The sequence below is a fragment of the Ixodes scapularis genome, unplaced genomic scaffold (genome assembly GCF_016920785.2).
Source record: "Ixodes scapularis isolate PalLabHiFi unplaced genomic scaffold, ASM1692078v2 PGA_scaffold8__174_contigs__length_109621045, whole genome shotgun sequence".
Classification (NCBI taxonomy): domain Eukaryota; kingdom Metazoa; phylum Arthropoda; class Arachnida; order Ixodida; family Ixodidae; genus Ixodes; species Ixodes scapularis.
In genome coordinates, this window is record NW_024609883.1 from 109,407,761 (window position 1) to 109,534,635 (window position 126,875).

At 46.9% G+C, this 126,875-nt stretch overlaps 3 protein-coding genes and 1 pseudogene across 4 annotated transcripts; 3 read left to right on the top strand and 1 right to left on the bottom strand.

Moving 5' to 3' along the window:
- Positions 1-1,717: 1,717 nt before the first annotated feature.
- Positions 1,718-29,886, top strand: LOC8039763 (protein Dicer). 2 transcript variants are annotated; one of them, XM_029977804.4, is made up of 7 exons: positions 1,718-1,866; positions 9,749-9,828; positions 14,060-14,104; positions 20,372-20,408; positions 23,964-24,231; positions 28,283-28,469; positions 29,584-29,886. In XM_029977804.4, the coding sequence occupies exons 2-7, from the start codon at positions 9,796-9,798 to the stop codon at positions 29,749-29,751; spliced, it is 738 nt and encodes a 245-aa protein (XP_029833664.3). In that variant the 5' UTR covers positions 1,718-1,866; positions 9,749-9,795; the 3' UTR covers positions 29,752-29,886. The 2 variants fall into 2 exon arrangements, with proteins under 2 accessions (XP_029833664.3, XP_042142550.1); XM_042286616.1 differs by having other exon boundaries at positions 1,846-1,961.
- A 3,468-nt stretch (positions 29,887-33,354) lies between these two features.
- On the bottom strand, positions 33,355-39,077 carry LOC121833654 (annotated as a pseudogene).
- A 2,282-nt stretch (positions 39,078-41,359) lies between these two features.
- On the top strand, positions 41,360-92,663 carry LOC8032304. The gene is made up of 8 exons (XM_040211557.3): positions 41,360-41,595; positions 45,075-45,122; positions 64,790-64,937; positions 66,816-67,132; positions 74,525-74,552; positions 80,063-80,261; positions 84,521-84,704; positions 92,440-92,663. The coding sequence occupies exons 1-8, from the start codon at positions 41,566-41,568 to the stop codon at positions 92,608-92,610; spliced, it is 1,125 nt and encodes a 374-aa protein (XP_040067491.2). The 5' UTR covers positions 41,360-41,565; the 3' UTR covers positions 92,611-92,663.
- Positions 92,664-96,795: 4,132 nt separating this feature from the next.
- Positions 96,796-121,501, top strand: LOC8032303 (microcephalin). Its single transcript, XM_029985150.4, has 13 exons — positions 96,796-97,037; positions 97,892-98,534; positions 100,982-101,186; positions 102,735-102,825; positions 103,542-103,745; positions 104,594-104,660; positions 105,423-105,568; positions 105,994-106,109; positions 107,363-107,525; positions 109,415-109,492; positions 111,190-111,321; positions 114,790-114,889; positions 118,158-121,501. The coding sequence occupies exons 2-13, from the start codon at positions 97,892-97,894 to the stop codon at positions 118,202-118,204; spliced, it is 1,992 nt and encodes a 663-aa protein (XP_029841010.3). The 5' UTR covers positions 96,796-97,037; the 3' UTR covers positions 118,205-121,501.
- Positions 121,502-126,875: the final 5,374 nt, after the last annotated feature.

Sequence of the window (126,875 nt, forward strand, 5' to 3'; positions counted from 1 at the left end):
GCATCCGCCGAAGCAACTGCTGCCAACCCTGATGGAAAAAACATCCAATACGTCCAGTTTTGTTTTTGTGTTTTTAAGTAAACTAATCTTTAAGATCGCGATCTTAAACTAAGCGTGTTACATCTTTGTTTACGGTGTTGTCATTGTACGGTAGGTTACGCTTAAGTCTAAAGTTGGATCGTACGAAAAGGCGAGTTCAAAACTATTTTCGATTTTTTTATCGCGGGAAAACATCACCATGACAAAAGGATACACTCTTCTGTATAATCTGGATATTATCTTCTGTCCGGGCACATCCTCTGCAGTGCGAAAGCTAGGAGTAGCACTGCACTACCCGCTTCGAAACAGTAGCGAGTTTTAGTAGACCGTAGCGAGTTTTAGTAGACCGTGTTTCCCGCTCCGCTGAGCCCCTCCGCTACCCGGGACTCTACAGCCAAGGCCATCGGCGCGCAGGCGCAGTGGCGGTTTCTTCGTAGCGGAGGGCTAGCGGAGCGGGAAACACGGTCTACTAAAACTCCCTCGTGTTTCCCCGTCCACTAAGCCCCTCCGCTACCCGGAACTCTACAGCCGAGGCCATCGGCGCGCAGGCGCAGTGGCGGTTTTTTCGTAGCGGAGGGCTAGCGGAGGGGGAAACACGGTCTACTCAAACTCCCTAGTATCTCCATATTCCTACGTTAGACACGTCAAATGAAAACACAAATTTACAAATATACGTGTGCAAGCGGTCGGCGGGCGAGCAGACAATTCTTCGTAAGCTGTCCTGATTCGTGCAATCGACACACAGCGCGTAGCAGACGGAGCGTTGCGCACCACACTCGGACGAGCGTTCCTGGCACAAAGGCGCCAGAGAATGACTCATCGCCTTTGATTGCCTTTGTCACCTTCTCTGCTCGGGCATTGTGTATTGCGAAGGGGCATCTTTTGTAATGGGGTGCCAGTGATGCACGTTCTCTAACTTTCTGGTTGGTTTGGCAACGGATGCAATGAAGTCAGCGGCCCCCGCAAAGTCTGCACATAGAATTTTGTTTCTGCGTTAATATTATTGTCGTTGTTCGTCGCTTTTCAGTTTATTTCGGCTGCCAAACGCGGGTTATTCTGGCTCCTGAACCAAAACCCGCTCTGTGCGCCATTTTGGCTGTTGTTGTTTTAGTTATTTTAGACTCGAGTACGCAAAGAAGTTTCGTAATAAACGATGCACGAAAAAAAGAACACATTAAAAAGAAACCGAAACTTACAAACAACATTAAGACGCGCGTCAACACTCACCCACGTTAAACAAAAACCATTACGCAAAAACAACGTACAAATGCTTGCAGACGAAACGCGAGAGCGCAAGAAAGAAAAAAAAAAAAACGAGACAAAAAGGATTCTGTCAAAGCGGGCGGCCTTTGGCAGTCAGCTGGGCGAGACGAAGTGACGCGACCCTGTAATAATTCTCCCAAGATGGCGGAGCGTAGAGGGGGAGGGAGAAAGGTAAAAGGGCAAGGTGTAAAGAGGAGAGCAACCAAGAGAGGTCACCATCTAAATATACGAAAACGGCGCGTATCCCGTCCCAATATATGGCCGGTATCCAGTGGCCAAGTTACGAAAGTTAAAAAATAAAAAGCCGCAACAGCAATTCATGTTGTCTTAATCGCGCGTGAGCAGTCTGCACAGGCGCGGCTGGCAGTGAATTCCGAAACTATGCTGGTTCTATCTAATCCACAGAATGGAGAGAGGAGGAAAAGAAGGAGAAAGAGAGGAGGTGCGTGGAGAGGGGAAGCTCCAATTCCCCGAGTCAACTCGTTGTCAGCCCAGCGAGACAGGGTCGACGGTGCGTCACGCCGCTCTTCCAGTCAGCAGTGGGACAGCGCCGAAGGCCGAAGGGTGAGTCTCTGTCTTTGCCAGAAAGCTCTGCGTACAAGAGGCGTTTCGGGCGTCTGCTTTGTACTTTGTCTGCTGCCAGCTGCGGAAATCATCATGTAAGAATTGTGCCGTGTTGAGACTGCGGGTAGTTCATCAGTCCCACTGGGCGTCTACTGTCCCAGCTGTAGATGAGAAATTTAGCCAGTGCCGGAACCTCTGCCAGCCTGAGGTCTATCGCGCAGCGATGACACGCGCTTGCACGATGCCCATTCAGACCGATAGGGCAGGGGGGGGGGGGGGGGGGGGGGGGGAGGATTGAGCCTATGCCTGGTTTTAAGTCCAGACGCAGCCGACGCTACGAGCTGAGGGGACGGATCTGAATGCGTCCAAAGGGCACCATCATGCCGTTCCTCATGGTTTTGTGCGTGTGTCTATCATCGCTAAACCAATCATGAAAAAGGACCCAGTGACTTGCGCTTTCGACGCTGTTTCATTGGTCCCATTACCTGGTAGTGTCGGCTGCGTCTGAACCAAGTCCCGTAAGGAAAAAGTAAATGAAATGTCGTAAGCCTGGTTCACACAGCTGCAGCGGTTGCGTTCGCAGCAACCGAAACGACAGTCACCGGGACATGTGTTCGCCGTACACAACGATGCAAGTGATACAAGAGGTAGCTCCGCGAAGCAGTCATGCGTAACGGTTGCTCCGGTGTTTTGGTGGTTTCCACACGGGTGCTTTCCTACGTTGCGTTACGATCACTTACGTCGCAAGTCGCCGTAACATCCGTGCTTTGGATGAAGCGTGGGCGACCGGTCAAGGAGCAGCTTTGCACGCGACGTACGATACATCAATGTCCCGATGACTCCCCACGTTACGTAAGAAATCCCAAGCAGACGTCCCAGTGTGAACCGAACTTTAAGCTGAAAAGAAGTACTCTATCCCAGCGCGAGCTTACCTTTCGCCTGCTCCGGGCTGTATTTCGCTAACAAACTCGTCCACTGATACCTCATAAAAGGGAGCGTCAAACCTTCATTTGGAGCTTTCTGCGCCAAACCAGAGTTGTGATATTTTTAGTATGGAGCATTTCTTTCTTTGACTCGGGATTTATTTCTCTAACCTGGTATATTTTTTTTATATAATCATAACTCATTTTAACGCGATTATTAAGTCAGTTCAGTGACAAGGTCTTATTTCAAGCCGCTCCTTTGTTCTATCTTTTCCCGTTGTAGCGCGATTAATTGCATTGTTCGGTTCAACAGTCGAAAGTAGAGGACATATTGTTATAGACGCCGTTATATTATTTAATAAATGGAGATAAGCTAGACTGGGATCAGATTCGGTACCTGCAACAAGGTCTGTTGCTTTTAGTGAACATTTCGTTCTTATTTTCACGTTCCGAAAAATCTGACGACCGAAGTCACGTCCAGCATCTCGAGATTTTTTAGCTGCATCAGACAAAGGTGCGTACAACTTAAGGAAAAATACACGCAAAAAATTCTCCTGGGGTCATGAACACGAGTTCACATTGTTCCTTTTCGATAAATCTTTCCAGCACTTACTACGTACACAGGCGACAGGTCACTGAGTTTCGGAGGTCTGGAGTTTCGCGGAAGAGAGCTACTGCGCATGCTCACAATGTGTTCCATACCCCAGTAAACAACGATGGCAGTGCGGCGATTGTTGGAATGGTCTTTACTTGCGTTAAAAACTTCCAAAAATCTTTAGCCAACTTCTGCTTTCTTTAATTACGTTTGGTAACCTTAAAAAAACGTTAAGTTAAACAATAAAAAAACAAAGAAAAAACGCGAAGACGGGCGAAGGACGAGGAGTACGCAAACACATCACTGTTTTTGTATTTTAATGCATAGCCTACTCACCCAAATTTCGACAGGGTTCAACAAATACAACTTCTGAGCTCTGAGTTGTTGTTCACTCGGTTGTCACGATCGCCCGTAATACAATGCAAAAGTCAGGAGAACTCATGATTAAAATCGTGTAATAAACATAACAAATACACCATCAAAAATATAGGCGTTTCGCCAACTATACAAGTGAAACAGACTTGGAAACAGCGCGAAAGAAACAAGGGACAAGAACGAGAAGTGAACGAACACAACGCTGACTGGCAACTGAAGTTTATTCCTGCGAGGAACAGGAAGGAAAACATAAAAGATGCGAGATAGATAAAACATAATCCACCCCCTTGAGGCACGCCCGAGCACTTAAACAAATCTGCCGGATTCCTTTATGAAAGACACTTCGTCATCCGCCAAAGCCACGGACGGGGCACTAACACACGTGTCCGCTCCGCAGGTAGAAATAGAAAACGCCTCGTCAATTTCTCTAGTCACTTTGTTGCAGTTCATACAAGTGAAACCTTCGGTAAAAATTAACGGAAACGAGACGAGACGCCAACCAGTCACTTCTTATCACTCCATTCACGATAAGTAGTGAATCGGTGGCGTTCCGCCTAATTTGTATAAGTATGTATTGAAGGCTGGCGAAATGTTAAAATGTTTGTTGGTGTATTTGTAGTTCAGCTGGAGTAAACGCTTTTAATAATTTTATAATAAAAAATATCAAATTTAGTGCTCTTATGCTTCGAGAAACAAGCAACAGGTTGTCATTTTTGTGCACAAATGGAGCAGATGTAAAGATCAAAGGATCGCAACATGAGCAAACCTAAAAACATGTCTGTAGGAAATCACGCACGTAGAGATTTCGAAAGAGCTTTAATAATTCCCACCCGCTTCGAAATAACCGTAACATCAATGATTACGTCAATACTTGCTTCATCGAGGCGACTGAATAAAATTTTTAAACGCGAAAGTCATAGGTTTTACTGTCACTTGATTTACTATATTAAACAACCTAAATCGAAATCGCGCTGTGCTTTCCTATCGGACAAGGATCTCAGCAATGCTTTGTTCCGAAGAATTTCATAAATTAAATAAAGTTGGCATAGGAAGCAGCAATCGAAGAATCGTAGGCAATGCGCTTAATTCTACCGAATACTTTTTTTTTTAATTTTTCTTGCCTAGGTTTTTGAAAATGAATTTCAAGCTACAGAGCCCGATACAAGCCCTCCCCTAAATAAACCACAAAATAATTCTATCATAAATGTTGGTCCCAATTAAACTGCCGCGTAACCCGAAATATAGCCCATCTTTCCCGCAGTGCGAACTAAAAAGACACGAGACGTGAATGTCGATGCACTATCCGTACTAAGAGATATAGTACAATACAATACAATATTTATTGTGCTTGCTTACCAACAGCCGGCTAGCCTTTGGGGTAAAGCACATTGTAAGATTTACATTTCCGTTACAAAAAATACATTCATAATCAAACCGATTTTAAAATCATGCACACGTGTAAAACATATGGGGCAAAGTTGTACAAAAAATATCAATGCCGCAATACTTCGTGTTAAGGACATGTTGAATTCGTGATACAGGTGACAAGTTAAGGTGATCTGGATAAAACACCCTACGATTTCTAGAACTTGTGTTAACAGGAATGCGAAAATGTAAAGAAGCAAGCAAAGTAGAACTGTCTATTGATCCGTGAACCAACTTATGCAAAAACTTAACATCCCGGATAGACCTTCTGTTACATAAAGTACACAATACTTATCACATCGCGGCGTCTGCACAACGATGAGTTTTGAGGAGATGCAGCGATGAACAATTTGCCCGACACAAATGAACTACCTATGATTCGTCAAGCTGTAGGAAGTGGCGTCACCAGGAATGGGGGCGGACCGCCTAGAGTGCAGCTGGGCTGTGAAAAGGGGGGATTTTGCCGCTGTCCTCAGCAACGCCACTGGCTGTAGGACGTCGCAGTTAAAAGAATGAGCGCTCCCGAAATGCTTGGTGTGCTCTGCATAAAGCGATATCTGAGCATCTACTCGGAGCATGTATTCGACACGAGGCCTGCGTGAGTGTGTGACGTGTGCTCAACTGAGCTCGTAACGAGAGCGAGCGCTGCGTCAGCATTCTGCGAGGACTCGGATCCAATTACACGCTTCGTGCCCATAGATGGATGGATATTGGCTATGCCCTTTGTATTGGGCGGTAGCTTGCGCCATCTAGCCTAAGAAAATGCTTTCCTCCCCCACTTAAGCACCCAATTTCTTTCCCTCTGCCTGGTTGGGGGAGGGGGGGGGGGGAGGGGGGGGGGAGGGGAGGGGAGAGCCACCAGGTTGACCTTCGGGGGATTGGGCTAATGCAAAATAAAAAGAAAAAAAGGAAAACTCACCCCGTCTTCTGCACCCGGCGAGGGAGTCGCCACTTCTCTTCTGGTCGACCTCGTTAGTGTTGTTTCCAAACCCAGACCCACTGAGAGACAGATTGGAGACTTTGGGCCGGAGCCACGCGCGGGAGAGAGTCCTAATTTTCCTCTGGCCTCCCTGTCCCTTGTTGCGCTAGTTGCGTTTACCAATTTCAGTTTTCCTTAGTCTCATTCCACCAATGCGCTAACCTTCTTTTCGTTACTTCGGCCCGTTTATACCTTCCATCTTCTCCACCGAAACGCGGGGCTCCCTCTACGTCTGCTCTCCCCTCATAGGGGGCAGGTTTAAGCCTCTTGCGACTCAAAACCAGGTTTTCCATAGTTTCGCTCTCTATTCCACATATGCAACAAACTGTATCTAAATCCTCGAATTTCGCCCTATTAGTCTTCGTTCCTGGTACCGCAGCTCTGGCCTCAAACAGTAAAGAGCTCTCCCGAGAATTATCAAACAAAGTTTATTTTCGTATTTCCTGTTTTTGTTACCTACACATGGTTAAAGTTGATTTCTCTTGCATTCTTCCTTCCCACATCTATCTTTCTCCACATCCTTAACTTTGTTTTCTACTGAATTCGTTTCACTGCCTGCCTGTAAAATTTTGTTTCGGAGCTTTCGAGTCCGTTTCGTTCAACTTGTGTCCAAGCTTTTCACGTATAAGAACTTATATACCTTAACTCCCACCTCCGTCTGCTCCATATCACTTAGCCTTTGCTCAAACTTTACTTTATTTGTAGCCTCTCTGCTCTCAAAGGATGCCCAACCCATATCCCTTTTCACCCCTTCATGTGGTGTGTTCCCATGTGCCCCTAAAACTAACCAGCCTACACTCCTTTGCCTTACCTCTAAGACTGACTGTGCTCCAGATTGCATACACAAGACTGCATTACCAAAAGTCAACCCTGGTACCATTGCTTCTTCCCATAGCCCACTCACAACTTCGTATTTAATAAAGTTTCACAGTGCTTTGTGTTTCATAATAGCCGAATTTGTTTACCCTTCTTTATTACAATATTTTCATGTTCGTTAAGATGTTTTCTTCCCTCATTCAACCAGAAATTTGTACCTCTTTACATGTTCCATCACAGTGTCTTCTCGTAGTTATGAACTCGTATCCCAGACTTGTCGTTACTGAAGTTTAGGCCTAAAGTGTCCCCTTCACCGCTACAAATTATAATTAGTCTCTGCATTGTCTCTTGACTCTACTACAAGTACAATGTCATCTGCATATATACATCAGCCCTGGTAAAAGTTGATTTACTTTTTTTCCTTCCCTTCATGCATGGAAGATAAAATCTTAAATTACATTACTCTACTTTTTCTATATTTCACTAAGGTATATTATAAAGGTTAGGGAAAACAATGAGCAGCCCTGCCTAAGTACTCTTTTCATATCTGCTAGTTTTGTGGTTTCGGCTTCCCAAGTTATAAGTACCCTGTTATCTGCAGATATCTGTTGTGGAAACTGAAAACTTCCCTTTAGTCAATATATTTTTTGTTGATTCCAAAGCTTTGTCTGGTTCACGTTGTCGTATGCTCCTTTTATGTACAAAAATGCAAGCCATAATAGCTTTTGGGTTGTGGTGGCTATCTCTATGAACTGCGTGATTACGAATAAGTTATCCCCCAGCCTTCTATCCCTTCTGAAACCATTTTGGAGCTCTCCCAGTATCTGCTTGCCCCCTGCCCATTCTTCTTTTTAGAATATGCATAGCTGCCATAAAACCCCCAAACAACTACAACAATCTGCATAGCTAGTTGATAGATTACTTATCTTTCTGTAATTGGTCGGTACGATGTGATACTGTCTTTGTCTCCCTTTCCCTTATATAATCAGACTTATTTTTCAATAATTGGTTACATCTCCTCCCATAATTACTCGGTTAATCACCTGTCTTAGTTTCAGTTTGCTTATTTTTCCTAACGTTTTCATCAGCCTCATTGATATGCCACTGAGCCTGTTGCAATGCCAGCCGGGACCATACCTTCTGCCTTCATCCCATTCCCCTGTAGTCATCTCAGCTGTTTCACTATGCTCGTCTTATGCTGTTGTTACCGTTCCCTAAAGCCTGATTTGGTTCCGGTTCGGAAAAAGCTGCTTCTTTATACGTCTAATGTGTTTTCGTGCCTCTTCCCCCTCTACTCTTGTCTGTCGGTATCCCTCCGTTCTTTTTCCCTGTGCTTTAATGTTCTCCCTAATCTTTTTTGTCGCATTCCTTTTTTTTTTATATTATCCACTGGACCCCTGCTCTCCCAATTTTGGCCTGGATTAATGCTGATGCCTCCCGCTTTTTTCCCTAAAAGTCCCCCGCCCCCCCTCCCATATAGATGCTACTGCTGCTGGCGCGGCCCCTTCTTTTTTTTTTTTTTTTTTTCCCCCTTTGTGTTCCCTAGATTCTTCTTGGTTTTGCGTTATGGCTGCCTTAACTTCGTTATCCCACCAACTTTTCGGTGTGGGTTTCAGCCTTTTTACTCCTTGCTTAATTTGGTATTTCTCCAATTCCCTCTTGAAAATCCTAACGAAATCCTCGTACGTGCATTCTTCTTCTGGTGGCTTGGATACCATATTCTGAATTCGCTTAGATGCTTCTTGCAATGGCATATCACTTAAAGTAGTAATATTCTTTCGATTTTGACAAAGTATTTCTGCTTTGAATGTGGCAAATGCGATCTTGATTCTCTTATGGTAACTTCCTAAGCTCTTCGTACCCTCCTCATCTAGTCCCGTATGTCACAGTTTGTTGTAGAGCTTCCGAGACATTAAACAGTAGTCAATTGTTGAGTGCGAGTTGTTTCTTTCCCACGACGTCACATACTACAAAATGGCGCCTGCCAGTGTTGCTTGATGGGGTCTTTGAAAAGGCTTTATTGTTCCTTAACAGAGTAGCGGTCTATGATATCTTCAGGCACACCCACTGATACTCGTAATATCGCGCGCAAGCTTAACATAATACAGTACGTTTGATGATCATGAATACGGGGCTCATTTCAGTAATCAGTCTTCCATTGATTCGAGCAAGGAGCCGTGGGACTTCCCTCAAATTCATGGAGAACAATCGGGTAGAGAAAGTGGACCGATCTCGCTGAAAAAAGGCCTGCAGGCATCTCACGTTGCCCTCCAGTTTTCGAGACTCGTTCGGCCTTATCGGTAGAACACACGGAAAGGATTCGATGGTGTCGCTGATTCGTAGCCAGCTAAAAGGTCTCTCGGAGGGGAAAATAAAAAAATAAAAAAACACTAATGCACACACTTTTTTTTTTTTTTTTTTTGCTTTGAGCGGAAGAATGGAAAACTAAGTACTCCCAAAAATGTTCGTATCACGAGGAAATGAAAGCCGGAAAGGACGCTTATTTTTTCTTCTCCTAGACATTCAGCGTGTTTTTCTGTGTGTGGCTAACTTCTCGAAGCGTTTTCCTCCAGTTGAGAGCGACATCTCAGCGGGCCAGCGCGCGTCGTCAGCAAGAATGCCAATGGCTTCGTCCGTTGTTTTTCCTTTTTCTGTATGGCTTATATGTGGTCCTTACTTTGTTTTATTTAACGTCATCGTTTCTTTTCCATTCTGACTGCTTTCCGCAGGAGTGACTTGCTTAAAGTGTTTCTCTTTTTCTTTTTTCAGATATAGGACGCAGTTGACCTCAGCTTGCAGTCGAAGCGAGTGGAAGAATGACGCCCTCAGTCCAGACGTTTCTAGCATCGGTAAGATTTGTTTTGTATACGCCGTTTGATCAAAGTGTTGTTGAAAACAGATAGTGCTATTTGTCAACATTTTAATACGAGGGATTCTTAATAAGAAACGTTTCTCAATAAGCCTCTTCCTCTCCGTGAGTGGCAAACATCACAAGAGGTCAAGTACTGCAAACTCCCTTACCGGACTTGGTAAAATACCGTGGACTAAATAATGGCTGTCACTTCCGACCACTTAAGACCAAGCGCCTTGAGACCTCTTGGGATCTTTTAGAACATGCTGCTAACATCTATTGGGTAGTCGTGGAGGAACACTTGGCGTTTACGTATATTTTCTTTATATATTAGATTGGATTGGGATTTGGGGGGCTAACCCCTTTGTATCGGGGGATCTCAGCAGCGCTGGATCTAGCATGACTAGTAGCTACACTAGCCAATATCGTAGTCGTTTACTCTTGTCCTCCTCCACCAGCATGTTTTCGCGCATTTTTTTTTTCTTTGTGAACTTTCGACAATGGTATAAACAACTTATCTCATAGTTAGTACGCACATTTGATCTGGCAGCTACTCCGAAAGCTCCACTCTAGTGAAATGCAGTTCTAGGGACACCTCATACGTGGTGCCGATGTGTTATTTAAGCAAACGCGAGTGTGTGAACTCGTCTGAACTCGTCTATCGAATCTGACTTGAGAAACGGCAAGAGTTGCGGACCAGCGAGCCATTAAGAACATGAGTACGCGCCAAGGGGCAGTGGTCCGTGCGAGAGCCTTCTGGCAGACCAACGTGCTTCCTCGCATGGCACAAAAAGCGGATTGGTGTCATATCCTCAGGGGCGTTGGTGTTTCTCATCCGCAAATGATCCGCGACGAGGGTCGGCTCGACACCTGAAATGGTCCTTTGGCCAAATGAATAACCGACCACCGTGGACCGGGAAAGGTCCAACCCGAGTCCTGTGGCCGAGCATTTCTTAAGATAGACCCTCTTCAAAAGTGCGTGCCATCTATTAGCGGCTTCGTCAATTATCAGAGACCGCCATCGTTTGGGAACTGAGGCCACATTGGACACGATGGCTGCGTAAACTTTGTTCCGCTCGTATCGAAAACGAATCGGCGATCGACGAGGACTCGGATCCAATGTCACGCTTCGTGCCGAACAAGTGACGATCACAAATGTCGCTTGACCGGGTTTCGAAAAGGGTCTATTTTCTACGCGACCAAAGAAATGCCCGGAATATGGTCCTCGCTTATTATTTCCCGATGCATTTGTAGGTTTCGGGGAGAAAGTTTCGGGGCTTATGTCGAAGAAAGCAGGAATGGTATTTTCCAACCTCCAGGGAGACCCGAATGTTTGACCCGAAGGCTCGAAGGACGTCCCGAGGGGTTTCCGTAAAAAGAGGCAGCCTCGTCGACATTTCAGTGCGGATCGGGCGCGTCAACACAAAACAAAACCGTAGATAAATATGTATGCTCGTGATGCTTTTTTTTTTTATATATAATTTAATTTAATAAGAGTTTTAGTTTGGAAATGTCGTTTTTTTTTCGCCTGCTAAGTTTTAGTTTTTGGGGCTTATTTCTTTACCCAAAAAAAAACAACCCCGAGCCCCTTCGTTAAGGGCAACTTTTTATACAGTCTTTTTATATAAAAAGAAAGCCTTCGGGATGAAGTCAACGCGCGGACGAGCTGGTCGGAGTTAACAACGATGTATTTTTACCTGAAACTGGGGCAGAAAGAAGAAAAAAAAGCCTTTGACCGTGGTGAAAAAAGAAACGAGGACAGCCAAGGTCTCTTAAAAAAAAAAAGTTACACATTAAAAAAAAAACAAAAAAAAAAAACGGAGTTGAGGGACGAACAAGGGGACAAACACAGAACGTCTCAAATCTGAAGACGTTTTGTGTTTGACACCTTCTTGGTGCGTCGTCTCCGGTTTTTCAAAAAATGTGTAACAAGGTCGCTATATTTCTCTCCTTTTGCTCCAGTCTCGGGTCGTAATAATCATTTATTTTCATTCTCGCGTTTTAAAAATGGTGCATTTCGCTTCCTCCGGATATTGGCTGGTGGTGCGCGTCTCGGACCGGTGTGCCTCCAAAACGGTAGAGGGTTAGGAACCGGAGGATAATGTTACGGCTGGTCGCGATCCTGGTGGCTGGCTGTAGTTGCCAGGGCGAACGCAGAGGGCGCTGTCGTCGTGGCATCCGTGGCTGCGGAAGTTTCCGTCAATAGGTGAGCGGCGTTTGGAAACTTCCGGTTCCTTAGGAAACTTTGTTTAGCTGTTGACAAACAACGACGAATATCGGCAAGCCTGTCTAAGCATGGTTCCGAAAAGTACAGTCTGGAGGGTTCCCAACCATGCTTGCGCAGGCTTCCAGCTCATTGCCGTCGTTTGTGAACAGTGAAACAAATTTTCCTAAAGAACCGGAAGTTGCTACACGCCGCTCACCTATTGGCAGAACGGGTGTCTGGCGTGTCCACCTCCGCTGCCGTATCACCGACAGGGTCGCTGCGACCGGCAGCTTTACTCATTCCTCAAGTTTAAACGTCGAAAGACACGCAATGTCCTGGTTTGGTCTGTCGTTTCCTGTCCCTGTCTTTCGGCGTTTTAACTTCAAGTAGGTATGACCAACTAGTTCAACTTGTCATCTTAATACTGTATTACTCCATCGTGATGTCACTGGGTGCAAATCAAACGAACACCGCAAAAAACACTAGTGCGTTCCATGCTGGGTATTGAACAGAAGCGCAAGGTTTAATTTTTATAATGAAATGGGTAACTTGTTCAAAAATTTTGGCCATATTTTCCTGGTTGTTTTTTTTTTTTGTTTTTTTTTTAGTATGAAGTGCACGCACCGCAATCAGTTGTGGAGCTCATTGTCCGCATATATGTCCCCCAGACTCTACTGGCACACTCTGCTCTTGTCATCTTCCGTAATGCTGACCAGAATTCACTCCCGTGCGTGTGATTTGACACCCTGCGAATTTTTCCTTTGTGGAATTATGAAATCACGTGTCTACGCCGAACAAATCTCCAACGATTCCTGGACTCGAGGCGGAACTTCAACACGAAATCAGCGAAATTGAGACGCGATTCTACGGAGACGTCATCGAGAACTTCGTCCAAAGAGGAAGAGTGTGACAGCAGAGTCCGGGGGGATATTACTATATATTGGCGTAAAAATATCGGCTCTGTTATAAGTAAAGGCTCGTTCACACTCTTGCGACCGAGTAGGACTGAGAGAGACGAGATCTCTTACAACTTCTTAAATGTTTCTAGAATAAGGGAACACACTGACATTGTGGCGCCATCTATGCGGTGACCCTAGAACTGCATTTCACAAAAGCGAAGGTTTTGCGGGATTTCCGAGGTCAAATGTGCGTAATACCCATAGAAAGGCTCGTTTATAACATTGACAAAAGTTTTTCGAGTCAAAAAAGAAAGGATATTGCGCGAGAAATAAAAAAAAATATGCCGGACCGCTGAGTTTACACTGCTTCCCAATAGATGGCGCCAGTGTGTTCTCTGGTTTAAGAAGTTTTAAGGAACCCAGGTTTAAGAGGTCGCAAGCAGTCGCAAGAGTGTGAACGGGCCTTAAATGATACATACTTTATTACAAAAATTAAATCTTGCTATCTTGTTAGATATTTTGCGATATCATTAGATACCCTGGATATTTGCTTTTGTACGCGAACATTTAAATTAAATTTAGACTAGGCGAAAATAGTGGCAGAAATTGAAAAACCGGAACCACGGATGAACCCTTCCCTAGAAATACCTCACGACTGCCCTCGACACCATGTCGTTTTGGTATGGGTTAATTGCCTTCAAACTCGAGCCATCAATACGGAGATGACCCGCAGCATCCTATGAAGATATTTGATTGAAGAGAATGGTAGAACGTTTTGATAAAAATTCGGAGGCCCAGTGAACTTTTTTAAAGCGGTTTCTTTTCGGTCTTTTCTCCTTTATTTCGGTGCGCGGCATGTCGCGGTGAATCTCTCTCGTACTTTTGTGTGTGCGTGTGCCGCTGTTGTCCGACACGGAGTTAATTGAGGTGGTCGCGTTTGCCGCCGACCTTGAAAGGCTACCATTATGGAGGGTCTATTAAAGAGGATTGCCTTTTACTTGTTTATGTGCTCGCTTTTTCGTCTATGCGTTCGCTTTTTGTTTGTTTTTTTGTTTCTGGCGGCTTGTGCTCGTTTCTGTTTTTTGTGTCGCTGCAAATTGACGTCGTCGCTGACCCTCTCACAGGCGCTGCTCCTGGCATTCGTCTCTTCGGCCTGCGGACAACAACAAGTAAGAAAATTTAAAAAAAAAATACTGTCCTTTATACTGTTGAGCGAAGAAAATAAAAATAACGCGAGCGTAGTTTTAGGGGTCATTGACTTTCTGACCTCGACTTGAATCTTCGTGGCCTAGTCCCGAGTGAACAGAACATTTTTACGCTCCGCTCAGGCTCTTTGTAACGTGGATACTTTGTTGCAGTGTTTATTCACCTTTTTCGTCATAACGGACATTTTTCAAAGCCTCGTCAAGCAACATTGGCAGCCGCTATTTCTTGGGCACGAAGCGTGTGATTGGACCCCGAGTCCTCGCCGAACGGTGACGCAGCACTCGTGACCGATACATGTTCAGAGTGCGTGACCAAGCAATGGCAGACTCGGATGCATGGCGCAGCAGTCGCTAGATGGCGCGCTCTTTTGACAGGGCCCCTTGTATCCAACTTGATCAATTTTCGTGGAAGTGTGTTCGTTTTTTTCACAGTTGGGAAGTGCTGTAAGTACGTTGTACCTAGAATACTATTTTAAGAAGGTTTAGAAGACTTGTACTTTACTCGAAGTACATTCTCTGAGTATGTGCTTGTACTTTGCTTCGAGTAATTTTTTCTTCTACTTTCTGAGGAAAGTACAACTTCCTACTTCAAAGTACATTCCCCAAGTTTGATCTCGTTAAATTTGTATCACAAAATCATCCTTTTTCAGCTCTGAAGCCCCTTTATCCAGTATTCGCCGCCATTTCCGAAAATAACTGATGCACCTCCGATTAACCCTGGGTCAATGCATACCAGTTTAAAAATATTTAAAAAAAAACACACAGTATGGGGAATGAATGGGCATCATGAAAGATTGTGTTAGAAAGATTTTGTACCTTCCTTTAAAAGTACTTAGTATTTATAGTACTTTGCTTTGAAAGTACGTTGTATTTATAATACTTTGCTTTGAAAGTACGTTGTATTTATATTACCTTGCTCCAAGTACATTGCACCCGGTGTATTTACTATATTTAAACCACATAACCTCTGACTTCCTTTGTGCGTTACTCGAAGTACTTCTTAGATGTACTTTACCCAACGCAGTTTTTTTGTTGCTCGATGCCATAAGCTTCAGACTATCTAGGTAATTGTGTGATCCCATCTTTTATCCATTCGATGTAATTGTCGGATGACCTACGACTGTTTTGCCACTGTCATTTATTCATATTAAGCAGCCTTCCTAGCTTCGATGATATTCGTATTTTTTTATTAAAGTTCTCACGATTCGACGTGATATATACGTGTTGTTTTGTTTCTTGCGCGGTTTCTGTTAATTCCTCACTACTCGCTATCTGTAGATGACTGAAACCAATGCAGAGCGCAACTTCGTCTGCTTCTTTTGCAAGGGTTCTGGTGACGTCAACAGAACGGCGAGCTCTGATTGGCCCTGAATGAAGGATAGGGAGTAGACGTCAAGGCAGCTTGCTTTAAAGTCTGACCACTATCCTTCGATCAGAGCCAATCGGAGGCCGGCGTCGGGTAACCCCTGCGCAAGAAGCAGGTGAAACAGCATCTCCTACGATAATATATAGCGGTTAATTAACCATAACCTTCGGGGGAGTACTGTACGAAAGTATAAAAACTAGGAACTCAATTGTAGCCTTATGAGCAAATCGAAATTCAGTTATATAAAAAAAAACACCTGTATTTCTCATGTCACACGATAGAACCCTACGCCACAACTCAAAGATTTTAGACAATTTGTGGTTCGATGTCGTCCAGGTACAATGCAGAAATATAACCGAAATATTTTTTACGTTCTAATAATTTACATCGCTAATTAAGTCTTCGGAAATGCTCAAAAATAATAAATTGTAATACAAAAATCTGCGACCCAAAAGTAAGGAAATTAAGAGTGTACTACTAATAAAGAAAGGACATCACTTCAAACTTCACGCAGCGTAAAGCAACCAAGGTTAATTGATTCAACGTGGTTAACCTAATGACGTTGCGAAAGATAACATTTTCTTGGCATTCAGACGATTCGACGCCTCCGTTTCTTTCTCCCTCCTAATACAGGTTCTGTTGATCCGCATTTTTCTCGATTCCTTAAGCCGCGTGCCTAGTCCAAAAGACAGTCTTATGCGCGGTTTTTTCTTGTATGACGGTGATCATAAAAACAACACTGTCTGCATGTAAGAATCCAAAGTGCTTCAAACAGGCTCGGGGCATGTCCTCGGATAATTCATGTCTGCAGCCGTGCCTTTTGTACGAGCAGTGAGACTTTGCTGTCGTACCGTGCCGATCTTGACGCGTGATTCTCGAGCTTATCCTCCAGGGGTGGCTTCGAGTCAGACCTTTTGCTACCCCAATGGTTTTGGTCACTGGGAGAAACTCGGGGCGATGCGAGTCCTCGCCATCTTCTCTGCAGCCAATAGGATCGCGGCATCAGTCAAGAACAGGGCAAACGGACCAATCACGGAGCAGCTCTTTGTGCAGATAGCCGTACTGTTCACTCGATCATCCGACGGTTACCAGGACTTAAAAAAGATCGAATCCCCTCGTTTAACGAGTGATGTAATATTATATCCATTAGTAAATTTCTCGTTTTATTGAGTATAGAATTACACGACTTAAATAATAGGAAAGCAAATAATTATTCTGATTTTACTCTACATTACCGCCACCTCTGACACGGGGCAGTTCACTTACTTAGAGTCGTGATATGGAACGTGCAAAATGAGCGAGGTTGAAGTGGTTTTTATTCCTATTAATATAAAAATAAACAAAAAGGCCCGCTTAGTGAGTTCCAATCTAAGATTTTAGCTTACCCAATCAGTCCATCCGTCAACTGATCATATTATTTGTGGCCTCGAATCCGCAGCACCTAGACAAAAAAACTGCTCACCTTGACCTGCTCCGAGGCCCGTCTCGAACTTGTCAGAGGGACATCCATTGTAGGACACGAGAGCAAACTTTTGACGGAAGGGAAGGTATGCCGGATAAGCGAATAGTAAAAAATTGGCAGCGATGTTTATTTTCAACGTCCTGTACTGCATGAAATGCATTATAGTTTATAGGGAATTGGTGTGTCACGTTACGTACATTTTCCCGCTAAATTTAGCGGAAAAACTAAATGGTTTTGTAGGTCACGTGACATCAGGCCACATGACGTCTATTTCTTCCGCTAAATTTAGCGGGAAAACTGAATAGATGTCTGGGTCAGAAGACCTTAATTTTCCCGCTCAATTCAGCGGGTAACTGAATTGGTGTATAGATCGCATGACGTCAACTTCCCGCTAAATTTAACGGGGAAACTGAATTGATGTTTTGGCCACGGTTCCCGCAAAATGGAGCGGGAAAACGTAGTTCAAGTATACCATGACGTGCAGTCCATTTTCCCAAGGTGTATAGGTCACATGACGCTACTTTCCCCGCTAAATTTAGCGGAAAATACACAGACGGACGGAAAAAAAAGATTTGGATCGGGGGGTAGCGTTAAAAAGGCATTTCATTCTTTAAAACTAAATAATAAAAAGTACCTCCATTCACCCTCTAACAACGAGAGGAAGTTTTCGTAGATCGTTTCCGCTGTCCCGCAACGGTCTTCGGAACCCGCTACGACATCTGGGGCTCTGCAGGCACGGCTAGCACCGCGCATGCGCAGTTTTGGCGTCTTCGTTTCGGAGAGCCCAGTGCCGACGTGGGAAAACGGTCAACGAAAACTTCCTGTCATACAAAACAAAACAAACCAAAAGTCCCACGCGTACAACTTTAACGAACATACCTTGTTGCAGGTTAAGGAAGGCACTGCCCTCTACTCTCTCCAGTTTAGCTGAGCGAAGGCCGCAGACGAGACGCTCAACCCCCTCCACCGTTCACACCGCTAAAGTGAACTGCGACAGAGTACAGTTGCGTACTGCGTTACCAAACGGCGAGAGTGAAACACTAGCAGACGAAAATAGACCGGGAGAACAATGCGCCATGCCATGGACAGTGACAGCTATCGAGTAGAATATTCGCTAGGAGAGGATTTCCTTCAGCGGGAAATTACTAGGGCGCCAGGGGTTCACTTACCAAATTCACCAGCTCCAAGAAGCGTTTACTTACGGCGCGGAACTCTTACAGACAAACTGGTTTTCCTGCAGCGTCCCTGAAGCTAGGGGAAGAAAGCTGTCTTAATTATCGTGGCGTTGTCCCACGAACGAGACAGCCATCCATCTACGTTGAACGACGAAACGAGGGCGACTTTTCGGCTAGTCGGTCGATTTGACGTGGTGCCGTTTATGTAAGAACCTGTTTTATTGCGGCCAGTTCGCAACGCTTAAAAAAGCACTGCACTAAAAAAGAATCGTCTCACGTGTCTAAAGTTGACACGTATGTAACAAAATAAACTTTCCTTTCCGAAAAACAATCAATAAAATAGCGGACAATTTATGTTTTGACGCATATTTTGAGCGATTTCAAAACAAGTTTCTATTTTGAGGCCGACATTTCGAAATAGCAGCACTTTTCACAATTATTTATAATTCAAAATAAGTCTCGAAGTACAAATGTTGCGCTAAAGCGTTTCTTTATTTTCTTTTCCTTTTTTTTTTTATAGGGAAGGTGTTTAATGTGTGGTATAAGGACGGTTTACACACTTCCGACTGCTTCAACCATAACAATAATAGTAATGATCTTTATTTACTTTGCTTCGCAAACAAAAGAGGAGACGAGGCAAAAAGCTCTACATTTGCTACTTGACGGGGCCCTGCCGCTTATGGCAGAAAGCAGCGGACAAATATTCAAATTAATATATGAAAATTTAAACAATATACCTTCGTACTGGGTTCAATATATATATATAAAAAACTCAATCAAGACAATATGTTGGCTGGAATCCAACATACTCTACGTGAACATTCAAAAAAAAAAAATCCGCAAAAATAGCAGCTAGAAATTCCACAAATTTAATAATCTCTCAAGAATAATTCAACACAATATTCAAAGGCGACGTTACTTTATAATTTCGTGGCCTAAACAGCACGCACTTCGTCTCATTTATGAATATTTTTAATCCTTAAATTTTGTCCATAAATGAAAGTCTGCGAGAACTGCCGCCACCTTACTTTGTATCTCAGAAGATGTTTGACCTATAAAAAAAAAATAGGGGCATCACCTTTATAAGAAACAAACTTAACCTCTGGTGCACATGATATAAATAAGAGTGGTCCAAGAACGCTTCCTCGGGGGACTCCTTTCACTATACTACTAGTTGATGACTTTCAATTATTTATGCTACCTCACTGCGTCCAATATTGCAGATACGAATCAAAATGTTTCAGTGAGGATCTACGAATTCAGTAGTGGTCTAGCTTTCCTAATTGAATATTATGAGTATTTAGGATGAAAGTTTTAGAAGAATCAACGTACACAGCTAAGCTCTTTATCCTCGAAAGATACAATTTCTTCCTTTTGCGTTAGCACTGTGCTGATTCAGTTGAGCAGCGTTTCCGAAAGCCACGTTAAAACTCGAAAAGTACCAAAAGTTTTTCTAGATATCAAGAAATTTCGCTGTGCATTTTATGTCCGAGTACCTCAAAATCTGTTCTCTTACGACGACAGAACACAATCGCGCCATCTAACGGGGAACATTCGGCGTTTTCGTATATTTTCTAATTTTTCGCGCATCAGTATTTTTTTCTTCGTTTGCATAAAATACTTTTGCCGAGCTTAAAAACAATTGTTCCTCGTAGATAGTACCTATGTACATTTGATTTCGCAAATAGCTCAAAGCCTACGCTTTAGCAAAGTGTAGCTAAAGGGTCGCTTCATAGATGGCGCCAGCGTGTTTTCTCGTCGTAAAAGGTCGCAAGAACTCGGTCGTAAGCAGACGCGAGAGTGTCAACGGGCCAATGTCTGTCCTATTCAGGCCCTTAAAGTTCCCTTTTGGGGGGAGGTTTTAAGTGTAAGGAAAATTTGATACATGGGTATATTCGTTGTTTGTCGCTCTCCAACGACGGGGCCCCTTTACTGCCTAATCCTAATCCAGCGAGGGGAGGACACGTGCTTGTGTATACGGTACGCCGTCGCCTACGCTACGCTAGTGGCACGTTCTCCCGCGCTCTGATTGGTTCGCAGGCGCCGTGGTTTTCGTCCTTTGCCGAGTAGGAAAGCACACGTTGGTACTATGTGTTTTAGCTCCGCTGTTGCCCACCAAGCATGTTGCCTCGGCGTTAATGCAGATAGACTTACTGGGCTTGCGCGAGGTCTCAGCCCTGTCATTAACGTCCACGTGACTATCTTTTCTCTCTACTGTTTTCTTACAGAATCCGCGACACAACGCTGCTCCCTTCACTCCACCTGGTAAGTGGAGTTTTTTCACAATTCTTCGCACCAGCCAGTTTGTGTACGCCACCGCAGCCGGAATGCATGGAGGGAACCTTAAAACTTGGGTTTGGGCTAGTTGGTCCATGACTGAATAAAAGGTTAAAAAGCGCGAACAAACGGGGACAATAAAGAAACACCGGCGACAGGACAGGGCTTCAGGACAGAAGCGCCTGTCCTGTCGTCCGTGTTTATTGTCCCCGTTTGTTCGCGGTTATTCGGTGATGGAGGGAAGTCTTTCTGGGCGTGCCTCGCTGGAGTTTTACGCGCGTGGTGCACGAGCCGTCTGGTGTGACGCCACCTGCCTCGACGAAAGTTCGGGTGGCATGAGACATGCACCCACCGCTCGGAGAAATCGGTTCATTTATAAACCACCAGGAAAATAAATTATTATCATTATTTACGATTATTATCGAGAAGGCAGTCGAAGCTTACATGAACGACTTTAAGGTAACTCCTGTCAAAAGTCGAACCAAAGTAAATTACTGATATCGCTTTACGGAGACTAAGCACGAGCGATGCCAACATATTACACTAATGGGAAACCGCGATCCACTCTAAAATCGATATTAAAAATGCTATTCCCAGGTTATTAGTGGGTATTCCGCGGGTTGGCTGTTTGTCAAGCAACCTTGTGCCCTCATGTCATCTTCGTTTTCACGGATGTTTTTGGTTCGTACTGCCACTTCTCTCGCCGTGTTTTACAGCGAAGCTGTTTTTGGCTAGGGTTCCGTGGACGTTTTTATGTGCGTGAACAGAAACTCTACGCCCGCACCTCCACACGCGCACGCCTTCCCCGTATAAAATATTCCAAGTAAATGACAAAATGAAGTGTTGACGAACACGCGCGCAAGATGCCATTTGTTTTAGGTGTTTGTTTTAGAATAGTTACTGCTGCAGACGCCCGCAAGTGCGGCGCGTGAAACACCATTCCCTGCATTCTCCTTGATGCTTGGGTAATTCAGCAGTAGGTCTATTCAGTCGATTAGTTACCAATAGGCACCATTTTGAAGATCAGTAGGCTCTCACGTAGATAATAAAGGTTTCTCAAAGATTTGCCGCCGTGCGACTAGCGTCGGCCATGTCTGCGCTCGCACCGCCGCCACTTTGTCGTAGACTGCCTTTCTTCACACGCGCGCTTTTGCTAGAGTGGTGACATCTCAGCCATTTTTCGGCCCAATCGTTTTTTTATGCATTTTGAAGCGCGCGCAATCCGGTGTCACTCAGCTCGAGCGCGTAGCTTTGGCTAATGCATAGACGCCATTTTACCACCCAAGTCACGCACCGAGTGCGCGAGAGCGTCACACGCTAGCACATTCAGGGCAAGAATGGTTGTCTTCACCCTGAGACAGACAGACATGTAGGCACCCCACTTCGTCGTCGTTCCATGCGTGGCTAGTTTCCTTTCCTTCCGCTCTCCCGGGGTGGCGGTCCCTCTGTGCGTGTCTCCAGTCTTCTCCGGCTCCTCGGGGCGGCGGTAGTCGTCCACGCGAAATAATGACCACCGATCAAGACAGCAACAAATATGTGTGCGCACCTTTCGTCGCGATGACTACCCACAAAGACAGTAAAGGTGTTCGTACCCAGACTTGTACCGTACGCATTACAAGTAATCAAATTACTTGTAATCGATTACTTTTGGAGTAATTTTGTAATCAGTTGATTACTTTTATTAGGCAGTAATCACAGGAGTAATCTGATTACTTTTTGAAGTAATAAAATTACTTGTAACCGTTACAATTTGTCCACGGAACCCCCCCCCCCCCCCCCCCCCCCGCACAATAAAATTAGCTTTTTTTTTTTCGAACGGAAAAAAAGAAAGATTTTTGCGGAGCTGTAGGAAACGAGGTCAATCACTTTGTATGTATAGTTTCTGTGGAATGTCCGTTTTTTTGTTTTTTTTTCGAGCTGGGACTGGGAGTGGGAAGCCCCAGGGAAGCCATAGTGCGTGACAAAGGCCATTCAGGGCGAAGTTTGAGGAAGCAGAATGTAGCTTTGTGAGTCCTTCGTTCAAACTAGCCCCCTCACGCACACACACACACACAGAAATAAGTAAAATAAAAAGGAATCCTGCTTAGGGTACCTACTCGCAGCCCGTAGGAGAACCAGAACCGAAGAATGCCTAAATCGGATGCAAAATATAACAAATGCAGTTGAAATATTTCCCCATTTCCCCTACGTGGTCTTTGTGACAAGCAATGTTTCGAGTTGAGAAGTGGTCGGAACGATCTCTTCCGCTAATGGATACTGCACATGATCCGTTTCAAATCCTGGAGCTGCTGCTCTTTTGTATAACATGCGAGCTCATCCACATGTGGATAGTAAAATGAGCGACGCAAACTTTGATTGACAACCCTTGCTCAAGCTTAACAAGATCTAGAACCCCCACCGCTTTCCCCCCCCCCCCCCCCCCCCCCACACACACACACAATGGCGAACGCACAAATCCTTAAACGTCTTCAACCGAATTCTATGCTTGTGTCCGCATTGTGAAGGTGCAACGACCACGAAGAGGGAGCCAGTTTTTCTTCTTCAATACTTGTGCAAATGTAAAATATAGGTTGGAAGTAGTTCATTGTTATGAGCGCTAAAGATGTGTCTTCACACAATAAAGTAATCGGAAAAGTAACGATTACTTCTTTAAGTAATGTCCAATTACTTTTGCTGTCAAGTAATCAAGTAATCTAATCGAATACTTTTTAGCCAAGAGTAATAGTAATTGTAATCGATTACTTTTTTTTAGTAACGTGTACAAGACTGTTCGTACCTTTGTTCAAAATTCTGTGTCACGTCTGCGTCGTGTGCTTCGCTCGTCATCTACCTTCAGAGTGGAATGGCTCATGATTTTTTTTTATTCTTTTATAAAAAGAGATGCACGCTTTGACATTTTACACGGTAAAAATGACGTACTGAGTGCACTTTCTATGAAAGTCTAAGTTTTCTGAACTGGCGCCGATTGTTTCAACTTGTTGTGCAACAGATGATCCGCTTGTGAGACCCTATAAAAACGATATATTTGATCGTGTCGTGTGTGCGTCCTTAATGTACCAAAAAAGAAATACAGAAGAGGATATTAAAGAGGCATAGTTCAATGATTGGCCATGCGAGGCGTACATTTAGTACGCTGTCAAAGCCGTCTTGCTGAACCTTCGGCGTCACCTAAAAAAGGCGGACCGTAGATTAAACACGAGTGCCGCCGCGTCTGCATTTGGCTAAGGCTCGGATCAGTGAGAGTACCCGCAGAACGCTGACGAAACAGTCGGGCCCAATCCCCGCTGTTCAACACTCGCATCATACAAAAGACAGTGTGGAGGCGCTGTTCTTGCATGTACGAAGACACGTATGCAGCTTTCAAGATTATGTTACGAAGTGTTGATACTCGTCGTCTTGCGGGATTGGAGATACGAAGAGGGGTCAGAGTTAGAAGGTGATCAGTAAGGACGATGGCTCCTCGAGGGGTACGAAAACTGCGAGTAGCTGTCAGTTGTGGTTCTGTTTCGAGGATAACATTTATTTGCGGTTCTTGCAACGCAGTGGCCACGAACGGCGCAGTGCCCCCTCCGGTGGTGGTGGGCCAGGAGCACCTGCAGGTGGCGCAGAACCTGAAAAGCTCGCTGAACCTGCGCTTCCCGGAGGACTTTGTGCGGGACAACCTGGCCGGCTACACGTTCAAGAACCCCAACATCCTGCTCAAGGCGCTCCTCCACCCGTCCTACAAGGCCAGAGACCGCAAGGGCGCCGCCGACAACTTCGAGCCGCTAGACTACGTCGGGGGCTTCGTGCTAGACTACGTAGTCTCCAGGTACGGCCGCTAGGGCCAGCGGTCTTAGATCGATCCGTTCATAAGTTCGACGAAAAAGCGTCGTTCAAAAACGGACCTTCTTTGTTGCTCGCACGCGAATGCGTTCCTATACACCTCTTCCACAAGGGCGTAGCCATCTTGAATGTTTTCACTTCTGGTATGCGGTGAAACGGCGTTTTAATCTGTCCACGCCGCTGGAAGGTATTTAAAAAAAAATCGTGATTGTCACACATCCTTGTTTTGCCTCTTACGCTGTCTAAATATACATACAACCCCAATTATATTGTTTTGCCTTACCTATATCTTCTCGCATAGCCCAGGTTGAAAGGTTTTATTATTTTTTCGTCTCGCATACCAGTTACGGAACCCACGTGACTGAGAACGACAGGACACAGAAAGTGTCTATACTCTGTTCGCCCTTAAGCTGAGACTAGAAGCTCCGCCTTCAGCGCGGGCTCGCTGGCTTCAGCAGTGCTGTGGTTGCGCGTGCTTGCGTGTTCACACTTGTATTAGCAAGGGAGAAAGCTCGCGCTCAAGGCAGAGCTTCTAATCTCAGCTTAAGGGTGAACGGAGTATAGCGCCACCAACGGCAAAGCCCTCACGTGCAACGCAAAAATACCGTTTTCGAACGACGCTTTTCTTGGAAAAAGTTCATGTTTGCCATAGAAACCACTCTAAAATCACTTTCTACAGCAGTCAATGTGTATCTAAGGTTCCACCGGTTCCGCCGCTTCTGCCCATAAGTTGGGCTGAAAGCTAGCGAGTGCCGCCGAGCAGGAGCGCCAGCAAAAGGCGCCAGGCGTTCTGAGAAGCTTGTCAACTGACCTTGATCTCGCTGGGTAAGAATGGTTAGAGTCCTTAGAAAGATACGCTCAGGGTATAGGCAATATTTCTCCTTCATTAAACGACGCCACCAGGACGGTCATTTGTCTGTCCATGTCACGTGACATTTGTTTACTTTGAAGTGGCTCGTGGGCGCCGCCATTCATGGTGAACCGCAAGGGCGCCCTCTGCAACGGGCTCTAAAATGCCACTCTTTAGCGGTACATACGCTCTTCGGGGTTCGTCACCGCAGCGTTTTTGCTCTGTTGCAAACTGCCTTAATAGAGCAGGACGCTTTGCTTTGCTTTGAAACGTATTAATTTAACGACCAAAGAAGTGGGCACCACATGCGCCCTGCTGTTTGGTCATAAAAAGGAAAAAAACAAATTCTTTTAGCCGTCTTGGGAGCTTCCAGGAAGAACGAGATGACGAGCAACAGCGAGCAGGGACCCGTGGGGCTTCAGTAGTCTGGAGCCAAGTGGAGGTGCCTCGGGGTCTTCCAGATACGCAAGGAGAGCCTGTGATGCTGCGAGGAACCGGCCATGGTCGGGAGGGGATGGCGGGTTGAGCCACTCAGTGAGAGTCGAAGGGGGATGAGAGAGGGTTGAGGGAGGGAAGGGGGCAGTCCCACAAAAGATGCGAGACCGCAGCGGGTGCGTGGCAGAGGGTGCACTCTGGGTCCAGAGGAATTCTCGGGTACATCTTCTCGAAAAGGGTGGGAGCGAGGAGTGCTCCTGGTCTGGCTTGCTGTAGAGGGAGGTCAGGTGACGAGTCAGGGTGCGGCGAGAGGGGGAGGGGAAGTCGAGGGGATTGGCCTGAATGGAATAAGTATTGGCGTCGTTGATTGGTGTGCTCCTGCCGGGCTTCGTGAGCGTCGCCAAAGGAAAGTCACCGTGCTCGTTTTTCGTCTGCAGTCCCGTCAGCAGAAGCTAGTGCCAGCTATACTGGTTTTCACCTCAAGAGCCATAGTAAATAAGGTACGGCGTGTCGCGAAGCATTACTACTTTCCACCTTTATCTGGAGAATTAAGATATATGCAGGTGTTGTTTGGGTTAGATATGTGTCATCTTCCCAAGACTTGCCCGTTTCAAACGCCAAAAGCATCGCTTCTTTCTTCGACGACCACATCTTGCGAGGGCCACTTCGTGCGGCGTATGAACAATGCGCAAACCTTCCTTGTTTATTGAGGTGAAAACGAGTATAGCAATATTGATTTTACTTTGAAGCACGTATTACTTTCCAGCTTTAGGGCTGGGTAAGTTTGTGATGCTTTTTCACGCTCCTCTAATCCCAAAGTTTTGTCCGTCCGTCCTCCGTCCGTGCATTTCCCGCTAAATTTTGCGCAGAAATTGATATCACGAGCCCTATACATGCATTCAGTTTCTCAGCTACATTTGGAGGGAAAATTAATGTCACGTTATCTGACCGTCACGGGACATACAGAACAATTCAGTTTCCCCGCCAAATTTAAGGAGGAAATTGACGTCACGTGATCTATACACTAATCCAGTTACCCACCGAGTGTAGCGGGAAAAGTCACGTCTTGTGACCTACACATCTTTACAGTTTCTCCGCTAAATTTAGCAGAAGAAATCGACGTCCCGTGACCTATACAACCATTCAGTTTTTCCGCTAACTTTAGTGGGAAAATATACGTCACCCGACACACCTATTCCCCATAATGCATTTCATACATTGAAAAACTATGAAGGTAAAGGTTTCTGCCGATTTTATTACTGTCGCTTTTCTGAAACTATCAGCGATCTTTGCGGCCAACCTTGTCGTTTCCGCTGTTTCGAATTTGCGGTGAAAAACAGAAACTTCATTCAGTTTCGATTTGTAACTGACAGGTAGCCCCCGCGAAGACGTGCGAGGCAAACGGTTCAAAGTTCGTTCAGGCTGTGCGGGTGCTCTAGCAACGCCGAGGGGTCCGGTTCTCTATGCTCTGCGTTTGGTCAAAAACAGCAAATGTGAACATCGTCTGTCCTGTTGCGTGTCCTCTTAATGAGCTTTGTGTTTTGGGCGCCAATGTTTTCAAGTGCTCCTCGTGTCCCTGTTTTCCAGCTTATTACAGCCAATTTTAAAGGGGTCACGAAACAATATGGTGTTGGAATGCTCATGACTTTGCAGAGGCGTCCTGGTCCTAGTCTAGCCCAAGTATACTCGCACAGACCGCCACTAATCGAGAAGCTTCTTTGTCACGGTGAAATGGAGAGGATAAAGGGGGACTATTTCTTTCACTCTTGTTTTCGCAAAGCTGGATGACGTAATTGCGTGAATGAAACCACCCGCCTGACGATGGTCGAGCGTGGCTCATGAAGTGGACACGAGAACTGCGTAAGAATTCGACTTCGGTTCGTAGCAATCAATGGCTCGGCCGAAACTCGGGTAGTGGCTCGTGTCCAGCTACTGCGGTGATGAGTAGCCGAACACTAACAATGCCTGGAGCTCAGCACGCGTTTTCTACTTTGTCAAGCTCAGCGCGTAGCCATAATTAACGTTGGCGGCACAGGATAGGCACCAGGCCACGTGGCTGCTTGTTCTGGCTCCCAGTTCAGAGGATGAACGATGTTCATATTTTTCGATTTTATTTTTTGTTACTGCCATTGCCTAGAAAGAAAAACTACGGCAAGTTTATTCAGTTATTAACGTTTGGAAGTGGTTCTAAGTAGTATTTTTGGAAAATAGAAACTTTGTTCCATGACCCCTTTAAACGAAAACCTCCAAGTACCTTTTAGTAAAGGGCAGCAACTCCTTAACCCATTTTGAGTTATCTTTCAAGGAATCTGCCATTACGCCTAGCGATTTCCTAACTGAAACCATGCATTTATGTTTAATAAACAAAGATTTGGTTATTCTTGAGTCATTCACACTGAATCATCCTTCTACTAATAGTTTCTTTGACCGTGGCCAAGGCGGCATCGATTTTTCTTTCTTTCTAATGCGTAGTTTTCGAAGAAAAGGGTTATTGGGGGGGGGGGGGGGGGGGGGGGCTCATGTTGGCGTCAAACAATTCTGTGTTTTTCATCGCGCGCACAATCACTATATGGAAGAGCGGCTCTCAAGCCGCACTCATTAGCCAGAAGACAGTTTGAGTTCCTTCCTTGTATGGCACATACAAAAACTCTCTGCACAGATATGCTGGAAGCATACGAACCCAAACAAAGATGTTCAAGGCATGTCGTCGCGTCTGTTGTATGCTTGAGGTAGGGCGTACGCGCGTGCGCAGGTACATCCTGATGAACTCGCCCAACAAGACTCAGCACGCCATGTCCCACGCCAAGGTGGCCGTCCTGCGGCAGGACTCCCTGGCCTACTTCGCGGTCAAGAACAACTTCCACAAGTACGTCTTCCTGGACAGACCCATCGAAAAGAGCTCGCTGCGGGACTTCGCCGAGGGCCTGAGGAACGTTCATGTAAGCGGACCCCTTCACTGCCTTCCTCGGGAGCTTATTGGGCACAGCCTAGATTCAAGAACATGCACGGCGAGCGTTTGCAAGTCAGTGGCGGACGCCTCCTGAGCAGATTGATCGCCAATGCGCATGCGCTTGGTTGGAGGACATCAAGTGGAAAGGCTGAGACGCTCGCAAACGGTTAACGCTTTCGTCAGCTATCCTCGCAACTCGCATTGCAAACCCGGCCCACAAACCACGTCACCCGATCGAGCAGTTAGAAGCTATCTGAAATGTAGCGTCGAACTTGAGAACTTAAGCTACTAGGACAATATCCGTACAAATGATTTGTTTTCGTTTCTGACGCAGCGCTCGACTGCCATAGCCGAACGCTGCGTCAGTGTTCGGTTGCTCGCGAACGGGTCCCAGCTGAACGCCGAGGCAGCACCGTGTTCAGTTTCTGCCACGCGCTGGATCGAGGAAGACGACGCCCCAGTCCACAGATTTTGTGTTGGGTAAACACGCAGCTCTGCGGAAAACAAGCTGGGCAAAGCGCTGCCCGGCAACTTTGCTTCCTATAATCGTGTCAGTGCATGGGATCTGTGCCAAGCTAAGGGCGGCCTCACTGAGGCTCCTGCAGGAACAAGTTGAAAATACTAACAAGCAAAAGATATATACTGCGTCCAAGACGTCAGCATAACACGACGTACGAATTAGATGCAAGAGCTATTTCGAAATCCGCTCTTTGTGCCTAGTGCTCTACTCAGTCTCGAGGTGCTTCAAAGATCAATTGCCACCAGATTGTTTCAGTATTTCATTGTGGCACAAGTTTGGCTCTAATGCCGCTTGACGGCGGAAATTGAATAGAAGCGTTATGGGTCGCCGCCTTTGGCTGATCAGTTCTTATTTCATGACCATCGAAAATTAAATAAATCCGGAAAGAATTATGAGGTCATCGAAGAACCATTTCCTATTTGCCGTTTTCGCGCAAAAGTGGCGGTGCCCGATGAACATACAGTTTTATGGCGGCCATTAGTTTTTCAAAAGGGGAGCTGGTTTTTGGGCCACCAGATGGTACTGGATTTTGTCTATTGGAAGAAGTGTCTCGCATTAGGAACCGTTGTGTTGGTGTTTGCAGACTCTCGCAGACCTGAAATTCGCCAAGAAGAAGCGCAGCTTCGTGTACAAGATCTTCAAGTCGGTGGCCGGAGCCATTTTTGTGGACAGCGGCTTCAACATCCAGGAGGTGGAGCCCGTCTTCCTCAAGATGATAAAGAGGGAACTTGACCAGGTCCTAAACGCTTGAACACAACCTTTCTTTTGTTGTATGTTCCTTTTTATCTTTTTTTTTTGTTCCTCACCCATGAATCATTACCCACCGTTCCAGCTATTGCAATCATCTACATATACTCTGAAATAAAATCGGGTTTCTTTTTCTTCACTTTCTCGATTCACCCCATTACTCCAGCAACTTCGTTCATTCTCAACTTCAGAATGAATCTCTTCAATGAAAGTTCTGCTCATGCGCAGGCCTTCTTCAAGCAGCGGCGAAAGCGCAGGTTAGCGTCCGGTAGGGGTGCTTCACTACCACTCCTGCCTCCTTCGCGACTCGGATGAGTCTTGGAAGTGGCAGGACAGGTAGCGCGTGTCCCCTTCCGGACTTCCATGGCATTTCGAGCTTTCGCCTCGTTTCGCCTTTATGTGAAATGTTTCATTCAGCCATGAGGTTCACTGATGCTTTCTTTACGCCCACCACTGAGTTGGCAGTGAAGACCTTTTTTATGCGGGGAGTTTGATTTTAATTCAAACATATGAAACTGATGTTTGTGATGTTGAGTTACACGGCCAGCGGGGACATAGGAATGTAGGGGGTTATTACTCACGTTACGTTGGATTATAAACTAAATCTTTTTAGTGAACTATTTAATTAGTGAAAATTAACATATGGTTCCAATTAGAAACTTGCTGAGCGGTACAAAGACTACAAAATCAATTCGTTTTAGATGGACAAGACGCGCGTGTCGGACTGGGCTAAAATTGACGCTTTTGCTCTAGGCACAAGGCGAGCGGTAGTAGAACACGAATGCTTCGATTCTCATTTGCCTTTTCACAGCCTTGTGCCTGTTGCACGAGTCGTAGCTTTCGAGCACCCCGGCGCTTCCCATGCGTTTCGAGTTCATATCAAATTGACTGATTTAGTGGTCTTCAAAGAAGCTCATCGAGCTCCCAACTGAAACCGCAAGTTTATTTTTACTAATTAAAATGCTAACACATTTCAGTTAATTGTCCGCCATAACGTGAGGCATAACCTTTTATATTATGACCCCTTGGCCGCATAACTCACCTGCACAAACGGCATCATTGTACCTCTCATGAATTTCTTGAAATAAATTTGTTCGAATTAAAAGAAAACACCCCGCACATATCAGTTGTGCCCTTTTCTTGTGCACAGTACCCTAGAATGCGCAAAATAAATCGAGCTCTTGCATCCTATCCAGGTGTTTTCAGAGCTTTCAAATGAATTACTTTTTTTATTATTTTTTTTTAGCGGAGTCATTTTTGTTTGCTAGCATATTGCTCGATCAAAACGCGAATGTGGTAGGGTGTCTGCAAAACGTCTGCTAGCGTTCTCAGTTCTGGTGCCTAGGAAGTAATTTTGAGTATTTTGAATGCACTGTGAAATCGATGCCATCTTGTTTGGAAGCACAGCAAGCCATTAGAAAACCGCATATCAAGGTAAACAGCCGAGGTGAGTAATCTCGTAATAATACATTTCGCTACTATCAAAGGTGCAAGTACCGTGAACCAGTTCGGCAGTCGAACATAAATATGATAATTTATGCCGGTAAGCACACATTGTTTTTTTGTTGTTGTTGTTTTTTTCTCCAGAAACTAGTAATACGTCTTACACAAATCAATGAGACCACTTCCAAAATCGCAGGTAAAATTCTTGCAAGTAAGGTATTTTAACATTTTCTATATTCGGCGTCAACAGAAAGAGAGAGAGAGAGAGAAAGTTATTCAGCGACCTTGCGAAGTTCTATGATGCATGAAATGCAGTATTTAAGGAGCGATCTGTTTCATTTGTATAGAAGACATTATTTTTTGTCCCTGGTCTCGGGTTTCCAAGACGTTGAAAGTAGACCAGCTCGCTTGTGCGATAAACGATTGTCATTTTCAGAATTCCTTCGAGCCCAGAGTCAACGAATGATGCCTAAGATAGACGTTGATCTGAACCGGATGGGTGGTGCCTGTGTGTTATCTCGTCCTTATTCGTAAGTCGTCGCTTGTGGTCGTAGCGCAGTTGATCACACTCGAAAAGCAAATGTGTGAACCAGTCTTACCTTAAAAGTGTGAAGTAAAGAAGAAAAAAATGAATTACGAGGGTATAAAGGGAAGAGAAATTAGAAAGAAAAGGCAACAGAAAAATGAGTATCACAAATGCGACTCATTGGTCACAGCAACAAAAACACGTAACGGATGAGTATGCGGTACCACAAAACCTTGGGTAAAAGGAACATGCTTCAAGTACCAGGGAAAGTGCAAAAGTTATTGTTCAGCACAGCAGACGCCTTGGTTGGTCGTCTGTTAGGAAGATACACACGGCACACTACAGTGTTTGCTCACTTGTACAGCGAGCGACACTGCTAACAGAAACGAGCGATCTCCGTTTTCTTTTATTTTTTTTAATACCCTAGTTACACTGGCACCTTTAACCGCACTGTGACCAGAACAAACTTAACTGCGGTTAAGTGTGTCCGACGGCTATGTTAAGCCGTAATTACGCTTAAGTATGGTCAGCAGTTACGCGGGTACTCTTACCATAGTTAACCCCAGTTATACCCATGTTACACGGGTACACTTCACCAGAGTTAACTCGCCTTTAACTGCTGTCACGCGTCACCAAACGTACTGTACAGCGATTTCAGAACAAGTGAAGAGTGCGCGTGCACTGTTTCGATGAGTGCTCAAGATGCTCAAGTGCACGCATACAGCCTCGACTGCGTTGCCACAAACTGTCCGCAAGTATTGTGTGGTGACTGTGGTTTAGCGTAACTGCAGTTAAGTGCGCCCGTGTAACGAGGGTAATGATTACAATTCGAGCCGGGGTCACACTGCTCTCATACAAAAGACAGTCTGCTTAGAGATTCGAACGCGAGATCCGGGCTTCCATTGCCGCATGGCAACGAGTTCGAGGAAAAAACTTGGCACGCGGTATTCGAACCACGGATCTTGCGAGGACTCGTGTTTGCAGACTGTCGCTTGCATGATGTGCGAGCACCCCGGCTTGGAGATGTGTGTGGAACTATGGTATAAGAATCGAAGGGCTGACAAAGGAGCTACTATGATGGGATGGAAAGAGCTCATTTGAGGCACTCTCCTAAGCGGTTCGATGCCCGGCAATATACCTCTCTAAGGTAAAACGCGGAAAAGCGCCGCTATCGTGTTACAATGCCGTGTAGTGCACACGTGGTCACGAACGTCAAACGTCACAGGTGGTTCTTAGCGCCTAATAGTCGTAGAAGAGCCCGCTAGAATCGAAATAGTTTTAGTGCAACTAGAGTTTTCTCACACCCGAATAAAGGAAGATACTTTGCCACCTTCCACGAATATGGCAGGGTTTCTTTTCTGCAAATGACATTAGGGAGCGTTAAGAAGCTCGTGTCGCAGAAAATCCGGCGTCGGTGGCGTGACGGGAAAAGCCGGCGTCGGTGGCGTGCCGTTAAAATTCTGATTGGCCGATAGGGTCATGACGTCAAAGCCGCATTACCTCGCGCGGGAATTTCAAACAACTCAGATGGCTAGATAGATAGATAGACAACAACTTTAATGTTCCACCAGATGAGGAGACACCTAGTCCTCGTCCCCGGCACGCAGGCCTAGGATACGGGGCCAGGGACCTCCGCGGTTAGAAGCAGGCAAAGAGGTCTTGGCTCTTCGCGGCTTCTTCCGCCAGGCGGATGGCTTGCTGCTGTAGAGCAGGGACCTCGCTTTGCAGCAGAGCTTCCCAGGCTTCTCCACAATTTATATTTGCTTTAGCCCCTGGGGAGCTAGCACATTCCCAGATTATGTGGTCAAGGGTCCCTCTCGCCCCACAGTGCTTGCACTTATCGTGTTGCCTGTCATCTATCCGAACATGGTATCCCCAGACTGGGTTTATGAAGTTCCCAGCTTGCAGGCGCCGCCATGCGACTGCCTCCCTATTGCTTAGACTTTTGTCTGGTGGTGGCACCTGTTTCCTTTGTAATCTATAATTTTCCACAATCTCCGTATAAGTTTGCAGACGCTCGTCCATGTTCCGGCAGTCGGGCGGCTCCACAGTTACCCGGAAGTAGAGAGCTCGGGCTAACTCGTGGGCCGCCTCGTTGCCAGGAACGGACGTGTGTGCGGGGGTCCAAATTAGGCTAATTTTTCTGTTTAGCTGTCTACCGGTAAGAATCCTTGCCGCTTCCGGCGAGATCCTACCCTTCCCAAAATTCCAGATGGCCGTTTTGCTATCGCTAATAATAAAATTGGCTTTCGTTCCAACGCAAGCGAGCGCTATCGCAACTTCTTCAGCCGTTTCTGCGTTGCGGCTTCTAATGGTGGCGGCCGATACGGGAGCACCTCGGCCGTCAACCACCGAGGCGACCGCCGCACCCGACTTGCCACTTGACGCGTCCACATACGCAACCGACTTGCTGTCCATTAAATCGAAGCGTCAGATTAGTGCTTCTGCTCTCTTCTCCCTCCTCTCCGTGTTGAATATGGGATGCATGTGACGAGGGAGGGGGGGAATGATTAGGTTTTCTCGGCAGTCCTGCGGAATGCTTGACTTGACTCGTAGTCCCCTATCTGTTTGTAGGCCTACCATCTCGAGGATAGCTCTGCCCGTGGTTGTTCGGCTAAGTCTTTCGAGCTGCGATATTCCGACAGCCTCCGCTATTTCGTCCCAGGTATTGTGCACTCCCATAGCGAGGAGCTTCACTGTGGAGGTGCTAATTGGTAAGCCCAGGGCCCTCTTTGTGCATCGTCGGATGAGCGAGTCTAGTTTTCTTCTCTCCTCCGACCTGATGTTTAAGAAAGGCGTGGCATAGCTCACGCAGCTTATTACGTATGCTTGAATTAGTTTAAGCAAGCTTCTTTCTTTCAGGCCTCGTCCTTTCAGCGCGACCCTTTTAAATAGTCCAAGGGCTTGCGTGGCAAATCTTTCTAGTCTTTTGATTGCACCATCATTATATCCATTCTCCTGAATAAACAGTCCCAAGATTCTGATCTGATCTACCTTTGGAACTGGTTTCTCCTCTACTTTAATGCTAAAATCCCATCTGCGTTTGCATCGGAGAGACTTTGGGTTATAGACGAATAATTCAGATTTTTGCGGAGAGCATGAGAGGCCCCTATTGGCAGCATAATTCACGACAGTGTCTGTCGCCGCCTGCAAGCGCTCCTCAATGCTCGCATCACTCCCCTGGTTAATCCAGAGGGTGATGTCGTCCGCGTAAATACTGAAATTCAGCCCCTCTATGCTCCTCAGAGCTGCTGGGAGGCTCCTCATTGCCACGTTGAAAAGGAACGGGGAGAGAACCGAGCCCTGCGGCGTGCCCCTGCTCCCTAACTTTAGTGTGTGTGACTCAATGTCTTGGAACTTTATGCAGGCAGTTCTGTCTGACAAAAAGTCCTTGATGTAGTCGTACGTTCGCGTACCTACCCCGATTTCTTGGAGACCGCAAAGGATCGCTTCGTGTTTAACATTATCAAAAGCCTTTGTCAAGTCCAGGCCGAGAATTACTTTGGCGTCTCTAGAACGCGAATCGATTATGTCATGTTTCAGTCGGAGCATCACGTCCTGCGTACTCAAGCCCGGCCGGAAGCCGACCATCTCGCACGGCCACAGGTCGTTTTGCTCCATAAAGCGCGTCAATCTGGTCTGGACTACGCGCTTCATTAATTTCCCCATGCATGAGGTTAGGGAAATTGGTCTTAAATTTTCTAGTCTAGGGGGTTTGCCCGGCTTTGGGATTATAATTACGTTTGCCGACTTCCACTGCCGAGGCAGGTGACCTTTAGTCCAAATATCTTGCATGTACTCCGTCAGAGCGCTGATGGAGTCATTGTCCAGGTTTCTTAATATTTTGTTAGTTATCTCGTCAGGGCCCGGGGCCGATTTTGTTTTTAGTCCCAATATTTCTGCCCTGACCTCCGCTTCCGTGATGGGTGCGTCGAGCTCCTCGTTGGGAGCTCCGTCGTACTCTAAGAGGGGGGTACTATAGTCAGTTACAGGTTAAGAAGGTAGCGGCAAATGCCCCTCAAAGGGAATCAGATATCCCTCCGCCACCTTTGCATCCAATAGCGTCCCACCGTTTCCGTGACGTCCCGGACAACGCGCGAGGAGGGTCTTGCCTTTCTGTACATATTTGCTTTATCTTTCGACTTTGACTTAGCACTGTGGAAGCCACGAGAGGGAGATTAGAGTTCTCCCCCACCAACGGAAACAAATACGACTTTCGGGGATTAGCTTCCCCCCCGATGGATACAAAGGCTGCTTTCAGGGGCTTGGTTCCCTCTCCGATGAATACAAAGGTCGCTTTCTTGAAAAGTGGGATCGGAGACAAGTGGGAATCCATTGAAGCGGAACAAGGAGTGTTTCCAGTGAGCTCTTCTTTCGACTGCGGAGAGATTTGAAACGGGCGCATCACACTTGTGGGAGGAGCTTCTCCTACCTTCTTGACTTGTAACCGAATATAGCGGTATCACCAATATACATGTTGACTAGTTTGTCCATAAATTCTGCGTCTGTTCCCTCGAACGCGTGCCTGGCTTTTGATAATCTAATTCCTGATTGAGTTTTCGAATTGGTCGAATCTAATAGGTGTCTCAGCAGACCCCATGTTTTGGCAAGGCTCATGCCCCGTTCCATCTCGTCGCATCGGCTGCACCAATTTTGTTCGCACAATTTGATCGCATAATTTTCAATTTCTTTGTTATGTCTAGCAATCTTCCTTCTCAGATTGCGGTTCCATTTTTTCCTCTTTAGTCTGCGCTCCATACCGTGTTTTGCCTCCCACATGTGAAGCAGTTTGCTATCAGCAACCTCAGGGGCATTGTCCCCTTCAAGTGTCTTTGTGGCCTCCCCAACGTGACGCTTGAGGATCTCCGTCCATTTCTCTATGTTTGTGATCCTCCCAGTGGCAGCTTTCTCTCGTTTATTCCTAAATAATTCCCATTCGGTAATCCTCGGTTGACGCGCACAACGCGTCTTCACTCCTTTTTTAATGATCGAGGCCAGAATAAAATGGTCGCTGCCGAAATTTTGCTCCGAATTTTGCCCCGTCAGGTCTGTCACATTTTTGGAGAATGTCAGGTCAGGGGAGGTGTCTGCGCACACGCTGTTACCCACCCTGGATGGACTACTAGGGTCGGTGTGTAGTGTGAGTCCCAGCTCATGCGCATCCTCCCATAACTGCCTGCCTTTAGGATCTTGTTTAGCGTAACCCCATTACCGGTGCGCCGCATTAAAGTCACCAACTATTAGCAAGGGGTTGGTGCCGGCTGCCTTAATCGCTTTACGGAAGAGGGCCCTGAATGCCACCTTTTTCTGCTTTGGGGTACTATACAAATTTAAGAGGAAGACGCTCGGTTCCTCCTTTCGTCCCGTAAGTATTTCCAATAGCACTGCCTCAATTTCTTTCGAGTTTATTTCGTGCTCAATAGCTGCGATATTCCTCTTAATCAACGTTGTGACGCGAGATTTCTCACCCCTGTCACTTGAAAAAGCTTGGTATCCTGAGAGTTTTGCTATTTTGCCCGTCTCCTGCAGGGCTATCACTAGCGGTTTCTCATCTAATAGCGTCAGATATTGTTGCACTAACGCCCGCTTGCGTTGGAAGCCGCGACAGTTCCACTGCCAGATTAACAACTCACTTCGTGCGCCTCTGGTCAGTTTGGAGCGGGTCGAATTTTTCCTCAGCTTTTTGTTGCCGTTCTCCGATGGCAACTAATTCTGCCCTTTGCTTTTGAACTTCACCCGTAAGGGCTTGTATCTGGCTTTGAGTTTGACTTATTGCTCCCATAATTTGGGCCATGAAAGAATCGAATTTGGCTTCGATTTTGGCTTCTAATTTTTTCTCCAGTGCCACCAACGGATCAGCGTCTTCCCCTTTGCGTTTCGGTGGAGGCGGTCTAGCCAATTCTAAAATCATCTTTTCCTCCCCTGGTACCGCATGCTGCGTGGAAGTCTCAGCCCTAGAGGCCGGGGGGGTTGGTTGCAGTACCAATTTTGGTTGAACTCTGGGGGGGGAGGGGGACCCCGTACACTCCTGCAATCTTGGTTTCTGTAACTCTTGAGTGAGCTTATTAACGACCTCTTTAAGCTCCCCAACCTCTTTCCTTAATTTATCGATCTCCTCGTCCTTCTTATTTTTTGCCTGGGAAACCTCACTGCCAAAGCTTACACCTTTTCGATCCCTGCTCGGGCTCCGCTTCTTTGTCCACGCGTTCGCCGGGACCCGGGAACTCGATCTCCCCCCGGGTCTGGATCCGGAGTGCGCCCTGGTGCGGGAGCTCGAGCGGTTGCGCTGCTGCTTCCCCCCGGTGGTCTCCCCCAGCCTCGGGAAGGAGTCGCTTCTGGCGCGAAAGTCCTCGTTTCCGCGCCCGACCTTGGAACGACCTCGGAGATTCCCCTCGGTGGTCGCTCCGGCTTGCTGCTTTTTCTGAAGTTGCTGATGCTGTTGCATGTTGATCTTGCGTTCCCATATCTTCCTCTTCACCTCGTAAGGAACACGATAGAGTTCTCTACATTTTTTGTCACCGAGCGGGTGTCCTCTCCCGCACAGTTGGCACTTGGACTCGCATAAATGGTTTTGTGGCGGTTTCTCCATGCCACAGCCACGGCATTTCACATTTCCGGGGTCCGGGCAGACGTCTTCGCGGTGCCCGAGCCGGCCGCAGGCGTTACAAACCTCGTACTTCTTGCGGTAGAGTACGCAGCGTTGCGCCACGGGCGTGAGTCGCACCCAGCGCGGTACCTCTCTGTCTTCGAAGAGTATTAAAACTGTCCTCGATACTCTTCCGAGTCTTCGCACTCCTAGGACCGGAGGATTCCCGTAGATTTGCAGCCTTTTCAAAATATCTTCGTCCGAGAAGGACAAAGGGACTTCATGAACGACGCCTTTCCCGCAGTCCTCCGGCATAGCGATGTACGTAGTCATTTCTATTTTTTCCCCTTCAAACATGAGGAGCTTCAAGTCGGCGCATTTTCTCTTCCTCTGCGCTGACGGTGGCGACGAGAATGGAATGTTGCTTCACGTTCATCAAGATGACGTCCTCCCCGGCCGCGTCTGGGCTGACACCAGCAGCCCTAAGTATTACGTCGGCCAAATACGCACTTCCGTACTTCATCATACGTGTGAGACCGCCGTGCGGCCTCATGACTATTTTGTCGGCGCCGTCCGGAACTCGGGCAAACTGCCTTTCAACCGATTTTGCCGCCAGCTTCCTCCCTGCGAGCTTCTCGGCGGCTCGCTGCCGTTCCATATGGCGTGCCTCGTTGTCCACTAGGGGGGCCGCTTTTCCTTTCTTCTTACTAACGTACCATTGTCCTGGCACGTTCAACTCTTCCGGATCAATCTCCGTACCTTCCACGGTCTCCATCATGGCTAGATCAGTCTCCGAGCGGAGCCTCAGCCGCCGCCGACGACTTCTGGCCGGTGGGTCTAAGCTTAGGCTTAGCTCACGACATGGCTCGTCGAACACTTCGGAGCCTCGAAATTCGTGAAAAACAAGGGCCCACCTTGAAACAAAAATGATGATAGTCTAGATGTCCGTTCGTCACGGGCTGTTGATTCCAGTTAAAATTTTAAAAAAATACCCGGTGTCCAAAATCAGAGGAGCATAGGCGAGACACGTCCACACTCCATCCAATCTTCCTCTCTCACTCAGATGGCTAAGGTGAAACGTGACGTCACGTGTGGAATGAAAGTTATTAAAAAACGTGGCATGTAATGCGAGGTAAAGGTCGCCACAGGTCTCAAATGATTTCACTTAATAAAGTTATTCATTTGCCTTAAAACATATTAACGAGCGTTAGGAGGGATGCGAACCCACGACCCTTCGGTTGCCGGCCAGACACTCTGCTGACTCGGCCACGCAAGGCAGCTGGCGCGTTTGGGGTCCCAAACTCGAGAAGCAGGCGATGAAGGCGTGCGCTCGCCCGGTAGTTTCCTGGACACATAAGTAGACTCAAATGAAGACGCCAGTATCATTAGGCGACGTAAAGAGGATGCATGGGAGTCAGGATGAGGTCCACTTCAACTGAATAAAACGAGTTTTCAGGAGAGCGTTGAAGACATTGCGGTGGCGTCTCACAGCCTTGTCTCGGCAACAACAAAAAGTGTTTTTTTCTTCTTTTTTTTTTTTCTTTTTGACATGTTACACGGATCAGGTGGATTTAACTTTTGGATATTTTGAAAGTTTCGGGCACCGCCATACACATTGCTTTTTCTGGCTCTCAATCTGGCCGTTTCTGGAAAAACTGAAGATTTTATCATTCAGTTAAAACACAGCAAAACGAGGCTTTGAAAATTTAACACGTGCAATTCAATTATTTGTGCCATAAAAACAAACAAAAAGTATTTTAGCTAACATCTGAATCCAAGCTTACTAAAAACTTTCAGTCTTTCCACTTTGGTGAAGAAAGACCAGCGAAGCTGTACCATGGTGGGAATGAAGTAATGGTCGGCCGCAAGTCGGCAAGCCGAGTGCAAAGGCTGGAGAGGTTGCCGCCACCTATGAGCGACGGCGGCAACACCAGACAACTTGAAAGTCGGTTGTCTGGTTGCCGCCGTCTCTCATAGGTGGTGCTAGGTGTCCAGAGTGTTGTGACGACATATGTTTGCAGGCGGACACGGTCCTGGGGAAACTAGCCTTTAACAACTTCGCTGGAAAAAAAAAAAAAAAAGAATCATTAAGTTTTTTGTTTTTTTTCTTTCGGAGCTCCTATTTGAACCCAAAATGGCGTCCTTCAGTGTTCGTATTTTAGTGCAAAATGGGAGCATATTATTAAGTTTCAAATTCAAATTCAAATTCTTTATTGATCCCTGAATGAGAGAAAGGGGGAAGAGAAAAAAAGATAACCGAAACGCTGCTCGACTAGAACAGGGAAAAACAAACATAAACGTGAAAAAGTTTTAAGCGCCCACCTATATTTGTGTGGTACGCGACCATTTTTTTTACAATGTTTTCTTGTTGTTTAATAACTGCGTTTGTTTTAACTTGTATGCAAATTCCTGAAATTCCAAGCATAATACCAGTGAAAATAAAATTACTTTTTTTTTCACAAAAAATATTTTCTCGGAATTTAGAGGCGTCTTTATCCAAATGAAGTTTTTCGTACATATCCCCGACATGAAGAAATTGCCGCGTCTCCTTTGGTACAGAATAACCCAAAAGCGAGTATGACGCCGTCCTTAAATCTGAAGCAGTCCCAGAAAAGCTGTAGCCATAGGCGTAGACTGGGGTGGGGGGGGGGGGGGGGGGGGGGGGGGGGTTTCGTGCCCCCCCCCCCCTTGTTGAAATCTGGTAAGGGGGCGGGGCTTAGCGCCCCCCCCCCCCCCGCCCCGGGCCCGGACCATGATTCTTACAGAGACGCTGTTGACGTGCCATGCAACAAGCTTCTAGTAAAAATAACGCCCACATTGCCTTTATTGACAAAATACATGGGAAATGGAATCCCAGCGTGCTTTCGTTAGCTTCAATCTCCAGTTCTGGCAAGAAAGGAATGCGCAGCACCTCCGGGAAAATGGAAAGTCTACGCCACTGGCTGTAGCGGTGCGATTGCTTTCAGACGTCACGTTTCTTCTTCCAGCAATAGGAGTGCAGATGAGATACAAGGAGCAGGGACAACACTCGACACCGAACACCAGGCGATAAGTGCGCGCCGCTCAAGTTCAACGCGAGACGGGGACCCGTTGGAAACACAACTTCCAAGACCACGTGGGGTGACTCAAAAGTACACGGCCTAAACTTGACGTGCATAGTTTCGGATTCTCGTATCTGGAAGGGCGAACGCGGATGCCGCCCAAGATACATGCTCGAGTTGCACACAGTTCGGAATTGAATTCAGGCTTTCTTCTCGGCAAGAATGGCGTACTGGAGGTGGGCTTTGTTGCCGGTGAGTACTTGAGCTTTGTTCTTGCTTTCCTGCCACAAATGCAGGGCGCAGCGAGTTCTTCTGAGCAGCTTGTAACAGTTTCGTAGCCAATGAACTTTCGGCCCCCTAAGATTGAAGCGTAAACACCCACCCTTCATTTCTTGAGCTATCAGCGATTATCGCGAGTAGCTATATCCCATCACTATGACGTCATACTGTCCTAGCTCCTCCTTTAGTCACTGAAAACTTTAAAAAACACTGCAAGGAAAAAGATTTTTTAAGGGAATAGATGGGACATATTTTTTAATAATTTTGTTACGGGAGAAAATTAGTTCTTCCACTATATTTACGCCGTTAGACGCAATTTAGGTGCAAAAGGTGGAGTTCGCAGCACGCTAAGCCCCGCCCTGTGCTTACAAGGTGCGTACATCTCTCATTGGCTGGAGAGATGATTGACGTGTGAAAGGTTGCTCGTAAATTTGTATCTCCGTGCCGTAATAGTATTTTAATCGATTGAGTTATGTTTTGACGTAGAGCTACGTCTTTCTCGTCGCTTGGAAGGGGGTGCAAAGCTGGGAGGTCACGAAAACTTGGTCACGGAAGTGACACCGCCGAGAACCGCGCAGTGCGCATGCGCGTCTTTTCTCATCAGCTGGCGCGCTCGTTTGTTGTCTTCAACGCGACACGCTCCTGTCTGATTGGAACGGGGATAGATTCCACAATCTTCGCTCATCGCTCTGGACAGGGGCCGAGCTCAAGTGCTCCGCGGCACGGGCAGCTCACGCGACTCTCTCGCACGACTCGGCGAAGCGTTAACCCCCTTCTCATGGTTTGTGTCACCTAAAGCCACTTGATCCCGCGAGGGTAGCGCCAAGCTCCCCGCATGGTCGCCATTTTGGCCTCGGCTTCTCCGTTCTCGGTGGGCCGATCTAAATTCTCTGCTGACGCTTTATGGAGACCTTTCTTGTATACCGAGATTTCGCTATCCATCCCCACACCGGCGAAACAAGCGTACATCTTGGTACCAGATGCGGTGCCGGTGCTTGGAGGCACCGAAAAAGAATCTTCTTCTCTTCCGGTACAAAATATCATTGTAAGAGATTCGTGGAGATGGATGCGAGTGGTAAGTTGATTGCGCACACAGTGCCAAAGGAGCTTATGTTGGCGACCGCCTGGCAGTGCGATGCTCTATTGCGATCTTGGTGCGACTGGTTTAGAACGACCCTCTCGAAGCGTATATGAAGGGTCCGAAATGGCGATTACCATGACAACGGACAACGACCAGCCAATCACCTTGCGAGGTTTTGGTCGTCTGTATTGTCTGTATCTGTTTGTGTCCGGCTAGCAGGCAGAAAGGGTCCAGTGACTTCAGTGCCATCCTCACGTAGCTCTACAAACATTTATGCAGCACAGTACACCTATGCACCGACCAGTTTTCATGTTTGAGAAGCAAATAACCGAGATAGAGTTACTATTGTTTTTTTTAAACTGTGACTGCTTCTTCCGCTTTGGTTTGAAACGTTAACAAACATGGCTGCCTGCCGGCGTCTGCGGAGTGCTGAAGGGGCGAAGCATGTGGACGTCGTCAATTTTGACGAGTCCGAGTGGTTTTGAGTTTACGGAGGTGTTTAGAGGAAGATCTCTTCGACTGGCGTAGTTTGCAACAAACAACTGCCGCAAGTAGGCACCTTCGGAACCGCTGTGCAGATGCGTGTTCTCGTATCGGTACTAGCCTAAGCCTAGCGTTAAAAAGCGCAAACAAAACAAGGAAAATAAAGGCACAAGGACGACAGGACGTGCGCTAACTCACAACTGATTTTATTAGAAAAACATCGTCACTTTTTGAATCAGTATGAACCCACTCGGTCAAACCCCAGTTTTGATCCAGATGCACTATTTTGATCGATCTGGCTCGATTTCTTTCTTTGTACGTGTTGACGCTGAATGGAGATGTTGGTTCCAATAAAAGCGGCACCGCTGCTCTGTGAATTTTGCAACCGTCGTGATTGCGACCACGGTTCGAATACCGAGAAAAGACCTACACAAGTAAGAACTTGCGAGCCATTTGGTTGGAGGCAGTTGGGGTGTTCGACTCGCATCAAGTTTTCCTAGGAATCTTCCTCTCGTTGCGCATCGAAAGGCACAGTCCACTTGAGGGCTATGTGCTTATACGTTGCTTGCTTTTATGTAAATCGTTTCTTTCTCGTGAATGTTTCATTTTGACAATATTTGTTCTGTACTCAAACTCCAGGTGTGTGGATACCTCCACGTATTTTATTGTACCTTACATGTAGACGTTTTGCAGCAACTGTGCATGGGCGCCGCCATAACTGACCTTCAGTTTTTGTTTCCTCTTATTTCGTTTATTTCACTTCATAATTACCGTAGAAGGCCAGGTTATTGCCATATTAGATTCAACTGTGTCCTTTTCTAAAGCATCGGCTTTTGTAGAGGGTCGTCAACTACCGTTTCAGTTGCTCAGCATCTCGGTAAGACAAGAGAAGGTCAGCAATGGCGACTGTAATTTCGCGCGTGTGTAAAGCGTCTATAGGAGGTATTCACAGGACGCCATATTTGAGGGCGGTGTTTAGAGCGCATGCTCAGAACGAGCTCACATTAATAGCCTGCTAAGACCGGCAACCTTGGTGGTGCTAAATGCACGCTCCAAAAGGACTGCGGAAGCTCGCCGTCGGCACGCGCTCAGCAGCAGCGCACACGGATATGGCCGCCAGTGAATACTCCCTATTAATTCATACGTGTCTTCTTTGGCGACGTGCGCGACCGAAAGCGTCGCTGTGGTCGGCCTTCCACGATTGGCCCAAAAGCTGACTATGACGTCGGAAAGGGTATACCATCGACGGAAATAAGAGGAATGAAAGAACTTTAGTTTTGACGGTGTTGGCAGTGTTGCTTTGAGAGCGCAATGATTTCAAGCTTCCACCACGCTATTTACAAACACCATTGAACTTGTTGTTTGCAAGGTAATGACGTCACAAGGGGGAACCATAGGAGGGCGCAACCAAAACATCTCGCCGCAAATTTGTTCGTAACCGGCTGAGGTCTCGTTAAACCCAAAATGTTGAACGAGCAGTCAAAAACCGAGTTGAAAAACACTATTTACGGGGTGCTAAAGAGGAAGCTAAATTCCGTTTGCTCGCATATTTCTGAAGAACGTGCGCATTGGCTCGTAGCAAACGCTCCTCAACTCAACTGATTACTGCAAAAGACGAAGTTGCTTAACAACTTCGTCTTTAGCCACAGCGACACTTACTGCTTAACTAAAAAAGGGGTGTGCGCTCATTCTGTTTAGGCGAATTGTGTTGTTTTATTTTATTATTGTACCGTGCTTTTTACGTGCAAGGCCACCGGACCTAGTCAAGGTTCCTATTGGAATCTTATTGTCCCCTAGACACAAATCTGTAGTAGTTCGAAATATGTAAAAATAGGTCTTGATTTCGATTGTCGAATTTGAGCTGTTGACTTTTTCTGTTTCGTTTCAGCTGTGCTTGTGCGTCGCGGGGTTGGCCGGCAGTAACAGGCAGAACCGAGTGAGTACATTGTTGTCGACACTTACGGTGGAACGCAGCTAATGCTACGAGCCATCCAAGCGAATACAGCGCTTTCAACGCCCTCCAGAAGGTCACGTGACACGGCCTTGGAACAGAGTTACGGGCTTTAGTTGAGCTAGGGTGCCTCAATGTCCTTCTGTTTAGGGTGATGCCACCCTTTATTGGCGACGTGCGCGACCGAAAGCGTCGCTGTGGTCGGCCTTCCACGATTGGCCCAAAAGCTGACTATGACGTCGGAAAGGGTATGCCATCGACGGAAATAAGAGGAATGAAAGAAATTTAATTTCGACGGTGTTGGCAGTGTTGCTTTGAGAGTGCAATGATTTCAGGCTTCCACCATGCTATTTACAAACACCATCGAACTTGTTGTTCGCAAGGTAATGACGTCACAAGGGGGAACCATAGGAGGGCGCCACCAAAACATCTCGCCGCTTTTAGCGGCGAGATGTTTTGGTGGCGCCCTCCTACGGTTCCCCCTTGTGACGTCATTACCTTGCGAATAACAAGTTCGATGGTGTTTGTAAATAGCATGGTGGAAGCCTGAAATCATTGCGCTCTCAAAGCAACACTGCCAACACCGTCGAAATTAAAGTTCTTTCATTCCTCTTATTTCCGTCGATGGTATACCCTTTCCGACGTCATAGTCAGCTTTCGGGCCAATCGTGGAAGGCCGACCACAGCGACGCTTTCGGTCGCGCACGTCGCCAATAGTATACGATGCCGACAGCACGCGCTCACGGGGAAAATACAAAGAAATCGACGAAAACAAAATGTCGCCATAGCACAGTCAGCGCCACAAACGCGTGCAGGGACACGCTCTTTCACGCGCTTCTGAACAAAAAAGAAAAATAAACGTGTGGGACAAAATGGCGAGATGTCTCCACCCTAGGGTGCCTCTCCACCCTAAGCAGAGCGAACATGAAGGCACCCTAAGTTGAGCTAGTTGGTGCATACTGCTGGCCATCGGGTCAACTGAACATGAAGAAACGAGAACACAGGAAGAAGGACTCGACAAACACACTGTTTGGATGCTGTAAGGATCGTCGCACTCTACCAGGGACAGCTGTTTTGCCAAACAAGGACGAGACATGAGCCTGCCATGTTGCCCTTTGCGATACAATGGCCCGAAAGGCGTTTTTTCTCGGTGAAGAGCGCACAAGGATGGCTCAACTTTTCGTTCCGTTGTATAGGAAAGGGCACATGGCAGGCCCATGTGTTGTCCTTTTAAGCGAAACAGCTGTCCCTGGTACAGTGCAACGATCCTAACAGGATCCAAAACTCAGAATGTATTGGTTATCTACAAAAGCATGGATCGTGTGTCGTCTCTGCCCTGTCAGTCGACATCCAGGTCATGTATTACTCAATGCCACACGGTCCTCTTGCTGATTCTTTGAGCAGCCATTGAACAGCAAGGAACAACAACATTCTAAAACGCGGCTGGGAATCCCCGTGGATACCTTGATGGGCCACCACGATAGTGGTGGGCCATCAAGGCCAAAACTACGTGCGAAAAAACGTCGTCTGTTTTGGGTCTCGGTTCGGTCCTTTGTTCCTGCTGGCAGTATCCGGCAGGAACATCTAAGAAAACCTGAATGGCACTCGGGTGAAGGCCATATATAGGTATGTTGATGACTTGTTGGTGTTATGCGACACTGAGGTAGCAGATCCGGGGAACGGATGTGAAAAGATGGCTTTGTCGTGTCTCCAAAAAAGTTGCCCGGAATCTTCTTTTACCCACAAACTACCACTGGATAAGTCAATCAAGTTTCTGGACCTCCTTTTGGGGTTCACAGCAAGTCACGTCTGTTGACGGTACGAACCCTGATTATGTAACGGGTTTCTTCCCTACGAGTCAAATCATTCGAAGAGTGCCAAAGCGCTGCCCATAGTGCTGTTGTCTCTGCGCTAAGCAAGTTAAAACATGTGTTAAGAAACAAATCACCCGACTACGCGACTCTGCCTACCGCAGTGCTCTTATGGGAGGGGTATGTGAGAGTAACTCCAAGGAAGAGCGTAAAGCAGCAGGCGGCGAGGAAGAGGTGAATCCGCCAACGCGATGCCCCTTGCAAAAATGATAAATGAGTTTCGATTGAGTTTCTAATATATTCCTATAGAGTCAATTGAAACTCAATATAAACTCAACGTTTAATGAGTTTGAAATAAGAAACTCAATATTGACTCTGTTAAATTTACTCACTAGGAATGCAATTGAGTTTGGTCATAAAAAACTCAATATCAATTTTATTGAATTTACTTATTAGGAATGCAATTAAGTATGGTCATTAAGAACTCAATATGTATTTTTTTTATTTACTCCTTAGGAATGCATTTAAGATCGGTCATAAGAAACTCAATATTGATTTTATTGAATGTACTCATTAGAAATGCATTTGAGTTTGGTCATAAAAATGCAACTATATTCTTTTGAATTTACTCATCCAGAAAGTGATTGAGTTTGCTCATTATGAACTCGATATATATTATTTAGAATTTACTCATTGAGAATTCAATTGTGTTTGCTAATTTAGACTTCAGTATCCATTCATTTGAATTTACTCATTAGATATGCAAACGAGTGTGGATTTAGCGACTGCACCGAACGAGCATTCCCTGTATCAATTTTCTTTTTATTAAGGGATGGGGTCTAATGACGTCGAAACATTGTTTATAATTTATCAGACTTCCGAGGAGGGGATAGCATACAGGGAACCTTAATAAATGATGAGGTGGTCACCGGCCAAATGAATACCTTTCATATGCAGGGTATATAAGGCGGTGGAGCAGTCAAGGGGAGTGTGATTAGTGTGTTGTGAGTGCTTTATGATGTTTTGATACGTTTCCTTAAAAGTGCACTAAAGACCTTTCTGGGATCGTCTGTTCTAGATAATAACTCATTCTACGGGCTCCAAACATCATTGAAATCCAAAACATTATGCTTGTGCGAAAACTATTTCCCTACTAAAAATATGATAGAAGTTTGTGCCACACCCTTTTCTGAGTGGGAAAATCTGAAACACAGATTCCAGATGAGGCGCCGGAGCAGATTTTCCCGCTCCGAAAGGGGTGTGGCACAAACTTCTATCCCATTTTTTGTAGGGAAATAGACGTCGCACAAGCATGTTTTGGATTTCAAGAATGTTTGGAGCCCGTAAGATAAGTTATCACCGAGAACAGACGATCTCAGAAACGTCTTCAGTGCCCCTTCAATGTGCTTCATTTCCTCCATGTTCCATGCATTAAGAAATTATAATATAAAAAATTCCCCTCACGTTGTTGCAGGATTTACTTTAAGCGCAGTTGCAAAGAAACTTCTATTGAAACACAGTTGCAAACATTCTTTTGTAATTCAACTGCAAAAATTCAATTGAAACACTATTGCCAAAAATTTAATGAAAATGCAATTGCTGAAATTTAATTAAACGCAGTGGCCAATACCCTGTGACGGTTCAATAGGACTCCAAGGCGAAAAAACAACTATTGAGTTTCGATTGAGACTCAACGCGGTGTATTGGGTGAATGCTGCACACTTTCACTTGAAACTCTTTTCATTTTTTTTTTTTTTTCTAATGGGAAAAATTGCAGTTTGTACCCTAGACGCATAGAGTGACCCACAGACTAAGTTCGCAGGCAGGCAAAATATCCAGGTTGTTTTGTGCGGCACCGAACAAAGCATACTCCAGGGGCCGCAGGGTCAACGAAGGACTTTACCAAAAGGAGGACATATGTGCCACAGCCCATAGAACACACTATGCCCCACGCCTATCATATTCCCCTCTCTTGTGGGAATAGCTTCATCGGTCACACTGGCCGATGTATAAACGAAAGGGAACAAGGAGCGTCTGTGAGGAGTACATCAGCGGGACGTCTGTCAGCCCATGGCCGGACCTGTGGATCTCACGCAGAGCTCACCAGCGTAACCGTCCCTCGTACGAACAAGAACTCCTTCGCACGTGAAGCGCTGGAGGCCTCGGCCATTGAAGAAACGGGAAAAGATTTCGTGAGCACCTCTTCGATTACGGTTCACGAAAAAGAACGACGATATGCGCGGTTTGCCACACCCCGTTGAGGGGCAGGCCAAAGGTTTCGAATCGTGCTTAGTGTGCCGTATAGAGGAAGAAGAAGGTGCCTAGGCTGGGGGGAAGATGATCAAGTAAAAGTCAGTTGTCAGCAGCGCTCTATTAGCAGTGCACGTTTGTCCAATCCTTTTTGGTGTGTGTTCTCGTTTTTCTGGTGTACATCTGGCCCGATGGCAAACGGCCTTCGATTGGCGTCGACGGCTCGTAACGTCCCCTGCGGCCCATCGGAAGGTGAAACGGTGCTTACCCCTCGGGAGGAAACTTTCCAGTGTGGACTCATGCGCTCTGCCACGTCGTACACTTCTCCACTGGCCCAAAGAACTACGCTTTGCAACATTTCATAGTTGTTGTTTTTTCTCGTTTTTGCTCTCTTCGCTCAACAACGGCCGCTCAATTTTCAGCAGTAACGATTCAGCGGACGTGCGTCAGCGTAGTTTAGCTTTTGTAAAATCGGCTTTTCGGGAACTTGTTATTTTTAGAAGTTCGCTTGTGTGTGTGTGTGTGGGGGGGGGGGGGGGGTGCGTATGTGTGTGCGTGCATGCGCGTGTGTGTGTCTGCGGGCGTGAGCGCGTGTTCGTGCGTGCGTGTGCATATATTTGTGTGTGTCCGTGTTTGCGCGTGTGTATGAAACGCAGGAAAGGTGTATGTTTACAACACGCGACCTATTGTGTTTCGGTGAACATATTTCCGTATTGTATCGTAACGATCGTGTTGGTAAAGGATGGATGTGTAACACAAACACTTAAAATCGATGATTTGCAACGCGCTCCTGACGATTATACTCAGTTGGGTGGCCCGAAACTTAAGGCTTCTCCAGTGCTTTTGTATTTTTCATTGCCTTGCCACTTCTCTTGAATATCAATACTATGGGAGAACGTTCGCTTCCGCGGGAAAACGTGTTTCTCTACAAAGCTTCTTTTTTTTCTACAGCCTTTTATTATTTTTTTCTAGAACATGCGTCATTTTTTTAATTGCGTGAGTAAAATGCGATTTGAAATTTAAAAAAAAATCTTCGGCAGTCAACTGGACCGGAAACTCATTTTTTGCTTCCAGGAGTTATTGGTCTTTGAGAGAATAGAATATCCTGGATATTTACGGCAATCCGAAACAGCCCGCAAAACACCCATCCAGCGGATATCCGAACGTGACGGCGCTACGGAACGCCCAACACAATTCCCCAGCAGAGGAAACGACGTCGAAAACGGGGAAGCGGTTTAATGACGAACAGATGAAAAAACGAAGCCAAACGTCGAGTTCGCCGTATTTCTTTCGAGAAATTGAAATAAAGCGAGAAGCAGATTAGAGAACAGAAGTCCCAACGACGTAGCCATCAGTAAAAGACGGGGGGTTACGTGAGAAACAGTAGCGCAACACGAAAATTAAAACCCACACGGAAACCAAGACCTCTCTCTCTCTCTCTGGGTGAAATAATGACTCTCGAGCCACATTTTCCGCGACTTCGAAATATAAATACACCCCAAAAACGTGGCCGTAAAGTTTATTAGCCCCTTCAACACTCCGGCGGCGCTGGTGGAGGCTCGGCAATCCACACTCCATCTCCCCGTCCTTTCAACTCGTAAAAGGAAAGACAAAAAAAAGAAAGGAAACTAAATTCGACGAGAAAAAAAAAATCGTCTTTGTTAAAAAATGATGGCTCCGCGTATTGAAACACGCGGCAAGCTCCTTTTTATAGTGTCCAACCCGGTAAATTCTCCAGACTAAAATGGGATGATATCCGGAGTGTTCGTATAACCGGAGTTCCACTAGAAGAAACGTTTCCGCCCAGTATATTATTGTTGTCGAGGATTCTTGGAAACATCGGCGCCGAAAAAGGACGAATCGACGTTCGTTGTTCATTTCATTCTAGAGTACCTTTCACACGAGTGCACCGGAGTTCCTAATATTTTAAATATCGGCGATGGTAATCAAAAACGGTATTTGCAATGTGTACTCAGCTGATAGTACGCGAATCGCAAGGAGCCGAAGAAAAATATGGATTTCCGAGTACTTTTCGCTTACTTGTGTTAGACTATCGTTTACGCGACTGAAAACGGCTAATAAGCGCCAATTTTCCCCGAGGGGTATAAGGGAATATTTGACACCGAATCGTCCCCAAAAACTAAGCGCTATCTAATCTGTGTCATGACTTCGTGTATCGAAAGAGCTTGCAGCGAGCTTCGCTTTGCCGTCGTCCCCTTCCGGCACCAGTTCACGGTCTGATAAAAACCGGAACCTGATTATCAAAGAAATACTACCGTATCTACGTACGTCAAAGGGTAGAGGACTTTAATTTAATAGTATGATACAGGCACAGCTGCCATGGCCAACGCGTTAGCATTTTCCAACTCGTAATCACTTCGAGAATCGTAGTTAAAAAAAACCGCCTTTTTGCGGAACCTTACCAATTTCCCCCCCTTCATGCGTTGAATTAAGATATATGTAGACGCATCTTAGATTATATTTACGTTATTTTATCGAGTCCTACACGTTCTAAACGACAAAAGCATCGCTTTTTTTTATTTTTTCGACAACCAAATTTAATAACAACTACTCCGCGCAGCGCTTAAATAATGCGCAAATCCTTTCTCTTTTATTTTTTCTCTCTCTCTCTCTCTTATATTTTCTTTTCTCTTTATGTGACAACGCTTACAGGAATGTCGCGACCATTTTCACGTACGAGTTGGACCAGGTTCTAAGTTTGCGAGCCTCAAAATACAAAGTTCGACCTTCGACGGGAATTCGACTAGATTCCGACTGTACTCTGTTTCACGATAACGTGGCGAACTGTTGAGGCTACGGCCCACGCAACCTAATCACAGCGTCGGGGTGAGGCAGGTGACAACACGTCACGTGAGCGTGTGTGTGTCGCTGCGCCACGGGACCGGCCGTCGTCTGCTGGCCAAGAGTCGTCTGCTGCGAAACCAGTCAACTTCGGATGAATGTCCACCGCCGCAACATTTGCGTCTGCAAAGAGTCACGAGCTCTTCGGGAAGAGTTCATGAGACAAGCATACACTCAAATTCCGCGTTTTGAGCGAGGTGGTCGATTACACGGATGCGATTGCCAAGTGCCAACAGCCACGGCTCTACAAGGAGAGAAAAATCGGGAGCGGATGCGGATGGGGGGTCACTTTTTCGAACTAAATCTAATTGAAACAAATTCGTCAATTTTTATTTCTTATGTTTCATATATTCTCGATAGAAAAGGAATCGCGCGAGTTGAACTGCCGTTAAAAGAGAAAGAAACCTAGATCTACTTTTTGTGGCGGACGACGCTGTTGCTATGGTGGTAACAAGGCCTCCGCGGCCTCGACCATGGCGTGTTATGACGGGACTTGCTCCTACGCTCTTATTGGGTCTCCACAATTCGCCAAGTTATCCTGAAACGTAGTGTACTATGTTTATGTCCGGATAGTGAGAACAAGCTGACGCACCCTGGTCAAGGAGGGTTACAACAAGAAAAAGAAAAAGTACTACGTAGACTCTAACCAATTTCTTGAATGTGCCCGACGTTTCGAAGCCAGCTGCAAACGCTGTGCGCTGAATACCATACTCTTCGAGAAATGCTCTGTGCTACCAGATCCTCGCGCTCCAAATCTGCTACCGGGCACTCTACGGCTTGGTGAAACCATAAGCTGAGCTGGAGGCACCATTAGCTTCAACTCATATTTGACTCGCTTCAATGAACCTATGTGGTGAAGCGCTTCCGGTAACCTATTAAAATAAGGTGGAACATAATAGCGTCTAAATATTTTTTCGTGATTTGTGTATGCTTTTAAAGAACTTTGAAAGTGTTAATACGCCTTCGTGTTTGCGGTTTAGTTAATAGTAGTTTAGAGTGCAGCTCTTAGGCGCCCGTCTCCGAGTTGAGCGGCGACGCCGTCGGCGTCGACGTCGCCGTTGGCGGAGGCGTAACCGCGCGAGTTGCATTATAGCAACTTGTCCCGCTAAATTTACTAGATAAATTTTTTCGCTAAATTTAGCGGGGGAATTTTTCTACTAAACTGGGTGGAAAAAGTTCCCCGCTAAATCTAGCGGAGGAATTTTCCCGCTAAATTTAACGGGGAAATTGTTCCGCTAAATTTAGCGGAAAAATATCCCCTCCAAATTTAGCGAGAAAATTGACGTCACGTGCCCTCAACACGAATTAAATTTCCTCGCTAAATTAAGCGGAAATATTTCCCCGCTAAATTTAGAGGAGACATTAGGGAGTTTTCGTAGATCGTTTTCGCCGTCCCGCAAGGCCCTCCGCAACCCGCTACGTTAACGGGAACTCCACAGTCAAGGCTATCGGCGCGCAGGCGCAGTAGCAACTTCTTCGTTGCGGAACGCTTAGCGGAGGGGGCAACGCGGTCTACGAAAACTCCCTATTTTCGTTGATTTTAGCGGGAAATTTAGCGAATTTTTTTCGCTAAATGGGTGGCAGCAGGCGAGGAGGAGGAGGAGCATACCCGGCCCAGAGCCTTTTATACTGGGAGAGTTCGGCGGGTGGGAGGGGCGGACTCAGCGGGCGCCGCTTCCGCCATGATGTGCCTCCCGGCGAGTGGGTTCCCATGGACATGCGATGTATACGCGTGTAGGTTTTGCCGTGTGCGCTTTTGTTGCCTTGAGGAGAAAGTCGAAAAATCAAGCATTTTGTTAGGTTACTCATACGTTAATCCTAAACTTACCTCGCACAATCGAGAACTTCTTGGTTTCCCAGACCTCGTGCCTTGCGCGGTTTTCTTTTCCTTGCGGGAACCGGTACATCCTGAACCCCTTTTTCGCGTTGTTCGAGCACCCAACGGCACTGCAGCCCCCCATTTCTTTTTCATGTCTGGCAGAGCGCAGAACGATCATTTTCATCGTCGTCTCTCGCTCCATGGACTCTAGCGAGCCGACCGCCGGCTCGAGTCAGTAGGGCAAACGGGTTTTATCAGCCGCCACCAGCCTTACACCAAACAAGGGTGCAATTTAAGGTTATAATTATAATGCCATTAAATGCAAAGGTGCAATCAAGCTAGACGGCGAGGCACATCATGGCGGATGCGCACAGTTGCCAGACTGTTTGATCAGTGCTGCCAGACTGGCGGCTGGATCAAAGAACCGCCGAACTCTCCCAGTATAAAAGGCTCTGACCCGGCCTAGCCCTGCTCCGTGCCCTCCCCTCTTCCACATGAAGAGCTGCGCTCTAATTTGGCATCACAGATAATTGCAAACGTCTTTAATGTTTTTTTTTCTTTAGTAATCCGTTATTAAAATGACATACCATCTGAAAACAAACCACCCGGAAGCCTCAGTCTGGCAGCAGCAGGTTCGCAAAAAGCGTAATATCTTGAATATTTTGTTGTTGTTTTATATCGATCGAAATAATTTTTTTTGAAAATGTCGGCTGCACTTTGGTCTGGGTGTTCGAGGCATTTGAGGATAGAGATTATACAACAAAGGCAGGAGCAGTCCACCCCCGATGGATGGGTTGATTGTAACCGAAATGCGACCGCAGCCGACGGGACTCGAAAGCACGGTCGAGAGTATCAAACCAAATTGAGCGACACGAGGGCCCCTAACCAAAGAGCGAGTCGTCCCCGACACGCAGTTTGCAGAAGACCAAATGGCGAAGGAAGCCCGTTACAATACTTTGCCACAAAGATAAATAGATCGCATAAACTTAAAAAAAAAAAAAAAAAAAAAAGCTCGAAGGAATGTTGAGAGAAAAAAAAATGGAGTGGGTTATATGGTGGAGGGGAGATGGGGGTGTGCTGATGACATGGACTGACACGTGTTCGGGGGCTTTCCTTACAAAGAGCCCTCCATACGGAAGGACACGGTTCAAATCGATATTGAAACGCGTCGAGTCCATTGAGATGTCTGCCGACACCGGCTCGCTTCATGCGCGCTCGAGTAGCTTTATTTTCTGTGGGATAGACGGCTGAAAGGTGGCGGCCGGCCTGCACGCTCAAATTGAGAAATTTTTCTGTGTGTGTGTGTGTGGGGGGGGGGGGGGGGAGGGGGGGGGGGAGAGATAACGTCACGTGCATGCGTTTGTTTAGCAAACCTCGTGAAAGACTTCGTGTTGTACCGGTTTGCGTGGTTCGTCGGTATGCCTGCCTCGCGAGCCTTTCTGTCTGGAGTTGCGGATGCCTTTCTGTTGGCGTTTCGCCATGTGTCGGTTTGCACACCTTTGGAGATCCACACTCGATGTAACGCCAAGAAAGAAAACAAAAAAGTTTCCCGCATAGTACATAGGCTGCGCGAGTAATTCTTACAAAAATTTAATTGTTTACTTTAAAAAAATATCGGTGCATTTTTTTTAGTATAGCACGTGTACCTGTACACATTGATAAATCAACAAATAGGACATATTAACTCCACGTTCAAATATCTTATTTAACTATTAAAAAAAAAGGAGGGGGGGGAGTCAATAACTCTCAGCGAGGGGCCCAACTCTTTTTACCGAGACTCTTCAGATCACACCACTGCATCTTCAATCGAAAAGCCCGACGTCTATTGCATAGAAGGGCTAATTGTCAACATCAAGGTAATAAGGCTAGATTTTATGCATCGTCTCGCTCAATGGTGCGCGAGGTGCCAGGGTGGTGACCGCATGTTCGTTCCGCACTCGATCCGGGCAGACGCCGTAAACACTCCAGTGCTCGTTGGCCACGGCTTTAGTACCGCGTTCCAACCAGACTGGAAAATAAATTTAAACATGATTGAAATCGTTATTTAAATCCGGCCACTTTTACTATGTCGATTTTAATCGAACCTTTCCAACACAAACAATGGAAATATTAATTTTAATTCCCCGTTTATTATTCGAGGCTTTCATATTTAAATCGAAGAATCGTTAAGCCAGGAAGATTTATATAAGGCTCAACACGAGCACAAATTTTTTTTTTTTTTTCTGAGCAAATTTTAGCGTCGGTTTTACCTTCCACCTTGTTCGTCGGCTACGTAACGTCCTAATGTAATAAAGTCAGAACGAAAAAGAAACAAAAACTAGAAACGTCCTATTCCAATCGAGTCAGAACGCGAAAGAAAAATCAAATACAGAGTTTAGTCAAATAAAAGATAGGCTGTTTATGTTCTAGTGTACGGCGGGGATTCCACGACTAAAAAGTAGTTAATTCAACTTCACTTGGCGCTACTTGGACGGGCGGGGGGCGATGGGCTCTGCGCGGAGCAAGATTCGCGTGAATTTGGACACTGGGAGCGCAGATTGGAGTGAAACGGACGCTCAGTTGGCGCCGCCCTATCGTTCTATGCAAGCTCGTAGGTTATTCTCAGCGACGAGAAAGGCGTCGCGAGATCGTCGCAGCCGATAAGAATAACATCAAGCGCGAGGAGAAGAAGACAAGCGTTTTGACGTCCCGTCCATGTACGGAAACCAACGCCATTGGCTCAGTTACAGTGTGGTGCAAGATTTCGCTTTCTCAAGGTGAATAATCAAAAAAACTGCTCCGACTTTACTCAACAAGATTAACAATTTAATCAAACGTTTCGTCTTCCATCCAAGGTGAATATTTGACGGTAGGCGCGTTCTATAAGCCTCCGTCGATCACGGCGCAGTCTCTTACGTCGCGGTACAACGCGATGTCCGTTGTGGCACCGGGAAATGTAGTTTTGGGTGGGGATTTCAACCTCCCAGATGTATCTTGGGCAAATTATCGTCCCGTGGCTACTCATTCATCGTGTCTCTATTCAGCGTGTCTGGATATTGTTAATCACTTTGATTTGTATCAGTTTGTCACCGAGCCCACCACAAGCAGTGCCAGCCGATCAACTGTCTTGGACTTATTCTTGTGTAATAGGCCGTCAACTGTCACCCCTGTTTCTGTAATACCAGGCATAAGGGACCACGAAGCGGTTGTAGCGAAGATAAAATGTTCAAATGTACCACGATATAAAAGCCAACCAAAAAAGGTTTACATTTTCGGCAGAGCTGACTTTGATGGCCTAAGTTTTGATCTTATGGATTTTTTTGCCTCGGTTTGACGTACAAAGTGTATCTACGGATATAAACGTATTGTGGAATTTATTTCAGGATAAGATAAATGAACTGCTTGACGTTTTGCGTACCAACTAAGATAGTCAGTGCGAGGCGCAAGCAAGATAAGCCTTGGGTGAGTCCGGAATGTAAACGTTCAATATATAGAAATAAGCGTATTGTCGCTCGGTATAAAAACACTAACGATTCATCTACATGCGATCATCTGAAAGAGCCTTAACGGGAGTTCGAAACTAAAATAAAAAAAAAATGCAAAGTCTGATTATTTCTTCTCGTTTGGTCAAAAAATTAAAGATTTCCCTAAGAAGCTCTGGAAATATGTTAAATCTCAACAAAAAGATTTGGCGGGTGTCCCTCCACTTGTGATTGACAACGCTCTTGTAACAGACGACAGCCTAAAAGCAACTGCATTCGATGGGTATTTCCGGTCTGTCTTCTCAACATCAACGCCTGCGTCTCTACCGCCAACTATTGATGTAATTAATGATGCTATGGACACTACTTTTGATCATAGCGTCATACGTAAATTCTTAAGCAATATCAGACTGGGGAAGGCCACCGGACCGGACGGAATCCCCAACATTGTTTTGAAATCATGCGCTGATATCGTCGCGTCATATCTAATCATAGCATACACGAAATCGTTAGAAAGCGGCTGGCTCCCAGATGACTGGAAAAGCGGACATGTAGTTTCAATACACAAGAACGGCACAAAAAATAATGTAACCAACTACGGGCCAATATCACTAACGAGTGAATGCTGCAAAATAATGGAACATATTATCTCTTCAAGTCTTCCGCGTCCATCTAAATAACCCTAACTTCTTTTCTACAGTTCAGCACGATTTCCGCCAAGGTTCATCATGTAATACACAATTACTCGAATTTTATCACGACCTTGCTTATTCGCTTGATAAAGGCTCTCAAACTGATTGTATTTTTTTGGATTTTAAGAAATCATTTGATGTAGTCGACCACTCGCTTCTACTTCACAATCTGCGTAGTCTAAACATCGATACAAAAGTCCTGCAATGGATAGCAAATTATCTCGGTGACAGGAAACAACGTGTCGTCAAGAACGGAATTCACTCATCATATGTAGCCTTAACATCGGGTGTACCGCGAGGTTCAGTTTTAGGCCCTCTTCTTTTTCTAATTTTTATAAATGATATTTCAAACGGAATCTCATCTCACATCAGGCTGTATGCGGACGATTGTGTTTTGTATAAAAAATTACGCAGAGAAGTAGATGCTGAAGTTCTACATAGGGACCTAGATCGCATTTAAGGGTGGTGCGACAGATGGAAGATGTTTCTTAATACATCCAAATGTGTCCATGTTAGATTTACACGAAAACGTAAAGTAATTCCTTCCGTTTTTCTTCTAGGTAACCAGCCTTTGAATCTTGCTACTGAGGCAAAATATCTTGGAGTGCTGTTGTCCAATGATCTGAGATGGAATAATCACGTCACGGGTTTATGTTCTAAAGCTAGCGGCATGTTACATTTTCTCCGTCGCAACTTTCGGCAAATTTCTGCAGACCTGAAAGAGACTATTTTTCTTACGTTCGACCGATTTTAGAATACGCGTGCATTGTGTGGGACCCGCATACGCAAAGATGTCATAATCAAGTAGAAAGGATTCAAAACCAAGCGGCTAGATTTGTTTCAGATAATTATAACTTCATGGAAAGCTCCTCAGAAATAAAACGCACACTGGGATGGAAATCTTTGCAGTTTAGAAGGAAATGTCTACGTTTAACGTTTTTGCCCAATCTTTATTAGGGGAACACAGGTCTAGATAAGTCAAACTATTGTATAACGCCTTCCTACATTTCCCGCGGGGTAGATACTTCTAAAAAAATTCGAGAATTCTGCGCGAAGACTGATGTCCTAAAGTATTCGTTTTTTTCCTCGACGATCCACGAATGGAATATGCTCCCGCATGCCTTAGTAGAACTTTCTTTTGTTGGCTCCTTTTTTTAACACTATCATATTGATGTAAGGTGTCCATCATCCATTGTTGTATGAATTTTCTGTATGTTAGCACTGTACTAAGGATATTGTTTTTTGTTTTATGTGGCATCTTCTGAATATTTTGCTGTTCTGCGCTATTTCTCATGTACTATCCCCCCTACTGTAATGCCCACTGGGCGAAATAGGTAGTAAATAAATAAATAAATAAATAAGTTACAGAACTGCACAAAGACGGTTCTTGTTTGCTGCATTTCTTGATCCGCCCAACTTTCATAAATAATGATCCGTGTTTTTTTCTTTAAATGCGTGCGATGTTAAAATATTTGCGTACGCAGACGATGTTGCGATGTTGTGTAGCTACAAAGAGGGCGTCTCAGTGGATATTAAACTCAGGAAAACATTCTGCATCCCAACGGACACTGAACCGGGCGAGATGCTTTGGGATCTGGGCACGGCCACTGGAACGTCACTCCGTGTGTCTGTTGAAACTGTTCAGTGCATGTCCACAGAGCCCGGTGTACATATATACTTCGGAGTGTCTTTGAACAACTACCCTGAAAGCAGCCATTTCTGGCGTAACAAAACAGAGCAATTCAGTGATGAAGCCGCGAAGTGGGGTTGCCAGGATTTTTCTATCTGCGCACGGGCAACGCTGGGTAATTTATTCTTTGTTGCAAAAAGGTGGTACCTGCTACATGTTCTGCACTGCTCCGTGTACACTTGCAGCCCATGCATCCTGTGATGGCCATGGACATAAAGAAGTCTACATGGGAAAAGTGTGACGAGATAAACTTTTTTTTTTTTTTTTGCCGTGTGAAGTTGAGTGGACTTAGGTTGTCGCACTTGTTCGTACGATAGCAGGTATCGCGGTTTTCTTTTTTTCACGAGACCAGGCTGACCGTTTGTTGAGAACTGTCATCCAAGTACGGTTGTTCAGAGAGCTGCACGAGTTCTGGTGTAGATGACGTGAGGTTGGGTTAAGTCGGGTGGCGAGGAGCGCTTCGGCCTTGAGGTCTCTTGGTGTTAGCTGGATCTTGATTCGCAGCGGGAGTTTTCATTCTTGCTGGGCACCAGATGTGTAGACCCTCCCTGATACGAGCGAAGCCAGGTCAGTCCCGAGCGGAGTGGCGCCAAGACCCGTCGGGAAAGAGCAGACTTCGTTGGACCTCTTGAGGCCCGGCCGACAGCGGAGATCCAACGCCTCCGCACTGCCCAGCCTGGTTCGATTGTCCCGCCGCCGCTCACTCTCAAGCCGCTTGCCCTTTCTTTTCTTTGTCCCACACGCACATCTTTACCTTCTGTTGGAGACTGGCCATAACAAGCCCCCCCCCCCCCCCCTCCCCCCAAACCAAAGTTATCCTTTATCAGTTTTGACATATACAAAAAAAAAAAAAAAGAAGAAAACTCACAGCTAGACACATGGGTCACTCCCTTGTCCTGATCGTCCAGATACAAAAACATACGAAGCACTAAGCTAAGCTATTCAACACTGAACCTATAGACTGGCATATCACATCACAATTTTTAACGGAGCAGCAAGCGAATGCATTCTATAGGCTCGTGAAACACAACTCAAGTAGTCACCCCCCCCCCCCCCCTTTTTGTTGCCAGTTCCTATAAAAAGCCACTGAAGAAAAAAAAAAAGATTTTTTTTAAGTGTAATTGGGACACTCGTGTCAAAAAATTTTTTTTTTCGCGAAAAAAAAATTAGAGTAAAATTGACGGCACTAGGCGCGATTTAGTCGGTAGTCACCTCCTTTCTACTTGTGGTGGATCGGCTTGGTCATCACGTTGAGGTGGAGAGAATGTACGACCATCTCGTTGAACTGCGAAGAGTGTATGACCATTCCGTGACGTCATGAACTTTTCGCGCAGAATTTGAAATAAATCTCGCGCCGTCAATATTGCTCTAAAAACTCTTTTTCGCGTTAAATTTATTTTTTGACACGCGTGGCCCAACCAGGTTGTTTAAGAAAGGAAACTTGTTTTTTCAATCGCGTTTTAATGTACTTAGCCGAGAACTCGTACTCGTGTAGATGCAAGCTCCACCTCAACAAGCTACTGTTTGAAACTTGCACTTTATGCAGGTACTGCGAAGGCAGATGATCTGTCTGAACTATGAATTCTTTTCCGTGTATATACAGATGGAATTCCCGAATAGCCCAGACTAACGCTAGAACTTCCCTTTCGATGGCGGGATAGTTCCTCTTCCTGGGCAGCAACTTCCTATTAGCAAACGCAACGGGAGGCAAGAGCGACAAGTGCTTCTGCATTACATAGCGCCCAGACAGCTGTCTGACGCGTCGGTTCGAAGTGCAAAGTTTCTAGTAAGATCCGGTGCCTTAAGAATAGGTCCAACTGAAAGTGCTCGCTTCAACTCCCGGAAATCATCTCCTAATTTTGCGGTCCAACAGACCTTATTTGGCTCCTTCTTCTAGTCAGCTCGAACAAGGCAGAATTTTCGCTCGAAGCGAAACCTCCTCTCAATTTTGTGCACCTGGTAGCCGGACCAAATATGACCGGAATGGGGGCCAAAACACTAGCAAAAGATGAGATTTGCTTCTTACTTCCCAAGTAAAAATCGTGGTAGGGACCACTCTGCTGCTTCAAAGTCGTATCCTTCACAAAGAGCTGAGCGACGCCTCGATCTGCACCGGGGGCTTTTCCTCGTACAGTTCCTTCTCCGTGGAATGCTCGAAATCGGCGCCTTCCTTCGCAGAGGCATCGACGTCTTTCTTTTTCCCTTCTTCCCTCGGAACGCTTCCAACGCTTTCTACCGAAGAGCGTTCGCTGCTCAACCCCTTGGTAACCTCTGGCGGCCGCCCTCGAAGGCGACGCCGACCTCGGCAACGGCCTGCGCCACAAACCCGGAGCGTTCCTGGGCTCCTGCTCGATGTCGAACCCCGCTGGATCACTCCTGGACCTTCCGCCAGGCCTGCGGAACTAGCTCCCGTAGAAGCGTCAACGTGGCCTCCACTGGACTCGCTTATCCACGTATTCGTCCTCCCCTTAAAACTGAAAGTGGGGTCTCATGTCTTCGGTGGGTAGCGAGCTCCTGGTTGTACCTCTGGGACGGCGGTGGTAGCTGCCTTGAAAGGGTGGCAACATACCCCACCACGACTAACAGTGGCGGCAGGACTAAACGCTGATTACGCTCGAGCATCGCAACAGGACTGGCAGCCCCTCTACGACTAAGCATGAATTACGCCGGAGCCCCGCAACACGCCAAAAAGGGGAAAATGCCGGAAAGTCGCTGCAAGAACCCCTGTGACTAAACGCGGATTATGCCGGATATATAATACCCACACGACGGATCCAACCAGTCAAGAGATCCATAGCGGGTCACATACAAGGTCGCTTCTATACACTTTTCCACTGTTTACAAAAATCCACACGCGCTAAATCTCAGCCCAGCCAGCGCGTGCTCGCAATTGCCACTTGTACAATTTTTTATTATCCTCCATTTACTACAACGTACTCGCATCTTTCGTGTAAATATTCGAAAATCCAGGAGATAACTTGACAATTAATTTTAAAATGCGATAACTTTTTCTAGCAATAGCTTCTGAGGTACCGCATCAAATGCTTTACTGAAATTTAAGAAAACACAGTCGGCAGTTTGGCGGCTAGCCATTACAACCCCCCCCCCCCCCCCCCCCCCCCCCCACCGGAAGCCATAGTAATTCGGATTCAACAATGACTGAGCATCCATGCGTGTGTTTATAACAATAAACGTGTGCAGGATGGGTTTAAAATTTTTACAACAAATGGAGGTCAGTTAAATAGGACGGTAACTTAAAGCGACGTTTCTAGACCCAGATTCATGGGACTACGACAGAAGCTTTATCACAGTCATTTGATAGAGAGAAATCATTCGGCGATTTTTCAAAAGAAGATTTTCAGATACGGGGACACGGAACGAACACAATACTTAAGCAATGCTCTCGGCAGGCAATCAAGGCCATCAGTCTTTGAAACATTGAAGCCCTCTAATAATACTGCTATCGCATTAGTATTGAACAATATATTCTCCGTGGCCAAGGTTCCATTTGGAACAAAGCTGGCTGTAGAGTGCCTCATACACACGCGCGCCTTTGCTTGAGTGGTGACATCTCAGCCATTTTTCTGCTCAATTGTTTTTCATGCCTTTTGAAGTGCGCGCAATCCGGTGTCACTCAGCTCGAGCGCGTAGCTTTGGCTAATGCATAGACGCCATTTTACCGCCCAAGTCATGCACCGAGTGCGCGAGAGCGTCACGCGCTGGCACATTCAGTGCAACAATGGGTGTCTTCACCCTGAGACAGACAGACATGCAGGCACCCTAGCTGGCTGTAGGGTGCCTGCATGTCTGTCTGTCTCAGGGTGAAGACATCCATTGTTGCCCTAAATGTTCCAGCGCGTGACGCTCTCGCGCACTCGGTGCGTGACCTGGGCGGTAAAATGGCGTCTATGCATTAGCCCAAGCTACGCGCTCGAGCTGAGTGACACCAGATTCCGCGCGCTTCAGAATGCATAAAAAAACGATTGGGCGGAAAAATGGCTGAGATGTCACCACTCAAGCAAACGCGCGCGTGTGTATGAAGGCACTCTAGCTGGCTGTTGTAGGTTATGCCACCTGGTAGCAGGTAACGAGAGGTTAAGGGGGTTAGAGGAGCGCAGAACCACGAGATTATGAACGGCACGAGGGAGAAACCGAAAACCGACACCATCGAAACGGACGTGCCCGGGATCTCTTCCTTAACACTGGCTGTGGCGTGCCACTTGTAACGCCCAAGGAAAACACGGAACTAAAGTTGGAGTCGAAACATTCTGCATTTTGAGAGGCGTCAGTGATGACATCGTCATCTTTCACGACCGACAGAATAGATACGTTATCATTTTTATTTTATTTTACGTAATTCAAGTTTCACTAGAGCGAACGTTTTGTGCTGTTTGCCAGATCAAATGTACGCGCTATGTATGAAAAATAGTCGTTCACAACATTGCCAGAAGTTTTTCGAGCAAATAAAAAAGTAAGGATGCGGAAAAAAAATAGATTATATAAGGCAATCGCGAGTGTTCCACGGCTACCCGAATGGTGGCGCCAGTGCTGTCTTAAGAGATCCTAAGAACCCGGTCGTTAGCAGTCGAAAGTGCGTAAACCAGCCTTGATAACGAAACGGTAACAGCAAGGCGTCGCGTAAAGGCCCGTTCACACTCTTGCGACCTCTTAAACCTGGGTTCCTTAAAACTTGTTAAACCAGAAAACACACTGGCGCCATCTATTGGGAAGCAGTGTAAACTCGGCGGTCCGGCATATTTTTTTTTATTTCTCGAGCATTATCCTTTCTTTCTTGGCTCGAAAAACTTTTGACAATGTTATAAACGAGCCTTTCTATTGGTATTACGCACATTTGACCTCGAAAATCCCGCAAAACCTTCGCTCTTGTGAAATGCAGTTCCAGGGTCACCGCATAGATGGCGCCACAATGTCAGTGAGTTCCCTCATTCTAGAAACATTTAAGAAGTTGTAAGAGATCTCGTCTCTCTCAGTCGTACTCGGTCGCAAGAGTGTGAACGGGCCTTAAATCGCGTGAACGGCGCACGATTGCTTTCCCACGTTTTGCAGCGGCAGCTTCTGGAGGCGATTCGACGAGGCGGCAGCGGAGTCTTCCACGTGACCGACGCAGAGATGCGGATGTCCCTGGCGTCCACTCTGGTTCACGACTCGGCCCGGGCAAATGCCAGGGGGGCAATCCTGGTGCTCGTGCCTTCCGGTAACCACTCCCACGGAATCTCGGATGGCCTCGATGCTTTGGGTGCCACGTGCAGCTTAGGGCGTCGCACTGCGCAGGCGTTCTGCGCATGCTCGACACGACGCCCCCAAGGTCTTGGGTGAACTCCCCATCCCAAAAACTCCCTGATAGGAGTTACCTTCATGCACGTCGGATTCTAAAAGAATCCTTCGCTCGAAACGCCTCGATTAAACGCGAAGCCCAATCTTTTTAACTCTATTACCGAATCCCATAGCTTTTTATTTTTTCATTCTCATAACATTCACATGGATCCATGGATTTTCGGGATTTAAAGAACATTATTCGTGCCTTTTCGGTTAGAATCGACTGCTTCGATTATTGAACGGTCCGTACTGTTCAAACGGTTTGTTCTTCAGCTTGTTGTTAGTTTATTTGTGTTTTTTTTTTTTTTTTGTTCTTTATATATTTTTCGTCTTTGCGAAGTTGTGAGTTGTGTGTACTTCGCTCATGATTCCCTGTCGCGCTGCTGCTACAGATTGTATGAAAGCCGAAAGCTCTTTTTTTTTTTTTCATCTCGGCATCCAATTCATTTGAAATACAAATAAATTCGATTAAAGTTATGAGGATTGCAGGCAAAGAAAATGGCCGGACTGGGCGTTGCAGATCATTATGTCCTTGGGGATTCATAGAGTTTGATGGAAGCTTTGTGCGCCATGCTTTCAAGTAGAACTGGTATTCTTGACTTTCTTTTTAATTTACTGAAAAACACCGAGAGTTTTACGACGAACATTTTTTTCTGACGGACCGATGGAAAAAATAGACACAGAAAATTGGATTGCTCTATAGGCGCTTCTATGAACCAAATGTCAGATGTTGTGGTAAGACAATCACGCCACACTTGATAATGATCTTGACGCCAATTATGACTACAGCTGTTTCTCACGACATGCAGTCAGTGAACTAACAAACAAACAAAAATGTCATGTTCCTAACGTTTTTTTCGCTCGCTTTACCGGTATTTTGTATCGCTTTCACAGTTTTTATGTGTTGTCAATTTCTAGATGCAACGCCGATAAACAACGGGGCCCTTTTGTTTCGTTTTAAGTGAGGTTTATTTTGCATGGGCCTTCTGTCTATATATGAAGGGGAGGGTTAGCGGTGCTAACTCTCCCCCTTTGTCTGCTTCGTGGGGCTGCGTAGGTGCTGAGACCCCAAAGAATGGCGCCACTTTTGCAGGGATAGAGCAGTAACGTTGGGATCAGGCTGTAAGATAGACAGGTGGGGAAACGGTCCATCAGAGCCACGGTCCATATAAGTCTACCGCCGCGCCGTGACCGGATTGTGTTCTCGTCTGCTTCCGGGTACCCCCGATTTGCGACAGATGGCGCTGCGGCGAGAGGAAAAAAAATCGGAATCGGATTTGCGTGGAACTCTATGGGAGAGTGCGCAAAATAAACTGAGAGCACGACAGACCTCCACTGAAAATCCACGAGAAACAATCTCCGTCAGTTTAGCCGGTCGCCACCGGTCGCCCACCCGGAGTGAGAGTTCGCGGTGCTCCACATAGATGGCGCCACAGAAAAAGAGAAACCCGAGAGGGACACAATCCGGTCGCTCATTTGGCTCTCGTTTCCCCACCTGTCTATCTTACACCCTGGTCGTGATAGAGGGGCTTTACCACTGATCTCTGCGACAATGGGGATCGCGATGTCACCGCCGGAGCGCAGTGTGAAAAAGGAAGACGTGGCACGCTGCAAGTAGAAATGCGCTGCGTGTACAAATGGCTTTTGCATTCTTACACGTAAGCAGTCTTAAGTGCCTTCTCGAATGTTTTTGGTACGCGTACCCATAAAATCAGTAATTAACGAATGAATGAATGACTTTTCATCTCGAACGCAGAGGTCGTTGCGCAGCAGTACGCGGACTACTTCAAGGGCACCAGCCCCCTGCTGGTGGGAACGTCCCTGGACAGCCTCTCCAGTTTGTCTCTGCGGAACAGAAACGTGACGCTGACAACCGCGAGTGCGCTATCCCACGCCCTGCACGTGCACGACCTGGAGCTCGGGGAGCTGGTGCTCGTAATTGCCGACGACGCCTCGGACCTGACCCGCAACCAGTTCAGCGAGCCGGCCCTTCGAGTGCCCGCGTCCGGAAGTCGGTCCTCCCCGCGAGTGGTCGCGTTCAGCAGGGCGAGGGACACCAGCCTTCGTCAGCAGGTATGGGCAGCCAGATGTTTCGGTGCTGCCACCCGGTAGGGCGTCTGCCAAGAACTAAGATCACTGCATTCTGGGAAAGTGGAGTCATTGCCTTTCACGCCTGCTAACCGAACAAAAACAGATAAACTAACCTACGGACGACCAAAAACTCGCAAGGCGATTGGCCGATCGGTCTTCGTTGCCATGGCAGTCGCCGTTGTGGTCCCTGCGAATCTTCGAAAAATTATCGTGCAATTAAATGCAAAGGTGCAAGCGACCTGAACAAGAATGACGTCCTTTGTCCCTCTTGTCTCCAGAAATTATTTTCGTCCTTCGAAAGGGTCGTTCTGAATCAGTCACGCCAAGATCGCTATACAGCGCCATCGTGCCGGAAGCGTTCTTCGCCAATATAAGAGTCCTCGGCACTGTGCATGCAACGTGCCATAATCTCCGCAGATCTCCTAGAATTATATTGTTCTTCTCGAGTATTTCTAGGGAATTCATTTTTCAATGTCACTAAGCATGTGCCATCTATGAGAAATCGTTATTTATAATTTTATCGAAACCTTTTTGAGCCTGTAAAGAAAGTGAGTGTTCACCCGATAGATGGCGCCAGTGTGTACAAGACTCTCGGTCGTAAGCAGTCGCGAGTGTGGAAACCAGCCTCTAAAAAGAGGAAGGTCGACTTGGAGCCCAAGAGAGACGAAGTCTGCAGCTCCTTCGTGCTCATTTACCGTGAACTACAGGCGGCAGATGCAAGCTCATATATTCCGCCACAAAAAAAAAAAAAAAAAATACAGCGCTTTAGCGCAAAAGTAAGCTAAGCATCGCCGAACGCTCATTCTGCACTCAAAAGTAGCGCTAGTGGTCCGAACCAGAGGCCAACGTGCCAGAACTAACCGTCAGCTTATTCCAAAGGTATGAGGGATTTTCTGAAATTTTCATTGAGAAATGCATGGCGGTCGACGGAGCTCTCGAACCCAAGAAGCTGTATTGCCAAAAGAAGGCAAAGACGGGCCCCACCTTCCCATTGAAAATTTCAAAACATCACACAACTTTCGAAATAGATAACGGTTAGCTCTGAAGTCTTGGGTTCGTCTGCTACGAAGCATCATTGGCAAACGGCAGACTTGTGCCTATCTCAAGTACTCTACTGAAGATACTGTATTTTAGATACTTTTTGGAGTATCTTGGTATCTTGCAAATGCTTTTGATCGGGAGTATTTGATACTCGATTTTATTTCCCATTCCGAGTATCCTGTACTCATTATCTTAGAATACATTTTTGACATTCCCCCATTTTCCGAGTTTTTCTGTATGAAGCGGCGTGGGCGTGGCACGAGCAAACGTGAACATTCTTTCGAGCAACCAAATCCTGTTGCTAGCTCCGATTAGCTACGGTGGCTTTGACTGAGCTCGTGAAAACATCGCTTTTTTGCCGACTGTGACTCATATTTCAGCCGAAAGTTCGCACAATGAAGGTTCTCCCCTCGCCTTCCCAAAGGCGCCTTTTGTTTCGATAGAGTTTCCCTCAAAAAAATTCTAAAACAAAAGGTGTGGTTTCGCGGAAGTAAAGCTGCCACCCTGAGGCGCAACGCAGACCGGGAAACGACCTACGACAACAATGGAGACTTGAGTGTCAAGAAAATAACAAATGGAAGAAAATGAGAAGTCGACACACACAAAAAAGTAGACATTTTTGGTTTGCTTTTTGTATATTTGACCCCGCTAGAGCAAAACGTCGAGGTATTTTTTGTTTTGTTTTTTCTTCTTTTTTGTGTTGTTAGTCCGGCGCTTATTTCTCCCACGATCACTGTCTGTAAGCGAACATTGATAAGCAGAGAACAGTACAGGAAACGAACTACGAGCTGGATGACCACTCAAAATGCCAACAAAGTGTCCCCCAACGTTGAGTGCCTTTCTGAACGCAACCTACTTGAAGAAGGTGAGACCACTGTTGTGGCTATTATCTGGGTTCTCTTTGTTATTCATTCACTCATATCCGTGTCCCAGGATCGTTTATAGTGAACCATATTCCCGTATAGGGAATATGGATTGTAGTTAAACGATGCGTCTAAGGTGCGCCGCAGGACGTGATATTCAGTGATGTCACTATTGGCGAAGCGCTCTGACCCGTTTATCACACCCACAACTCACTGTTTACCCAACACAAGGCCTGTGCACATGCCCACAGGCCTTGTGGGCATGTTCATGTCATCTTTTTTAATAGAGCGCGGGCATAGTGTAAGGAAAAAATATCAACAATTAGCGAAGTGACGTTAAGTGCCGGATCTCTCCCAAAAGCAGTCGTCAGAGGATGCGAGCTTGACCCACTTGGGCTTTCGTACTGAGTTGGGCACCGTGCATGCTGCATTGTTCATGCAGGCCGGAGTGGTAACAAAAGAGTCCCTCCTCCCCTTCACCGGAGAACACGAACTCCAGCCGAGCGCTGACGCCGCGTTCGGTTAAGTCAGCCGAGCGCTGAGCCGTTGTATAGGCTCCTTGCACTGACGTCACATCGCACACTTTTGAACACCAAGTAAGAGGAGGAGAGGGAAGCTGCTTTTGTAAGAATTTTGAGTGACAGGTTAATCTTCTATAATCTTCTGGGGGGAGAATAGCGACGCCTGTACAAATCCGGGAGGTACAAAGGAGGGTCCTGATAAGAGGGGAGCTCCTTCTTCCCCTCTTCTTTGGAGGGCAACGGAAATGACGTCCTGTGCAAGGAGCCTATTTGTTTCCCCATCCATCTGGTTCTAAAGTTACCCGCTTGGGGCGGCACGGTCTGATCTTCTCCCCATTAGCTAAAGCGACCTTTTTCTTGTTGTCCCAGAAATGTTTTGTGACATCTATCAGTGATATTGCCACGCGCGTTGCCCGGCGAGTGCGTGGCCGAATGGTTACAGCGCTTGGCTCTCGCGCGGAGGCTCCGGGTTCGATACCAGGGAGCGGACTTGTCTTTTATTTATTCTTTCAACTTGACATTCTCGTAAGTTCGAGAACATTGGCGTCTGATCGAGTTACGAATGTTCTACGCGCCCAACTTTCTACGCCGAATGTTCCAGAAACCCACGCGGGCACAAAAGGTGCTCCGATTGGCGGTCCGGAGTCAGTCTCGCCCCAGCGGTCGATCCTGCTGTTTCGCCGACATCGACGCCTGCAACGCTAGCCATTTTTTTTTCTTCTTTTTTTTTCTTTTTTTTTGGGGGGGGGGGGGGGGGGGCAGAAGTTCGCCCCATCAAACTTTTAGTTTGTTCAGTTATTCGCCGCCTCATCATTTGCCATTCGTCAATATCCTGCTCCTTATAGTCGGACTGCATAAAATAGCCCTACGATACTTTTTTTCTTTTTTTTCGTTTCGTGTTGTTGCGTGCTAATAAACCATTGTGGTAACCCAGATTTGCGCAGCTGTATAATTGTCGTTGTCACTGACGTCAATACAAATTTATTTATTTATTATTTATTGAAAGTACCCTCAGGGCCCGAAGGCAATCACACAATGCTGAAGTATGTTGAAAAGGAATTGAATTACATTTCTAAGTGTTTGCACTACTCAAGATACTTATAGTGAAAGTAACTTGAGTACTATTTTGAATACCTTATAAAGCAAGTATTTAGTAACTTATCCTAAATACTTTTATCGAGTGTTCTGTCCAAACACTGGCAAACGGTAGTGAAACGGCAAAAGAAAGGGGGGGGGGGGGGGGGCAAAGTTGATCGTCTGCGAACCAAGGGCCGCGGCGAAGTGAGATCGGGCTCAGGCTGTAATTTGGGATCGTTTAATACCCCATGCACACGAGCATAAAGGTACCTTTAGCTAAGGGACCTTTATGGTCGGCGGCGAATCATTTCGCAATCCTCCGCGCGTGGCATGTGCTCGCGACTCAGGGGCGCGGGTTCATTCGCAGATTGCAAAGGTACCTTTATATGTTAAAGGTACCTATGTTAAAGGTACCTTTATGCTGGTCGTGTGAATTACTTCACTTTGGAAGCCATTGACCACACGCGCTTCGTTGACAAATCTCGTTTCTGCTGCCCCATAAGCTGATATAGACCGGTGATTGAAAGAGTACTAAGGCATAGCCTCTTCTCACAAAGCTTGGCAGTTCGATAACAGAGCCATTGAGTTCCCGGTCGCAGATTCGGAGCGCGTGGATCTGGTAGCACAGAGCATTTCTCGGGGAGTCTGGTATTCAGCGCACAGCTTTTGCAGCGGCAAAGACCCCAAACATGGTTTTCAAACCCGACGAGAAAAGAAGCGGTAGCCCGAGGAACGAGAGAAGCACGAGCGGACATTCCATTGCTCGGGAGAAGTGTGTGTCGGCGTTTCGCCGCAGCGGGGCGCCCGTTACATGCCTCTTGTCTGCCGGTCAACCTTTTCACTTTCGTCTGCCGCGTCTCGTGACCATCTGCCAGGCTTCCTCAGTATAGAGGGGGCTATAAGACTAAGGACATCAGAGAGACCTCTCTCTATGTTGGTGAGACGCTCGCACGAAAATACTGCCCAATTGTGAACCCACGAACAGGTCAAAAATGTCCAATTGGTTGATAAGGCGCAAGCTGTGGCGCCACGTTCAATCAGCAACTGAGTACGCGTTCTCACCTTGACCGGACCCCAGGAACGGTCACGCAGTCAATGCACTCTTAGAAAAAAGGGTATGGATAGTCCTCCCTTAGGGGAGGAACGGTCTTGTAACCTATGTTCCTTTAGAAAGGGAGAAACGTTCGTCCCTGAAGCAGGGGAGCAACGTTCCTCTGTCGCTTGCATCTCAATATGGCGGCCCCGAATCGAGCAAATCGAGCCCAATAAGGCTTAACCAGGACGCTACGTCTCTTGTACGGGACGAGAGCAGCAGCAAATAAAAGCGTCACACGAGCTTTCCGCAAACTGTGTTTATTTCCGAAGCCAGATTCCCCCCACAGGTACAGAAACTTGCGTTTCGAAAGCAGTTACTCAGTCTTCTCGTCGACAGCACTGCGATGTTAAACGGAGACAACCGATACCCAGTTACTTCGCGCACTTTGAGTCTTACTTTTGGTGTTCCTCGAGTCACAATTCCTTCGTCAACCGCACATCACAGAGGAGGTCAAACTCAATCAGCGAAACCAAAAGCCGCTCTCGAAAGAACAAACAGAACAAACTCGAAGCCGCTGTTTATCGCGTAGCGTGAAAGGTTAAATCGCTAGCCACCAGATGGCGGGGTCAAGCAGAGTAATTGCAAGCAGCTAGGCTAGGTGGCGCTTGGTACCGCCCAATTCATGTTCTACAAAAAATAATTAATTTTTTTCAGGCCACTATCGCGCTTCAGAGCCGCTCCCCTGCGCTTGGGGATCCTCTACTATACACACACATCACACTTATTACAAGCATTAGGTGAACATACATTGAGCACATACACGGCACACACACAAATATTAATACAACGGAACACCACACTATCCCGAACACTACACCCGTGCTCTGCGTTTCCGTCTTTTATACTGGTCGTTTTGAACGTACGGAACTTTTCGGTGACCCCCTAAGCAATAAAAAATATTCCCAGCATGTTGATTTTTTCCCAGCAATGTCATACCTCTGAAAGTATTTTAAATGGCTCAAGGGATGAATCTCTTATTAAAAGTAAACGCTCGATCAAGCCGTAATTATTTGAAAGCCTATAAATCGAGCCGCCCTAATGCGGTTCGAAGCCATGAGTTTGTTTCCCCACACGGCACGTCGTAGCCTGTATTTCTATTGGTTTTTCTATTTGTGCTGTTCGCGCAAAGCTGCAATTGCCGTCTTGAATTAATCTCTGTAGAGAGGATATTCACTCAGCTGCAAGTAATGCTTCACATGCTGAGAAATCGCTTTTCGATCAACTTGAATGCAGTCAAAGCCGCGACTTGCGGCAGGTGTTCAGTGTACGGAGCTACGCCGTGGCGAGCCCAAAAACGTCTAGCGCTCATCCCAGCGCGCCACTTGGAAGGCAGTTTCTCCAGGAACCGTAGTATATTTAAACAGCAAAATAAAGGGCAGCTTTTTTTTTCGATTTTACCTTCTATTGTTTTTTAATGCCGGAATTCCATGCTGTAAATATACGTACTTTCCGTCACGATTTCGTACTGTTCAGTCCTTGCCCCAGAGCGCAATCGCTCTCGGGGACGAGACAATTCCGGCAGTCATATTGGCCATTGTACGATAGCGATAGGAGCTTCTACTGTTCAGACCAGCGTTCCAACATGACTATCCGCACGTTGATCGATTGCACGTAATCCCTCAAGTGGTATTAAACTTTTTAATGTAAAGCGGAATGTCAACCTGCGATACCCCGCCCCCTCATCACGGCCCGCCCAATTGCATCAATGCCCGACAGTTTACGATCTCATATTGTTGTTACACCACTGATACGCGAACACACGGTCACATCGGCGATAATTCCAGTCTTCTGTTCACAACCCACAACACTGCCATCACGATGTTGCAGCTATGTTGCTGACAGGCACAAATACAGAACCACGTTGAACGCCGGTTGCACTCGGCATCGGAAAACAGAACCGAACTCAGCGCGGAAGGCACCCAGGCAGCCGGCAGCAAAACCTGCCTGTCTTGGATGGAGTTCTTGCGGTTTCCATAACGTCGAAAACGTCGACACAGTTCCGCGTGGTTTCGCTACTGTAGCGACTGTAGTTCCATCGGTTCGCCTGGGTTCGCCGCGCGCGCGAGTCCCGCAATCCGGAGACGGCCATCCCCCAGTGTACGTGGCACTGCTGGCACTGCTCCGCAACTTCGCCACTTCGCTGTTTCCAGCGGCTTCGTTTGCTCGTTTGATAAAATTAGTGATAAAAGCGTCAATGCAACCGAAATGTTCTGCACGTTTAGACTAGAAAACGGAATTACAGGCGGCCTTTACTGCCGCTGAAGCTCAATGAACTCAACAGTTATTTATTAAACAACGTGCGCGACCTGCTCGAAAAGCGAAACCGAAAGAAGATGAGTCGGGAGGGCGAAAGCTTTCTCCCGTCTGCCTGGAGAAGGAGAAAAACGTTTCGTTCCTCCCCTTTTCTCGCGTCCGGTTGGGGGCGCGTCAGTAGAAGGGAGGAAGACGCGCCTTTGCTACTTTTTTCCTCCATTTTTTCTTAGAGTGTGTGCACTCCAAAATTGTTGTTGGTGTTGTTTTGTTCACGTAATCTTTAAAGTTTCTGCTGGTGCGTGATAATTATTTTCAATGCCGCAAGATTTTTCTTTTTATGGTGAATCTCTTTCTTCACAGAAGCAACACCATTGCGAGGGTGGTTCATTGGAGAGCAGCACAATATGGGGCTTCCGCACAAACACTCTGCTAGTAAAGCTCTCGTTAAAGTCACTTAAATGTCTCGTATACTCCTCGCTGTTCGCAGGGGGTAACAGCTGATTGGTGCTTTTATTTTTTCCAGGGAATTGCCATGGCACAACATTTACTGGGTAAGTGCGCCCTTCTAAACCACGCCCTCGTTTACCGTCCAAAATAGAGGAATCTTAAAAATATCGCTACTTCGTCATATTTTTCTTACCGTGTAAGCTCAGTCGGAATTTTTTTCCCTTCCCCGTCAGATTCAACGATTCCGTGACCGCATCGCTACTAAAGCCTTATTTTATTTATAACTGTTGAATTTCAGAACGCAGCTCTTAGGCGCCCATTTTCGGCTTGAGCGGCGTCGGCGTCGGCGTAACCGCGCGGTGCAATATGGAAAATATCCTATAATGCAATGTTAAGGGGAAAGGAATGTTATATACTAGTCGATGTCGCGAGATGTTCCAAATTTACGGAATGGGTCCTCGTGACAGAAAAAGTTGCGTGAGAAATAAAGAAGACTGCTGTGTTATTATTATACTGCGTTATTATAATGACGTCACGAGGGTCCCGCGCGATGCATTATGGGAAATTTTCCATAATGCACCGCGCGGGACCCTCGCGACGTCACGAGGGTAACGCGCGGTGCATTATGGGACATTTCCCATGATGCAACTCGTGAGGAGGAGGAGGAGGGGAGGGGAAGGAGGAGGAGGCGGAGGGGGAGGAGAGGGAGAGGAGGATGGGAGGAGAGGGGGAAAAGAAGGGAAGGAGAGGGGGAGGGGGAAAAGGGAGGAGGAGGAGAGGAGAGGAGGAGCTTAAAGGATAAGGGGAGGACGAGGTCGAAGAGGAGGAAGAGGAGGGGGGAGGGGTATAACCTCCCCTCAGTACCCTTCCTTCCTCCTCAAAAGCTGCGCTCTAATGCAGCGTCACAGGGAGTTGTAGATGTCTCGTATTTTCAGTTGAAACACAGTTCGAGTAAACCCTCGGAACAACGGTAACGCCAAGTTTAACGTCTGCTGACATTGGCTCATATGAAGGTTTCATTCGGCATTTCTCGCCGTTTAGAAATGGTTGGATAATCGTCGCGGTGGTTTGCTCCGAATAAACGTAATTCGTACGGAAGTCTCCACGGTATATATGCATGTTTTGTCAGCAGCCGCGTAAAAATGAAGCTCACGACAGTCGCGATCAGACTTGAAATTGTGATCCACCGTATTAAAAAATAACTTTTTTGTTTTTTGTTATATATTAAGACTAGAGCCATATGTGGCAGCGTAGCTGCCAGAGTAGCGCCACGCTTTTCCCTGTGCCGCCTCTCACCGTGATTGGTCACACGCGGTACCATAGCAACGAGCTGAGCTGGCTCGGTTTCTGTAGCAACCGAGTGACTACTCGTCACGTGACCTCGCAAGAGCCGTGATGTCACCGGTAAGATGGCAGCGCCCAGAGCTGGTGGATACGAGTTTGTTCGGTGCGCGGTAGTCGTGATGTGCCGCTGCTTGCCGACGATTTCGGACTTCTTCGTGCTCTCTGACGCAGGTATAACGTGAAGATCTGAAAGAATCTGACTTCATACCTTTTCTGTGCAAGATCGGTCTGGATATTAGCACCTGTGCGACAGCATCAGTCATATCGCCGTAGTGGTGCTCGTATTCTTAGATATGTTCGAGGATCGATAAGACATTTTGCATGCAATTTTCGCATACTCCTAGCCTTGTTTGAACGTTGGAATGTCTGAGAATCGATGGGAATTGTATGCGTCGCATGTTGGACATTGGGGAAGTTGTTTCAGCCCCAGGTAACCGCGTAATCACACTAACTTTTAGCGAGAAAGCTCCTGCGATCTTTACGCTTTGTACTAATCAACGATCTAACAATATAGCGTTTAGGATAATATTTTCGCATTTTCTAGCTCCCTTTGAATGTTGGAATTTCTGAGAATCGAAACGAAAGGTATACGTCGTGAGTAGGGCCTAGGGGAAGTTGTTTCAGCCCTGGGTCACCGAATAATCACAGCAACTTTAAGCGAAGAAGCGCCTGCGACCTTTAACCTTTTGTACTAATCGACGATTTTACGAGTTGACAGTTCTGAAGACTTTGATAAACGTCCTTTCGTTGCAATAGCTTGCATTTGATCGCAGTTTTTATTGGTTTGTTTTTTGCAAGCGACAAGCTGACGTTTGCTCAAATGACGTATATGAAATGACCTGCTCTATAACGGGAAGTACTCACTTGATCGAATGACGTTTTAGCGAACGCCCACGTTTCCCCGAATGACACTTTAGCGAATAGTCGGACGCCGCGAAGCGGCGTTTTCGGGTGGGCCAAATGGGTTCACATTTTTGTAATGAGCCGCCGCAGACTGTCGCCGCGAAGCGGCGTAAAGCGCAGCGCGGCGGAGGGGTTAACGCGCGCCCCCGTTATTCGCTAAAACGTCGATTCGCTCAAATGTCGCTGTTCGCTAAAATGTCATTCGCTCATGTGATATGGACCTTAGACAATTATTTTTTACGAGTGTAATATTTATTTTCTGTAGCTGGGCCCGTTTTGTGCTCATTAATGTCCGTGTGCTCTAATGTTATCATCATGTGTGTATGGTTCTAAATATCCTCTTTGCAGTGCCTACAAAAGCCAAAATGACGTCAGCCGACCCTAGCTCGCGCATTTGACACGAAAACTGCGTCACTCGGACGTATGCGCTCGTCAACAATCAATTCGTTGATGAATATTTGAATTCGCGTTCGTGGCCAATGAGTTCACATGAGTGCACTTGCGAATGACAAGTTCTATGGTGCGCTTAAAAAGCACAGTGGAAGCTTGGGGTCATCGCACCGGTGTCCTAGCATGTCACGACCGCGTGATTCCACTGTTCTCTTTTGAGTTGAGGATTAAAGCTGAGGAAGAAGAAGCTAACAAATCATTTCATGGCCCCTTTAGCACGGGTATGCGTGCTACACCATATAAAAATATGGACATTTTGCATGCCGGTAAACTTCTGGACGACCACTTGGCCTGTCGGCAAGAACACCTCATATCCGGCGTCCGTCCCTTCTGATGGCGTTAACAATCCTCTGTAGACCACCGTGCTGTCCTTCTTGGTTTGACCCCGTCGACTGTTCATCGCCCAAAACGAGAGTGAGACCGTCGTCGACGTCGTTCCTCGCCAGTCGGTGAGATAATCTCATCTTGAATAAATGATTGGGTCTTGAAGGAGTATGGTGCTAAGCATACATTCTCTTACTATGGGGCAGTCGAGCAGCAGTCATGTCCCAAGGCCTGGCGATTACGCCGGTGCTGTCCTGGCCGGCGTATTCGGATTTTGTTCCATAGGAGCGAAGTCCGAAAGTACAAAGGACGGTAGGTTCGTCCCACGAAGCGGCCGTCATCCCGGCGGCGCGGAAAACCACTCGCCTTGTCCGTGCATGCTGCAAATCGTCTCATTTCCCAGAAGAAACAGGCACCGCTCCTCTAGAGCCCCGTGCCGTACCGCCATGCAAAGCGTCTTTTAGGTCTTTTACCACTTTTCAATTAACGAATGGAGATACCAACTAGATCAAGGTTGCCGCCCGGCGTCGCTAGCAGTACGGTTACCATAGAAACCTCCCAGGCCCAAAATGGAGATCACTATAGGCGCTTCTGACGTCGTGCATCTAGATAATTCTGCGTCCTGTCGCTACTTTGGCAGCTACGCTGCCATATAGAGTGGCTCTAATTAAGACTCCTGAGCTGTCGAGACAATATGGAGACGTGTATCGGTTTCAGAACACAGCAGTCTTCTTTTTTATTTCTCACGTACTTTTTTTGTCACGAGGACCCATTCCGTTAATATGGAACATCTCGCGACATCGACTAGTATATAACATTCTTTTCCCCTGAACATTGAAAGCGCTGTACCGCGGTGAGGCGTCGCACTCTAGTCACAGTTCTTTCGCTGGATCAAAATGTGTTCGCACCTTTGCCGAGCTGAGGGCTTCTTTTGCTTTCTAAAATACCGCATCCTGTGCTTCACCCCAAATGGTTGGATAAGCGTCGCGGAGGCTTTTTTCGATAAAACGTAATTCGTAAGAAAGTATCTACAGTATCTATGCATGTTTTGTCAGCAGGCGCATGAAAATGAACCTTACGACACTCGCCATCTGGTTTGAAAGCTCCGATCCACCGTATTAAAAATAACTTTTTTCGTTCAAACATGATGTGTATATTATGTCCAATTACACGTGTCCTAACACCCTCTTTCCTCTAAAAAGATAGTCGTCCTCTGGATTCTGAAGACAAGAAAAGATAATCTCCATCGCCGCTGAAATATTTCGATCAGCGGGCTCGGCGGGCTCCGGGAATTGTAAAGTCCCCATTGTTCATTTACATGGTAAGACAGGCTGTTCGCTCTAGACATGATGGCAGACGCAGCTGTGGACGAGCGTTGAGCATGTTTTGCTTCATACGCGCATCTGCAGACAGTACGATGACCGTCATACGAGGAATACCTCGGCACACTTCATTACGCACGATGCATCGTGACCGTGCCTTCAAAGTGGCTGCGTCCAAAGGTCCGTCCGGCACACCGAGCCCCTCAACGATCACGGCGTGCTTACAACACGCGTGGCATCGAATGAACTGGTCGTCATCTAACTGCTCTCGAAGCTCGAGGCTCGAAACGTCGCTGTCCGTTTTGAAAACAAATTCAAGTTCTCGGTACAGCTTTCTGAAGAAGCAGTACCATCACACCTCAACCTTTTGTCCTAAATATGCCCGTCGCCTTCACTAGTTCATTTTGGACTAGTGGAAACCTCGCTATATAGACCTCTATCTTTTACACCCAACCTTGCCTGAGTTTCTCTCAGCCTTGTCCCTCAATGAACCTTCTTATCCGTCTTTCTGCTGGTTATGCGCGCGTGTTTTCAGCCCGGGATCTACCTGTACACGTGGTTCGCATGTGATGTCATTACATCGCACCTTTGCTCACTCTTACTTGTTTTGGCGACAGAAACAAATTCTGCACGGTGCGAAATGTACCGCGTGTAGCTGTACTAACGCTTCCATCCCACTTCGGACGGTCCGCAAACATCGGTTTCTCAACGTATCGCGCTGGGATTTACTACGGAGGTGCCCGAAGGTGGGGCATTCAGCGGTGGAGAGTATGAATACATGAGACCTCCAAAGTCAAAAAAAGAAAAGGTTTTGTCTATGGAATATTTATCCTCGAGCCTTTTTTCTCAAAATCATCGAAAAATCGTTCTAGGCTATTTTATGGTCTATTATGATTGCAAAATAGATGAAATGGAAAGAAAATACAATTGACTTACCTACACTTCACTTAATTGGGCCCATAAAAGCGCCACAATGCAGCAAGATGTCATTTAAGTGTACATGCCAAGTAAAGAAAAAAACGTTGTTGAATTTTCTCGATGCACTCAGGTGAGCCAATCTTTCCACGATTTTAGTGAAAGGTGCTACTACTTTCGGGTACCTCTGTAGTAAATCCTAGCGCGATACAGTAAGATTTCTGCGGACCGTTCAAAGTTGGATCGGAGCGTTAGTGTAGACGCTCAAGAGCAAGGCCTCCACGAGGATCGCTAGTGAGGCGTTGTGGCAAGCTGGTCACAGCTCGCGCTCTGTGGTGCTCGTCGCGATGGTCCAGGTCTGGACCCGGCGGCCAAGGGGCTCCCCTTCCCGAGACGTCTGGTCGTCGACGCGCTGTCCTCGTACGCGTTCAAGGACCAGGACCTCCTGATCAGGGCTCTGCTGCACCCTGCAAAGGCACGGCAACTAGGCTCCAGCATCTCCTACGAACCGCTCGACTTCATCGGTCACTTTGCACTGCACTTCGTTCTCGCCAGGTCAGAGTCAGGTGACCTTTGTTGGATTAGACCCTCCTTCTAGATTCACGTAATTAGGATTGTCAGTAATGCGAGACGTTAATAGTGTCATATTTAAAAGATGAAAAAAGAGTATCTGAAGAAAAAAAGAAATTCGACTTAATCGTATAAAAATGTGACTTTTTTTTCGAATAACATTCGCGTAGGGGGGCAGAGATAGAGGGGCATGACGCCTGACAGTCTGTGCTTCCCCCCTCCCCTCCTCTCCCTTGCAGACCAGCAGTACAAGCAAGGAACAATAAATAACATCATGTGCAAAACACGCGCGAAAAATAAAACGAAACAAGGCATATCAATGCGTCGATTACATTAATACAATGAAGCGTCTCCCATACAAAGGAGTAAAGAAAGAAAAAAAAATAGAATCTACATTAAAGATTACAACATCTCTTTCGCCTCTAATGTATGATATGGCAGGAACTGCTTTATCATCATTCTGAACACGAAACATGCAATCTATAACATCTCAGCAGAAAAAAAAATCGGGTTAAAGGTTCACAAAAAAGGGTAATTACATAAGTACTTCTTGTCCACACAATGCCGTTTACACAAAAAAAACTCCCATTATACAAAAAAAAAAAAAAAAACATGCATCATCACCTGTCATCAGCATCCCTCTGCAATTATTTTTGAAGCGATAAAACGACTGATCAGAGTCCATGCTTATATCTGTTCTGTTTAGAAGTTTTGTTTATTTGGAAATTTAAGGCTTGTCGACCCTAATTCGTTCTTACAGATGGCATTTTTTCACTTTGGATCTCGAAACGTATATGGGATGAGTCTGTATAATGGTGCGGTGTGAAGTGTGTTTCTTTGTCCATTGCAAAAGTCTGTCGATGACAAAAATTAAATCATAATTCGAAATAGAAGGGTCGGTGCTGCAACATGAATGCCTATTCCGCATGTTGCAGCCGTGGTGAGAGCAACTATACCTACAATGTGGTAAAATATAAAATCCTCACTGAACTAATCGTTGTTTATTCAAATGAAAGCGCCTCTGAGAAACGGGGACAACGAAGAGAAGCCAGCATGGAGAGCTTTCATCCGGATCGACATGAACCAACTAGCCCATTAGCCATTTGTTGCAACAGTTGTTAAAGGCCATAACTGCATAGTGCTGCCGTTGAATACCTGTTTCTTAAATCAAAGTCACTTTATTTTCTTTTCTTTTTTTATTAGACCTAAAAGGTTTGAGCAAGTTTGCGGCCACTTGTTCAATTAAAGTGGAACAATCGAACTTCTGCGTCAATTTTCTTCCTGTCCTGTCCCCTCCTTCTCTTCTCAGTCTTTTGCGCTTTCAAAACCACCGTCTACATGAGTAAACCCCCGTATAAGGGGCAGGCTGGGGAGGAGTGGCCATCTTCCGTTGGTTGCACCGAGTATGGCAATCAAGGTTCAATAACACGTTTGCTTTCTGTTCTCATAGAACGCCCGAGACTCCCTGCAGTAACCCGAAGCAACCAAAGCAGAAGAAATCGAGCAAGACGACAATGAGACGTTGGTTTCTGCCGTCCCTGTTTCTTTTGCGTTGCTTGCTTCGAGCTTATCTACCTAATCTCGGTTTGTTTTTTGTTTTTTTAGAAAATTTGCAGCGCCAGCTTTGGTAAGTTACAAGTTACGAATGATAACATAAACACCTGGAAATGAATCCGCTGGTTCTGGTTCTGCAGAGTATTTCAGCTGACGTGTGATTTAAGAAAAGCTGGTGCACGATACGCGCGTCTTTCACGGTCCTATGGATCGAGTCATGTTTTGGGACGCGCCATACTGGCTGACAAACATATCCTAGAAAGAAGGCGCGCGAGATTTTTAAAAACTTCAACGTGACTACCTGTTAGCGAACTACAAAGTGCCCAGTCGAGTGAGATTTTTTTTTTGCCTTTTTATTGGGATAAATAACGAAAATGTAGCATTTTTTGGGCACATATACGATAGGGTTTAAAAGAAGTTGATGACATGATTCCGTCCGATAGGACAGAAGCAGGTCATCGCCTCCTTTCGAAGCTGAATATCCGGTTTAAAACAAAAATTTTTTGTAACTCACGAAGAAATATTTTAATACTCCACTTCGTTCCTCTATGGTAAAAGCAGTCCAAAAGTTCTGGCGTCATATTTCAGGGAAGAATAGATCATTGGTACAAAGTTGTGTATTCGCAAATGAGTTTAATTATTTGTTAAACAGTTCATATAGACTACTACGGTGTTACTCGAGAGGGAATTTTTAATTTACTATCGAATAAATTGGATAGTAAGAAAAGCGTGGGCCCGGATATGATACAGAACGCTTTCCTGAAACGTTACCCTGAATGGGCATTTCTGCGTTTACGCGTCTAATTGAGAGTTTCTCTTCAGCATGTAGTTTTACCAGGCAAATAGAAGATTGCAAAAATCATTCTATTACTTAAGGACGGAGTTTGGAACAAAGCTTCAAACTACAAGCCCATTTTCTTAACGAGTGCAATTCGTAAAATTACTAGAGCGCATAATTTTTGCACGTATTTCATCCTCCCTGGATAAGCATAATTTTATTCCTAAGAACCAGCTTCAGGAGGTCACTTTCCACCACTACAGATTCACTCGCGGATTGGCCGAAACAGTTCATGAGAGAGGTAAAAAGAAACGTAATATCTTTTAGACTTCGCTAAGGCTTTTCACGAGGGGTCTCATCGGAAATTGTTTGCTAAACTTCCCAACATAATTTAAAACACCCAAATTGCATATTTGATAACTGCTTACCTTACAGCTAGAGGGCGTTCATTACAGCAAACTTATTCTTCTTATTCTTATTCACTGATGGCAAGGGGGTTTCGTAGCCTCACTTTCTTTGCACTGCGGAGTGAATATAGATTTCACATTTATATATTCTAAGCTTAAATGGTAAAACAAAATGGCTAGGTGGCGCAAGCTACCGCCCGATCCAAAGGGCTCAGCCGTATTCATCCATCATCCATCCATCCATCCATGACTCGAACAAACTTTCCGACTCTTCAGGCTTGGATCAGTGCTTGGACCTCTTCTGTTTACATAAATGATACACCGACTGGCATTGATCTTTCTCTCAGACTGCTGGAATGATCGTATTATATATACAAAAAATAAGCGATAACAATAACAATACTAAATTACAGAAAGCACTTACTGCTATCCAAAGCTGGACAAAAAAAAAAGGCAAATGAAAAAAAATACATGAAAGAGCTTCGATGACTATATCATGTAGCAAAATCCCATTTAATTTGATTATTTACTAGATGGACGAATCTTAAACCGCGTAAACGAGTACAAATTTTTAGGGATTTTGTTTGATACTAAACTAAGCTGAAAACGAGGAACCAAATTTTTTTATAAAAAGAGAATTCTTAAGACAGTTAGAAGCACTTCGGTTTCACTGCGAAGCGAATTAAGATGTGCTGAGTGTGATACTAAGCTCCTTGCCTGTTTTGTTGGGCCTGCTTTAAATAACGCGAGCTCAGTGTGGTGCCCTTCCACCAAGGATGGAATTAACACAGCAGAAGGTATACTCAAAAGCTAGCCGCTTGGTTTATTTTTAACATTTATGACATGAGATCAACATTCACCGAATTAGTAAGGCCTCAGCATCGGTCAAAAGCTCTAAGTGATTGATTTAAAGCTCTTTATAGTATATTGAACGGCTCTCTTCACATAGATTTCTCTGATCATTTAAAACCATTATTATGTGGGTCTTCACGGTTAAATCATTGCCGCGGGCTTTTAAGCAATACAGACTGCTCTAGATTTTCTTTCTTCCTTCGGGCAATTCAGGAATAGAATAATTTAACAAATGTTACTGAAATGTTACCAACCAAAGGTGGGAATTCTTTTTTTTTCTAGTTTTTCTAACGCTCAATCTTACCCCTGCTATGAGTGGAAGTTAAGCCAACTGTCGCGTGTGGGGTCTAAGATCAACTTGCACCACTCGCAGAATTTGAGAACTAAGTGTTCCGATTTTCTCAAAGCACCTGGGACTGGGTGAAGAACGACAAGAAGTAATAGAGCAAGCAACAGAATGGCAGACGGCAACGTCTCAAACTCCTTTCTCTTTTACTTTGGATTCTTCTTGTTCTCAACCCAGTGTCAGCTGGCTTAAGAAAACGGTAAACCAGCTCGCCTGGGCCATTTCTGTTTTCTCGTCAAGAAGTGTTCGTCCTGCAAACTTGTGGCCTTCGAAGACTGCAGCCGATGTTGCGATCGGATGTCGGCAGGCACATGGTGAGGAACGGCACACGAAAGGAGAAGGCGTCCATGCACAACCTGATGACCGAGGCGCTGCGGCAGGAGGCGTGCGCCTTCCTGGCCGCCAAGAACCATCTGGACCTGTACGTCTTCTTGGACGACGGCCAGGAGAAACGGGCCATGACCGAGTATGCAACTGCGGCCAGGGCTCAGGTGACGTGGCCAAAACATGCCATACTGACTCATCGTCGGCATCATCATCATCATCGACGCGTCCTTGTTTCCTTTACCCTTCCGTACGTCTTCAGGTGTGGCCAAGCGCCGAGATGTTCCGGTGGCGCCCCCTAATGGTTTCTGTCTGTGACGTCATGACTAGGATTTGCCTCGCCGTGACGTCGTGGGTTGTGATCCAGGCTATATTTATCATCAGTTTCGAGCGACAAGTTCGATGGTGTGCATAAAAAGCACGATGGAAGCTTAAAGCACTTGCGTTCTTAAACCAACACCGTCGAAGTTGACAGTCTGGCGTTGTTCTTATTTCCGTTGATGGAGGCAGAATTAAAGGGGCGATGCAAGTAATTTTTGTACTTTTCGGAAATACCGCTTAGAACGGATCCTTGATGTTAATGACCTATATGAAACACGCGTTTGTTTTTCACCCCACGCAGTAGACGTCGCGGGAACAATGAAAAAAAAAACGAGCAGCGTTCAGCCCCTCAACTCGTAGCCAGAACAAGCCGCCACTTGACCTGGAGCCAATTATATGCCGCCAATGCTGATCATAGGCACGCGCTGGGGTCGGCAAAGCACAGGGCACGCGCTGAGTTCCACACGTTGCTACGGTTCGGCTCTTGTCGATCGTCATTGCAGCGATTGGACACGGGCTACTACCCGAATGCTTCTCGAGCTATCGATTATCACGAGCCCAAATCGAGTGCTCACGCAATGCTCGGGTCCAATCATTGAGCCGCATTGAAATATTGTCACTGGGGGTACTGCGACTGCCCAGCCACGCCGTCAAGTTTGGCGAAGGAGAGATTGAAAAAAAACGCTCGCTGTCCTTGAAAGTACAGCGCAACAAAGGAGTTTCTTGGCCAGTGGCGTTGCTTGCGAGTATCCTTGAGTCCCACTAGTGCCGGTAAGCTCGTGTAAAGTGAATAACTTTCCAATTGAATGTCGTCAACGCTATCAGAGCTGCTGGCGCGAGCATGGGGTTTTTATCTCGAAGATCACTTGCACGTGTTCGCGCACAAACAAAACCTTAGGTATGCTTGAGAGAAGAGCGTGTTGGTTTAAGTCATCGATGAAGAAAGAATAAAACAATAGACCGATCTCACTAATTGTTGGGCGCATGCGTAATGCCGCCATAACTTTAGTTCACAGGAGGCAGACGGCCGTGCACGCGAGGGCTCGTGCCTTCTCGTGCTCTACACGCGAAGAGCTCCAGCGAGGTTGTCGCACGTGCCCAAAGACTAAAGTTCCCTCGCTGCATTGCGGCAGCGGTGGCGTAGTCAAACTGGCCGGTGAGATCGGTCTATTAAAACAGGGACAACACAACCACATCTTTCGAACCTTAGAACGCGCTTGCTCCAGTACCTTTGACAGCGTCGTATACTATTAGCCCCGAGAGCGAACACAAGCGTCGCTGCGGTCGCCACGCCCTGATTGGGTGAGGTGTACCGTGACGTAAGGGGGAGGACTCTGCTCCGCGATCTCGCATCGGCTCGCTTCCCAGCACCGGGTTCCTGGTTTGGCGTTGTGTGCCGCAAGCTCTTCGAGGAGGTGGACTTCGTTTACCCGGTGTGCAAGACGTTGAGTTAGGCCGATATTGACGTGCTTTTTCCGTACATTTTATAAGCCTGCTTGCCCCCTTTACCTTTAAAATTGCGTTACAAATCCCGAAAGCTATCGGCGGAGGCAATTCCGCCGATGAACCTCCCCGTCCGTCCACACGACACAAGGCAATCTTGCGAGGGGTCGGTGAAGTGGTGGCACAACTGTTTCAGACGCTGGAATTCTGTTCCTTGCATGTTCATGATTTAGGACGATATTACATCCCGCTTTCAAGGTATTTAAAGTGGCATTTATATCATGGGGCTTTGGGTGGTCGGCAAATTAGCTCGCGACCCCAAACTCTGCGCTGCCACTCTGCATGCGCTGGTTCGCGGATGTTTTAAAGGCCCTGCGTCTGATGATCTTTGAAGTGCTCGTGGAACAGGGTTGTTTTACGTAAATGTATCTTCTTCGTGAATTAATTATATAGTTTACATACGTATGCCGGCATATTTCTTAGAAGATGCACAATAAAATTAGTTTGTATGGTAGCAGCGAAAACGACCGAATTGCCCCCAGTTGCCTGTATGATATGTATTGAACTGCTCAAAATATGCACAGCAATAGTGCCGTAATTTGAAATGTTTATACTTTTTCCAGACATTCTTTTTTCCAGCCTTGGGTATTTGGAAAATTCACCGTTTTGTCTGAATTGTCATTTCCAATTAAAACAAAAACTGCTGCAGGTCCCCAAAAGCTTCCTCAGCTTCCAAACTCCCTACAGCTGGACTCTCTGACAACAAAGAAAAACAGGAGTAAAAAGCAAGCATTTGAACGTCTGTCCTGTGGTAGATGCAGCACTAGTAGCAGAAAATGTGGAACCTTTGAAGGGCGACAGTCTGCGTGAGAAAAGCTTCGAATATTTTAGCTTCAGGACAATTCAATTTAAGTAAAATCTCAATTTTAGGGCTTAATGGACTAATAACGAGCTAGACACCTTCGCTTACGTTTGTTATACATTACTTGAGGGTTGATATAAACAAGTCCACAGATACCACCCGTGTAGTTCATTGAAATACTATCCGAATCCAGCAAAGGTCAAATGTGAGAAATGTATATATAAATGTTCCTTGTTTTTTTTTTTTTTTTTTTTTTACTTTGCGCCTGCACTTGGGCTGTCTTACTTGTGATTTTCTCCACATGGCCCAGACTGTATTTAGCATGTTGCTCGAGCAGCATGCAGCTTTTCTGCTTCGGCGATCTTGTTTAAAAACAGAGATACAAAAAATACTATACATAACCTGCCAAGTCATTCAGACCATTAGCAGGATTTATTGTGCGAGATGTAAATCTATAATGCTCCCGCAATCGTGGCCATATTTCTTTATTTTCATATACCAGCTGCGATTCATGCGTTGCCTGCCCTGTCAATCATGCTGAAAATGTTGGTTGAAGTTTCGCCTGTAGCTGCAGGTCATACCTCAATAAAGGCACATATAAAAATTTACACTTCCTACGAAAAACACGCCAAAAAAAAAAGATTAAATAGAAACGAGCGCGCCGACAGCTAGCGTCGTCACAGCCTCCACAGGGCGAGCGGGGAGAGTCGGTAAAATATTCTCTCCTCGCCGTGACGTCACCCCGGTTCGCCGTAAGGGGGCGCCACGCGAACTTCTCGGGGCTAATACTCTATTTCACCTTATGATGTACCGCAGTAAAGGCTACAAGCGCGAGGTCCTTGCTCTGGGGCACATCCCGGCGGCACAAGCTCTCGTGCATTAAAGGCAGCTGCCAACGCAATGAGCTCGCGCTTCTAGCCTTCGCTGCGGTACAACATAAGGTGAAACGGAGTATAAGTATAAAACTGAGTATAGTGAGCGTTAGGCCAATCATAAAAAGCAGTGGAACGCCGACCACAACGACGTGTTTGGTTGCGCACGTCGCCTTTGCGGGTTAAAACTCTTAAAAAAAAATCTAAAAAGCAAAAAGAAATGTTTAACAGTTTGGTTGGGACAGTGTCAAAAAATAAATTTTACGAAAAATGTATAGAGCAGTATTGAGGGCTTGTTTCCACTTGTTTTCTCTCTCGGCATTTCGGACGCGTGGAAGAGAGCTGCATCGGCTTCGCCCTCACGACCGAGATGATCATTCCGAAATGACCAGTGACGTCATGGGCTTTGCGCGCAGAATTTCAAATAAATCTCTCGCCGTCAATATTGCTCTAAATTTTTTTTCACGTAAAAATTATTTTTTTTTGCACTCGTGTCCCAACCAGGCTGTTTAAAAATAACTTAAAAATAAATAATAAAAATAGCCTTCCACTATTTCCACTTTAGCAAAGCGGACGCGGGTGAGGAGGCGAAGAGGGTCTCGCCAGCTCTCCAGCGTTAAGTCTGCTAAAGTGGAAAGAGCGAAGGTATTTCTACAGCTTGGCTGGTGCTACTAACTGCACGAGAGCGCACGATAGAGCGCCGACGGGAGAGCGCACGACATGAGAGCGCGTGTCATTAGAGCGCGCGTTACGAGCGCGCATCTGCGCGCCTGGGGAATGATCCATTTTTGGGGTCAAATGGAAGCCAAGACAATTACAAAACGCCTGTGCAAAACGCAGAAGAAAAGCTCAGTGCAGGAAAGATGAAGGGAAAGCTCACCATCCTTTTGACAGAAGCAGAGAAAGGGACACGCACAGCATTGGAACGCGCTAGAATTCAAAGTGTTCGTCCTATTAAATTAACGGCGAAATACACGAACATGACACAACTATGCAGTGCGACCTACCGTAGAGCGTAGTAACATATAGGAGGTATTCACTGGACGCAATATTTGAGGGCGATGTTTAGAGCGCATGCTCAGAACGAGCTCACATTAATGGCCTGCTAAGACAGGCAACCTTGATGGTGCTAAATGCACGCTCCAAAAGGACTGCGGAAGCTTGCCGTCAGCACGCGCTCAGCAGCAGCGCGCACGGATATGGCCCCCAGTGAATACTCGGAGTATTCAAAGGCGGCCATAGCTGTGTGCGCGAATGCTGAGCGCGTGCTGATGGCGAGCTTCCACAGTTCTTTTGCATCGTGCATTCCGCACCATCAAACTTGCCGGTCTTAGCAGGCTACTAATGTGAGCTTGTTCTGAGCATGCGCTCTAAACAGCACCCACAAATATGGCGCCCAGTGAATACTCCCTATACACTAGGTGAAGTTAGTGTTTTATTGTTGGAAGTAAGGACCAATTTTAACATCAAATAATCATTCGATCGAATTAAGTGTGCACTGAATTCAAATGAAGACAGCCTTGCGCGACAAATTAAGCTGGGCGAAGTGGCACAAGCGTGTTGAACGCAGCCGTCTGCCGTAACACCATTGGATAGGATTTATGTTGTTCGGGTTATCTATCCCAACTGAATAGCGCAGTTATCATCGCTGCCGCTCAGAGAGTCACTCTTGAAATTGATCACTAGTTTCACCCTCGAGACAATTCTCATTTTTGTCCCCCAGAAACAACAAAACAAAATGGTTTACATATCAATATCGGTGAAACAATATATTTACTTTGGCCATGAGCTTTGTTTTCTAGGATTAAACAGTTTAGTTTTTTTACTGAAAGTAAGGTCATTGGGAACTATCGTTCGCTCAGGTGTTGCGTCATTATCACGTTTATTTCGGGCAGACGTCTGAAAAACTTTGAATTTGGAACGTTCTAGAAATCAATCCGTTCGTACCTACAGTTAATGACGAAATATGAAGCACGCATATTGTGCAGTGCTGGCTGTCGCGTAACAGTTAATTTAATGTATAACGACTCAGTTCCTACAGAAGGAAATCTGATACTTGAACCTTCTGCCACTGCGAAAGGCATTGGTGCAGCAGTTGTTCAGCGCTCTCTTGTCGCGCGCACTCCTGGCGCCCTCCCGGTGCTACTGTACTCCGTTTCACCTTTTGTTGTACCGCAGACAAGGCTAGAAGCGCGAGCTCCTAGCGTTGGGAGCTACTCTTAACGCACGAGAGCTTGTGCCGCCTTGATGCACCCTAGAGCAAGGAGCTCGCGCTTGTAGCCTTTCCTGCGATACCGTTATACACGCCGTCAACCCATCCACCATGCATATGGGTTTTTATTCTTACGGTGCAAAATGTCCTGAAATGTCTGCAGCCCTCAACGAAGCTTTGTATTTACGTTCTTTGTTTCGGTTTGTAATCGCAAAAGAATGCTTAAGGAAGTTTCAAAGACCAATATAAATTAGTTTTATGACACGTATATCGATGTAAAAAGTTTTTCAGGAGCATCGTCCTAATACAAGGGTCGTTCATAGCCTAATCACACTTGCGAATGACGGAATCTTCGTTGAATATGCCGCGTCCGAAATTACGTATTTGGCGCATGCGCAGCAGTTCCACCTATTATGGCGGCTGTAACGGGCTTGTAGCTGGAGAGCCACGCTAGATGACCACACTTTTGCGCTAGTGCTGCAGTCGGATGTTCGTCCGACTGCACTCACACAACTTTCTACGCTAACGGAGTTTAGGAAGCTCAAAAAGGATAGTTGATCCCCACCCCAGCCCGTTTCGAGCTGAATGAGCATCGTACCGGCGTGCGGTCGTGTATCACTACTGCGTGAAGCACGTTAAAGGAGCGGTGCAACGATATTCAATTGGAATGTTTTTCACTTTACACGAGCTTACTGGCACTAGTGGGACTCAAGGATACTTGCACGCAACGCCACTGGCCAAGGAACGCCTTTGTTGCGGTGTAATTTCAAGGACAAAAGCGATCATTTTCATTCAATCTTTCCTCTGCAAAATTTGATGACATAACGTGAGGATCGCAATACACCCCAATGACGATATTTGAATGCAGTTCATAGACTGGACCCGAGCATTGCGTGGGCACTCGATTTAGGCTCGTGATGATTACTAGCTCGAGAAGCATTCAGGTAGGTGTAGGGTGCCTCAATGTCCTTCTGTTTAGGGTGATGCCACCCTTTGTAGTACCCGATGCCGACAGCACGCGCTCACGGGTAAAATACAAAGAAATCGACGAAAACAAAATGTCGCCGTAGCACAGTCAGCGCCACGAGCGCGTGCAGGGACACGTTTCTTCACGCGCTTCTGAACAAAAAATAAAGATAAAAGTGTGAGACAAAATGGCCAGATGTCTCCATTCTAAGCAAAGCGCACATGAAAGCACCCTAGGTATAGGTGGCCCGTGTCTAATCGCTGCAACGACGACAATAGCCGGACCATAACAATGTCTGGAACTCAGCGCGTGTCCTGTGCTTTGCCATCCCCAGCGCGTGGCTACGATCAACATTGGCGGCATATAATCGGCTCCAGATCACGTGGCCGCTTGTTCTGGCTGCGAGTTGAGGGGGTGAACGCTGCTCGTTTTTCTTTAATTTTTTTCTGGGACTTCTACTGCGTGGGGTGAAAAACGAACGCGTGTTTCATAGGTCATTAACGACAGGGATCCGTTCTAAGCGGTATTTGCGCAAAGTAAAAAAAATTGTTGCATCGCCCCTTCTCCAGGCTGGCGATTGTACCGCACTGGCTGAATTGCTCCCCTACAGCTGAGAGACAAGTCGCCCGTTGAGACAGACTAACTTTCGGCTGTAAACATACACACAGCAAAACGATAGCAGCGGTGTGTGGACACGCATAGGCAAATCTTTGAAGAAAAAAAAAACAGACATAATTTTGTGTTTGTCGGATTCTTCGTTTCTTTCGTATAAGCCTTGTAATGGAACAGTTTCAATAACGCAATTTGACAATTAAAAACCTCCGTGAAACCTAGATCGCAAAATTCTGCCTCTGTTTGAAAAAGGCTCTCTTTTTCAGGACGCCGCGCTTGCTTCCACAGCATGCACGTCGGTCCATCCGCAGTCCAAGGACTCGGTATTTTTCGCCCGGAGTGCTTACAGGGATAAAGGGAAAGCTACATAAAGAACGAAAACGGGATATTGTGAAATTCATTGAGTGATAAGGGAAAACCCTTGTTCCTTCAATATTTCTTTCTTTCTTTCTAGACCGTAGAAGGAAAGGGCGAAAAACATATTTTTCGTGGTGCAGATTGCAACAAGGCGCTACTCACTAAAAGTAACTGCATTTCCAACATCGGGTAGCAGGTTGTTCCAATCGAATATTGTAAGTGCGCAGCAGTACGCTGACCCTGTTTGTGTTTTCAGGACTATGCGGGACGGAGTTCCCTGGCGAACCAGAAGAGTTTCCTGCACAACATCTTCAAGTCGGTCGCCGGGGCTGTGTACGTCGACAGTGGCTACGACCCCGACGTCCTCGAACGAATCTATCTGCGCTTGTTCACGCCCTACTTGGACGCCCTGCCCACCACTTTCTGACCACTTGACACTCGGCGATCAATAAAATGCGAGAAATAGCTGAGATCATACGCCAGCTATACTTCTCGGCGTTTTTTTTTTTTTTTTTTTTTAATTATATTGCCATGTTGCAACTTAACCCGAGACTGGAGTATGAAATAGAAACTTAAACATAGAAAGGACACAAAACAGAAAATAGGAGAACGTCTCAAACGCAGCTAAAAATTTTATTCAGTCCCACCTCCTTATATGCAGGGCTGTCAACGCGAGGGAAATTTCTCAGATTAAGGTAATATTCGGGTCTATGTGGGAATAAGGGAAATCTCGCTTGTTTGAGGGAAATTTTGGGCACCATATATATCGAGAATTTTATAGGTTCATCATGATTTTTTTTATAGATAACATGGGATTTTAGCGGCTTTCGCTACGTTTGAGTTATTTCCTCCAGTTGTTTGGTGGGTTCTGGTGCGACCATCTGACAACACTGAGGAGTACTAGGCTAGGTGGGGCTAGATACCTCCCGTTATTTATAAAGGGAAAAGTCGTTAGCATACATCAATCTATCCAATGTTTTTCGGCAAAATCAGTTTTCATCGCCCCCTGAAAACTACGGAGGAAGATGCCAAGTCGAAGATTTTGAGAGCGCCGCTGTGCCCCCTCGAAGGAAAAAAAAAAAAAAGCTTGAGTTCTAAAAGAAATACTGGAATGTCTGGAGATATATACTCACCATGACTAATAAGATTTCGTGAAGTGCCGTCGTGTTCCCTGTGTTCGAGTTTGAAAACTTTCCTTTGTGTTACACCTTTCGTTTTTAACTATTATAAAAGCGCTAAAGAAGTTACTAAAGCAGTATCGTATTTTGATGACGTGTACAACGTCTAAGGCGAAGCTAGGGTTTCATTCGTAAGTTCGAATCCCCCGGTAACACTTTCCCTCACCAGGTTTGCTTTGGCCACGGTTTTGGCCCGATAAACTAATTTATTGCGAAACATACGCAAGGCGCAAAGGCTATGCGCAGAGAAAGTCGTCTGCTTCTTGCGCAGGGGTTGCGGTGACGTCAGCACGACGCCGAGCTCTGATTGGCTGTGGCTGAAAAGAAAGTGGGTAGACCTCGATGCTAGATGCCTTCAGGTCTACCCACTATTTTTTTTTTTTTTTTTATCAGCCAATAAGAGCTTTGCGTTCTAACATCGCGGCCCTTGTGCAAGAAGCAGACAAACTTGCGCTCCGCTCATAATATATTTCTCATAGTAAAAAGTGGAAGTGATGCAGAAAACAACGAACATTTAGTATTATATATTATATACGGCTTCACACACATTGCACTCGCAAAACACATCCACACGGCGTCGATTCTTGATCGGTATCCAAGCGTGCGAAGGCACCGAGACACAGCGCTTCGGCGCTCCAAGGAAGCTTTGAACAAGCCGCGAGACCGGTGAAACTTGCTTTCGACGAGTTGTGCCTTTTTTCTGTGGCACTGTGCTTTCGTAAAAATTTCCACGTGTTCTCAGCGGCAAGTATCACGACTCACACACAATCTTCAAAAACGTCTTCGGCGAATGTCGATGATCAAGTAGAAACCGTGTCTTTAGCACGCTGCCATGGCCCATCGGCCTCTGCAACGCTAGCAGAACGAAAAAAAAAAAAACGGCACGCAAGATGGCCGTCCGGTGGCCGCACTTGTGCTGCAGCCAAGGAGGATAGAAGCTTAGGAGAGGGCATGACGACAGCCGTGTAGCCTCCACAAGCCATGCTCCCTTGACGCCTCGCCTCTTTTGTGACCACATCACGTGACCACATCACGTGACCGTAGCTAGCTTTCGTCTAGCTATGGGGTACTAGAATACACCACAGGCTAGCCTTCGATCTGATAAAACCTACCGGACGGAGCGCGCGCAAGGAGTCCCTCTACAATCAACCATCCATCTCACACGTGACATGTCACGCGCACCAATTGCCATAGAGATCTACGATCACGTTGGCCACAACATCGTTTAAACTTTTTATGATTAGGCTTCACCATTATTGCAACGTGCCCTCTCCTAGTACTTCTAACTATGGTGCCTGGAACGCGTCTCCGACTGGTGTGTTTACCGCGGCCAAAAAAGTGGTCCCTTGATTTCCGCCTGATGACGTCATAGAAGTGTCATGTTGTCGCCGGTCGCGACCCTGGCGGCGTCCCAACAGCTGTGGTGTATGTAGCAGATGCCTGTTCTGCTGCAGGTCGCTTTCCACTGTGACAGTTCACGGAAGCTAGAGCAGCCGGAGTTGGGACGCCTAAAGGGACTCCGTGACGACAGCGACACTCGCGTTCGCTCGTGCTTTTCGCCAGCATTTCTACGGCCAACCGCCAGGATCGCGACAGGCAACAGCATGACACTCGCGTCATTTGTTGCCACATCGGGACCACTTTTGATGTATGGGCGGGATAGGACGCTAAACACACCAGTCGAAGACGCGCTCCAGGCACCATACTTCTAACCTCCTTGGGTGCAGCGAACAAGCGTGGATGCGCGATCCAGCAATTGTCATAGCGATCAGTGACTCTCCCTTTTATCCCTTTTAGAACGCTAGCCGAAGTCCTGAGCAAAACTTAAAAAAACACATGCAAAGAAAAAATAATCTTTTTTTTTTTTTTTTTAACAGCCTGGTTGGGAAAAGGAAGTCGTAAAACCAATTTACAAAAAAAAAAAAAAATGTTGGCTCCCGCGAGTGCCGCGGAAAAGTGGTCTCTATTTGTCACGTGACTAATCCGTATTTGTCACGTGGTGCTTGCGCTGTTTCGGAAGCTTCCTATGGCCTACTTCTTCATCTTTGTTTGAAGCCTAAAAAAAACTAAGATGAGTAAGTAACTTGTAGAGCCCAAAGGAAGCTCCTGAAAAAGCGCAAGCGGGCGTGATAAACTTGTACGGCGGCGGCGACGGCGGCGTGGAGAAACGCGTTGAAGCGGCGACGCACAACGCTCAGTGTGCGGCAGCGGAATGACTTGTGGCTATTTGTGGCGGCGGCGACGTTGGCGACTCAGCGCGGCGGCGCACAGGCCGCACAGTGCCGCACAGGCCCTGTGCGGCCCATGTGTGCGGCTAAAACTAGAGCACTATATACACGTTTGCAAGTCCGGCCTCAGGGTGCCGCCGTCTTCCACTGTGGGGTGCGCTCTTGGGCGCGGCCATAATCCGATTACGACGCCTTAGCAAGGCTTCGTAATCGGATTATGACTGGTCCAAGCGCACCCCAGCCAAGCAAGATGGCAGCGCCCTGAAGCCGGACTTGCAAACGTGTATAGCTCCTTCGGAGCAGAGTAGCGCAATCTAGAACGCCGTCTCTCGGCGACTAGCGGCGAACGCCCGGGGGTTCCAACTGCGGTCAGAAATGCATGGGGAACGTGAGAAAATCGTTGTTTCTTCAGTTTTGTGGGGATGTGCAGAATGGAAATCATTTTTGACATAATAATGAAACATTTTAGAATAATATGCGATAAGTTTTGTGCCATACAAGGACGTAACGTTTTTTTTAAAAATTGCCTGAGCGGCATCATGCAGCAGACGACACGGCGACGTCACACCATTCACGTGACCCGCTCCGGCCAACCCGAAAAGCCCATCTCCGCTGCGAGCAAAAATCGTCTGCTTCAAACGCCATTGCCTTGGAAATTGCCTTCTCAAAATTTGCACACGCATCCGATATTATTAAAACTTTGACAAAGTGTTTAGTGCTTTACTAACTTCACGACAGACTAGTTTTGAAAAGTGTGAACTCGCCGTTCATTTTTTAATCAGCCGTGTTGTATCGATCTCCATGTATTCTCCCATAGGGCGGTCCGCCTCTTGGAACCCTGAGTACCACGTGACTCGCGCCGAGCCGCTCTGTCGGCCATCTTGTCGGCAAAACACGAGGTTCAAAGGATTGCGCTACTCTGCTCCGTAGGTAGCTAAAACCCCCTCCAGTTCACTTTAGTGCGGCACTATGCCCGCGTTGCTATGCCCGCGACTCCCGCGGGCGCCATAGCGATCCTACATACTACACTTTTGTTTTTCGCCAACTTCACTTTTTTTTTTCGCCATACCTCTAATTTTTTTCTTCGTTGTAAATTCGTTTTATAATATTTGTCTTTTTTTTTATCTAGAATGTTAAAAAAATAAAGTTTTGTTTTTCTTTTATGCAAAACGACGCCTCTAGCGGCGATTATGGACAACGGTCAAAGTGAGCGAGCCAATGAAAGCGACAGAGCGGCAGTTTTCCTAATCATTCGAATCTTATTTACATCGCAATCGCAACTGGGTGCTTGGACGCGTTCTGACTGGTTTCAGGGAGTTTCCAGCAAGTCATTTATCCGTCGTGACCCGAATTCGAAAAGGACCCTAGTGTTTGTTTTCTTGGCGTGCTCGTGATCGCCTCCGCATTCCCAGGTTACGAACGCTTTTGCATTCGACCACATCGCAAAGGTAAGCTTGACTGCGTCGTTGTTCGCTTTTGGCGGAAACTCGTGCTTCATGACATTCGATAAAATTCTGGAAAAAAAAGAAACAGCTAAATCTTGTTTCGAAATGTCTTCTGTCGTGTCGCTGCACAACACGAACACGAGAGCGGACTTGAACTTTTTCTGTAAGTGCTTAGAACTAGGACAAGAAGCTGTGCAATGTCAAAGGAAGCAAAGTGCTGTCTACTCCTACTTTGGTCTTTGCGTTTTGCGCGCTATATTCTGTTTTCTTCGAAGCATTGGCAAAAATGAGCTAAGCTGCTGCTGAAAGTAAAAATAATGGCTAAGCTGCTGCGCTCTACAAATGCTAGGAAACACCGCAATTCTGGTGGTTGACTGTAAAAAAGTGGGTCACTTTGAATCTATTTGTTGCACAAAACGTCATTCTGCAGGGCTGGTCATTCTTCCTATTGTGACGTAAAGTTAATGTGGTAAATGGTGTGCTTACAGCAGAGAAGCCTCCAGTTATGGCAGTCCAAATCATGTTGGAATAAGCTCTCTGTCGTTTTATGAGCCAGTTTTAGTTTGCCAGCTAGAAGTGCATGGTGTCACTTCACGCAAATATTAGAGTTACCCAAATTTGTCACCTTATTCCTGCGACGACGACAACCACTTTGGTTGTTGCTGAAATTGGGACCCTGTTTTCCCTCTTCACGTAAGCACTCCTAAAATTCACCGGCTGCTCGTAACTTACATCCTACGAGTTCATTTTTATGACGGGCGCGTAGCCTCGACCGCTTAGCCACGGTGCCGAGGACAAATGAAACATCCACTTGGTCCTTACTTGACTTTTGATCTGTTTCTTAACTTAACTTTCAGATGGTTAGAATAAAGCGAACGAGAACTGCCAAGGTCAGAAAGGTGTTCAGCTCCAGCAGCGAGAACGACTCGAGCGAACCCGATGCGAAATCTAAGGAAAGACGGACGAAAACGGCGCGCCACGTCGACTCCGCGCCGACGTCCAACTCCCCGGGACCGAATCCCAGCGCCGTTCCCAAGTCGGCCGAAGAAGTCCCGGCCAAGTTTGGTCGTCGGCGAAATTCCCGACGTATTGCCACCGCCCGTTCGGACGACGACTCGCTTGGTGCCGCAGCCGAACCGTCGACGTGCGTCTCGGACTCCTCGATGGAGCTGTGCAGGACGTCCCTGGGAACGCCGCCGTATGCCACGACAGTGGACGCTTGCGTGGCGGAGACGCCGCCGGCCAAGCGACGTCACGACTCGCCCGGCCGCCCAGGTTCAAACTCGCCACGGGCCTCGACTCCCAAGGCCTCGCCGGAGTTGACGTCGCCCGGAGACGTCTTGTTCAGCGAGCAGTCGTTCAGCGAGCAGTCGTCGTGCGACGAGCAAGTCAGGGGCCAAGTGTCGGCCATCATCGACTCCTTGCCCGGCGTGGATGGGCTCGACTCGTCCGAGGCTGGCACCGTGGCCGGTCCGGCCGACCCGGACCGTCCTCTCGAAGGTGAGGGCTGGGTGAGGCCATGCCGGAATCTGTAGCCGAAAAGCGATCCTGGTGAGATCATCTCATCGGCTTAATTTTGGCCTAAAGGCTGCTTCACGCACTTACTGACGACCGTGTGCCTTAAAGGGAAGCCTGCAACACTTCTTTTAAAAAATAAGATAGAGGTTGATTCTAGCATCATTCTATCCCGTGAATCTGAATATCACGATCGTTTTCACCCAAGATAAAACTAAACGCAAGAAAACATAAAAACCTCCGACCAGTTGTGACGTCGTAAGGAGATCTTTCGGCCGCCAAGCGCGTGTTGCTCGAAGGCCGCGCGTGCAATTGCCAGCTTGCCAGGTATCTTCCCCCAGACTGGCACCAGTCGTTGTGTCTTTTAGAGCGCAGCTCTTAGGGGCCCGTTCCCGGCTTGAGCGGCGTCGCCGTCGGCGTAACCAAGGTCATCCCAAGGTCACGTGGCCCCCCAAGGTCACGTGGCCCCCCAAGGTCACGTGACCCGTCCCCCAAGGTCACGTGACACTCAAAGTCACGTGACCCCCGAGGTCACGTGACCCGCCCCTCGAAGTCACGTGACACCCCCAGGTCACGTGACCACCCCCAGGTCACGTGACCCCCGCCGAGGTCACGTGACCTCCCCGATGACGTCATCGTCACTGATGACGTCATCGGATCCGCATCGTCATCATCACTGATGATGTCATCAGTGATGATGACGTCATCAGTGATGATGACGATGCGGATGCCGGTGGGGTCATCAGTGACGTCACTGATGACGTCATCAGTGACGATGCGGATGCCGGTGACGTCATCAGTGACGTCACTGATGACGTCATCAGTGATGATGACGATGCGGATGCCGGTGAGGTCATCAGTGACGTCACTGATGACGTCATCAGTGATGATGACGATGCGGATGCCGGTGACGTCATCAGTGACGATGACGTCATCGGGGAGGTCACGTGACCTCGGCGGGGGTCACGTGACCTGGGGGTGTCACGTGACTTCGGGGGGCATCCGCATCGTCATTGTCATCATCACAGATGATGTCACCAACATCCGCATCGTCATCGTCATCATCGCTGATGACGTCATCAGTGACGTCACTGATGACATCATCGGCATCGTCACGTGACCCCCCCAGGTCACTTCACGCCCCCAGTATCCTTCCCTCCTCCTCCTCAAGAGCTGCGCTCTAATTCGGTGTTACAGGGAGTTGTAAACGGCTTTCACTTTTTTTTTCTTAACTTTTTAAATATAGCCAGAGCGCACGTGTGTAGCTTTGAATGGCGCCGAATATGCACGAGATTGGAGATTCCGAAAACACCTTTTGTGACGTCACGCCCCAGGTACATTGAAGATAATTGTCTGCAGCCTCCACGAATCAAGTTTAAAAATAATTTCGATAATCGAGATCTTGGAGGTCATGTGGAGACAATTTCAGTGCTTTTCCTCAAGTACAAAACTGCTTCAGCTTTCCTTTAAGACCTCTTGGGATCTCTTCTCACGAGAGAGCACACTGGCGCCATCTATCAAGTAAACCACTTGCAGTTTCTGTATACTTTTTTTACGTCTCATTTTTTGTTTGTTTTTTGTTTTGAAAAATGTTAGACAATGTTAGAAACAACCATTTCTCGTAAATAGTATGTACGTTTAATCTCGCAAATGCCGCAAAACCTTCACTCCATTGGAGTACAGTTCCAGGTTCACCTCGTAGATGGTGCACCATGCCAGTTTGTTCTTGTCGTAAGAGATCGCAGGAGCTCGGCCCTGTGCAAATGCAAGTGCATGAATGGGCCTTCAAAGGGATACTGAAATGAAAATTGAAATATACCTCTCACATTCAGATATGAGTTAACATGATCCACGAATTCTGCTAATGATAGTCGCACGTTTGTATTTTGAACGAATGTCTATATTTTTCGTTTTAGACGACAGATTTTGGTGAGCGCTCAAAGAGCAGCCATTGGAGAGTGCGACGCTGCTAGGAAGATCCGGCTCCTCCGGAGCGTTCGTGACGTCACATTTACCCTCACGGGCAAGGTACAGGGAAGCTGGCGTGGTTGCGAGCTTCTCCACTTGGTGGCAAAAACGCATTACAACCTGGCCGTTTGAGGAGCCCGCTCTCTGCAGGAGAGAAGAGAAATCCAGTTTGGCAAGTTCGACAGGGCTCGCGCGCACGCAGCCTTGCCGATGTACTTCCGCGGAGCGGCGCTGCTTTTATGAAAAATTTGACGTAAAGGCATTCAATCTATTCTTATTAAATTATGTTTCGCCGTCTTTTCGAGCAAAAAATTGGTGTCTGCGTTGGGGTCAGAACACGGTTGACATTTAGACGATAAAGTAGGCGCTAGAATTCTATTGCAGTACCCCCTTAAGGTTCCACTTCCAAACACTCTTTCGAATCTGTCGCCCTCTTGGGCTTCCATGCGTGCCCACCCACGCAGGTGCCAAGGTGCACGTGGAGGTGCGCTGTGGCTCGCAAGACCTCTCCGGCACCCTGGAGGCCATCCTGGAGAAGCTGGGGGCGGAGGTGTGCGACACCGTGGGGCCCCAGCTGACGCACGTGGTGTTCCGCAAGGGCCGCGACTCGACGCGCGACACGGCGCTTCGCTGGAACATTCCGCTCGTGGGTCCTCTCTGGGTCGAGGGGTAAGCCTCGCCTAGTTTCCAAATACTCTAAGCTTAGTGTCCGCACTCCAGTCCCCGATTTTCTTGCAGCCACCGTCGTTTTAGTGCCGAGCGGGTGCAATTTTCCCTTTTTGGAACCCAGTTGAACAACATTGGCAGTCGCCATTTCTGGGGCAGGAAGTGTGTAATTGGATCCGAGTTGTTGTCCAAAAAAGGTGTTCCCTCGATATCCGTTCGGCGGCATCACTTGCGTTGTGACGAAAAAGCTCCGATATTGATTGTGTAGCATAAAAATAGAGGGCAGCACGGTGATGGGCATGCAGAAGTCGAAGGAAGGGACCTTCGTATTTCGTTATACCAAAGAGCGGCGCTCTGAGAACACTTGGAGCTGCACTACACAACTTTTCGTGACCATGTGCACGGGCATAATGGCGATTTCACCATATTCTGCAAACCAGAGCGAAAGCAAACATCAGTGCTGCTTCAAACTTGGCAATTATAGAACCAAGGACCTTTGAAATGGTTCGGCAGCCTCGTGTCGAAAAGCAGCGAATTTTGCGAAGCATTTTAAGTTACTCTTGCTTTTCAGAAACGGCATAACATCGCTGGAAGACGAAGAGCTGTAGGGTGACCTTATCCGATCTCCTTTTGTGATGTTCTGCCATTCTTGAGGCGCAAGTGCCACTCAAGACACCACGCGCACCTCTCTGCAATTTGATGTAAGCCTTCTAAATCATTTGGAGGTCTCTGCTTTAGATTTGCCAAGCTGGATAAGAAATTAATGTTTGCTCTCGCTTTGGTTTGCAGTCTATGGAGACATTACCATCATGCTCGTGCATGTGGTCAAACAAAGTCGTGTAGCGCAGTTCCAAAGGCTCGCAGAGCAACGCCCCTTGGCATAATGACTCAGGAAGGTCGCTGTTTTTGACTAATGCACGTGCATCACTGTGCTGCCCCCTCCTTTTACATTTCAAAATCAGTCTCGGGACCTCTTGGTCGCACCTCGTAGAAGCGTGTCACGCCATTGCCGGTTGCGATCCTGGTCGGTGGGTCACGCCACTGCCGAGTGCGCCGGTCAGAGATAGATTCTGCCATTCTTTCGACAATGGGGATGATGGGTGATGGCAGTTGAAGTGAGAATGGTGATAGGCATTGCAAAATGTAAAGTCTGGGTGGTTAGTGGGGTGAGTGTGGATGTTTACCTTCTCGTCTCTATACTTAGAATGCTTGTTTGAAGTTCTTGAGGTTTGTTTCCGTAGGAAAGTCAGTCTCCCCGATGCGAATGAATCTGGTGGTCTCGCCAGCGTGGCCATTATTTTCAATATGTACGTTCCGGCACTTTTGAACCGTCGGAGAGGCTCATGTTTTTGGGGTCGGTTGACCTCTAGGCTTCCCGAGAAAGTTTGGGGGTCCAAAATTTAAGACCGCGCTATTAGGAAAAAAACCCGTTCTGGGTCGCATTTCCCGAGCAAACATGGTGCGCAAACATTTTAGCAACGGGGGCTTCTCGATGGTTCATCGTTCGTTCGTTTATTTTTGTGGCGTGCCATCGCTCGCCCTCGCTTCCAGGTGTCGCGTCGAAGGCAGGGCAGTGTCTCCGGCCAAGTACCCGGCCGTCGCCCCCGACACCGACAAGCGGCGCATGCTCCACATGAAACACGTGCGTCTCTCTCTTTCTCATGACGCTCGGCATTTAGTACCTTAACAATCCCCGCAAAAGGGATTCGGACGAAAAAAACGAGAATGTACTCGAGAAATAAAGTATTGCCGCGATTGTAACGACCGATTACGACGATAATTGTTAGTCGGAACATTTCAAAGACTGCTCCTATTCATAAAATCTAAGTCCCAGATCGGGGGAAGATTGCGTTTTACATCTCGCTCTATGTATCCCCTTAGTGTGTAATCCCACTGCTCGTACATTATATGAAAGAGGGAGTATGAGCTGCAGACCCGGCGACGGAGCTAACGTCTCGAGCATGTTTCAAGCACGTGCAAGCCTCGTACAAGCTTCGCACATGCGTATGCTGTGCAAAGTGAAACACCGCGCAATAGAATGATTATAGTTTGCCTAAGAGCAATACCTCCCGCAGGGTTGGGTGGGCACTTTCAAATGTGTGATTGCCGCCGCACGTTTACGGCGGTGACCGTTAAAGGGCTAATTGAGCAAAGAATCGCCCAAATATAAACAGCGCGTTTCACTTTCTAGCTCCAATAGGTCACCGTGTACCGTAGCACGCCGTTGTTGTTACTGGTGGTTCTCCTCTTCTTTTTGACTCAAATTAGTCGGGGTGGGGGCAATAGGCCGTCGTCGTAGGCGGCACTTGGGTATATTTGGCCGTTCCCCGAGGAATCGTCTTTCAACATTCGCCGCAGGAGTCCGCAGCGCTCCAGCCTGCAAGAAAAGCCGAGGGTTTGGGACCCCCGACGCAAGAACGGCACGCCGGATCGAGGAGTCCCGCGAGTCCGGCGGCCACCTCTCCGAGGTCGTCGACGGCCAAGAGCCGGTCGGCCCGGCGTGTTTCGCCAACCCTTGGGAGTCCTTCGACCTTGCACCAACCCTCTACCCGTCCCAAGAAGGTGACTTCCGGGAGTGAGCCGGAACACGCTTTGAAAAGTAACGAGCGCGTTCTGGATGCCAGGCGTTGCAAAGAGGCGACCTGCCGAACTCGCTTTGACGGGGGCCATAGCCAACACGTGCGCGCAATCGTCCGAGCGTACAGACTCGCGCGCCGTCAACCAGACCTCGGGTAGTTTGTAGCAGATCTGAAAAATGAGATTGGATTACTGCACATCGAAAAAGCTCATCGGAGTACGGGTCGGGTGCGGGAGTGAAATTGAGAACGGGAGCGAAAATCATCAAAATTGGCCTGGGAGGACGCGCAGAAACGACGACGATGTCGCAACGACATTGAATTTTGTGCCACTGCACCAAAGGGCCAGACGCGGAACGCCGGAAGCCGCCATTTGTAGTCATTTGAGCAGTGAGTAGGCATAAAGGCTGCTAGCTTTGCATTTGCCCATTAATTGTTGGAATCAAAGCTTCCAAGTCCCCCCTTGCTCTTACCTCCCTCTCTGTTTTTATTTGTATGAAACAAAACCCAAATACAGAATGCAAAGTTTTTCACAGACCTGAAAGAGTGCTTCAGAAACACGTTCTGCGTATACCGACGTTATCGTAGGATCAAGATACAGTCAGACCTCGTTAATTCAAACTCGAGGGGGACCAAAAATTTGTTTCGATAAAGCAAAGTTTTAATTAATGGGAGTTTCCTCCCACAGAGACACATAGGATGGGACCTGCATGCAAGTTTTTCCGCAAGTTTGAATTAACGAGATTCGAAGGTACCTTTGATCTCGAGGTAACCTTTTATCTGCTCGAGCAGCTTTTGTAATATGAGGTGCCATTTCTCGGCCTCTCGCAGCAGGTGGGGCGGACCAAAGCATCGCCACGGACGAAGCGTTCCACTCCTTCCAAGCACGTCGAGTACCGAGGTAAGGGGTTAACTCGGACGGGCTTACCACCGACGAGATGCAACCGTTTTCCGAGTGGCGAGTTTCTCGGTTACATCCGTCTTTTTATCCCCGACACAAGTAAGGGGCGGCATGTTCCCCTCTAGTGCTCAAAATGCAGTAGTTGTGCAGAGGTGGTAGCGCAACTGGTTAGAAATGAGCGAGTGGTTCGAAGACTGCGCGTTGAAATGTTTTCTATCTCGATTTTTGCGCCGAACAGTAGCTCGGTTTCTTGCGTGTCGTTCCTCGTCGACGAGTCTGCAAACTATCTGCTACCGCCGCAACCAGAAGGCTGGAGAACGCCGAAAAACGCTCGTCATATTTGTCGTAGTCCGTTCGTCCCCAAGTTGATGGTGCGGCAAGAGCTACGTGCTCGTCGGGCCAGACGACTGCCTTCCTCTTGTGACCCGACCCCGCTCTCTGCGTGTGGGTTTGGGCTAAGGAACGATCTCGCAGAGACAGATGCATGTTTGACTGGTCCAAGGAGTGCGTAGCTTTCGCGCCCCTCTTGGCTTAGGGCTGAGACGACACACACACTTACGACACGCTATGCCATCGTAAACGAGCATAGCGGATGACCAAACTACCTGATCTTACCCATTGAATGATATCCTACTGCGGGTTTAGTTGCGTATGATTCCGAACGTATGTCAAATTTTTTAACATTGTGAGCAGAGTCTATTTACAAAATGAGGTCTGCTCGAATTTATTGCTTTTCTCTGAGGTTACGCTTCTTTCGGGCAGGAGACGAGGAGAACCACGTTGTCTTGGACGTACGGCCACTAGAGCGGAGGCCGAGGTTGCCCGACGGAGCGTTGTCGGAAGACGGCGACTTTGTCGACGAAAACGAGAAGTCCAAGAAAGGGCGGCTTTCCTCTGGAATCGTTGAGGTGAGGCTCGCCGTTCAAAACTGTGTAACATAAAAAAGTAGAAGCGGCCTGTCTCTTGGGCATATCCCGAAGTCGGTCTAAACGCACCTTTGTGTGTCAATATCCCCGAATGAATGCGTTAAAAAACGAGGAATTATTAACGACCACAAATTTTGGAAGCGACTTACAGCTCATGAAAATGACCCTTTCGGAGCGATGAGAAACGGATACAATAATTTCAAGCTCAGGTAATGCATTTCTTTTGAATCGTAGTAACGAGTGACGTGCTTAGTTACCTTCCGAGGGGGCAATGGTATTAGGTGACTCTACTTCAGTACCGTGTAGATGCCTGGCTCTCGGTGCATTCAGTTTGGACAGTCCAGCCAGATGGTGCTCCCGTTGCGAGAAGCCCCACTTAATCTCTACTCCACCCTTCTTTCTCCTAGGTTCCTAAAATACGAAGGGGGTCAGGGGCAGCGGCCGTGAGGATGCGAGACTGCCAACCGTCCCAGGAAGGAAAGGACCAGGGGCCTTCCGTCGTCATGACCAGCGTTCCGCCAGAGTGAGCTTGCCAGTCTGTACCTCGAACCAAAGAGGAAGGGAACTCGTCCAAAATTTTAGTGAAGCGTCCGGAGCTCAAGTTGCTGACAGGTGTACAAATTGTGGAAAGCTCCTCCCATCCACTTCAGTGGAGCAAACGCTGAAGAGGAGGTGACCTTCTCTAGCGTTTGCTCTGCCAATGTGGAGGAAAGGAGCGTTCCCATGTCAACGACTAAAGGCATCCGTGTATATCTTGTCGGGAAGGCTCGGTGAGTCTGCCCACGGGCATGGCACTGGCACGCATTTGTCTAGTTGCCGCCCCATTAAATCAAGAAGACTAAAAAGGATGGCAGTTTTAGTGCGCCACAGTCACTGACTGGTCGAGAGTGTGGCGATTCTTGAGCGTCTTATCACTCTAGAAGTGGTGACGGCGTCGAGACAGCTCCCACGAGGGCGTCGATACGACTCCCGTGAGGGGTGCTCTCTTTGATTCTGATCAAAGTGGCTCTGTGGTTCCTCCGGTGTGTTCCCGTATGCATAGGCCAGTGTGCCGTTTTACAAACGAGCCCGCATTTGTCCGTACCGAGTGTGAGCAGAGTCGTAAGAGGGGAATTGTCCGCACCCGCTCCGTACCTACGGTGGCGCCACCGCTGCAGGGTGACGTAGCACGTTCAGAAAACACGGAACCCACCGTACAAACAGTTCAGTTTTGGACACCATCCTAATCTGGACAGTCCAGGTGTGCACCGTGAACGTATGGCTGGTCCGCAGTGGAGTCGCCGTAGGTGCTCCACTCGCGGAGTGGAGCATCCTGATGGTCTACAGTCTTGGTCCTCCGAGTGTGCGGCGGGAAGTGGCCGTTGCTCCCAAAGAAGGTGCAACGGGCACAACGATGTGCGCCGTTGGGCGTCACCTGGCTCCCTCGGCAGCTCAAAAGGCTTTGGAGAATGTCTGCCACGTTGCTGGCATTGTAAAAAAAAATGCAGCGACACTATCAAGTTAGCACGCGCAATGTTTCGAGGGTGAAGAAGCATCCAGCTCGTCCGCAAGCGCTTTGAACTGTTTTGGCGCACGTGATCTCTTCTTTACCAACGAGGAGTTGGCTGCGAAGAAGAAGGAAAGCTCCGCCATAGTATTCGGTTCTCTAGACCGTGACACCGGTCCTATCTGTTTGCAAGTTGTTAATCGCGGGCATTATGGGTACCGTCGCGACAAACCGAGCGTGACCCACGTGTTGCCATGACGGAGAAGGGACGTTGGGTGACTCCCGTGCAGGGACCGGGTAGTGCTGCGCAGCGTGGTACTGGCGCTGGGCGGCTTCCGAGTGGAAGCGGAGGTGACCCCTGGCACGACGCACCTGGTGGTGGGAGGGGCCGTGCGCACCCTCAACCTGCTCTTGGCCATGGCCAGGGGCTGCTGGGTGCTGTCCACGGACTGGGTGAGCCACCTCCCCGCTCCTGTCTGCTCCGAGGGATGCCCCTGCAAACAAAATGACCGCATCTCCACGTGGTGAATGATGTTGATTGGGGCAAAGCTCTGGTGGTGCTGATGATACTGATTTTATTGTTCATAGGTAGTGCTGATGGTCCTGATTTTTTTTTTTATTGCTCATAGGTAGTGCTGAGTTCCGGGTTGCATTTCGACTTCATTATTACTGCTTTATGGTTGGTCAAATGCAGGGCCAATGGTTCTTCTAGCGGATCAGCTTGGATCCGCTAGAAGTTGTGGGAACGCATCTCCACCGCTTAAGTCAACGGTCCCTGTCAGAAAGAGAATGTGTGGTATGGATCGTGGTTATATACGCATTTGACTGCAGCGCCCTCTCCTGTATTGACGTTGAGCAGCTACATGCAACGTTTCCTCCATGACATCCCCAGCTCTTGAGCTAGTACCACATCTCAGAGCCCCCTACTCGTCCCGCAGTCGTGGCCGAGTGGTTCAGGCAATGGACCTGAAATCCGTCGGGGTCTCTCCGCACCCTAAGGAGCTTTGCCCCTAAAAGAGTTTTAACATTTTAATGGAGGCCTCCTAGCACTTTTCAGTAACACTCTCCCACGACGGAAGAGCATCGTGTGCGTGTTGCATCAGCGTTTGGCGGAAACTCGCGTCCTCGCCAGCAAGCCCTTTTCAAAAGTGTGCACCATCACCAATACACGCGCTCCGAGCGTGTCTTGGCTGTGATGGTTGCGTCGGCGTTTGGCGAAACCTTGGATCCGATCCCAAGCTACGAGCCCGACAAATGCCGACCGCTGACATTATTTGACGGTCTTTCAAAGAGGGTCTATCGAACGAGAGTTCCAGCCGAATGACAATGCCGTTTCGGCGTCTAGTCTCTGCCCCTCACCGGGCTCTGACCGTGCCTCGACGAGGATCGGAGCACTAGATCGCCCGCTTCTGGAATATCCTTTTTAACGGAGGGTTCGACAGGGCATTCTGTTTTGAGAGACTGCGCTACCGCGCGTTTGTTGTAGAAGCATGGGCCATTTCGCCGCTCACATAAGTTCTTGGGAGTGTCGAAGAATTCAAACCTCGAGGGTGAGCGATCGGAAGCAACTCACTTCTCACTTCGCTCGTGGACGAGTCGGTACATTACCCGAGTACCCTTTTCCGCCGACAACAAGTTTATGCCCGTGCAAATACCCACCGCTCGGAAGGTAATGCCGGTGGCAACAACTACATGCCAAAGCCGACTCGAAGACTATTTCTGAGAGGTTTTTTAACGAGGTTGCTTTATTAATTATCGGCGGTAGGTGTCATTTTGCTCTCACAAACAACACACAATGGAGTGTTTTCACAACCACGTGTGGATTGTAGCGTTTTGATTCGTGGCAGTGTTTAAGGGGTGGTGACGGCGTCTAATCTGACCGTTCGGACAGTGCCACTTCCTGCTCGTGACGTGGAATTTGAGGCAAGATTAAAGGCCCGTTAGCACGCCTGCGTTTGCTTAGGACCAATCTCTTACGTCCAGAGAACACGCTGATGCCATTTGTATGGTGACCCTGGTGCTTCATTTCACTGGAGAGAAGGTTTATCTACAAGATCAGATGTTCATGTATGGGGAATGGCTGTTTATAACATTGCCAGATCAAACCACAAAAGAAAGAATGATGCGTGAAATAAAAGGAATAGGAACTACACGGAAACTGCTTCCACAGCTACCCGATAGGTGGCACCAGTGTGTTCTGTCGCAAGAGCTTTTTAGGCACACGATCGTAACTAGTGGTAAGTGTGTGAAGCAGCCCGAAAGGACAGGAAATGGCTAGAGGACGCAAGCTGCTGCCCACTAGGAAGGACGTAGCCACCATGAGGTCCATTTGCTCGATCCAGGTGTATCGATCGCTGGAGGCGGGGCACTGGCTGGACGAACGCCCCTTTGAATTGGGCAACATGTTTCCGGCAGTTCGGGTGAGTGTTGCTGGTATGCCGTACTGCTGTGTTACCCAGTGCTGTCTCCTATGGCCAGGCTTGCATATAGCATTTTACGAGTAATCTGTTACTTGTATTTAGTTACTTTTTTCGGTAACAAAGTAACAATGTATTACTTTTTTAAAGAAAAGGAATTAGTAACGTATCTTCGTTGCTTCTTCATGGAGTGAAGAATAAACGGTACCGAGTCCAGTCATGGGCACGTTACCAGTGAAACGTAACTTTGTTACAGTTACCTGCTTCAAAATGTAACTTGTTACAGTTACTGCAAAAACAGTAATGCCATTACTTTATCGTTGCAGTACAAAAAAATTTGAAACAAAAAATCGCAAACCAAAACAAAATTATTTTATTTGTTACGTCAGGGGTTCTCAAACTGGGTTCCGGGGAACACAGGGGTTCCACGAGCTGGTGTCATGGGTTCCGCGAACACCCAAATTGCAAACCCCCTTCCCCCCATGCTGTATGCTGCACGGCAGGACCATGCAAAGCACCTTCATCTCACTTTGTACTGACATTGCGATTGATATGGTGGGGATATATGGGAAGCAACACAACAACACAAGCAAAATTGTCTACAATTGCGCATCTGTTGCTTCTCGGTCGGCAAATGTGGAGGAGGAGGAGGAGGAGGGGGGGGGGGGGGGGGGGGAGTTCCGCTGCAGTTTTTGAGGCTTCCTGGGGTTCTGCGAGGCCAAAAAGTTTGAGAACCCCTGTGTTACGTTATCGTGAGAAGAAAGGTAAACTGAGGAATTGGAAAAGTTGAAACCCGAAGGGTGTTTTTTTTTTGCGTCATTCGGTGTTTCAGCATTTTGATGTGCATAAGTTATTTGCAATAATTGTTATAAACTAGAATCGACTGTTTTTCAAAATTGTCATCAGGCCCCGTCAGTGAACATTTTCGTTTATTTTTCACCCCAAAACGAAGGAGGACACAGATGGTCACAGAATTACCTTATGGGATATATACTCGGAAGCAGGCCTAAACATAGTGGGTCAAGCAGCTTCGAAAGAAGATGGGGAGAAAGGAGAAAAAGCGAGGGGGCCTTTCGTTGCTCTACAAGTGTTCCACGACCACCGCGGCGTCTTTGCCTGAAACGCCAACTTTGGATGACCAGTCCGCATACACGCATCAAAAACAGCTGCTTCTCGGACACGTGTTTTCCGTCAAATGGCTTCAGCTGGAGCACTGTTCCATCACAAAGTTGCCTTCTAGTTTGGGGTGTTTCTTGAGGCTATCGACAAAAAAGGCAATTACACTTAAATGTGCCTTCGTGTTTACTTGCACGGCTCCTAAGAGAATGAATAACAAGCGCCGGCTTTCTACACAATATGGGGAAGCTCTCACCCCGACTCATGCCCCTGACTTGTGCGACGAGAAAACGCCGGAAAGGCCATAAAAAGAAGCGCACAAGGTGTGTCAGTGTAGCCACGATTATCCCCGAAGACACACGTGAAAACCGGAGGAATTCTTAGCGCCGACGAGTATTGGAAGTCACCACTGCTTCATGAAGACAGCACTTTCGGAGTAAGGAGAGAATGACTCATCACTTACGAGCAGAGAGATTCATTCCTTTCGTATTGCAGCAACGAATAGCGTGCTTAGTTGCTTTATTTCGGTAGTGTGTACGTGTCTGCCTACAGCCTCGCTCATCCTCCTCCCTTCCACCGTGCAGTTGAGCAGGCAAGAGCGGGCAGTGCGCGGCGAGGGAGGTCTGCTGGCCGGGACGGGCGCCTTCTACGTGTCCCCGGAGAGCCGTCCCCCACCAGACAAGATGAGGCAGCTCGTGCAGATCCTCGGGGGAAAAGTGAGCGTTCATCTATTGGAGGGCTACTCTGGCACTTTCTTCGTGGTCCCCCATTTGCTCCTATATTTGACAAACACTTAAACAAACATAGCTGAACCAGCAACCCAAATATTAGGCCAAAATATATCTTTTTATTTTTCGCAAAGTTTTTGAATTTACGTTTTTGGTCCTCGCCGTGTTTCTCAAACTGTGAGTCTCTGCTGGCAAAGAGGAAAGAGTGATGCGTGCGGCAGGCAGGGGTTGCCTCTTTGCGCTGCAGAATTTGCTCTCAACTGATTACGAGCAGTGTCAGGGTGTCAAATGAGTGCTTTGGAAGCTCGCTCCAGCAATCGTGCAGCGGCACGAAATAAACATTCGGCGTTCTCAGTTTGTGAGACTGCCTGCTCAACCCTTAGCGTGCCTGCCCATTGCGTCGTGGCGCTGAAAGCGAGGGGATATTTGAGTGTTGGTTTTGGCACCATTTGCATTTGCCAATTTCTATTCTGAATCTTGCCATACTAAATAGCATACTGGAAAGGGTAAATGAATTCAGAGAATAAAATTTGTAGGGGTGGCTCGAAAAATCGCCGGAGTACCCCTTTCACCTGCTACGCCAAAAACTGCGGACAAGGGAGAACTGGTAGACAGGACGTGGTGCAACACAATCTTCTTTGGCAGTATTGCTCGAAGCTTGTCTTGTGGGAATTCCGTAACCTGCATTCTTTCTTCGCACATGCATTACTAACAAACGGATTGTCGACCTCTAAAAGTTTACTGTAAGTGGAATCGCGGACAAATGTAGAGCAAAGCCTCGAGCAACTCGCATGATGGGCAGGTATTTTTGTTTCTAATTTTCAAGTTGTGAGCCAACTAAACCCAAATATCTTTTTCCATCTTTCTCATCTTTTTTTCTGAAATTTGCAGGATGCAGTTGCTCGCGTGATGTGCCGCACAGCAGTGATGTGATTGCTGCGCCAATTGCGCCAAACTGCGCCAAGGGGCTAACCCTGCTACATCCTGCTACATTTTGCCAAAATATGGGCAATCTGCGCCAAGCCTGCGCCAAAGGACCGATTTCGGTCGCCTCTCAAAGCCGAAACTAAACTGGGTACCGTAATCGAGCATGCGTGAGCTAGGCGGCGCAAGTGGCTGCCCGACACTAAGTACCCTGCATCAATCGTCTATCCGGTCTCGCATTGTTTTTTCTGCCGTCTCCCGTCTTTTTTTTTTTTTTCTTAAACGATAGATGCGTGTATGCGCACACATCTATACTCGACGCTATAGCGTGCCGAATACCAAGCCATGCCGTAAAACGAAACCACGTTTTTGCGCGGCGGGAGTTACTGTGTGAGCTGAAACACTCGCTCCTGAAAGCACCGGCCGTGTGAAAACTCTATTTGGTCCCTGCCTGCCAGTCACCGTGGTCGCGCGACGTCGGGTCTTGCCGTCCTGACGTCGCTGCAGATATGGCGCTTTCTAAACTGAGCCGTAGGGACAGCCGCATGTTCATTGACATTCCTGTTCTTGTTCTAATCACACGCTACTACAAAAATCCCTCTTTAACTCAGACTGCTGTGTCGAAGTGTTGATTTCCTAGGTTTCTCTCGGTGGACTTTGTTTCGAGAGGGATCTTGGTACTTGAAAAATCTGCCGCAAAAGAATGTTGGCGAAGAGAAGTGAGCAAAAAGCAAAGATGGCAATGTCTGCTCGCTGAACCCACAGATCGCGCTTGTTTGTCTCGAGTTCAGACGTTGCACAAAGCTCTCCAAGAACTTTTTGACTCTGGTTCGCAATGTCTTGCAGCGATGCATCCAGGTTCTTATTTTTGTTTTAGCTTGTATACCTCGCCTGCCGGCCTGGCGAGCACGCGCCACCGGACTGTTTTTTTATTTATTTTTTTTTTTTTTGTCGTATGCTGGACAGTTACACTCTGCATACAATTTTACGAACCAGTCGGTGACGGAGCACAGTGGCACGGTTTCGGTTTCGATCGAACAGCCGTTGTCTCCACTCGCGCGATGAAGCACGCGCAACTGCAAGCCTTCCGAAGCTGCACTCACGTGCATCCGAGCATGATTACATGACAGAGGCACCAGACGGGACGCTTGCAATCCATTGTTTTACGTTTGCTTTTTGAGGAAATCGGGCACGTCGGGAACCAGTAAAGCGGTGGCAAGTGGTGTTTCGGAATTGCTCGGCAACGCCTACAGCACTGTACACTTGTGGGATGTCTCAGCAGTAAAAACATAAGCAGCGAGTACCGTCACAACACGTCACATGACAACAGAACACAGCGCAAAGTGCCCTTCGTTTGTCCAGCACTTTTATTTTTCTAAGAAACTCTGCTCCAAAAGCCGCTATTGCTGCTCCGAAACACTGTTCTGGCTGCTCCAAAAGCCACTTTTCCTGCTCCGAAACACTGTTCTGCCTGCTCCAAAAGCCACTTTTGCTGCTCCAAAACACTGTTTTGCCTGCTCCGAAAGGTGCTCCAAAATGGCTTAGGCCAATCACATCACTGCGCACAGGTGCCCCGTTTTCTCTTCAAAATTCGTTGACAGATTTAAGCTATACTGCATTTCGCTCGAGTGCAAACGTAGTATAAGCTACAAGAGCGAGTTCCAGGCATCCAGTGTCCCTGTCGATCGTGCCCGCGCAATGCAAGCATCGTACGAGGCAACGTGGTCGTACTCGTAGCTTTGGTGTCTCTTGCGCATAGAGTGAAACAAACTATAGAGAAAAATTTAATAATGTCGTCGAAGAAACGGACAAACAAAATTTTAGTAAGCAGGAAATGTAGCGCTGCTTCCCAAAACAAACTGAATGCTTGAGGGTACTTGCACCTTGTTTGAAATACATTTTATTAAATTTTTTGAAAGAATCAGCGCAGTACTAAATGGCTCAAAATTTATTGAGAGCCTCTCTTTTTTTAATGTGAAAATATTATGTATGACCCTTTAATATATTATATTGCACAATACTCAATGTACTTGTGTTTGTGAACTATTGTAAATAGCGTAACAAATCATTGCACCCTAATAGATGTAGTCTGCTTTTATACTTTGAAATGTATTGCAGGGTGCTTTGTGCAGTGCTCGGTTTAGGGGACAACTGGGAATTCTCGAGTGAGTGAACGCCAATTATCCTCAAGGTACAAGGAGTAGCCGACTAGCGGCAGCCAATGCCTCCTTTTTTATTTATTTATTTTTTTCTCGCTTTTCTCGCGAAAAAGAACCTCCGTGGTGATCTTTTGAAGTCTTTGCTTCCCATAAAAGTGATGAATCGGTCGTCTCTTTTTACCGAGTGATGCGAGCAATTTCAGACGTTTTGAGTAACGCTTCAGCTGTATTTGGTACAACTGATGGGGCGACGTCTTTGAACAACAAGTGTGGGCTACACTCGAGGAAAAGCAGTAACACACTGGGGACCCCCGTAGGTGCGTGCCACCGTAGTCGAGAGCCCTAGCACCATTCTGTGTTTTGTGAAATCCAGGTGGCTCTCTCGTACCTACGCTGCAACGTGGCCTTGGGTCCCGTGGAAGCCAGCAGGCGACGACCCGACGTCAGGCACGTCTCGGAGAAGTGGCTGCTGGGTGAGCGCTCAGCCTCTCTCACCCGGCCTTTGCGAGACGCCCAACCGAAAAATGCTCCGCTTATCTGGATCCTACGGATGGAGTCGGTTACACGTAATGTGTTTTGGACATTGGAGTTTTGACTTTCTTGGCTTATAGAATGTTACTCAGTTCAAACCTTGTTCCTTTTTATGTGATGGCGGGCACACCCTGAATCTCCTGTTTCTTCCCATAAAGTGTTTGAACGTCAAATGCCGACAGCAAATGCCAGCTTTCGGCGTTTGCGTTCAAACAGTTAGTCAAGACCGACATGATAGAGACAAAGCCAGCTAGCCTTGCATCTGCTCACTAATTGGCAGCAATAAAGAAACGAGTAAACCCGCTAACTAGCCCACTAGTAGAATGTCAAGCTCTCGGTACTGGGGTCGTAGGTTTAATTCCCGTCGGGGTGCAATTAGAATTTCATTTATTCTTCTTAGTTCATCTCTGTTTTGTACAGATTGTCCACTGAAGTATGTGTCGCACATTTCGTAAGGGCCCGCGCTCGAGTAGCCTCGGCCGACGATGTCTCCGCCATCCAGACGGAGCAAATCAGGAAAATGAAACGAACCAAAGCCAAGAAAGGTGTCCTGTTCTCATGGCACCTGGGTGCACTCTCTTTTCTCTCAAAGCGTCTGGTTGAACCCCGACAAACACTGGCTTCAACATCCCACCGGAGATCTCTAAGCTTCAACACATTTGTGAAACCATTGTTGCCACCATCGAAGCCTAAAACTAGGGTTAATGAAGAAGCAGTCTGTAAGCAACACGCATACCAAAAGTGCCAAGTACCGCGTGACATGGGGCACCTAGAAAAAGACTTTAGGAAGGAGCGTGCCTTCCATGAAGAAGCGTGACAAACTGGGCCCGCAACAGGCTCCCATTGGCCGCACGTCGAGGAGCCATCTGATGGCACCGCTTGCAGCCCAGCCGAGGAGAGAACTTTATCTGGCAGCTGCAGTGCGCGCAAGTTCCACACGTACATATATCTTATGTCAGTGGTTCTCAAGCATGCCCTTGGGGACCCAACAAAAGTGCTAGCAGAGAGAGGGGAGGGGGAGGAGTACAAAGTAAGACCTTTAATTGCAGTTCTCGCATTGTGGAAAGGGCGTTCTCTACTGTTATAAACAGAAGTGAGGAGCACCAAGTAAAAGGATCAATGGATGGATAGATGGTAACGGCCGTACCTTTCATAATGGGCGGTAGCTTGCACCACATGGCCAAGAATTGAAGGGGGGCTTTGCGAACCCTGAAAATGACTTTGCTGACCCCAGCGGGTCTGCAGAACCCCATTTGAGAACCACCGTTTTATGCCATGCAAAGGACGCACAAAGTGGGGGATGACACAATACCGGCTTGAGTCGAGAAAGCGTCGCATTGTCCCCCTTGTTATCCTGGGTTTCTCCTGTGTGACCATTTTGCCCGCACGTGTACTCTTCCTTCGGAGTCGGTTTATCGGCCCGACGAGGGTGATCGCTCGCACACATTCGCCTCTCGCTAGTTGCGAGGCTCTCGAGCTTCTTGATGTTGAAGAATCTCTCCGGACTAAAGGCTGGTTGACACACTTGCTACCACTTACGACCTTAAAACCTCCCGGGGCCTCTTTCGAAAACAGAGAATGTATCCGTCTATCAAGTATACTCGTAATTTCTCTACATTTTCTTCTTTTAAACTTTTACAATCTTATAAACAAACATTTCTCGTAGATAGTATGTACAGAATGTTTGATCTTCTGGCAATTACCGCAAAACCTTTGCTCTAGTGAAATGCAGTTCCAGGGCCACCTCACAGATGGCGCCGGCCTGTCAGTGTGTTCGGAGCCATATAAAGAGTCTGATCAATGCGAAGAGCCGGCAGGAGGAAGTGGCGAAGGTGGCGCAGCCACCAGCACCGTATATTGTCTCCCGTGATGAACTTGCGAAGTAAGAATGATCTGGGATGACCTTTGAAGGATTCGCATAGCTCTGCGCTGGTATTCTATGTTTTTCGATGAGGCTGAAAGTGCATGATTGTATAACTGTAAGAAATTGGTGGAAAAGGGGAGTTTCAAAGTGCCTAGTGCGTTTACTGAGCCAGGAAAGGGGCCGCTGACGAGAAAAAGTTTCCTGAAACACGAGGCAAAACTGCGAATCGGGGCTGCGCGTTCGGGGTTTGGGTCAAAACTCCCACAAAGCCGAATTTGCAGTTTTTACCGTCCACTTGTCGTGGCTGTGGCCACGAGTGCAATCAAAAGAAAGATTGAGTGCATTCTGAATGTCGCCATGAGGACAACATCACGTACGTTGCCCTTCCAGTTACAAAAAGTCGCAAAGTTTGACTTTAGCGTGCTAAAATGGAATACTTGAATACATCTCTACCTAGAGATTGCGATTAGAGGGTATTTGTTAAGCTCATTGCCTCCGTTAGGGGGATATTTGTGGCTAGTGGTTGGTTGCAAGAGCTGTCAATCATTGCACCAAAGGTCATCGAAACAATTTTGGCCAATGACGTGCCCTTATTTTTGTTCTATTACCTAATAATGACCAAACTCTACATTTACGGCTCTGAGCGTGTTCTCTCGACACAAGGGATTGCAGCAACTCGGTCGTAAGCAAATGGAAGCTTGTGAACAGGCCTTAACAGTAGAGGAAACCAACTGCTATAATAATGCGGTGCAGAGACCTACGAACCTGTGGAGAATAGCACACACATACTAAGCAGTGCTTGAAACATAGCTAGCCGTCGACGGATCGCTAAGCTTAAGTTGGAAGCCTGGTCAAGATGGGGAATCATACAATGCAAAAATAACGAGAACAATGGAGGAGACACAGAGGCAGTCTTGTCTGCCTTTCCATGTCTCTTTGTGCACCATAGCAGCCTATAATGAATAGCTCTTTTAAAACAGTAAAAGGGCAGAGACAGTCGTGGTCATATTTGGGTACCCTGGGGAACCTTTGCTTGTCTAGGAATCCAGAATGAGAACTTGGGTGGCAAGGACAAACCTCGTTTTGCTCGGTTCTGAGGCTCCGGCTGGTTTTGTTGCTCTCTGGTTTTGGGCTCTCTGGTCCTGCTAAGCCTCAGATTTCATTCGCATCCATCGATGCTATATATTATGGTTTTAATATCAAACTGGGGTCTCGTCACCTTTTGTCTTCGTCCTTAATGCCAGCAGAGTTATCCGATGTTTAGGTTTTAGGGAGGCTTTTACGCTCTAACCTTCCGACGCACGCTCAAGTGCTGAAGAAGGGAATTGCTCTCTCTTGCCTTTCAGATTCTGTTTCGGAGCACCGCGTCCTGCCCTTCAGCGGTTACAGCTGAACCGGACCAAGCTCAGTCGTTGCAAGTTCTCGAGTCTTCCATTCAGTCCCGCGAGCAAGTTGCTCCGAACAAAGTGCCGAGTAATGCTGCTGTCGACGTGAAACGGGATACTGTTACGCATTGCAGGTCCTTGACGAAGGCTGCAGCATATTGTCTTGGGTTTTTGTTTTATCTTTTTTTGTCTTTGCTGTTTCCCGTCAGTCTGCCAAACTCGACTGCCACCTCTTCAGACTCTCTACTAGTAGAACTGGCTCGAAACCATAGGTTGTTGAGTTTTCATAGTCTTTATGTACTGTTTGTGAAGATGTACTCATGAAAATCTGTCAGAGTTTCAACACCAGCTTGGAACTCTGCATTGATATTCTTCAGCCGATTTTAGAAAGAGTCCACTTTCGTAATCTGTAGTGCATTGCCCGCAACTTCATGGCGATGGTATTCATTGCACTTTGTAGTCACAGCGCTGCTCGGTGAGTAAGAAATTGTGCACTGTTTTTGGCTTTGTCTTCCCAATGTTTTTGCAATACGACATATCTGAAATAATTAAATTGCATGCCTTTCTTTCAGTTGAGCTGATAGAAGTCTAATAAGCTCAAAATATAGAATCAGATTTTGTGTGTTTCTATATAGGCAACAAAAGTGTCATAATTGTTAAGGGGAAACATAAACCTAAATTTAATTTTTTTTTTTAATTCATTTTTTTATATTTGAGGTTTTTGGCTTCAGAAACTAATTATACAGCTTTATACTAAATTTGATAACCGTGCACCAAATAGTTACATTGATATTAAATTAGTTCAACACAGGGTGAAGCAGTAACAAAGCAAAGGACTTTAATGTTTGAATGCATTTTTCTCAGTTCCACTTTTTTACTGCGAATTTCATAGGAAGGAATCCTTTGTTCGGAGGTAAAAGTATTCTGGTACCACAGTCAACATGTTTCTTTACTGAAATTTATTTATCTGCCTCGGATATTTTTAGGTAACCACTTCCTGAAATATTTACACTTGAGTTATAAAAACTAGGTAGTCGCACATCCGCCACTTTATATTCAAGCCAAGCAGTCAAAATGCTGCTTAATAGCTTCATTTGCATATCATAGATCTCTTAACAAAGAGTGACACATCTTATGCAGGTGTGCAAAATTGTCCTAGAGGACTGAATGTTTGCACAGTACACAAACATCTGGGCCCGTTTGCTCGAAGCCGGTTAACTTTAACCGCGGTTAAAAGTTAACCGCCTTTCCCTACTAGGTACCTAAAAGTACCTAGCCAAGTTTGACGAGGGCTGGATAAACGATAGCTCCCTGTTTTATTATTGGGGTGGTAGCTGGTGTCACCTCCTGGCTGTAGCGAATATAAGTGGCTTCCGTAGAGAGGTTCCCTAAATGGGGGGGGACCCAAAAATGCGCGCTACCGTGTTTTCGCGACACAGCGCGGCATACATTTGAGCTCAAGAAACAATTTTTATTGCTCGTGGTACAGGTAATCGGTAAGGTCAAACTAAATTAACCCTTGTTAGGAAAATTTCTTAATACTTGGCTGTCTGAAGTGAAGACAAGCCTCGTTGAAATTTCCTTCCGAGTTCGAAAGTGGACGACGAAGTTCAGTCCTAGAAACGATGAGAAAGAAGTGAGCAGTGAAAGGCGAGCGTTACACCGGCAGTATGGTTGGCCAGCCTGTAAGAACTGTATATAACACCGTCATAAATTGAAAAACCTGTAATTCGGTTTCAGTGAAAATTTGAGTTATTAGTAAATTACCCTAACATCGACGAGAACACTGGAAGTGTAATTCAACGATCCGCGCGCGCTGGCCTTCCACTTATAGAATATTCGAAGTAAATAATCATAATAAATCTTTGACGAACACGCGTGCACGGCAAATTTGTTGTAGGCTTTTTGCTTTAGAATACTTACTACTGCAGACGCCAGCACGCGCAGCGCGTGTACCTACACTCTACTCTGTTTCACCTCATGATGTACCGCAGGAAAGGCTAAAAGCGCGAGCTCCTTGCTCTAGGGCACATCTCGGCGGCACAAGCTCGCGCGCGTTGAGAGCAACTGCTAATGCCATGAGCTCGCGCTTCTAGCCTTCTCCGCGGTACAACATAAGGTGAAATGGAGTATCGCAGCATGCACCTCGGTGCTTGCGAAATTTAGCAAAAGGTCTATGGGGACGCTGTCTGCTTCTGTGTGCTATCAGTACCCGGCCGATTGAGTCAAGGCAATCCACTTTTCAAAGACGTTGCCATGCCGACAACTATCGCGTTCATTTAGGCCTAGGAATCGCCAGAATCGAAAGACTATCTGAAAAATGCGGTGAGGTGATTGCTCATGCTTTGCGTTTTAAGTGAGGTAAAACAAATCAAAAGCCTCCTGCACCATTCATTGTTGACAAACGCGCCCGATATTGTAGCTACAACGACGTATTAGTTCCAAAGCGAGCGGCGCTCACTCACCGGGGCACCGCCATGTTTCCCCGCCGTCCTCGCTCTGCCGGTCACGTGACCTAAAATTCCCTCTCGTAAGGAAATCCGGTTAACCGCGGTTAGTTAACCAGCTTCGAGCAAAGGGGCCCTGATGTTAAATCTCCCCTGCAAATTTCATTCCAATTACATGAGTAGCTCAGAAGTTAAATCTCTAGCCAGCAAATGCCATGTCTACTCTTGGCTTATTTGTTTCTGGAAACTGGCACATGTTTTCTTGTCAGTGCAGGATTCAATATCCCTTGTTTGTCTTCTATCAAGTCCATGCTTTTTGTCTGCATGCATGAATATGCCACAAATGCAGTCCCGCCTTGCCTCTTTCTTTTCTATTGAAAGGCCACTCTGCCTAAGTCGGATGAAAACAAACATGACTGATAATTATTTTGTGTGAGGAAGTCTGCCGAATAAAGGGCGAACACATTTGATGAACGCCTGCAAGGCACATATGCTTCCGCTAGATTATAGACCAGCACACTGTTTACGAGCAAGCCCGCGGGTGGAGGCACCGGGGTACCACCGCAGAGGCGTGACGTCGGAGCCACGTGTTGGTCTCTAGACATTCTTTACTGTGAACGGAGTCCTCGTTTCACATTCTCTGTTACATCTTTTGACAACGAGAGGTCCAGGGCTAACCCTTCACGTATACTAATTTTCCATTTCACTTGCCATCTGTGGACGAGGGTTTTGTTTAGTGAATTCTTGAAATTGACAAGATTTATTTTGAATGTATCAGTTTAGCAGAAGATAGTGCTATGTGGTGCACTTGGTAGCAGACAATGTGTACATTATGTATATAAATGCCAGCTTACGCAAGAGTGTCGCTTGTGGTTTTCGTGTGTGAAGTGTGATCTGTGGGTGTCATGATTGCAGAGTCCCTAAAGTAACTGCACATGCTCTGCTTGGAGTCCCAACTTCTGGCAGCTGCCGTGGACTGTGAAGCCAGCAGAGCAGGCATTTGATACTTAGAATTTGAAATGGAGACGAGAAAAGGACATATTTCAAACTGCAACTGCTTCCAGCGCTGCTGCGACCACCACCAGGATTACATTCTCACATTTCTACGACGTTGTCATGTGGAAATGGGAGGACCGCTTTTTAAGACTCAGTGAACACACCAATCTGCTACTTATTCAAAAAAAAAAAAAAAAAAGTTTTTTTTCAAATAAAATGGGCACTTGTATGGAGCATCCCGGGCAAAAAATAAAAACGTAAGAAAATGTGCATTTGGTTACAGTAGGCTGTGTTCAGATACAATCACCCACCCGAGTCCGGACTATTTTTTTTTTTTTTATTGTTTTATATGTTATTTCTCAACGTGCGTGGTAAACATAAACTAAAAAGATTTCGCAAAAAACGATTTGAAAAGAAAAAAAAATGCACCAGAACAGCCTATTTGGTTTTTGAAGTTTTCAATTATGTCATGTTTTGCGATACCTACTAAGCAAAGTACAAATATCATAAATCTCAAATATTTTCCACTTATAATAGATCAGGGCAACTATTGACTTATATATGTACACCATTGTGGGTTTTGTGTTAAAAATGCACAAATATGGCTCCTTTGATGTTTTGTCAAGATTTCTGAGCCGTAATCTGAACAGATTGAATAATCTACAACTTCAAAATTTATATAGTATATTCTTATTAAAATGTTCTTTCGAGTAATTAATAAATCGTTTTATCTCAAAAGTTTAAATTTTTATGTTGACCCAAACTTGTTCTAAAGTACAGAGTTAAGAAACTTCGAGGGGCAGTAGATATATTTTTTTTGCTGTATTCGGGTGTTGGGCTTAAGCAGAAGTATTCTACTAATTAAAACAATACCTGCGTTGTTCGTCCTTTGCATTTTGGTTAACCTTTGTCCAAATTTCAACTTGCTAATTGCCTCCCATCTCTCAAGAGACGACCAGCCCATGCCCTCCTGTACTCCCTCATTTGGTGTTTTTCCATGTGCTCCCAGAGCCAATCTGCCTACGCTTCTTTGTCTAACTTCTAATCCTGATTGAATTTCTGATTTCATGCACAATACCTCATTGCCAAAAGACAGTCCTGGTACCATCACCCCTTTCCATGTACCTCTGACCACTTGATATCTATTATACTTCCATAGGGCCTTGAGCTTCATAATAGATGAATTTCTGTTCCCTTTTCTAATTATATTTCCTCCATGTTCCTCTAGACATTTCCTTCCCTCATTGAGCCAGACTCCCAGATATTTGTATTTTCCTACATGGTCTATTACAATGTATTGTGTCCTCAAGGGTTCCCTCTCTTCGTCGGTAAACACCATTACTCCAGACTTGTTGCTACTAAAACTCGTGCCCAAGGTGTCCCCTTCCTCCACATGTTCCAGCTAGTTCCTGTAACATACCTTGGTTATCTACCATGAGTACTATGCCGTCCGCATACATCAGTCTTGGTATTACTTGTATCACATCTTCCCATCCATCCATACAACTCGAATCAAAACCTAAGTGGCTTTGCTTTAATTTATTTTCCACTTCGCTGAGATGTATCATCAAGAGTAGGGGCGAACGTGGACGCCTCCGCTGGTAACGCCCCCGCTGAATGCAGAGCAGAGCCATTACCAATTGAGTTTATCTGTAGCTTTTTTTATATATCTAATCATCACATGGAAGGAGCTGTGATAGGTTCACAACGTGGCATGGGCGTACAAACCGGGGGAGGGCAAGGGGGGCGCTTGCCCCCCCAGTTCTCAGAGCGGGGGGGGGGGGGGGCAAAACATGTGTTGTGCCCCCCCCCCCCCCGAAACAGCCGCCACTGGGCAGGGCAGACACTGGCTGGTGGCGCCCAAGGGATACTAAGGTCACCGCTCCCCAGTCCGGGGGGGGGGGCAGGGGTCTGGCTTGCCCCCCACTCAAAAACAAGTCCGTACACCACTGAAACATGGTCATTCGGGGTTCACTCTATACAATCTTCATTGTCATGTTAAAACTAGTTGATGTCTTGAAGACTTAAACGGAAGCAGCCAGTCAGGAACTACTGTTTGAGTATCATGTGCGCTTTTGACGTCGATGGCAAGCTTGGTGAGAAGTATATGTAGGGTGCAAATCGTCATTCCTTATGTCGAGACGGGCCTTCCACGTGCACATGCTATACAATGCTAGGAGCATTACCATGCCATGCGGGAAGTTATCTCCAGATGATACAGGTAGGAAACAAAATGAATAAGCTGTAATATTGGCATCCTTTTTTGGAGCGCTGCAAAACACCCCAGAAGAAAGTGGCCTCCCAACAATTAATAAAAATAGGTTCAGTGGTTTCAGGTGCTCTACATAATGTACAGTTTGTTGACCATGGGACAAATATTCCTTTTTCTCGTGGTCACTCTTTGGCGGGTAACACTGAAGAATGTAATTTGAAAAATAAAGTATGCCGCAGGGGGGGCATTTTTGCCCAGCGCATTACGCCCGGTTATATCACATTCGGGTATTTCGAGTTATTGTTTATATCAAACAGTCCAAGCATGCCCTTGAAACTCGCATGTAATAGTATAGGGGCGTTGTCGTTTTGTATCGTACTCCCATCATCCATGGTGGGGACACTCGATATTGCCAACGAAGCCCGGCCGCCCGTTGCTTTTCCCGCGATCCGATTCCGCCGTTGGCGAGCACATCGTTTGCGTTGTGTGGCTGGCAGACCGCCAAGCCAGCCTACACGCGGGAAGATACGCAGCGAAAGAGCAGTTGTGAGAAAAAAGAAACAATGAACCGTAATAAAAAAATAAAAAAGTGGGGGATGGCAAAAGCAAATACTTTAAAGTATTTGGCAAAAGCATGGGGAAGGGCACGCGCGCGCGTAGGGAGAGCAGGGAGTGTCCGCTGTTGGAACGGTAGCCCCCATGGAGAATAGAAGGGTAGGAGAGGGCATAACGTCAGCCGCGTAGCCTCCACAAGCCATGCTCCCTTGACGCCTCGCCTCTTTCTCATTTTCCTCCTTACCCTCACCACATCACGTGACCGTAGCTAGCCCTCGTCTAGCCTTCGATCTGATAAAACCTACCGGACGGAGCGCGCGCAAGCCTGCAAGGAATCCTCCTACAATCAACCATCCATCTCGCACGTGACATGTCACGCGCACCAATCGCCACAGAGATCTGCGGTCACGCTGGGTACAATATTGTTTACTTTTTATGACTGGGCTTCACCGATACTGCTACGCGCCCCCTCCTAGTACTTCTAACCTCCTTGATCTACTGTATTTAGCGGCTCTTAGATGCTCTATTTGGTAAGCTTCCGCTTGTCACGACTTTCGGTGTTAGCAGAGATGCCAGGAAATTTTGACTCGAGCTTAATTTAACATATTTTTGTATATCAAATTATTGATATATCAAACTATTTTACGATCCCCTTTGAATTCGATATATCAAAGTTTGACTGCAAATCGTCTTGGGAAACGTCGCTGAACACTGAGCGGTAAATTGACATTGTAAAGAGGATATTCACAAGATCTCTTGTCAATTTTTTTGACGTGAAACGGACATTATTCTTTTGAAAACATTACTAATAAAAACTGAAGAGTAACACAAGCTTATCTGCCACGGGGGATACGATAAAGTCAGTCACAGAAAAGGATGCGCCTGGTCTCAAAAGAAAACATTAATACCAATTGGCGTGTAAATAAATAGGGAAGGCAGAGCCCGCCATGTGATACACGACGAAACAAATTGTCACGGCGCATGAGTTCCCAAGTGAACATGATCATACAAAAAGGCAAAAACCCTGTCCAATTTTTGGTTTCTTGACCGTGTGCAGTGCAGTACCTGCAAGACACACCATAATTTGGCCGCCAAAAATATATTACAGGTCGTCGAAAGGGCAAACACTGAATAATTTCTGTGAACTGCAACAATTTCTGCGAAGAGCGAACTTATTTGAGGAAAAAGTAAAAAGGAATCAAAGCAAACCACCGGTCTTCAAACTGTAGGGCGCCGTTTGGCACGGGAGACGAGAGATGGCGCAAGCGGTCGCGTGTCGTCTGCTAATGACGCCGAGAGCCGGCGTCATTAGCAGACGATCTTTCCGACTCAAAAGTGGCGCGCGTTCCGCAGGCGGCGACAGTCGCAGAACCAAAAACAGGCGCGGTAACAACAAGGAGCTGCAAAGCAAACGACATAAGTACACCGAAAAAAAAAAAACGATCAAAATAACCCGACAAACTATTTTTTTAATCGTCTATCTGTTCATTCAGGGGTGGCGAAGCTGCGGCTCTCCGCGTGTTGAAGTGCGGCTTGCGGCTCCCGAGTCCCTCCCCTATCCCCCCCGCCTCCCTCCCGGTCACACAACCATTTCCCCAAAATGAGAAATAACGCGTTTCAAATCGAAAAACAGGTTGCGATTTGTTAGTGTTGTGCTACTGCTACCTTACATACAGTTGGACTTCTTTTGACTCAAATAGATTGAAAGTACTTCAAGTTTCGTGTATCGCTGTAGACAAAAGTTTGCCCCCTCCCCTCCTCCCCCCCCCCCCCCCCCCCCCCCCGCGGCTCTTGGAAGTTTTGTGGTTTTGTTTGCGGCTGTCAGGCCGGGTCAGCCTGCCCATGTTAATTCAATCTGTTTTGTAAGTAAGGATGGTGAATTCATGCATTGGGAACAGACACCGAGAAGGCTCGCGCCGCTTTTGAGTCGTAAATAACGTCTGCTATTTCACTCCGGCTCTCAGGCAGCATACCCGTTCGTTGGCGGCAGTTGGCATCTCTTGTCTCCCGTGCCGAACGGCGCCCTATTTTTTGAAGACCGATTTTCTTTTTTTTTTCCCTCAGGTAAGTTCGCTCTTTGCAATTTTTATATTAAAAAAAATGCACTACCTGTAGGCAACGCTGCACAAAATTGTAGCGCGATAGGTTAAAAAACCGATTTTTGTGGTCAATTTTAAGAACCTGGCCGCTATTTGGGACACCCCGTAGATCACTTCAGTTGTAGAACTTGCGCGAAGGGGGATACTCCCCTCACTCACTTCATTCCGCCTCAGAATCGTATACTACTGGAAGACTTCGGCCAATGGGCGGAGCAAAGGCCGCCGCCAGCGCCGAATATTCCCCCCGCGGTTGGAGCACAAACTAAAAGTGCGACACAGCATCCGACCAATCAGCGGACCGCGACGTCACAATATTCGAAACGACATTTAAGCCCTGAAATAGCTTCTATTTCAGGCCTCAATTTCGGCT

What these genes read in the sequence shown, in the direction of transcription:
- LOC8032304 (XM_040211557.3), top strand. Translation starts at nt 41,566, where the DNA reads ATGGCGTACTGGAGGTGGGCTTTGTTGCCG. An exon ending in GGAGGTGGGCTTTGTTGCCG is followed by an intron (nt 41,596 to 45,074) that starts GTGAGTACTTGA and finishes GTTTCGTTTCAG; the next exon opens with CTGTGCTTGTGCGTCGCGGG. An exon ending in CTGCACTTCGTTCTCGCCAG is followed by an intron (nt 80,262 to 84,520) that starts GTCAGAGTCAGG and finishes GGATGTCGGCAG; the next exon opens with GCACATGGTGAGGAACGGCA.
- LOC8032303 (XM_029985150.4), top strand. Translation starts at nt 97,892, where the DNA reads ATGGTTAGAATAAAGCGAACGAGAACTGCCAAGGTCAGAAAGGTGTTC. An exon ending in TTTCCTCTGGAATCGTTGAG is followed by an intron (nt 105,569 to 105,993) that starts GTGAGGCTCGCC and finishes TCTTTCTCCTAG; the next exon opens with GTTCCTAAAATACGAAGGGG. An exon ending in CTCGGAGAAGTGGCTGCTGG is followed by an intron (nt 114,890 to 118,157) that starts GTGAGCGCTCAG and finishes CTTGCCTTTCAG; the next exon opens with ATTCTGTTTCGGAGCACCGC.
- LOC8039763 (XM_029977804.4), top strand. Translation starts at nt 9,796, where the DNA reads ATGACGCCCTCAGTCCAGACGTTTCTAGCATCG. An exon ending in CGGCCTGCGGACAACAACAA is followed by an intron (nt 14,105 to 20,371) that starts GTAAGAAAATTT and finishes GTTTTCTTACAG; the next exon opens with AATCCGCGACACAACGCTGC. An exon ending in AGGGCCTGAGGAACGTTCAT is followed by an intron (nt 28,470 to 29,583) that starts GTAAGCGGACCC and finishes TGGTGTTTGCAG; the next exon opens with ACTCTCGCAGACCTGAAATT.